Here is a 121896-nt window from a genome sequence, read left to right on the forward strand (position 1 = left end):
CGCAGCGTCGACGGAAAGCTTCTTTTTGTTTCCCAATAAGAACAAAACGATTTTTAAAGTGCGATTTACCTACCCATTCGACAGCATGGTCCAAAATTAGTCTAGCGCGGTATTCGTTTCATCGATATTTATTAACAGGATAAGTAAAACACGACTACTCACCAGTTACGACTGACCAGCGCTGCAGAATTGCAGCAGTGGGCCACGGGCAGGGCGGTGCGTCGCTGCTGGGATACTGGTAATTCATCTGGTTTTGATGTTCCTGATAGTAAATATCGATAAAACGAATATGCTAATAGACTAATTTGGCACCACTTGACGCATAGGCACATAAAACTCCAATTAAAAACAGGGAAACAAACCGACGCATCCCTTGGCGCTGTGGGTCGCATGAAAAACAGGACGAGCAGTAGTTTTTTTTGGTTGACTCCAGCTACACATTACAAAAACGGAACATTAAATATTTTCCGAAACACATGAGAAATTGGACCTAATGACTATTAGGAGAGACATCTGGATAATCCTAATATGAAAATCTATCTATAAAAAGTTAGTAAAGTTTGTGTTTAGTTTTTGTTTTAATACTTCACTTTCAGTTGAACGAATGTTACATCCGTAGCAATGGAATCACCCTGAAATAATGGCTCTGAGCCTTGGCGTTGCTGGTGCGCCAACGCATTTGCAAGTAGGACGCCTTCGCGCTCTTATCTTTGCTTGTGGCTCGTCCTGCGTTTTGACTGCCTTATGCTTGCCGGAAGGCAACGCCCTTGCCGCAGTGGCTACACCTGTTCCCGTGAGATCACCGAAGTTAAGCGCTGTTGGGCGTGGTCGGCACTTGGATGAGTGACCATCCAGGCCGCCATGCGCTGTTGCCATTTTTCGGGGTGCACTCAGCCTCGTGATGCCAATTGAGGAGCTACTCGACCGAATAGTAGCGGCTTCGGTCAAGAATACCATCATAACGACCGGGAGAGCGGTGTGCTGACCCCACGCCCCTCCTATCCGCATCCTCCACCGAGGATGACACGGCCGTCGGATGGTCCCGCTAGACCTCTCGTGGAATGAAGATGGAGTGCTTTTTTATCCTTGCCGGAGGAGTTAATTGGAGGCTCTCGCCAAGGACGGAAACAGTTGGTGTTCGATGTTGCCTGAGCCAGAGTGCGCTTGTAGTGGAGCGGGAACTGACCACGTGTATGGGGCAGCTTGGTGGAGAGCCTTTCCTGTCGCCTGTGAGGAGGCTTGTTGCAAGACAACAACCATCTGCACGAACAGTTCCAGCAGCATGGACTATCAGCTAAGAGACCATGGCTGCACCACAGACAGGAGTGCCGGCGATTGTGTACTCAACTACAAACCTGGGTGCACGAATGGCAAACCGTCATTTTTTCTGATGAATCCAGGTTCTGTTTACAGCATCATGATGGTCGCATCCGTGTTTGGCGACATCGCGGTGAACGCACATTGGAAGCGTGTATTCGTCATCGCCACACTGGCGTATCACCCAGCGTGATGGTATGGGGTGGCATTGGTTACACGTCTCGGTCACCTCTTGTTCGCACTGACGTTACATTTCAGATGTGTCACGACACGTGGCTCTATCCTTCATTCGATCCCTGCGAAACCCTGCATTTCAGCAGGATAATGCACGACCGCACGTTGCAGGTCCTGTACGGACCTTTCTGGATACAGAAAATGTTCGACCGCCAACCTGGCCAGCACATTCTCCAGATCTCTCACCAACTGAAAACGTCTGGTCAATGGTGGTCGAGCAACTGGCTCGTCACAATACGCCAGTCATTACTGTTGATTAACTGTGGTATCGTGTTGAAGCTGCATGGGCACCTGTACCTCTACACGCCATCCTTGAATCAATGTCCAGGCGCATCAAGGCCGTTGTTACGGCCAGAGGTGGATGTTCTGGGTATGCACCCAAATGTAATCAGATGTCAAAAATGGTTCAAATGGCTCTGAGCACTATGGGGCTCAACTGCTGTGGTCATCAGTCCCCTAGAACTTAGAACTACTTAAACGTAACTAACCTAAGGACATCACACACATCCACGCCCGAGGCACGATTCGAACCTGCGACCGTAGCAGTCCCACGGTCCCGGACTGCGCGCCTAGAACCGCGAGACCACCGCGGTCGGCAATCAGATGTCAGTTCTAGTATATTTGTCCAATGAATACCCGTTTATCATCTACATTTCTTCTTGGTGTAGCAATTTTAATGGCCAGTAGTGTAGTTCCAGACACTGCTGTCTACGGTCGTCCGCTGCCTTATTGCTGCCTGCTGTACCCGACGCAAACCATATCGGACGTCCAGCGAAAAGTTAAGTGAGATTGTACTTAGGGAATGTGTGTGAAGGTGTTGAGGGCTGCTACCTCGCTTCTGGTAACTGTAAGCGCATGGGTGTTAACATGCAAGTAAAAGTGTGCCTATGTAGAGTTAATGGTGTTTAAGATAGGTGTTAAACATTAATATATTGCATGAGCGCGCCTCTTCCATCCCGTGGGAAAATGTTGTTTGATGTAATACGTAGTCAGCTGCAAAGCCGTAATCTTTTTATCAAATATATCGCGTTCGAGTGTTTGGCAACCCTAGCGCAGTGAGCCCCAGTACAGCTTATAATTAAATTTTCAGAATTGTGCTTGTTACGGGTTTCACTGAACAGTGGGGCACAAGAGTTCATGTAATTTAATTGTGACTAAGACTGGAGTGCCCGCTAGCCTTGCTAGTAATTGTAAGTTTTTTTTATCTTAGTATCAGGCAATTGTCCTTAATGTTGTTCATAAGATTTGGGCTGTTGGTTGTTCCTTTCCCGTGTAGTTAATTCGTAGCGGGGCAAAGGCAGTGTGCCGTTTTATTAGTGAATAATTTAACCTATTATTTAATATCTGTTGGCGGTTCTTTACATTGTCCCTGCGGACCTGTCCTGTGCCCTGGCTGGTGTTTTGGGGTAAGCGCTACCTTTCCACCGATGGGTACCGGGGCTGTGAAATCCTGGGTAGCGGAAGGTGACTCCGGGTCGAAGCTCGAGAACTGGGTTCGCTGCCTTCCGCCTTGGCTTCTCCAAGCTAAGTTTCCCTTCTGCCTTCGAGCGTCACTCCTCGCTAATTAATTCTGGTCCTAATTATGTTTACTGGGGTATTTATTATATTTATTAAACTTTGTCTGAAGAGCAACATACAATTGTGAAAGGTTGTTGCTGTGCTACTCTTAGTAAGACTTTTCGTCGACTAATTGTGTTACCGGGTCTTGTTGCCGAAGTTTAGAACCTTAGTAAGCCTTAGTGATATTGATTGACTCTTGAGTGTGAAACAAGTGCCTTGGTATTAACTTTGTAAGTAGGCTGTTAAGGTTTTTATGTTGGTAACGTCACCTAGCGCTCTGTATGAAAATCACTGGCTGTGCTGTGTGCAGTCTGTGGCTGGTAGGCATTGTTGGAATATTCGCCATTGTAGTGTTGGGCAGTTGGCTGTTAACAGCGCGTAGCGTTGCGCAGTTGGAGGTGAGCCGCCAGCAGAGGTGGATGTGGGGAGACAGATGGCAGAATTTTGAGAGCGGACGACCTGGACGTGTGCCCATCAGAAAGAGTAAATTTGTAATATTGGATACCGTGAACTGATATATATATATATATATATATATATATATATATATATATATATATATATATGATGACTTTTAAACATCATTAAGGTAAATACATTGTTTGTTCTCTATCAAAATCTTTCATTTGCTGACTATGCCTATCAGTAGTTAGTGCCTTCAGTAGTTAGAATCTTTTATTTAGCTGGCAGTATTGGCGCTCGCTGTATTGCAGTAGTTCGACTAACGAAGATTTTTTTGAGGTAAGTGATTCGTGAAAGGTATAGGTTAATGTTAGTCAGGTCCATTCTTTAGTAGGGATTATTGAAAGTCAGATTGCGTTGCGCTAAAAATATTGTGTGTCAGTTTAGTGTTGATCAGAATAGGTAAAGAGCGAAATGTCTGAGTATGTTCAGTTCTGCTCAGCTGTTTGAAAATCAAATAATGTAAGAGGTTTATCAGCACAGTCATTCATAAATTTTTCTAAGGGGACGTTTCAACTTCTTCCTGCTATTTATTGGGTCCATCTCTGGCAGGTTATTATTTAGGTAAATGTTTTTGAGAACATCAGTTCTCAGTGTTCGAATACTAGTCAGAAATATTGTGTGTCTTAATTTAAGCCATCAGGCATATATTTGTCAGTGGTTTTAAAATTTTCGTATATATGAGATAGACTTTGTTTCATAAAACGATATTGGTAGCAGATTCACTAAATTCTTGTGTCTTACCATTCTTGTTACCTCATGTAATCAGGATTAAGATATAGTTGTTTTAAAGGAATTTGTTGATATGATTGTCAAATAAAACGAGTGAGAAGGAAAGGGGTCCAATCCCTCCCATCTGTTTCCCTATTCCGTAGTAGAAGAACGTTTGAGGCACATACCCATGAAGTTTCAAAAAATGGTTCAAATGGCTCTGAGCACTATGGGACTTAACTTCTGAGGTCGTCAGTCCCTTAGAACTTAGAACTACTTAAACCTAACTAACCTAAGGACATCACACACATCCATGCTCGAAGCAGGATTCGAACCTGCGACCGTAGCGGTCGCGCGGTTCCAGACTGAAGCGCCTAGAACCTCTCGGCCACTCCGGCCGGGTTCAGGAAGTTTCATTTCACATCATCGATGTTCCAAGGTTTCAAGTGATCATGCAGAACTGTGGTATTCATCTGCGCCACCTCATCGGCAATGGTGGGAGACACATCGAACATGTCATGGGCTAAATCCGAATATCTGTGGTGACGTTCACACGTTGAATGAGTGTGTGCACGCCGCAGTTTGTAACTAATTTACTTTTTTTTCATATAGTTTAACATTTGTCACCCTGTATGTGCGGTGAAGTAGTCACCGTTTGGACGAAAGTAGCGTTCGCAGTGCCCCCCGGCCGGGAATAAAGGGATTCCTTTGCTACCGCTAATTTAACAGGCGTGTGTGTCGCTGGTAACCAACAAAACATTCCTGAACGGTGCCATATGTCTGCCGAATCTAAGATTCCCACACTGGCCTGGGATTCTATGTGCGCCTCGTTTCCTAAGGCCAAGACCGTCTTGGGACGAACACAACCCAGTCCTCAGTTCTGTCGATGGACGAATAACTCACTTACGGTCGTATTTCATGAGGATTATTCGTAATCTTGAAAACATGCCACCGAAAACGTCGAGAAGGCCTCTGCAGTGGCCGCCACCAACTCGCCATTTACGTCCCTATATCGAACTCGCTCTGATCGGAATGCATTGCGTATACTGAGTGATTCAGCTGACCTTAGCAGTGTTGCTTTATACAGTGTGCAATGTTGTATACAGCCTTCAAAAAGCACGCGCAAGATTTTCATATTCTCTCGGTCGCTTAGCATGAACCGTTAGTCCTACAGAAAAAATGAGCAGTACCGATTTATCGGAAATTTGATGTAGTTAAATTTTATACTGGGATGCGTTTTTGCTAGAGGCCGTAGTTCTCGAGTAATTCGAGAAAAATTACATCATTGTGTTCGTCAGGCATTCTGTCTAAGGAAGTATTGTGCTTGTAAAGGATCCAACTACTAACGTTATTAGTTTAAGCGTGACGTTTACAAAACTCGGATGTTTCGTTACCCTCACTGGCACATTTAAATTATATCAACAAAATGGCTGATTATGATGGTGACGTAAGAGCGTAATCCATAGCGACCGAAAAAGGTCGAATATCGGGAATAGTTATTTGAAGCCTTAGATTTTAGTACAGTGGTAGGGAGTGCCATTGATAAAAATTAAAAATATTGATTCGTGAGGGGTGAGTGTGGAGGCGGAGATGCGTTTGAAGTTCACTTTTGTTCGTTTTCCTTGTATAATTCGAAAAATACAGCCTCCAGCGAAAACATATCCCTGTATAAAATTTAACCACATTAAGTTTCCTACAAAAATGTCCTGCTCATTTTTTCTGTAAGACTAGTAGCTTGTACATAGGGAGGGAGAGAATATGAAAATGTCACGTGCGGTTTCTAAAGGCCAAATATAACAAATTCGGGTTACTTAACACGTAGTCCGTAGGGGTAGTTGAATCACCCTACATGTACAGGGTGAAAAATATTTAAACTGACAAACTCTAGGAGGTTGTAGGGGACATCAAAACAAACATTTTCCCCTAATGTCATTTTTTCCTATGAGGAGTATTTAAACCGGTAGAGGAAGATTTCTCTGGCGGCAAATTAATTAAACCAACAAATACTTTTCCATTTTTTATGACCAAGGGACAACACAATAACACAACCCATTTCCAATTACAGAAGATTTTCAAAAATGCCTCCATTGACACGTAGGCCTAAACAAAGGTTACACCGTCGGATTGTGTTCTGTCTACAAGGGCAAAAACCCCAGGAGTATCCTGAATTGGTCCTGCTGCTGCTACTATCCGGGCAACCAGATCCTCTTCTGATGCAACAGGAGTTGCGTAAACAAGGCTGCGCATCTCTCCCCACACAAAAATGTCCAGAGGGGACATATCTGGGGATCGAGAAGGCCATGGTACAGGACCACCTTGGCCAATCCACGTTTCTGGGAACCGTCGGTCCAGGAATCGACGCACACGACAACTCAAATGTGCCGGCGCCCCGTCATGTTGGAACCACATGCGTTGTCTTGTAGGGAGCGGGACGTCTTCCAGCAATTCTGGCAATGCTCTGGCTAGAAAATTGTAATAGTGCCTGCCATTTAATGGCCTAGGTAGCAGATACGGCCCAGTTAAACAGTCCCCAACAACACCGACCCACACATTAACAGAGAACCGCACTTGATGAGCGCCAGTAACTGTGGCATGTGGGTTATCCTCACTCCAAACATGCGAATTGTGCATGTTGAAGACTCAATCACACCCGAGCGTTGCTTCATCGGTAAACAACACAGAGGATGGAAATGTAAGATGCATTTCACACTGTTCCAAGTACCACTGCGAAAGCTGTGCTCTGGGTCGATAATCAACTGGTTCCAGGTTGTGGACACACTGTGAGTGAAATGCACGTAACAATTGCTCTCGAAGGACTGTTCTTACATTCTGATTTGTCCCCATGTTACGTGCAATTGCACGAGTGCTGATTGAAGGATCCCGCTCCACATACTGCAACACAGCTTCCTCAAATTGCAGCGTTCTTATCGTGCGACGACGTCCCTGTCCAGGTAATCTGCTAAATGACCCGGTCTCACGCAGACGTTGGTAGACAGTAGCAAAGGTCGTATGATGCGGGATACGGCGATTAGGATATTGTTGTTGATTAACCTGCTGTGCAGCTCGTCCGTTGTGGTGCGCTACGTAGTACGCACCAATCATATCAGTGAACTCCAGGTGTATCGCTCCATTAGTAAATAGAGACAATGCACTACTACACTGGTGGACAGCAGTTGCCAACAACTGAAGATCGTAATACGACCTCTAACAACTGAAGAGCGTAATACGGCCTCCACCAGTTTAAATACTGCTCATAGGAAAAAATGAGATTAGGTAAAAATATTTGTTTTGATGTCCCCTACAACCTCCCAGAGTTTGTCGGTTTAAATACTTTTCACCTTGTATATCAGAAAAACTATTAATTTTGAACACTGTTATGCTATTCGTAAGTGTTGCAGCTTACCTGGCAGGGTGTCGGAATCTGAGACCGCTTGCCCTCTATGTAGCACGGAGCGTCACACACTACCGCACTTTGCTGGGTGACGACAGCTTTTGAGCTGCAAATATAACCCCGTGTGTGTCGGTTTGAGTCAGACTCTGCAACCTAGCGTTTCGTTGGCTTTTCTTATAACCAGGACGCCCATAAATATTATGCTAGAAGCAGGAAGTTTGGACTGTTGTCGACCGCAGTGCATTTTTAATGCCAGAAGCAGGAAGCCTGGACAGATGTAAACCGCAGTGGTTTTTCATCAGAGTGTTGTCGGATTAAGTGAAGTTGCGACGTGAAGTCGCGTAGAAGGACTGCAACAGTACTGTAAATGGAGGTCACTTCTTATACCTCTGCAGGATGCGGCCCTCGAAACACACAGACCACTTATTGTTCAATGACTATTGTATCTGGCGAGCTTCAGGAGTACCTCATCTTCAGAATGTCTGCCAAACGAAATTCAAAGCCATGAGAGCACAAGCATATCGTAAAAAATTATAAAGAACTATGATATTAATAGCGTTTTTATAAGTAAACGAGAAAATTGACACCCAAATGGTATTTGAAAATTATAAAGAAAATATGGCCAAAGACTTATACGTTAAACTAACTGCAATAATTCATATTGTATACACAAAAATACGATATTAAATCGCATAATTCACTTGATGGGCGGAAGGAGATGGAAGGAGAACAGGAGGAGACGGTTGAGAAAGCCACCTATTGGGATGGTAATAAACCAGTAATGTAAAGGCCAATAAATTTTATAAATACCATTAAACTTTTAGGAAGTGTGCCTTTACTTTATTGTTTTGTATGTAACACACAATGCTGCCGTACGCGCAGTTATCATCGTCGTGGTTTTCAACGATTAGTCCTTTTCGCCCGCGCAGTCTCAGAATTGTTCACGCCATCTTTTCGAGGGACGTCCAACGTTCCTCTCGCCGGGAAGGATTATATTGTACTGCCACTTTGGTTATTTTATCATTAGATGGACATGGCCTTTCCAGTTCTGTTGGTATTTTTCAATTATATTTGTAATAGATTCAACATTTATTGCTTGTCCAATATCGGTACTCCACTTACGGTCCACAATGAATGTCCTGCTACAAAGCGGAGGAACTTCATCTCTGATTCTGAATTACCAAGAATTAGGATCAGACATTCGCTACTATACAGCAAAGGTAAAGCTATGACAATGAAGGGTTTCATTAATGTTTCTTTCCGTACGTTAAGTTTTATTGTAAGTTGTGTAGTTCCACAGAAATATCTGAATCTGTCCAATTTTATCTTACATCATCTGACTTGGAAAATTTAGAATTGCACCATAAACATTTAAACTCTTTTACTTGTTCAATTATTTCTCCATATGTAACAATTTCGGCTCTTACGCGTTCCAATCCTTGTAATATCATCAGTTAAGTATTATCAGTCGATGTTTTCTTTCCGTATTTAGCGGCAATATGACTCAAATTGAGTGCTGAAATTTTTATCTTTTCTTCGGATTCTCAACAAATAGCACCGCCATAAAATTAAATTTAAGGTTACATTTGATAAAATCGACCAATTACGAATGATACCCTTGATGTAATCATTAAAAATGATGGGGGAGAGTGGGCAGCCACGTCTGACTCCTTGATTGATACCAGCAGATTCTGCCTCATTCCTCATAGTAGATATACTTACGTTATTATTTTTGTATAATGAGTGAATTACCATAATCATATATGCTGGAACTTCCAGTTCCTTAAGTGATACCCAAAGCATTTTCCTCTTTGCCTTGCCAAACGCCTTTTCACATTCGATAAAAACACAGTAAACTGGCAGTCTGAACTGCCCTGTGCCACAGTGAAAAGGCTATCAGAAGATGACCTGCCTTTCCTAAAACCATGTTGAACCTCTAATATACGTGCTTCCACTACTGGAATTAATTTCTTGTTTATAATTCTAGCACACAGTCTGTAACAGATATTTAGGAGATTTATCAATCTATAACATGCGCATTGTGATTTATCGCCAAAGATTCATTTTATTCGTCTGGCACATTTCCGCTCAACCACCAAACATTCATAAAATTTAAGAGTATACGCTTTAGCTGATTAGATGCATATTTAATCGTCTTTATATTTCTATTACCAGTGCCGGGCGACTTCTTGTTTTTTGTTTCTATGATCATGTCTTGTAACTCTTCCATTGTTATCAGATCTACAGAGTCGCTGGCAGCGGAGTCTATTTATGATTCTTCTTCATTATGACATTTGGAGTATTTTATCCACTCCTTTCCGGATATTACATTTAATTGTAAAGTATCTCGTTCTTGTTTATTCAAGTGCTTCATAACTTTGTATGCTTTGTTTCGTCTTCCATAAACATCACGTTCTGTTTCGCTGACATACCGGTCCCAACTTTCCTGTTTAATATTTCATATTTCTTTCTTTACTAAAGCAGATTTAGTTTTATACTCCTATATGTGATTCACGTTATTAGGTGGTGGGAAGGTTTTTAGATACGCTTCCTTTTTGTCAATTAAATTACTAATATACTCATTTGAAGTCGTTAATCCTCTTTTAGAGCATTTCTTTTCCCTCTTTGCTAATGCTTCAACGTCTGTGTGCGTTATAATTTATTTATTAGTATTCCATTCTCTATTTATGTTGTTGCTTACTGGATTCATTTAACATTTCTCATTTGGTCTTATTTAGTATAATCGTCTGATACGATGTTCTTGGAGTAGGTGCACGTTACAAGTTCTTATACTCGACTGGGGGTTTATGCGTGGTTTCTTCCATCCTTTTTTTGTTTTTGTTACTAAAATGTGATCTCAAGATATATTCAAGCTTCTGTAAACTGTTGTGTCTTTTATTATGACGCATACTACGCTGAAACGCCGAAGATACTGGTAAAGGCATGCGTTCTCCAATACAGAGATATGTAAACAGGCACAATACGGAAACGCCTATATAAGAGAACAAGTGTCTGGCGCATATGTTAGATCGGTTACTTCAGCTAAAATTTCAGATTATCAAGATTTAAGTGAGCTGGAACGTGGTATTATAGTCGGCGCACGAGCGAAGGGACTCAGCATCTCCGGGGTAGCGATGAAATGGGGATTTTCCCGTACGACCATTTCACGAGTGTACCGTGCATATTAGGAATCCGGTAAAACATCAAATCTAAGACATAGTTGTGGCCGGAAAAAGATACTGCAAGAACGGGACCAACGATGACTGAAGAGAATCGTTCAGCGTGACAGAAGCGCAACCTTTCTGCAAATTGCCGCAGATTTCAATGCTGGGCTATCAACAAGTGTCAGTGTGCGAACCATTCGCTTCATCGATATGGGCTTCCGGAGCCGAAGACCCACTCGTGTACCTGTGATAACTGCAAGATACAAAGCTTTACGCCTCGCCTGGGTCTGTCAACATCGACATTGGACTGTTGATGACTGGAAACATGTTGCCTGGTCGGGCGAATCTCGTTTCAAATTGTATCGAGCGGATAGACGTGTACGGGTATGGAGACAACCCCATGAATCCATGGACCCTGCATGTCAGCAGAGAACTGTTCAAGCTGGTGGAGGCTCTGTAGTGGTGTGGGGCGAGTCCAGTTGGAGTGATATGGGACCCCTGATACGTCTAAATACGACTCTGACAGGTGGCACGTACGTAAGCATCCTGTCTGATCACCTGCATCCATTCATGTCCATTGCGCATTCCGACGGACGTGGTCAATTCCAACGCGACATTGCGATACACCACACGTCCATAATTGCTAGAGAGTAGCTCCAGGAACACTCTTCTGAGTTTAAATACTTCCACTGGCCACCGAACTCCCCAGACATGAACAATATTGAGCATACCTGGGATACCTTGCAATGTGCTTTACAGAAGAGATGTCCAGCCCCTCGTACTCTTTCGGACTTATGGACAGCTCTGCAGAATCCATGGTATTAATTCCCTCCAGCACTACTTCAGATATTAGTCGAGATCATGCCACGTCGTGTTGCAGCACTTCTTTGGGTCTTCAGTGTATATTACTAGTATACTGGTATATTATTGAAGTTGGTTATGCGTCGTTCAGTCGATCCTTGTGGATCCCTTCATTATTGCTGTACTTCGGACGCATCCAAATTTATTGCCCGTCAGAAAAGTGAATCACCCGAAAGAAGAGTAGGAAACGAAATTAAAGTTAATGAGTTGAGAGAGTACGTGATCTCAGTGATTACAAAATCGAATCAGTTTTACAACACACCGTGAGACCACTTTTCAATATGACGTAGAATTCCTCTGGCCAAAATGCATGCAATAATTCGTTTCGGAAGGGTGTCATTAAGCAGTTGTTTCCTCTCCCGAGGGAAGCTGGTTCAAAATGGCTCTGAGCACTATCGGACTAACTAACCTAAGAACATCACACACATCCATGCCCGAGGCAGGATTCGTACCTGCGACAGTAGCGGTCGTGCAGTTCCAGACTGAAGTGCCTGGAACCGCTCTGCCACACTGGCCGGCCCCGAGGGAAGCTGCCCCACAGCTATTGTGACTGATCCCGGATGTCGCGGATACTCTCACTGGGACAGAGTTGGCTTCTGAGCTGGTACCACACATGTCGTTTCGAGTAGAGATATGGCGAGAATGAAATTTTCACTCTGCAGCGGAATGTGCGCTGGTATGAAACTTCCTGGAAGATTATGTGCCGGACCGAGACTCGAACTCGGGACCTTTGCCTTTCGCGGGCAATTCCTCTACCATCTGAGCTACCCAAGCACTACTCATGCCCCGTCTTCACAGCTTTACTTCTGCCAGTACCTCGTCTCCCACATTCCAAACTTAACAGAACCTCTCCTGCGAACCTTCCCGAACTAGCACTCCTGAAAAATATGGATTGGCCACAGCCTGGGGGATGTTTCCAGAATGAGATTTTTACCCTGCAGCGGAGTGTGCGCTGATATGAAAAGAGGCGTGAGTCGTGCTTGGGTAGCTCTGATGGCAGAGCACTTGCCCACGAAATGCAAAGGTCCCGAGTTCGAATCTCGGTCTGGCACACAGTTTCAATCTGCCAGGAAGTTTCATACCAGCCCACACTCCGCTGTAGAGGGAAAATTTCATTCTAGAAACATCCCCCAGGATGTGGCTAAGCCATGTCTCCGCAATATCCTTTCTTTCAGGAGTGCTAGTTCTGCAAGGTTCGCGGGAGAGCTTCTGTAAAGTTTGGAAGGTAGGAGACGAGGTACTGGAAGAAGTAAAGCTGTGAGGACGGGGCGTGGGTCGTGCTTGGGTCGCTCAGATGGTAGATCACATGCCAGCGAAAGGCAAAGGTCCCGAGTTCGACTCTCGGTCCGGCACACAATATTAATCTGCCAGGAAGTTTCACAGATATGGTGAGCTTGACGGCCACGTGAATACCTCAAGATCATGCAGGCAGTTCATAGAGACACGTGTCATGTATGGAGGAACATTGTCCTACTGTAAAATGGCACCACAGTTCCTTTGCATGAGAGGTATGAGGACGCGGTAGGGCCGTGACGTACCATTGTGGCATCTGAGTTCCCTCAGTGTCACTACTAGCCATGAATAACTCTGGTGCTCCTCTGCAAAACATTGGAAGAATTGCAACTCTCTGCAGGATTCCATCATACTCGCTGACGAAGGTCATCCGTGGTTAATGGAGAACCGAAACTCATTGGTGAACACAATGCAATACCATTCATCAGTAGTGTATGATCATCGGTCATAATACCACTCAGATGTAGCCGTTTGTGATGTGACGCTGACAGCAGCCTACCAATGGGACGGCCGTTCACTAGTTCGGTTACAGCTCGTCTCTGACCTGTGGTGCGCGATCACATAGAATGCTGCAAACAGTCAATTAATTGTCCTTGAATGGTAGGCATAGATATGGAGAGGTTACGATGTGCTTGCTTCACAATAGGGCGTGTTACTATTGTGGTGGACCAATGTGGTAGACTGGAAACTCGCCGGCCGCTGTGACCGAGCGGTTTTAGGCTCTTCAGTCGGGAACCGCGCTGCTGATAAGGTCGCAGGTTCGAATCCTGCCTCGGGTATGGATGTGTGTGATGTCCTTAGGTTAGTTAGGTTTAAGTAGTTCCAAGTCTTGGGGACTGATGACCTCAGATGTTAAGTCCCATAGTGCTTAGAGCCATTTGAACTGGAAACTTAACAGCGAGTATGCTTGCCTTCACGTTCCCATTAAATCTGACATCGGGGCACTGTCACATCGGAATACCTCATGGTATTGTGGGTTACACTCCTTTTGCAACTCCACTCGCACCCATTTGATAGGCAGGTGGTTCTTACCCTCACCACTATGCTTTACAAACAGTGAGGGGTACTGATGCACAAATATGTGTGAAATATGGTAATTATATGTTCAATATATGTGATATTTGCGTACATGGGCAGTGAAAGGTAAAAGCTTATACCCCTGTATCGATTATAAGAATGCTTGATGCACACACTAGTTACTATATGGGAAGAAATACTGTCGGGGTAAGAAGCAGCAACCTCCTACTTGGGTAGATGTAATAACATGAGATAAGGGGGTAGGAGGATATGAACAGAGAAAGAGGAGGAAGAAGGAGGTGAATACAGATAGGGGAAGAGGAGGTGGCCATAGAGGGGGAGGGGAAAGGGACAGAGAGAAATGGACAGAAAAGGGGGAGAAGAGGACATGCAGAGAGAAAGGAAAGCGGAGGAGATGGATAGAGTGAGGAAGAAGAGACGGATTGAGATATGAGGAGGGGAGATGGACAGAGAGAGGAGGAGAGGGGGCAATAGAGAGGAGTGAAAGATAGAGATGGACAGTGAGAGACGGGAGGGGGAGATGGACAAAGAGATGAAAGGAGGACTGTGAGAGGGTAGGAGGAGATGGAAAAAGGATGAAGGAGCAGATGGACCTAGAAAGGAAAGAGGAGGTGTTGGACAGATGAAAGGGGAAATGTACTGAGAGAATGGAGGAGGTGGTGGACAGAGAGAGAAGGACAAGTAGATGGATAGAGAGGTGGTAGGAGGAGATGGACAGTAGGAAGGGAAAGGAGGAGATGAATGGATAGACGATCGGGGTAAACCTAAGCCCGGGCAACGGCGTATAATCTGCTAGTTCTTTATAATTTTCAAATATCATTTTGATACCAATTTGCAAATGGATTTGTGTGAAATATATTGCCACCAGTATTGCCGTACAACCACGCCATCTGCTGCCATGCTTCGATAGTTACGTTTTGTGACAGGGACTCATTGTTAGGTGAGCGCTGATGGTGGGGAGGTAGGTCTGTGAAGCTACACTGTGTATGAAGACATTTTGTTAGGTATGTGTATTTTATTTTAAAAGTTTTTGCACCACCTGCACTATCTAAACCTTTAATGCTAATCGTAAAATATAATTGTGCTCTCATGACTTTGTATTTCCTTTGGTAGACATTCTGTACATGAGCTACACCTCAAACGCGTCAGATACAATATTTTGAACAACTGAACTGTTCACTTCAGGTGACACATTCAGCAGTGATAAAAGAAATGCTCTTCTGTCGGGAAAACCGGGAAGTGCATTTACTACAGATCCGTCGTGAAAACCTGAAAAGTCAAAACCTGCTCACATGCCTTAGACTGTGTAGAGGACGAATCACAAGTGTCGGAGTTTACACGCTTAAAGAAATGCTAAATCATTCACTGTTAATCCTTGTTTGAAAGATTTTCTATTAGTAACTCAAGACGCGACACAAGGTCGCGCAGGTGTCTGTGACGATGACGTAAAGTTGAGGAAATGTACGACAGTGCTGAATATATAGTATGGTCATAATAATTAACTATACAAGTTTCTCCATAAACTTACAAAGTTTGAGTACCATCAATACGATTGCGACATACACTGATTTGCCAAAACATTGTGAACATCAACTTAATAGCTTATTTTCATTCTTTGGAACGAAATAAATGACTGATTCTGCGTATCAGGAATCCGACAGATTGTTGGTAGGTTTCTGGAGGTATGTGGCATTAGATGTCTACGCCCAGGTTATGTATTTTGCGGAAATAACGGGCCTCTGTTTTGTGTACTCGGCGCCCGACAGCGACCCAGATGGGTTCCTTAGGATTTACATCAGACAAATTTGGTAGCCGAAACATCAACGTCAGTTCACTATAATGCTCCTCACACGGTCAATTATTCTGCTGAGAGATGACATCGTCGTCGGGGAAGATATCAAGCATGAAGGGAAGCAGGTGGTCCGCAGCTGTCGGCGTGTTTGTGATTACTACCACAGGTCCCATAAAAGCCCAGGAGAATGTCTCCTACGGCGCAATAGTGTTTGCACCATCCTGCGTCCGCGGCGCGCTGCACGTTTCGAGCCGCCGTTCACCTCGTTGACAGCTTTTGTGGAGACGACCATCGACCTGGTGTAGCAAAAATGTGAGTCACCCGAAGAGCCGACACGTTTCCATTGATCGACGGTCGAATACCGATGGTCCCGTACCCTCTGGAATCTTAATTGACGATGTCGTTGGGTCAACAAGAGAAGACGTAGCGGTGGTCTACTGCGAAGCTCGATGATCAACAATGTACGATGAACGGTGTGCACCAGCATTGTCATCTTTCGGCAGAGATGCGACAGATCACCATCTCTCCTACTTTACAGAGCAGACAAGTCTCCGAACCCCATGTTCTGTGAAGAGTCATTGCGTCCAATCATTTAGCGCCTAGCAGTTGTTTAACTGACCTTTTACCTCCTTGCGTAGAAGCTCACGACAGTAGCACGTGAACATTCGACCAGCTTCGCCGTTTCCGAGATACTCGTTCACAGGCTCTGTGTGATAACCATCTGCCCCATGTCAAAGTCGCTAATCTCAACGTATTTCCACATTTGCTGTCCATATCTTCGCTAGGGTGATCCACCGTCCATGTTTGCTCTTCTTACATACTTTCGTTATCGCGTCACATGCCCGCTACACCAAGAGGCGGCACTCAATGCCGCGGTGGCCTGTGGTCCAGCTTGTCAGTGTACATACTGACCCTTGTACGGACCCAATTATACTGCTGCGCAACGACGAAAATCGTAACTTCACTCTCTATAGCATCCCTGTACCAATACGTAATAATAATTTTTTTTCAAGTGAAGTGAGACGTAGAAAAATTATGACAAAAACTAGTGTGATTGGAAATGAATATACAGGGTGGTCCATTGATCGTGACCGGGGCAAATATCTCACGAAATAGGCGTCCAACGAGAAATCTACAAAGAACGAAACTTGTCTAGCTTGAAGGGGGAAACCAGATGGCGCTATGGTCGGCCCGCTAGATGGCGCTGCCATAGTTCAAACACATAGTTCAAACAGATATCAACTGCCTTTTTTAAAACAGGAACCCCCATTTTTATTACATATTCGTGTAGTACGTAAAGAAATAGGAATGTTTTAGTTGGACCACTTTTTTCGCTCTGTGAAGGCGCTGTAACAGTCACAAACGTGTAAGTACGTGGTATCACGTAACATTCCGCCAGTGCGGACGGTATTTTCTTCGTGATACGTTAACCGTGTTAAAATCGACCGTTTACCAATGCGGAAAAGGTTGATATAGTGTTGATGTATGGCTATTGTGATCAAAATGCCCAACGGGCGTGTGCTATGTATGCTGCTCGGTATCGTGGGCGACGTCATCCAATTGTCCGGACCGTTCGCCGGATAGTTACGTTATTACGTTAACAAAACAGGAATTGTCCAGCCACATGTGAAACGTGAACCACGACCTGCAACAAATGATGATGCCCAAGTAGGTGTTTTAGCTGCTGTCGCGGCTAATCTGCGCGTCAGTAGCAAACAAATTGCGCGAGAATCGGGAATCGCAAAAAGGTCGGTGTTGAGAATGCTACATCAACATCGATTGCACCAGCATCATATTTCTATGCACCAGGAATTGTATGGCGACGACTCTGAACGTCGTGTACAGTTCTGCCACTGGGCACAGGAGAAATTACGGGACGATGACAGATTTTTTGCACGCGTTCTATTTAGCGACGAAGCGTCATTCACCAACAGCGGTAACGTAAACCGATATAATATGCACTATTGGGCAACAGAAAATCTTCGATGGCTGCGACAAGTGGAACATCAGCGACGTTGGCGGCTTAATGTATGGTGTGGCATTATGGGAGGAAGGACAATTGGACCCCATTTTATCGATGGCAATCTAAATGGTGCAATGTATGCTGATTTCCTACCGATGTTACTACAAGATGTTTCACTGCATAACAGATTGGCGATGCACTTCCAACATGATGGATGTCCGGCACATAGCTCGCGTGCGGTTGAAGCGGTATTGTATAGCATATTTCATGACAGGTGGATTGCTCGTCGAAGCATCATACCATGACCCGCACGTTCACCGGATCTGATGTCGCCGGATTTCTTTCTGTGGGGAAAGTTGAAGGATATTTGCTATCGTGATCCACCGAGAACGCCTGACAACATGCATCAGCGCATTGTCAATGCATGTGCGAACATTACGGAAGGCGAACTACTCGCTGTTGAGAGGAATGTCGTTACACGTATTGCCAAATGTATCGAGGTTGACGGACTTCATTTTGAGCATTTATTGCATTAATGTGGTATTTACAGGTAATCACGCTGTAACAGCATGGGTTCTCAGAAATGATAAGTTCACAAAGATACATGTATCACATTGGAACAATAGAAACAAAATGTTCAAACGTACCTACGTTCTGTATTTTAATTTAAAAAACGTACCTGTTTCCAACTGTTCGTCTGTGAGCCACATGTTTGTGACTATTACAGCGCCATCTATCATTAACAGAAAAAATTGGTACAACTAAAACATTCATATTTCTTTACGTACTACACGAATATGTAATAAATAATGGGGGTTCCTATTTAAAAAAACGCAGTTGATATCCGTTTGACCTATGGGAGCGCCATCTAGCGGGCCAACGATAGGGCCATCTGGTTTCCCCCTTCAAGCTAGACGAGTTTCGTTCTTTGTAGTTTTTTCGTTTGACGCTTATTTCGTGAGATATTTGGCCCGGTCACGATCAATGGACTACACTGTAGACAGTGTTTTAAGCGAAAAATCTGAAAAATACTAATTTGAAAAACGAAAACAATAATGATGTATTTGAAAAATACATGATGTCACTATACTGATAAGCGTTCATCTGCCGTCTTCAAAGGTATATTTAAAGACTTTCTTTCTCTCGCTCTCTTTCTTGCATCCGCAGCTCGTGGTCTAGCGTTGCTGCCTGTGGACCACGCGGTCTCGGGCTTGATTCGAGGCTGGATCGGGGTTTTTTTCCGCCCGGGGACTGGAGTCTTGTGGAATTTGTGCAGGCTCCGATAAGCACGCTGTTGGGCGCCCCTAAGTCAAAGTCGCTCACCGTCATCTTTCTGTCGCCCTCTCTCTCTGTCGTCGTCTTCCGAAGAGTTATTACGTATACTACTTTTCAAAGTGTATAATACAATGTAATTTACTGAGCTGATGTCAAATAGATAACACGGTAACGTGTGAGTTGAGTTTTGTTTGTACAAGGGTTAAACTCCTGTCATATAATCCCAGTTTTGAGAATTATACCATTGTCTGCATCGGAGAAAAACCAGCATCGCTGTAGCGCTGCAGTCCGCCGCCATTACTGCTGCTACTTTTTGCCGATGATACAAGTATAGCTATCACACCCAACAGACAAGAATTAAACGGTGAAATTGTAAACGATGTTTTTCAGAAAATCATTAAGTGGTTCTCTGCAAATGGGCTCTCATTAAACTCTGACAAAACACAATATATACAGTTCCACACAGTAAATGGAATGACAGCATTGATAAATATAGACTTCGATCAGAAATCGGTAGCTAAGGTAGAATATTCAAAATTTCTAGGTGTATGCATTGATGAGGGGTTGAATTGGAAAAAACACACTGAGGATCTGCTGAAACGTTTGAGTTCAGCTACTTATGCTATTAGGGTCATTGCAAATTTTGGCGATATACATCTGAGTAAATTAGCTTACCATGCCTATTTTCATTTTCTGCTTTCCTATGGCATCATATTCTGGGGTAGCTCATCATTGAATAAAAGAGTGTTCATTGCACAAAAGCGTGTAATCAGAATAATTCCTGGAGCTCATCCAAGATCATCCTGCAGACACTTATTTAAAGAGTTAGAAATCTACACTGTAGCCTCATAATACATATATTCACTTATGAAATTTGTTATTAACAATCCGAACGAATTCTAAAGTAATAGCAGTGTACATGGCTACAACACTAGGAGAAAGAATGATCTTCACTACTCAAGGTTAAATCTAACTTTGGCTCAGAAGGGGGTAAATTATGCTGCCACGAAAGTCTTTGCTCACTTACCTAATAGCATCAAAAATCTGACAGATATCCATATAGCATTTAAAAGTAAATTAAAAGAATTTCTTAATGGCAACTCCTTCTACTCATTAGATGAATTTTTGGATATAATAGGTGGGTAATTTCCCCAACCCCCACAAAAAAATTAAAAATATTAAATGTAATGCAATATCTTGTATAGAAACCTTTAATTAACCTGACACGTTCAACATCATTACGAAGTGTCATATTCATGATCTATGGAACAAGCTCTAATCGAATTTAATCATTATGCGGCACATTCAAAATTTACATTATTGTTTTATAGGCGCGTTACTACCAGTGCAGATCATGTAATAATTTTTCTTCAAGCAAAGCTGGAGACCAGAATCAGGCAGCAGAAATTGCGAGTCATTTTATGGTATTGTGTGGAATTAGGTCCTGGCCTGTACTACGTCTAAGGGAGAGCGACTTTAATTACAAAAAGTGAAGATTATATTTGACATAGCACGTTGGAAAGCAAAGTGACAGCTAAAAGTATATTTATTTTGACGAAGTGCATTTGGTTGTATTTTAATGTGTTTATAAGATGTCGATCGTATTTTTCGCATAGCGTTGCTATACTGTTTTTACTGATTTATCAGTTGTAGCAGTATTACGTAACATATAGGGAATTTCACTGAAAAAGTAATAGTAATCTTTAATTAACATAATAATAACAAACTGAATATTAACACAGTTTCAAAGAATAAATAAAACATATTTTAATCAAAGTACGCGCAAATTAAATCTGGCACGCTAGATATCGCTGCTGCACGTCAGTTCCCATGACGTCAACAACAGTAATCTCTTTAATTAAGTGTACAAAATGTTTGCTACGGAATTTAGAGCAAATTGATATCAAAGTGCACATGATTGTGCTTACATATTATATAATAAATTGTAACAAGGAAGCAGACTTTATTAAAAATAAATCTATGTTACAAAGATTACACAGTATCATTGTACTATTTACTCGACCATTAAAACAAAAAGTCTGTAGACAGCTAATAAAGAAGTTGCAGAGCTGTTCTATTTAATTACCTCTTGCCTTATATAATGGTACTGTTAATTTCTGTCACATAGTTAATATTATACTTTTAACCTGATTGATAAATATTTGTGGTCCCCGACCTGATTTATAGTAAAATAAATACTTCTTGGAAGATGGGAATACCTTACTGTGATTACGCCTCAACTTGTGACATACGCGAATAAGCGTAAGAATGGAAACGGTCGTTTGTGACGAAGCTTAATTGGCTAATTATTACGACTGTACCTTCTGTATACGCAGTGTTACGATAACTGTAGTGTACATACAGCATCTAATCAGGTGTGACAATGTTGACGTATTTTTATTCAGAATAATGTCTGATGCAGTATTTGTGTAATTTGGAAATATTTCTGTGTCAAGTTACGTCTGTATGCTCATTTTTCGGTCTGAAGATTGTCATCGTTGACTGAAACTAAATGTTGATGGTATTGACAGCAGCATTGGACTGTTTGCCGATGATGCTGTAGTCTACAGGAAAGTAGTATCACAGGAAAGTTGTGAACAATTCGATGAGGATTTGCAGAAAATAAATGCATGGTATAATGACTGGCAGTTATCTCTCAATATTAGTAAGTGTAACCTACTGCGTATAACAAAGCGAAAACCCCGTTAATGTACGAGTACAAAATAAATGCCCAGTCTTTGGAAGCGGTATCTGGGTGTGACTAATCGAAATGATCTCAAATGGGACGTTCAGATTACACAAGTAACGGGTAAAGCGAACTCTAGATTGCGGTTTATTAGTAGAAACCTGAAGCGATGCAGTCCTTCAACAAAGGAAATTGCTTACAATACTTTAGTTCGTCCAGTCTTAGAGTATTGTTCGCCTGTATGGGACCCTTACCAGTCCGGTCTGATTCAAGAGATTGAGAAGCTCCAAAGAAGAGCGGCAAGATTCGTGACTGGTACTTTTAGCCATCGCGAGAGCGTCAGAAATCTCATAGAAGATTTCAAGTGGGACATACTTGCAGGAAAAGGAAGGGACTGCTCACTAAATTCCAAAATCCGATCTTCGCCGAGGATGTAGAGCGTATATTATTACCACGAACTTTCAAATCGCGCAATGATCAAAGATAAGGGAGATTAGAGCTTGAACTGAGGCGTTCAGACACTCGTCTTTCCCTCGCCGGATTGCGAATGGAACAGATGGGACGGGGGGAAGGAGCGGGGAGGAGGGGGGGGGGGGAGAATATGACATTGGTCACACATAGCTTGGCGGCTAGCGGAGTATATAAGCAGATTTAGATGTAATAAACCGATTGATACACATTTATGGCCCGTGAACAGATTAATGATAAAATAAATATTTTTGGTGTCATGGGAGTACCACACTGCGATTATGTGGCAATTTGCGATATACGCAAATACTTTCTAGCCGTAACTACCCTACCTGTCCTGAAAATAGTCTGCAGGCTAAGGAAAGCTCAAAATAACGAAAGTCTGACACATTGCAGAAGTCTATGTATTGAATCGCTATCAGTCACGTCAGGAACAATGACTTGCAGAGAAGGCTGGAATAGTCCTTCGAGGAACACACCTTGATAGCGCAGGGTACTCCTCGTAGATACGAGCGTAGCGTCAGCGGATTCCTTCTTCTTCTCCTACCGACTGCTCCATTTGTAGGAGGCCAGCCTTTAAAACCGACTCGACCGAGCGAACAGGAAGGAAGCTGCGGCCTCGCTCCGAATGCGTCAGTTGGTAACCGAAATACTAGGAGGCCCGCATTCGTCGCTGGCAGCAGAGGATTACATAAGTAAAAACACAATGCCTAGTAGAAATATCGAATTTAATTCAAGAGCATGAAAATATAAAAATTAAGAGCAGTTTACTATCTTTGGCACGAAAAAAGCATATTCTTTGACAATTTTTTTCTCGGGATGTGTTATAGATATCAATGTCAAATTTGGTAAAAATGTTTATTGATATTTCCTCTGCAAACTAATTTTTTCGACAGGAAATGTCAAAGATCAAAGGCGTAAGTGGCTACGGAGCAAAACAAAATTTCGATGTAGACCTCCATGTGCGGTATGTCACAGGTCAGCCGGTTCGTCTGAAATCAAAATTGAGTTGACGTTATCGAAGTACATAAGATTCTTTAGGAGTTTTACTTCGCTTAAGTTATTTGGACCATAGGAAGCAAAATGGCAGCCATTTGAAACAAAATAGGGTTGTTTCAGTTAATTTTTCGACTTCGTCGACCAAGTATAAATATTTATAGTTGGTGGATCGGAATAAAAGTGGTACAACTCCTAGACAATTTAGTTACCTTCGTCGGAAACAAAGACTCATGCCATTCGGTTCAATAGATTTGAAGTTAAGTTACCGAGCGAAAAAAAAAGTCATTTCGAGAAAAATGCGTTTGAAGTTTTGACTACATATAAATGCAATATTATGCAACGTACGTTAGATCTGCTACTCCGAGTCCATAAACTAGTCCTTCCTCTTCCTCATAGAGGGGTTTCTGCTCGATCTGGGCCATCCTGCGCTGCTCCAGAGCTGCTCGTACGGCCGGTGACAAGCGGTTTTCGGCCGCTTGAATCCGGTGGTCGTCCGATTGCTTGGCGAACTGCGTCGAATAGAGTCCCAGGGTGACGTCCATCGTTCTCATGGTCTTCAAAAGTGCTCTCCGTTGAAGCTGCTCTGCCAGGAAAGTCGCAATCTCCACAGTCTACGCACCAGAATGCAAATGCGTGGGGGCTAACTTCCAAACACACTCGTTCAAACTTTCATTTGAATTTTGTGTGTTTCCTCCCAAGCACCGGTACAATAACTCGTCCTCTGAAAGGGCCTCGTAGATTGGATGAATCACTTTTTGAACTTCTTTGGAGAGCGGCTGGTCGTGTTGATATTCGTCAAGATGTCCGGTAGCCTCTGCAATGCGCCACTTGCCCCCACTAGTTTCCCCAGCCGCACAATTTTGGTGTCGTGGGTGGTCATCCGTGGAACACTTGTGGAAACGCTTTGCCCAGATTGCCTTCTTCATCTGTTCCACCGAATTGGAATACCGTCGGATTGCCAAGCCGTAGTACGTCGTAAGCTCCTTGATCACTTTATCAGTTTTTGTCATGGGCAAGCACATACAATAATTTTTCGAGGCTGCGAAGTCGAAATTCCCAAAAAAAAAAAAAAGAAAAAAACACTGGTGCCTGAAAAAGGAAGATTTCAGGCAGGTGAATTTTTTTGTTCAACAGCGAATAACGAACATTTCCTTTCCGTATTCGGAAAAACAGTATCAGGGGTAGATTCTAAACACTTTTATGGATCCAAAAACGCAATTAAAAAAATCGATTTTTTGAACCAAAAGGTAGTAAATGAAGCTAGCGACATGGAGTGTAGACGAGTAAGAAGTGAGACTGAAAAACGGAGCAGAATAAGAAGGAATGGCCAGAGGACAAATGCAAGGCTGCAAAAGGAAACATAACTAGAGGAAAGATGGATGCTGCCTACAGGCAAATTAAACTCTGGCATAAAGGAGGACGAGATTATTGGTTAACGTCCCGTCATTAGAGACGGAGCACAAGCTCGGATTAGGGAAGGATGGGGAAGGAAATCTGCCGTGCCCTTTCAAAGGAACCATCCCAGCCTTTGCCTGAAACGATTTAGGGAAGTTACGGAAAACCTAAATCAGGATGGCCGGAGACGGGTTTGAACCGTCGTCCTCCCGAATGCGAGTGCAGTGTCCTAACCACTGCGCCACGTCGCTCGGTCTCTGGCATAAAGAGAATTGTGTGAAAATCAGGAGAGCAAGCCAATAATAGGCAAAGAAGAGAGTGTCTGCATAAGAGGAACCAACTACAGGACAGTAATGTAGAAACAGAAGAGCAGGTACGTGAAGATGAGATGGGATATACACGGTCCACTCATGTGAATGTGATCACCGCCTATGTCCAACATCAAACGGCATGTGGCAGCAGCAGCAGTGGCAGCCGTTGTCGTAATGCGACAACGGAGCGATGGATCCGACGTCCAAAATTGTACGATCATTGGTTTTCGGGTCAAATGTGGCAGCATTTCCGAAATGGATAAGTCTGTAAAGTGTTCCCGTGCTGCCGTGGTTAAAGTATACCGTGCATCGCAAAATGCCGCTATCCACAACCACCACCCAGTCAACTATAGTGCACCACAAGCTATAGATGACAGAATTGTTGGATGTGAGGTCCGCCAGTTATGCAAAACACCGTTTTTCTCACTACCCAGACATGTTTCGGCACCACTGTGTCATCATCAGTGGGTTTTCGTTTTTATTTATTCTGCAATGTGAACATTTTTGTTAAATTATTATAAAATTATGTGCATTTTTAGTTCATTACATTCTAGAAGATAGGTTAACCCGCAGAAATAAAAAAAAATTTTCTAATCAACGTCGTTTGGTTGCAGATGACAGGCTACCTGTAGTGATTAACACGCAAGTGACCCAAAAAATTCATGCACACCAAATGTAAAGGTATTTGCAAAAAGAAACAATCTGTTGTTTGAACTAAACATTTTAAATAATTTTATAGTCATTTAACAAAAATGTTCAGATTGCAGAATAAATAAAAACGAAAACCCAGTGATGATGGGACGTTGTTGTGGTCTTCAGTCCTGAGACTGGTATGATGCAGCTCTCCATGCTACTCTATCCTGTGCAAGCTTCTTCATCTCCCAGCACTTACTGCAACCTACATCCTTCTGAATCTGCTTAGTGTATTCATCTCTTGGTCTCCCTATACGATTTTTACCCTCCACGCTGCCCTCCAATGCTAAATTGGTGATCCCTTGACGCCTCAGAACGTGCCCTACCAACCGGTCCCTTCTTCTTGTCAAGTTGTGCCACAAACTCCTCTCGTCCCCTATTCTATTCAATGCCTCCTCATTAGTTACGTGATCTACACATCTAATATTCAGCATTCTTCTGTAGCATCACATTTCGAAAGCTTCCATTCTCTACCTGTCCAAACTATTTATCGTCCATGTATCACTTCCATACATGGCTACACTCCATACAAATACATTCAGAAACGGCTTCCTGACACTTAAATCTATACTCGATGTTAACAAATTTCTCTTCTTCAGAAACGCTTTCCTTGCCATTGCCAGTCTACATTTTATATCCTGTCTACTTCGACCATCATCGGTTATTATACTCCCTAAATAGCAAAACTCCTTTACTACTTTAAGTGTCTCATTTCCTAATCTAATTCCCTCAGCATCACCCGACATCATTTGACTACATTCCATTATCCTCGTTTTGCTTTTGTTGATGTTCATCTTATATACTCCTTTCAAGGCACTGTCCATTCCGTTCAACTGCTCTTCCAAGTCCCTTGCTGTCTCTGACAGAATTACAATGTCATCGGCGAACTTAAAGTTTTTATTTCTTCTCCATGGATTTTAATACCTACTCCGAATTTTTCTTTTGTTTCCTTTACTGCTTGGTCAATATACAGGTTGAATAACATCGGGGAGAGGCTACAACCCTGTCTCACTCCCTTCCCAGCCACTGCTTCCCTTTCATGCCCCTCGACTCTTATAACTGCCATCTGGTTTCTGTACAAATTGTAAATAGCCTTTCGCTCCCTGTATTTTACCCCTGCCACCTTTAGAATTTGAAAGAGAGTATTCCAGTCAACATTGTCAAAAGCTTGCTCTAAGTGTACAAATGCTAGAAACGTAGGTTTGCCTTTCCTTAATCTTTCTTCTAAGATAAGCCGTAAGGTCAGAATTGTATCACGTGTTCGAACATTCCTACGGAATCCAAACTGATCTTCCCCGAGGTCGACTTCTACTAGTTTTTCCATTCGTCTGTAAAAAATTCGCGTTAGTATTTTGCAGCTGTGACTTATTAATCTGATAGTTCGGTAATTTTCACATCTGTCAACACCTGCTTTCTTTGGGATTGGGATTATTATATTCCTCTTGAAGTCTGAAAGTATTTCGCCTGTCTCATACATCTTGCTCACCAGATGGTAGAGTTTTGTCATGGCTGGCTCTCCCAAGGCCGTCAGTAGTTCCAATGGAATGTTGTCTACTCCCGGGGCCTTGTTGGACAGTGGTGCCGAAACATGATTGAGTACTGAGAAAAACGGTGTTTTGCATAGCTGACGGATCTCACATCCAACAATTTTAACTTCAAAGACGGCCAATACGAGGAGCTGCAAGTCAAAATGATGGATATAGATGACAGGTGCCAACGACGACTGTGGATGTGTGCACGGGCGAACAGACATGCAGCTATTGAGCAACTGACCGCACAGATAAACCATGGGGCTACCAGCAGTGTCTACCCAACGACCATTCAGAGAACGTTGCTGCGTACGGGCCTCTGCACCAGGCGCCTGGTTCACGCACCCACAGTGACTGCTGTTCATTGGCAACAAAGCCTGGAATTCGCACGCCAGTACTACAACTGGACGTCCACTGAATTGCAAAAGGTTTTTTTTCAAACGAATCACATTTTACGTTCCGTCGAACAGGAAGCGAACACCTTGCCACATTCGTCGGAAGGGACAAGTCCAGAGTTAAAATTAAAATTTAAAACAATGTTGATCGCAATCCTGATAAAATATTTTTTTATTGGAGCGAGTGACCGGTCTTGACTCTTTCTTTGTGTATGAGGAATGTTTCCTGAAAGTTTGGCCGTACCTTTTTGTAACACCCTGTATATTGCCAAAGTGGTACAGACGTTATTATACCCGTATAAAAAATACATAAAAATAATAAATAGAAGTATTTCTAGTTACACCCTCCGTTCTGAGTATGACATCATAAATAGCGAATCAGAAAACACGTTCATTATTAGATAACTTAATAGACCGGCCGGATGGCCGAGCGGTTCTAGGCGCTACAGTCTGGAGCTGCGTGACCGCTACGGTCGCAGGTTCGAATCCTGCCTCGGGCATGACTGTGTGTGATGTCCTTAGGTTAGTTAGGTTTAAGTAGTTCTATGTTCTAGGGGACTGATGACCTCAGAAGCTAAGTCCCACAGTGCTCAGAGCCATTTGAACTACTTTGGCAATATATACTTACAGAGTCCGAAGACGACTCTTTCATAGAGTAGAAACCGGTCACTCACTCCAATAAAAAAATACACTACTGGCCATTAAAATTGTCACACCACGAAGATGACGTGCTACAGACGCGAAATTTAACCGACAGGAAGAAGATGCTGTGATATGCAAATGATTAGCTTCTCAGAGCATTCACACAAGTTTGGCGCCGGTGACGGTACCTACAACGTGCTGACATGAAGAAACCGATTTCTCAAACAGCAGTTGACAGGCGTTGCCTGGTGAACCGTTGTTGTGATGCCTCGTGTAAGGAGGAGAAATGCGTACCATCACGTTTCCGACTTTAATAAAGATCGGGTTGTAGCCTATCGCGATTGCGGTTTATCGTATCGCGACATTGCTGCTCGCGTTGTTCGAGATCCAATGACTGTTAGCAGAATATGGAATCGGTGGGTTCAGGAGGGTAATACGGAACGCCGTGCTGGATCCCACCGGCCTCGTATCACTAGCAGTCGAGATGACAGGCATCTTATCCTCATGGCTGTAACGGGTCGTGCAGCCACGTCTCGATCCCTGAGTCAACAGATGGGGACGTTTGCAAAACAACAACCATCTGCACGAACAGTTCGACGACGTTTGCAGCAGCATGGACTATCAGCTCGGAGACCATGGCTGCGGTTGGTTACCTTTGACCTGCATCACAGACAGGAGCGCCTGCGACGATGTACTCAACGACGAACCTGGGTGCACGAATGGCAAAACGACATTCTTTCGGATGAATACAGGTTATGTTTACAGCATCATGATGGTCTCATCCGTGTTTGGCGATATCGCGGTGAACGCTCATTGGAAGCGTGTATTCGTCATCGCCATACTGACGTATCACCCGGCGTGATGGTATGGAGTGCCATCGGTTACACGTCTCGGTCACCTCTTGTTCGCATTGACGGCACTTTGAACAGTGGACGTTACATTTCAGATGTGTTACGACCCGTGGCTCTACCCTTCATTCGATCCCTGTGAAACCCTACATTTCAGCAGGATAATGCACGACCGCATGTTGCAGGTCCTGTACGAGCCTTTCTGTATACGACAGTCACTACTCTTGATGAACTCTTGTATCGCGTTGAAGCTGCATGGGTAGCTGCACCTGTACACGCCATCCAGTCTCTGACTCAATGCCCAGGCGTATCAAGGCCGTTATTGCGGCCAAATTGGATGAAAATGTAATCACATGTCAGACGTAGTATAATATATTTGTCCAATGAATACCCGTTTATGATCTGCATTTCTTCTTGGTGTAGCAATTTTAATGGCCAGTAGTGTATTTAAACAAGATTGCGATGAAAACTGTTTTAAATTCTACTTTTAAGATCGCTGACTATGTTTTAAAAATTTCATCAAGTCCGGAGGCCGGAGAATTATTGTCTCGGGAATGTTTTCGTGCCACTCTCTGGGTGCTATCGGTGTTTTGGGAAGCACAATGGATCAGCACAAGTTTGCATCCAGTATGCATCTTTCCTTGGGGACCACGTGCGCTCCTAAATGCTCGCAGCGCACGTGCGCGTCTTGAAGTGCACCAGAATGAGTTTACCGTACTCCCCTGGGCAGCAAACTCCGCTGATTTAAACCCAATCGACTATCTATGGGACTGCCTCGATCGGTCTGTTCGCGGCATGAATCATCAGCGCAGCTGGTGACGGCACTGTAGTCTGGATGGATGCACATCGCTGTCGTAGGTTCCAGAACCTCACTGACTTCCGCCCTGCACGCCTGTGGAAGGTGGTTACTCCGGCTTGTGACAGGCGGTCACTTTAATGTCACTGGACAATGTATGATACCGGGAGAAGATTCTGGCGGAGTGCTGAAGGACCTAAGTGAAAACGAGACCCCTGTAGTGGAAGAGATTGTCTTAGAATTATAGAGATCCTTGGTTGGGCTGGCCATGGCAAAATTACCTCACCTGCTGCGCAAGATTTGAGACAGACAGCTGCTGACAGTTGTGAGTGCTACCCAATCATCACTCTGGTAAGTCATCGTTGGAAAATATAGACAAGAATTATTTAGAGAAGAAGGACTGATAGAGGCCGACCTTGGGAAAAATCAGTTTGGATTCCACAGATCTGTATGAACACTTGACTCTACGACTTATCTTCGAAGATAGGTTGATGAAAGGCAATCCTAGTTTTGCACCATTTGTACATCTATAGAAAGATTTTGATAATGTAGACGACTTAAATATGTGAAACTTGTAAGATTTCGTGGGTAAGATAGAAGCAGCCTAAGGTTATTTACAAATGGCGCAGGGAAAGGGTGGTTTCATTGACGCCGTTTATGCCACCCTCTGAGGCCTTCTCGTGCCGATTCTGAGAGACTCTGAAACGTTTTCTTCCGTCACTCACAAGGAAACCGCGTTATTTCATCGATGGGCGTAACGACTCTTTCTTTCACTACAGAGGCGCCAAAAGAAGTGGTGAAATGTGTGTAACAGGAGCTGTGGCGTCCTTTCCATCGCGCGACGCGTCCACAGTGGCGTTGTGAAGAATTGCGGAGGCACTTGGTGCCAATGTGACGTCAATAACCTACCCTAAATGTCACATGTAATTCTCAACTCTGATATTTTTATCATGTGGCGACACCTTGCTGTTTGAGGTGCCACCGAGGCCGAAGATGACGTCACAGGGCGCCACGCTTTCGCATTATTACAGGTTTAGGCACTTTTGTGCAAATATCAAACTTATGTGTCGCAATGGGAGGCAAATACGGGACATCGAAAAATTGATTCTTTAACTCTGTTACAAAGTGTTGTCAGGGAACGGGCGAGTTGTCGTGCCCTGAAAATATTCTAAGTTCGGAGGAAGCAGTAGCCGCACGGGCTGCCTGGCTGGCCGATCACATGGTGCCGGACGCTGGCCGAAGGAAGAGGCGTCCAGCCCGAGCACGTGGCTGGGAATTCCATGGTGACGTTGTGTCGATGAAAGAGACTTGTATGCCGAGAGTGCAAAAGATGGCAGACTTTGTGGAACTATCGTGACAGACATTTCACAGCTTGTATAGAAATTAATAGTAGCCAGATGAACCATGGTACCTCAAAAAGAAAGATGTACATTACTACTATTTGCACGACGATACTGATGGTGTAATCAGATTTTTAGTATCTTTATTAGTTTAAAGTTTAGTATCTGACAGTAAATTATACAAGTAACACCCAGCAACGAATTTCCAAAATATAAACGCTTCATCCGATTTTCTCGATCGCCATGTGTTTAGAAAGCTACGAGTATTAGTGTAAACCTAAATTGGTATGAATTACAGGCATGTAACTTGAATAATACATGAGTTATTGGAGGTCAAATTGGCCGATTACTATCGATCGCGTCAGGCCATAAGTACGCCACAGTTACACGAAAAACCGGTAGCAGCATGCTTATAAATACACTCCTGGAAATTGAAATAAGAACACCGTGAATTCATTGTCCCAGCAAGGGGAAACTTTATTGACACATACCTGGGGTCAGATACATCACATGATCACACTGACAGAACCACAGGCACATAGACACAGGCAACAGAGCATGCACAATGTCGGCGCTAGTACAGTGTATATCCACCTTTCGCAGCAATGCACTCTGCTATTCTCCCATGGAGACGATCGTAGAGATGCTGGATGTAGTCCTGTGGAACGGCTTGCCATGCCATTTCCACCTGGCGCCTCAGTTGGACCAGCGTTCGTGCTGGACGTGCAGACCGCGTGAGACGACGCTTCATCCAGTCCCAAACATGCTCAATGGGGGACAGATCCGGAGATCTTGCTGGCCAGGGTAGTTGACTTACACCTTCTAGAGCACGTTGGGTGGCACGGCATACATGCGGACGTGCATTGTCCTGTTGGAACAGCAAGTTCCCTTGCCGGTCTAGGAATGGTAGAACGATGGGTTCGATGACGGTTTGGATGTACCGTGCCATATTCAGTGTCCCCTCGACGATCACCAGTGGTGTACGGCCAGTGTAGCAGATCGCTCCCCACACCATGATGCCTGGTGTTGGCCCTGTGTGCCTCGGTCGTATGCAGTCCTGATTGTGGCGCTCACCTGCACGGCGCCAAACACGCATACGACCATCATTGGCACCAAGGCAGAAGCGACTCTCATCGCTGAAGACGACACGTCTCCATTCGTCCCTCCATTCACGCCTGTCGCGACACCACTGGAGGCGGGCTGCACTATGTTGGGGCGTGAGCGGAAGACGGCCTAACGGTGTGCGGGACCGTAGCCCAGATTCATGGAGACGGTTGCGAATGGTTCTCGCCGATACCCCAGGAGCAACCGTGTCCCTAATTTGCTGGGAAGTGGCGGTGCGGTCCCCTACGGCACTGCGTAGGATCCTACGGTCTTGGCGTGCATCCGTGCGTAGCTGCGGTCCGGTCCCAGGTCGACGGGCACGTGCACCTTCCGCCGACCACTGGCGACAACATCGATGTACTGTGGAGACCTCACGCCCCACGTGTTGAGCGATTCGGCGGTACGTCCACCCGGCCTCCCGCATGCCCACTATACGCCCTCGCTCAAAGTCCGTCAACTGCACATGCGGTTCACGTCCACGCTGTCGCGGCATGCTACCAGTGTTAAAGACTGCGATGGAGCTCCGTATGCCACGGCAAACTGGCTGACACTGACGGCGGCGGTGCACAAATGCTGCGCAGCTAGCGCCATTCGACGGCCAACACCGCGGTTCCTGGTGTGTCCGCTGTGCCGTGCGTGTGATCATTGCTTGTACAGCCCTCTCGCAGTGTCCGGAGCAAGTATGGTGGGTCTGACACACCGGTGTCAATGTGTTCTTTTTTCCATTTCCAGGAGTGTATATTTACTCATCTATGTCCTTGTTTATATCCGATATATACTATTCATGAAGAAATTCGTTAAATATTTTCTGTGTTATAGAAAGCACAGAGATTAGGCTACTGGCCTACCTTTTCTTCTATTCCTTTGATTTATCTTTATTTAATCTGTTTATGTATCTAATAACGTCTGTTAGAACGTGTTTATGGTCCAGCCGTAGGAATATTTATTTACTTTCAAGTTATTTAAATGTAAATCCAGCACTTCGAATGTGTTTCATTATGTTTGTGTGGGTGTGTTGGCACGAAGACATGGCGTGAGCGCTCTAGCCAATCACAACGCTCGTGAATGGGGAGACTGGATGGAAGCGAGTTCGGGTGGAGAGTTCTGGGGAGGACGGCACAGGACACGTGAAGTGCTGGACGCGGCGGCGCGGCGGACTCAAGGTCACGAGAGAGACTTAGAATGTGGAGAGGTTTGCGCGTGATCGCGAGAGACAGAAATACTTTGGAGTGCCGATTTGTGCACTTGTGACATTTCCGTGGCTAATGCAGTGAAGACGTAGTGTCCGTTTAGGAGTGAATATCTCTCGAGCTGTGTAGCTATGTTGTTGTTCATAACTAATTACGTGCAGTAGGAATCGATTGTATCCCTGTTATTCAGCTTATATTTTATTTAATTGCTGGAGCATCCACACCAATAAGTGTTTTGTAAAAATATACCGCTTACTCAAAAGGACTTCTACTATCGTACTCATCATTTAAAGTCGGTAAGACAGTACCTGCAGATTTTATTTAATTGCAATCTTTCATTTATAAATTGACATGTTACATTCATAATACGCAATTGCCGAGTGATAGAATCTTCGACCATTCGATTCATGTGCGTATTCTTGCCGTATACTGTAGACTCAGCAATATTTGGCCTGTAATGCGGCAACTACGTATCCCAGCCCCTAGACAACGAAACCCGTCAATATTACAACTCTGAATTGGAGGGTACGTAATTAAGGGTCACCAACATCATTTCATTTACCATTAATACACTACTAGCCATTAAAATTGCTACATCAAGAAGAAATGCAGATAATAAACGGGTATTGGACAAATATACTAGAACTGACATGTGATTACATTTTCACGCAGTTTGGGTGCATAGATCTTGAGAAATCAGTACCCAGAACAACCACCTGTGGCCGTAATAACGGCCTTGATACACCTGGGAATTGAGTCAAACAGGGCTTGGATGGCATGTAATGGGACAGCTGCCCATACAGCTTCAACACGGTACCACAGTTCATCGAGAGCAGTTGATGACGTATTGTGACGAGCCAGTTGCTCGGTCACCAATCACCAGACGTTTTCAATTGGTGAGAGATCTGGAGAATGTGCTGGCCAGGGCAGCAGTCGAACATTTTCTGTATCCAGAGAGGCCCGTACAGGACCTGCAATATGCGGTCATGCATTGCCTGCTGAAATGTAGGGCTTCGCAGGGATCGAATGAAGGGTAGAGCCACGGGTCGCAACACATCTGAAATGTAACGTCCACTGTTCAAGGTGCCGTCAATGCGAACAAGAGGTGACCGAGACGTGTAACCGATGACACCCCATACCATCACGCCGGGTGATACGCCAGTATGGCGATGACGAATACAGGCTTCCAATGTGCGTTCACCGCGTTGTCGCCAAACACGGATGCGACCATCATGATACTGTGAACAGACCCTGGGTTCATCCGACAAAATGACGTTTTGCCATTTGTGCACCCAGGTTCGCCGTTGAGTACATCATCGCAGGCCCTCATGTCTGTGATGCAAGGTCAAGGGTAACCGCAGCCATGGTCTCCGAGCTGACAGTCCATGCTGCTGCCAACGTCGTCGAACTGTCGTGCGGATGGTTGTTGTCTTGCAAACGTCCCCATCTGTTGACTCAGGGATCGAGACGTGGCTGCACGATCCGTAACAGTCATTCGGACAAGATGCCTGTCGTCTCCCGCACGGTGTTCCGTATTACCCTCCAGAACCCACCGATTCCATATTCTGCAAACAGTCATTGGATCTCGACCAACGCGAGCAGCAATGTCGCGATACGATAAACCGCAATCGCGATAGGCTACAATCCGACCTTTATCAAAGTCGGAAACGTGATGGTATGCATTTTTCCCCCTTACATGAGGCATCACAACAACTTTTCAACAGGCAACGCCGGTCAACTGCTGTTTGTGTACGAGAAATCGGTTGGAAACGTTCCTCATGTCAGCACGTTGTAGGTTAAATTCTGCGTCTGTAGCACGTCATCTTCGTGGTGTAGCAATTTTAATGGCCAATAGTGTATTTAGAAAACCCGTAATGTCTTTGACCCTCGCTTGTATAAGAAAATTACTGTCAAGGCTGTTTAGGTTTTTATATTGGTAACGCCACTTAGCGATCTATATGAAAATCACTGGCTGTGCTGTGTGCAGTGTGAGGCTGGTCGGCATTGTTGCAATATTGGTCATTGTAGTGTTCGGCAGTTGGCTGTTAACAGCGCGTAGCGTTGCGCAGTTGGAGGTGAGCCGCCAGCAGTGGTGGATGTGGGGAAGTGAGATGACGGGTTTTTGAGAGCGGATGATCTGGACGTGTGTCCATCAGAAACGGTACGTTTGTAAGAATGGATATCATGAACTGCTATATATATTATGACTTTTGAACACTATTAAGGTAAATACATTGTTTGTTGTTTATCAAAATCTTTCATTTGCTAACTGTGCCTATCAGTAGTTAGTGCCTTCAGTAGTTTAAATCTTTTATTTAGCTGGCATTATTGGCGCTCGCTGTATTGCAGTAGTTCGAGTAACGAAGATTTTTGTGAGGTAAGTGGTTTGTGAAAGGTATAGGTTATTGTCAGTCAGGGCCATTCTTTTGTAGGGATTATTGAAAGTCAGATTGCGTTGCGCTAAAAAAATATTGTGTGTCAGTTTAGTGTTGATCAGAATAGGTAAAGAGCGAAACGTCTGAGTACGTTCAGTTTTGCTCAACTGTTTGAAAATCAAATAATGTAAGAGATTTATCAGCACAGTAATTCACAAATTTTTTTAAGGGGACGTTTCAATTTCCTATATACAATACTTAAGCTCTAGTATTCCCGTCTTTGTCAGTTTCAAATTTAATATTATAATTACCCTTTCTTAACCCAAAAACGTGCAGGCTCAAATTACCTCGCCGCTTCTCCACCAGTGGCAGACTTTTTCCTTCTTACTGGGGCCTCTCCTCCCCCCTTGCCCCGGTTGACGGGGTAACATCTACTGAGTCCTCCATCCTTTGCCCTCTACGCCGCATTGCACTGCATTACTAAACTTATCAAAAACTTTCTTCCAGCTACGTAGCGTAACCATTACATATTGGTGGAATGCACGAGCTGAACAAGTATTACAATACTACAAGGTCTTGCTGGATAGTAATACCTCCGAAATTTTTATTCTGGTCTCAATATGCGTCGACTTGCCCCTTCGCTGGCCCAAATTGCAGTCGTCTGCCGCTAGAGGGCTCCGAGCTGTAACGTGCAAACGGCATTTGCGGCTGAACTACTATGTCAGCGCTTGAGAAACAGCTTGCTGTAATTGAATTTCTAACTGCGGGAAAACTGAAAGCACGAATTTGACGAGTTCGTCCGCACAAGTATAACCCACTCCTGCAGCATGAAAAAGCCATACCACACACGAGCGCTGAGACAACTGCACAACCAGACGTCTTCATTTCGCTGTCATCGGTCATCCTCCATAGAGACCCGACTTTGCCCCCTTCCGATTTTCATCTGTTTCCAAAACTTGAAAACCGTCGAGGACTTTATTTTCATAATGAGGAAGCAGTACAGTCAGATGTAAGGTTGTGACTATGTCAACAAAATCAAATATTCTACAGTGACTTTATTAATAAACTGGTCTTTCGTTGGCAGCAATGTCTTGGTCACCAGGGCCACTATCTTGAGAAATAAATATGTACCTCAGCCGTGCGTGGCTCGTGTTGCAGCCACCATGTATTTTACACCATGTTTTTAACGTACTTCCATCTCACTACGTTAATTTAACTACTGTCTGAGTTGCCGCTTTGCCTGACCGTGTCCGGCGCTAGCAGCATGTATCGATATATCAAAAAATGTTCAAATCTGTGTGAAATCTTATGGGACTTAGCTGCTAAGGTCATCAGTCCCTTCACGACTTAACCTAAATTATCCTAAGGACAAACACACACACCCATGCCCGAGACTGGACTCGAACCTCCGCCGGGACCAGCCGCACAGTCCATGACTGCAGCGCCTTACACCGCTCGGCTAAACCCGCGCGGCTATCGATATATCCCCTCTTGTAGTATCTTTGAATGACTGCTATTACTTTCTGATTGTTGCCTGTTATTGGAGAGTTCGTCGTCAGTTCGCGTCGGGAGTTCGTGGCGAGTTCGGGCCGCCAGTCAGTTGGAACGCATCTGGAGCGCCGCCCGAACCTGCCAGTTGGAGTGGCGATGTGACACTAGGGCAGTCGGGCTGGAGTACCAGTGAGGGCTCGCCCGACCATTGCCGCCATGAATTACTTGAGCCGGTCCAAGGTCTTGGTAGAGCGTCGGTCCGTCTCCCTACCGGAAGACGCGTTTTGGCTCGCCGATCGTTCATGAGTCGGCTGTGTGTATGTGCATCGACTCCCGATTTGTTTTCGTGTGTGTTTAGTTACTGTTGGGTATCGTTCAGGTCTTCGTGCAAGGGCCGGCCGGAGTGGCCGAGCGGTTCTAGGCGCTAATGGAATCGCGCGACTGCTACGGTCGCAGGTTCGAATCCTGCCTTGGGCAAAGATGTGTGTGATGTCCTTAGGTTGGTTAGGTTTAAGTAGTTCTAAATTCTAGGGGACTGATGACCACAGCAGTTAAGTCCCATAGTGCTCAGAGCCATTTGAACCATTTTCTTTGTGCAAGTGTTTGTCAGGTTGTCTGTGTAGTTGTCCTTATTTCTACTGACGACTATTTTAGATGTTGTCGGCGTTCTGCTGCTGGTCGGTCGGTTGCTGCGGAGTTTTCCTGTGAGTAGCAACGAGTGTTTGAAGTGGTCGAAATAGCCGCCGTCAGGTGGAATTGATCAAATTACTTTACTATTGTTCAGGTGCATCAGCGAAATTTTTTCTGCCTTGTGGCCGTTAGTGTTCTGGTTACCTGCCCTGCCTGCTAGTGTAACTTCAGGCAGCGTCCTTTCCTCACCTGTTGCTGCTGTCCAACATGGTGTGTAGTTTTGGCAGCTTAGTGCACACAAGTATTTGATTGTGGATAGTGAGGCTCCTAACTTTTTGGTCTGATTTCTCATGTACTCTTTCGTGGCAACCAAGCGGTTTGTCGGTCGGTCCGTGAGGGTTCCGACGGATCAAGTATAGTTGGGCTCACCACCTGTCTCACCTGAGTGAACGAGGGCAGACCGACCTCCCTGGAGGCCTTCTGAGTGCCACCGGTGTTTAATTATATCTTGAGATCTATTTTAAATTTTAGGCTTATGGTCATTTGTTTTTTCATAAAATTTTGCGAAATTAACTTTTACATTTATCTTTCAAGCTTAAACACTGCGGCCTTCTGCCTTTAAAGATTATGGTAATATATTTTGAAATTTTGAAGTTTGATTGTGGACCTCAGCTATTGGTATTGCACCTTGCATATGTTGTTTCTTTAAATTATTTTATTTCTATCTTAATTGGATTCTTATCTTGTTAATTTTTAAGATTTCTTGTTGTTAAACATGCTGGCCTTCTGCCTTCAAAGGTCTATGGTAATATATTGTGGAAATTAATTATGACCCTCAGCCATCTCTATTGCACTTTGCGTATGTTGTTTTTCTGAATAATTTTATTGGTATCTTAATTGGATTTTATCTTGTTAAGATTTCTTGTTGGAGGCTTTCAGCCGTGAAAGATTTGTTAAATTACAATAAATGACAATTAGAAGCAGAAACTGACTTCAACCCTACAATCCTATTACGTGTTCTGCCCAGCGGGTTTAGCGGGTTCTCAGTACCTACAGAGGATAAAGATGTATAACGTTAATAAAGTTTTTTCACATTAGTAATTCGGAGCCATTACCTTTCAGCACGTGCTCGTAGTATTAGACGGCAAGTAAAGGGATGCCCACATACCTTTCTCATTTTCAGTACTAAGGACTGTCAAGTTCTGTCCGCAGTTTTTCTGTATGTAAAAGCAGAAACTTTGAAGATTTCCCTGAAGTCTCTACGTTGTGCATAGCAGGGTCGTTCCAAAATGCCTGGAATTCTAACCTACAGTTTATTTATGTAGTGCCACAAAGTTAGCTGCATGTATTTTAATGAGCAATACAGACAATTTGTTTGTGAAAATATTTAATTCAGGGCTCTGAGCTTGCAAAATGTGCAAAATTTTTACTCGAATTATTGTAGAGGTCTGGAGTTATGACGATAAACAACCAATCTTCATGTAGTGTTTTTGTGTGTTTTGTACTCTATAAATGATAAATAATAAATGAGTAATAAATAATTTTACTTTCAATTCTCTTTTGCACCATCTTCTTTGGTGATGTTTTATCTCCACCATTGTCTTTGGTTGTGATATGTATCCAAACATAAGAGAAGTTCTTGTTGTGTATTACGAAAAAAATATGTAATTTAAGTGCCACACCATAGTTCCTAATAGGGTGTCTGTGGAGTCTGTCTTTTGGGTACGCTCCATGTGTGTGTGTGTTTCTGCATCACGTAGTTTTATTAGATGTTGGGGTTATTTAATATTTGATTATAAGAAATACAATCTATAGATGCTTAAAGTGCAGTCTTCATAAAAATCATTATTGTACATAACCTCTAGTACGGATAAGTTATTTGTAATACAACTAATAATTGCTAGTCAGTATCACTGAATATATTTTTATTGTGTATAACTGTCCATCCTAAAATGGTGCTCGAGAACGATTTAGACGTAAAATTTTTAATATTACACCAAGAGTATGTATAATTAATTACATTCTACCAGTGACTAAGGTTGCCTATTAGTGCGCTTAATTTATTGGCATAGTACTTTAGGTAATATGAATTTTTTTCAGTAACCGTGTCCAATCTCTGCGGTAATTTGATCATTTGCTAATAGTTTAGTGTCCATAGCACTTACTAACAAATCAATCCCCATTAAGAACCGTAACGTTAAGCTCAATCTCGCTTCTCAAATGACTGCTAAATTTTGAGAACACAATACCTCAATGTAATGAAAGTCCTTTTCATGGAGTATGATTAGATATTCGTTTGATTACTACTTTCCACCTCCCATAACTAATGTGAATAGCTATTTTTGCTCTAGAAATGTCTTTTAAACTATCAGTGAAATGCTTTCGCTGATCATCTATACTGATGTCGTTTTGTCAGATTCAGTTGCACATTTTAGATAAACCGTAGTGTCAGATACCATAACTGTTTTCTTGCTGACTTTAGACGACAATGTCCCCAATGGAATTTACAAATAGAGATGCAATTCTTGCTCTTGATAGCAAACAAAGTAATTCCATCAAGTCCTTTGGATATGGCGAAACGTGTATCCCACAATTAGATTACTGCTTACGTTCGTAATTAAGGCTAAATGCAATCAAACCATTAATAAACGCATGAGTGGGAATCTCTTAAGAGCTGTACATTTATTGTACAAATACTATTATGAATTTTTACTGAGATTCACTTCGCTTGCAACATTTAGCAGTTAAATTAATCATTTCTTTGCTGTTTAACAAGAAATTATAGTTTCATACAGCACGTTTTGTGTACATAGATAACTTTTTCTTTATCGATGAAAAGAATTAGTTTCCAGCATTGGCTGTTTTTATATGTATTTTATTTCTATTTTATATACTATGGCGTTTTGGTTGTGTAGACATTTTCAAACAGCTGCATGCATATCAGAAAACCATATTAGAATACATGGCACAAAGCAATAATTGTAAATAATCACCACCACAAAAATAGAATAAAAAGTGCACTTATAATGTTTAACCCATTAAACACATATAGTTTGGATTACTGTCATATAATTGGTAAGTCAGAGCGTGGATCACATGATAAAGTAAAATGCAATTAAACACCATGTAGATACAGCTAAAATTGCTAAGTGGACAGTAGTTGAAAAGTCATATAAGACAATGCTTTAGCACATAATCGGGCTTGAATGCTGTTGGAAACCATTTTAGGACATGACATTTTCAGTTATGAGTAAAAACATGGAAATGTACTTAGTCTGAATATATCAAAGTGGCTAAACAAATGTACACAAATATCCCTCGTTTGGCATTAACAAGTAAGTGCTCAACTGACTGAAGTGTCCAAGCATGACTCATGACAGGGAAATTCTGGTACAAGCAAAGCTGTGACGGCGGGTACTTGGATAGCTCTGCCAGGTGAACACTTGCACGCGAGAATCAGAAGTTCCAAGTTTGACTCGTAGTACAGCACACAGTTACTGAAACTGCCAGGAAGTTTCACATCAGAATACCCTCCCTTGCAGAGTGAGTATGCATAACAGAAATAAGGCTGCTTATAAATGGGGGCCGGCCGTTGTGGCCGAGCGGTTCTAGGCGCTTCAGTACGGAACCGAGCGACCGCTACGGTCGCAGTTTTGAATCCTGCCTCGGGAATGGATGTGTGTGATGTCCTTAGGTTGGTTACGTTTAAGTAGTTTTAGGTTCTAGGGGACTGATGACCTCAGATGTTAAGTCCCATAGTTCTCAGAGCCATTTGAGCCATATAAATGGGGAATGAGAAAGTACAAAAGTCATAGAACAAACACCATTAAAACAATCCGATCAAAATCAGGGGTGGAAATATACAAGGGGTATGTTGGAAAAATAACCCCATGTAGGAATAAAGAAGTATATGTAGAAAGTAGTAGATATTATCTTGGTTTAGTCTTGCTTTAGTTACGTGCTTAACAGACAACGTTCACGAAACTTTTATGCTGTGAACTGTGCAATTGAAGCAACTTTCATAAATCGTCCACTCTGAAGGATCAGAAAATGTAACCCTTCAATCCACCTGTGTCTTATATCTTTCATTTAGTCTGATGGCATATGATTTGGGTCCAGTCATTTTTATGTCACTCTTCTCCATATCCCTAACTGAAAGTCGTGATCATCTATCTGCATTTTTTTAAGCAAGTTATTTATCTCATACATTTGAAGACCATGCATACAACTATTATTACTTGATTGTTTGCAAAATATTCTGTAATGTTTCCTTATAGATGCTCTCTGCCTTGGTCTCAGCAGTCATGCCCCTGATTAGCTTCTTTTGGGCAGCTTGAAATTTCTTGTCATCTGCGTCACTGTTGAAGAAGTGAGATATAAAAAACTTATTCGATGGCATCATTGTATGGCAGTTTCACGTATGTAGATAACTGGCAATGTAACTGCTTATTTACCGCTTTTCAAGAACTCAGTACTTACACACAATTAATTGTATTACAGAAATCAAATTAATTTCCATCTAAATGTTTTAGGCAGTTTATCAGACATTGTATTTCTGTACTTGATTATCAAAGACAATTTATTGTACCTGTGTACATAACTCTTATATGAGCAAAGTAAGAGTTATTAGAGGGCTTTCCTTCTACTATATGTATATCAGTCTCAGTGATATACATTTTTTGAAGGGAACTGACTTGAAAAAATAAAAAAATTCTAAATATTTAGTGAGTCATTTGACAGATTACCCAATTGCTTAAACACGTATAGGTGAGAACGCAATTCATAATTCTAAATCCTCTATTTTGCAAAGCTTATATGTTTTGCTTTAGAGAAGAGCTGCTTCCAAGTATCATACTGTGGCACCAATGAATGAACACACGTATTTGCGTTATTTTGCTTTTATGAGTTTCAAAACTGGGAAATCTTTTGACACCAAAATAACTTTGACTTATTTGTTTTATCTGTACATTGTATGACTTTACCGTTGGTGTACTCCATTTTTCAAAGATTTTATGGTTCATCATTGAAAGTCAGAGTGAGCTTAGATAATTTAGAACTAAAAACGATTGTTGATCAACCCAGTAATTTCTTCTCATGCAAATGAAGTGTGAATTAACTGAGTCAGTTAACGCTATTTAGTAATAAATAATATAATAAATAATAAGCTTAGATAATTTAGAACCAAAAACAACAGACGATTGTTGATCAACCCAGTAATTTCTTCCGATGCAAATGAAGTGTGAATTAACTGAGTCACTTAACGCTATTTAATAAAACCGCCAAAGCAAAGAGTACGCTTTAAGACCAGACAGAGCAGATATTTCAGTACAACTATTGCTTGTACGACACAATGATGCAATTGACACTAGCAACTCTTCAGATAGGCCATTTAAAGCCCTAACTAGTGATATTTCATAATTTACAGTTTTGAGTTATTGATGGATTATATACAGAAATTTCTTAATTCAGCAATACTACAAAAAAACTAATTATTCAGGCGCCATCCCGCCAAATTAAGAATAAATGTGCTCACGTTTTCGATCATTATAATTATTGGCAAGTTCCTTCTGTTATACGCTGTCCAACAGAACACTGCTGAACTGTCTGCAATATTTTCATGAAATGGATCTAGTTCAAAAGGAAATTGGCAGAGCTTGAATAGAAACTTGGCATTTATTAATTTCAATAAAAATACATTCACACATTAATCTTCAGTCAGAAACATTAGACAGCTGGAACATATCACATTTTGTCCTACAAAGCACATGTTCGTTAGTCATTTACAAAAATAGAATTGCAGTGGCAGAAATTAACGTTTGTCTGAGTTCATTGGACAGCACATAGTGAATTACCCTTTCCCAGAAGCAACAGTTGAGGATGATATACACGAATTTCTATGAAAAAGTGCAAAATTAATACCTGAACACTTCTGTGCTATCTGGAATCAGTTACGGAATTCTCTGTTTGTGAAAATGGAAAGGGCAAGTTGCATCAGAGATATATGGCTTCTGAAATATAGACACTATGCATTATAAACGTTATGCCTCGATGGTAGATGCGCTGGCAAAAACAGAAGTGAAAACTGATACCTTTGGTTCCTTCCACATTGACAGATGTATGCACAAGTAAGAATCAGAGCCAGCAGTAATTCCATCAGTGGCACATTTCACATAAGTAATGGAGAATAAAGCTGTCAACACTAGTCACCTTCCTTCACATCTCTGCAGTCTCGCTGTCCTCTAACAGCCTGACAGAACCTGAGTTGGTACGTAGAGTCTGGTAGTAGCTGTAGACAACTACGAGGAAGTACCCACCCAACACTGGAACATGAAAGTGAGAAATACACAGAGGATAGAGGCAAATGTTAAGCAAAGCAAATACATTGAGGTATTACTGAGAAATAAATCACAGGGGCTAGATGAGAGAAAGTAAAAGGTTTTGTTTAGACTGAAGTAAATTGTCTTTTTCTACAGAATGGCAAATGATTCATTTACTATTGACTGTGTTTCGGAGACCCCATCACAAAAGAGTACCTTCAGGGAAACGTTAATAAAAGGCCAACAAATTGTGGCAATTTAACCTGTATGCTGTATTAACAGAAACTTTTGTTACAATACTTAACGCTACTCAAGTTTTTTACCAACTAAATTTAACCTAGTAAATCATAAGCAAAGCTGCTGCTTTTAGAAAAGCTACTGGTTCCTCATGTATAGTAAACAATTGCTGCTTATCTTCCACTGACAGCTCATTAAGTGTCACACACATATTCCAGTTTTTCAGTTACAGTGTGTAGTATGTATGGAGGTTTATTTTACAGCACTAATTGGTTAATTCAGGGATTTAGAGATCCAGATTCAAAATTTCAGTTCATATTGCTAGACAATATGATTAATAAATTACACTTTATTTAGAAATTTATGGAGATTCCAAATTTTGTGCTGTACCTATTGGTATCTTTTTAAAAACATAAGTGCGCCCTTTTGTCTTGTTAAGGAATGGTGTGGCACCTGAAATGTTGGAGTCAGTCTGTGAGCTATTGTTGAGTAGTACTTTAGAAAGTGCAATGTTCTTAAGAATGACACCTGCTAGAATCCCAATCTTATACAAAGTTTTAGTCTGTCACGAGTATTCACTGGCGTGTATACTCCAATAAGGAGTGAAATTGTGTCCAATGTTCTTAACTGAACTGGGCCATGCAGTTTTGATAGACAGTCTTCACACCAGTTGTTCATGGGGAAGAATGCTCACCTGAATGTGCTGGATAGTTTTGAAACCAAATGTAACATTCTGAGTGTGGGACTGCTATTCTGTTATCCTGCACAACGGATTAATCTGAGATGTACCCTTTACCCTGTGGCTCCTGCAAGATGCAATTTCCACCCCCACACTACTACAGAAGTCAGACAGACTCTCCTAACGTTCTAAAGAGAAATGCCTGAAAAACTTTCAGCAATAAATATCTTCTGGAGTTGTCCGTTGTAAAAAAATGACACAAAATTCACAAAATTTCTTGCATAACTAGTGGGATACTTGGGTACTGGAGTAGTGCTAGTTAGTGTAAGAAAAACATGAAACTAACGAAAATTATTATTTATTTTGCAAAAATTCTGAGAAAGAACAATGGCACTTTTAGTTATGAATCGAACAAGTTATATCCTGGTTCTTTTCGGAATGTGAACTTACCTCTCAAGGATAGGATTCACTAATGAAATTTCTATACAAAGTTTAAGATTGTTATTAACTTGGGAGAATGGCTGAGACCCTTGCCTACTCAACTTGAATAATTATCCGTTAGAATGTTGCTAGGTACGGTCAAGGCTGTCGCGTGTGAAATGCAGTGAAGTGTACTGTTGTGGAGGAAATATGGGGCTCCCAATGGCTGTAGCACACAATACCGTAAGCTGCGATGACTGCTGTCTGCGCTGCTCGCTGCTGACAAATAAGAAGACTCTCGTTCTATCTGGATTGACCTTCGCCAATCAAACTCTCCCTACGCCTTGATGAAGTCAACGACTCCTATTCGCCCCTAGTCTAACTATTGGCGTAGTACACCAGTCAGGTAACCAGCACCTCGATGCCACTAAAAAATTCGCTAGCAGGCGTTTAACAATAACTCCGTCCGTTCACACCGCACAATAAGTGTGTCGGCCAACACAGTGAACAACGCTTAATCGCAAGGACTCAATATAGAGTCGCACTCTGATTCGCTCTCTACAGAGGTGCTCTCCCAGTGAAGTACTGAGGAGAGACTTGTTCCTCGCTCTTTGAGTACATGTACGAGCGCGCACGCTCTCGTTACGTGTTCTCGCTCCAAGTGCGACAATGGAACGGCCCCTCTCCACGCCAGACGTGAAGGGGTATATCTTTCGGTCTCTTCGATTACTCCTTCAGCTCAAGGCGTCAGAAATATCGTCTGCCAATCATCATTGCTCTTCTAAAACGGGAGAATGACGTTTCGTTTAAGGCGACCAATCCGGAAATCTGTAGTATCGGCGTTTGTCGTTTGCTGTCTCCCTGTGAAAATCTCTGAAACTGCGTGCTATGTTATAAAGAATGCGTAAACTGGGCGCTCCCACACAATGTAGCAGAATTTGCTTTTAAGCCGAACACGGGGTCGTTCCCCCTTTTCACTCAGGCCAACGCTGTCTGGTCTAAGGGCGGTCACAGGCCGACATATATAGGCTGAGTCGTCCTCTGAAGGGACTGGCCCCCTGGCGTGCGGTTTGCATCTCCCAAACTAAAAGCAAGCCCCTGCGACCATAGTGTCTTGAATGTGTGTGTGTATGCCAGCCTCGAGTATTTCAACCACGGTGCGCTTACTTGTTATTTGCATATCGTTTACATGAATTCATACAACATTGACTTTATCTTATCGAGTTTGGGTTCAAATGAAGCATCTTGATGCGCGGAATATGATTGTGAGGGCGGAATATGTAAGCAACGAAGGTCAGGAGACCACGACGACTTGCAACATACTATTGCAAAAGAGTGGAATGCGAAGTGACAACAAGAGCCTTTGTTTCACATGCTGAAAATGTTGATAGTTTTCACCTATAGATGGCGACAGATCAACAGATCAACGTATATAAAACTAAGGAAGTAGGAGAATAATGGGTAGCATTGTTGTATTGTCTCATTTATATTCGGCGTGTTTCTGCACACACTGATGTGGACAGCTCCACGTGCTATCAAAATCTTAGCAGTGAAGTTAATACTTATAAATTATTGTCATCTCTGTGACTGTCTCTCAAGAAAGATTTAATCTTCAATGTAGAGATTCAGTTCAGGATTCGTTGATTTTTGTTGATGCTGATCCATACAGTGAAGAGGTAATGCTGGTTACACTCAGTTAACATGCCATTGCCTCTATTATTTTTAGTTATGTAAGTAAAGACAAATTTGAACTACTGTTGGTGGAAATATATCTTTATAAAAACTGATTCTCCTGAATGGACGTGTTTATGTGCTAATAAGGAACAGCGTCAGTTTTATCATCATCATCATCCATTAGTAAGCAGTAATGGGTATTTCTCCTTCTGCAGCTTCAAAATCTCTTTAATCCATCAACAGTAAGGGCTTCCTGCACCACTTCTTGCTGGACGTTGTTATTACAGCACTTTATGCCAAAACCTTTCTACCTACTAGCATCTTAATAGCACGTGCACTACGTCCACTGGCGTTTGAAAGAGCCAGTTTCGATACCATATTGTGAAATCTGGTTTGTACTTCTTCTTTCGTTTGTTTAAAACATTTTCTTTGTAATGTATCATTTTATTAATTACGCTTGATTAAATTTTTCTCTACGTCTGTGAGAGATGGTTGTTTAATCAGGGACACCAAATAAAAAAGCGGTCTTAAATAAACATGATTCCTGTATTGGTGTTGCAGGTAAATAGACTACACCTCAATTCATGTACTTTGGTGATTGTCACGCACTTCCATTTATGCCACATTCTTTTCCTATCTTGCATCAATCATGAAATGAATTTGCATTATTGAATATGGTCATTGAACAAGACGGCAATATTTCGCGTAACAGATAACGCCTTTAAGCTAGCTTATAGGGGAAGGCGACGAAACGGATGTTGCATTAAGGCTTATTTTGTCGCACATTCCTTAATTACATTCTTATATTCTTTTCAGGGCATACATACGTTCCGTATACGTTCATATTTTTTGGATAGATAATGGAAGTGGACGGGGCTCGGAATATGTGGTATAAGAATAATCTAAGGAGATGGGAAGATTCTTTGTTCACTAATAATGACAATTTATCTTAGTCAAGCACGGAATTGTCACCGATATGAGCTTTAAACCACATTAACAGTTCAGAGTATTCACGACACAAACAGGGACACAAAATTCAACGTTCTATTTCATTCAGTGACTGTTCATTTAGTAGAGGGTCGCTTAACCCACATCAGACAGGGATGCTGGGGAAACACTGATTTTATTGTAAGCGGAACCTGCCCCTTCTTCGAGATATTATTTCGTTCATACAGATAAAAACAACAGGATGACACGTCCCAGATTAATTTCTACACTTTATACAGTTATCTTTTTACAGTACGTTATTTGAAATCTTAGCTTCTGACTTCAGGGTGAATTGCACCTTTTGTGGCAACTCTTCACTACCATCGCTACGTCTCTCGACCGCCAGATTGTGGGCCAGTATTTCACTGCTACAGTTATAGGTGGCTAACTGTACCAGATAAGAAACTTTGCAATAGAATCTGCATATTACTCTTTCACAGATGAGGTAACTCTGTTTGATTGTGTACAGAGGTGACAAACTGTTCCCATAAGCGAGCAAAATTTATGAAAACTTAATAGAGTGTGTGTGTGTGTGTGTGTGTGTGTGTGTGTGTGTGAGAGAGAGAGAGAGAGAGAGAGAGAAACATGAGCAGATATTACTAAGACTAAGAAAATAACTATTACCAGAGGATAATCCAAATGCAATGTTTCTGTGAGGCACATGTAAGGCACAGTTCCACAAAAATCATTTCAGATTTTTAGAATTAGGAAAATAAATGTGATTCAATAAAAAAATTGAATTAGTTTTTCATAAATTGTGAAAATAGCTCATTAAGATGTTTCAAGTACCGTAGGCGACAGTGAAACAGCAAATGAGTAAGTGCAGTGACTTTTGCACCAGACCGTATAATAGTAGTATACTTACACACATAGATGACGGTAAAGGCATAATTAATAGAGCCGATGAAAGCCGTGTGGACATGTGGGAAATAAATAATGCATGAGATAATGCCTACTACAGCCGTTCCTACATCCACGACGGTTTCCACAGCCATCCATGGAAGAAGCATGCCAGCCTTCTTCTGGAATGTAAAAGACGAAGTTGACGTTACTGGATACAGATCTGTGTCTTTAATTTAAGATATGTTGGGAGAACTCTGTTTTTGTCATCCTGAAAACGAACTCCCATGACATTTACTAAAAAAAAGAATATTTTCAATAGAACGGGTACCACGTGCTTCTAACCAAAATGTGACAGTAACAATAATAATACAGAAGCAATATTGTCTCAGCATTTCATTACCAACACCAGGAAAGGAACAAAGAGTTTCTAAAAGGATTTTTTTCAGTTTCCGTTGAATACAGTGTACTTATGTAATAAGACACTTTACCTGAATGGCTCCAGTGAGGAGAAGTATGCTACAGACAATACGGATAATGGACAGCACGAAGCCTATAACGATTTCTGTCAAAATAACTGAAACAGAAACATGAAAAAGTGTTAGTTGTCTTTCTCATAACTAAGGCAATAATACAGAAGGCAAGAAAAAAATCACCATGCAGATAAATCACTGTATTGTCCCTGCATTCTATAAACACAGTCATGGATCTACATTTATAATGTATACTAACCAGTGGGATTGCTACTTCAATTGAAGGTACTAAATAAGTTCGTTAACACATATGAGCTCATAACTCGATCTGAGTTACGCCCTTGATAATAAATTATATTCTGGAGAACCGAAGAAACAGGTACACCTGCCTAATTTCGTGTAGGGCTCCAGCGAGCACGCAGAAATGCCGCAACACGATGTGGCATGGGCTCGACTAATGTCTGAAGTAGTGCTGGAGGAAATTGACACCATGAATCCTGCATGGCCGTCCATATATCCATAAGAGTACGAGGGGGTGGAGATCTCTTCTGAACAGCACGTTGCAAGGCGTCCCAGTTTGGTGGTCAGCGGAAGTGTTCAATCCAAGGAAAGTGTTCCTGAAGCCCCTCTGTAGCAATTCTGGACCTGATGGATGTCGCATTGTCCTGCTGGAATCGCCCAAGTCCATCGGAATGCACAATGGCCATGAATGGATGAGATGATGAGACAGGATGCTTACGTACGTGTCACCTGTCAGAGGCGTATCTAGACGTATTAGGGATACCATATCATTCCTACTGGACAAGCCCCCCACCATTACAGAGCCTCCACCAGCTTGAACAGTCACTTGCTGCCATGCAGTGTCCATGGATTCTTGAGGTTGTCTCCATAGCCGTACACGTCCACCCGCTAGATACAATTTGAAACGAGACTCGTCTGATCAAACAACATGTTTCCAGCCATCAACAGTCCAATGTCGGTGTTTACGTGCCCAGGCGAGGCGTCAAGCTTTGTATTGTGCAGTCATCAAGGGTACACGAGTGGACCTTCGGCTCGGAATGCCCATATCGATGATGTTTCGTTGAGTGGTTCGCACGCTGACACCTGTTGTTGGCCCGGCACTGAAATCTGCAGCAGTTTGCGGAAGGGTTGCACTTCTGTCACGTTGAACGATTCTCTTCAGTCGACGTTGGTCCCGTTCTTGCTGGATCTTTTTCCGGCCGCAGCGATGTTGCAGATTTGATATTTTACCGGATTCCTAATATTCACGGTACACTCGTGAAATGGTCGTACGCGAAAATCCGCGCTTCATCGCTACCCCGGAGATGCTGTGTCTCATAGCTCGTACGCCGACTTTTTAACACCTCTTTCAAGCCCACTTCAATCTTGATAACCTGCCACTGCAGCAGGCCGACCGCAGTGCCGTATTCTGTCTGTTTACATACTAGGGTTGTCGAGAAAGTAAGTTCCGATCGGTCGCGAAATGGAAACCATAGTGAAAATCAGAAACGTTTTATTTGCAAGAGTTAGGTATACCTTCCACCTGCTTTTTTACATATCCGCCGCTCCAATTTTGAGAGTTGTCGTAGTGTTGTATCAACTTTCCAATATCCTCGTCATAAAAAGCAGCCGCCTGTGCTTTCGGCCAGTTATCTGCACTGGACTGCAGCTCGTTGTCTGTGGAAAAATTTTGTCTTCATAGCCAGATGTTCATGTGAGTAGAGATGAGACTCAGGGGGAGCCTGTTACGGACTATACTGTGGGTGATCAAACACTTTTCATCGGAAACGCTGCAAGAGCATTCCCTATGCCTCTTTACGTGCTCACTGTTCAGTCAAAACTGAAAACGCGACACGATCGGGTTCCATTTCGCGACCGATCGTCACTTACTTTCTGGACAACCGTCGTATATCTATATTTGAATACGCATGCCTATACCAGTTTCTTCGGCGCTTCTCCGCGCCGGGTAGCCGCTCGGTCTGAGGCGTCTTGACACGGTCCGCGCGGCTTTCCCCGCCGGAGGTTCGAGTCCTCCTTCGGGCGTGGGTGTGTGTGATGTCCATTGCATAGATTAGTTTAAGTGAGATCAAGTAGTGTGTACACTTAGGGGCCGATGACCTATGCAGTTTGGTCCCATAAGATCTTACTATAAACGTACAAATTTTTACTTTGGCGCTTCAGTGTAGTTCCACAGTGAGAGAACTTGTTTATAATTAACCTTTACAATAGAGGTTAATTTGTCTGACAGAAGAAAGGAAATGAATGGGTAGGAAGGAAACTTATTAACCGATTATTTAGGTAAGTTTGATGATGAAAAAATCGACCACGCTACATGGACATTCATGATGTTACTTAATCCATCACTGATCGTATCTGTCTAGAGAGATGTGCGTGTTATAGGGCCCTTCCGGAATAGAATCCAGATAGAATCCACCTGGTGTATTAACAATAAGGTTCGGTGTACTGACTGGCATGGATGTGGTTTTTAGGTGGTGGGTAGTGGGCTGGTACCGATATCCAACCTTCGTTACGCGATTCTGGAGTGTTAGGAAGCGTCACATTTCTTCAAACAATCGAAGTTTCGACACCTCTGCTGCGATCATCTTCAGGATCTTCTGGTGTCCACTGCAGATGAGTGCTGGATCTACAGTGGACACCAGAAGATTCTGAAGATTATCCCAGCACAGGTGTCGAAACGTCGATTGTGCGAAGAAATATGACGCAGCCTAACAACACAGAGGATTTTTAGTTCAATGACAACGGCCGCGGAAGCGTGCAGATTTCGTAAATTGCCGACACGTTCACATCAATAACACTAGCTGCAGACAGTTGGGATACGCATATTCCGCCGCGGAGGTAACACAGGATGGTGACACGCAGGGCATCCATCCACCCGTTGAACTAACCACGCCATATCCGTTAACAGCCATGCCGAACCTGCACCGATGCTGGACAAGAGCACAAGATAAAGAAGAGCAATCTAATCAAATAACGTTTACAGTCCAAGTACGCTCAACTCTACTCTGTCCAGTCTAAGTCTCTTCATCTCTGCGTAACTGCTGTAAACTACTTCCATTTGAACCTCCATTTACGAGGAGCGTCAATAAGTAATGCAACCTTTTTCTGTCGGGCAGATTCGGTTGAAAAAAAAAAATCGGAATTTGCTGTTGGAGTGAGTCCCTATAGTTTCATTTAGAGCTCCGATAAATGGCGGCGCTATACAGAACTTTGAAAATGGCTTCTCAGTTGCGGAATGTTTATGGAGACTTGGCAGTGAACATAATCACGGCGAATCGTTGGGCAACGAGAGGACTTTCTTGTTGTAGGTGATTGACGGATCACCGTCAAACACATCGCTGCACATCTGGACGTCTCTGTTGGCAGTGCTGACACACTCTTCCACCAGTAGGGGTACTCAAAGGTGTGGGTTCCTCGGCGCCTAACGGAAGACAGAAAGAGCAACGGAGAACCATCTGTGCGGGACTACTTATGCGTTACGAGGCTGATCGTAAACAATTTTTTGTCGAACATAGTCACAGGCGACGAAAGATGGGTTCGTCACTTCTAACCGGGAGCGAAACGACAACTCATGGAGTAGCGCTACTCCTCCTTTCCTCCGGAGAAAAAGTTACTAGGTCTACAACTTTGCTTCCGCCGTTTCTTCTCGAAGTTCGGAGCTTTATTGTGAAAAACTTACAAACAAATTATGATTCATAGTATTTCCCATCGCTGGCCACTACATTCTCCCATCTTTCGGATAGCATACGAATCCCGTGGCGGAAGAACTGGGCGTCTTTTGTGGGGGTCCATGGATCGATTCAATTTTGCACTTGTTCATATAATCGGAGTGCTGGTCAGCCAGACTGTATGTCACGATCGAAAAAGGTGGCAGTCAGACAGATCAACGTATGGAGAGTACGGCGGAAGGGATAGGACACCTCATTTCAACCTTTACATGTATATTTCGACGGGTTTTGCGCCATGTGGTCGAGAACCGACCTGCTGCAAAATTACCTTTACGTGTCTATCGCTGTATTGTGGCCGTTTGTGATTCAGTGCTGGACTCTTCCACTAATACACTACTGGCCATTAAAATTACTACAGCACGAAGATGACGTGCTACAGACGCGAAATTTAACCGACAGGGAGAAGATGCTGTCATATGCTAATGATTAGCTTTTCAGAGCATTCACACAAGGTTGGCGCCGGTGGCGACACCTACAACGTGCTGACATGAGGAAAGTTTCCAACCGATTTTTCATACAAAAACAGCAGTTGACCGGTGTTGCCTGGTGAAACGCTGTTGCGATGCCTCGTGTAAGGAAGACAAATGCGTACCATCACGTTTCCGACTTTGATAAAAGTCGGATTGTAGCCTATCGCGATTGCGGTTTACCGTATCGCGACATTGCTGTTCGCGTTGGGCGAAATCCAATGACTGTTAGCAGAATATGAAATCTGTGTGTTCAGGAGGGTAATACGGAACGCCGTGCTGGATCCCAACGGCCTCGTATCACTAGCAGTCGAGATGACAGGCATCTTATCCGCATGGCTGTAACGGATCGTGCAGCCACTTCTCGATCACTGAGTCAACAGATGGGGACGTTTGCAAGACAACAACCATCTGCACAAACAGTTCGACGACGTTTGCAGCAGCATGGACTATCAGCTCGGAGACCATGGCTGCGGTTACCCTTGACGCTGCATCACAGACAGGAGCGCCTGCGATGGTGTACTCAACGATGAACCTGGGTGTACGAATGGCAAAACGCCATTTTTTCGGATGAACCCAGGGTCTGTTCACAGTATCATGATGGTCGCATCCGTGTTTGGTGACATCGCGGTGAACGCACATCGGAAGCGTGTATTCGTCATCGCCGTAATGGCATATCACCCGGCGTGATGGTATGGGGTGCCATTGGTTACACGTCTCGGTCACCTCTTGTTCGCATTGACGGCACTTTGAACAGTGGACGTTATATTTCAGATGTGTTACGACCCGTCCCTCTATCCTTCATTCGATCCCTGCGAAACCTACATTTCAGCAGGATAATGCACGACCGCATGCTGCCGGTCCTGTAGGGGCCTTTCCGGATACAGAAAATGTTCGACTGCTGCCCTGGCCAGCACATTCTCCAGATCTCTCACCAATTGAAAACGTCTGGTGAATTGTGGCCGAGCAACTGGATCGTCACAATACACCAGTCACTACTCTTTATGAACTGTGGTATCGTGTTGAAGCTGCATGGGCAGCTATTCATGCACAAGCTATCCAAGCTCTGTTTGACTCAATGCCCAGGCGTATCAAGGCCGTTATTACGGCCAGAGGTGGTTGTTCTGGCCACTGATTTCTCAGGATCTATGCACCCAAATTGCGTGAAAATGTAATCACAAGTCATTTCTAGTATAATATATTTGTACAGTGAATACCCCTTTATCGCCTGCATTTTTTATTTGTGTAGCTGTTATAGTGGCCAGTAGTGTAGTTCCCTCACCATTGGTCTTAACCAGCATTTTAAGAGCCACAGACGCAGATTTCTTCATGTTAAAGCAGAAAATTAAAACTGAAGTTAACGTACTTAATAGAGAATAACCTTATGATGCAATCAGAAATCGACTAAAATATTTATGGCATTATGTTTACAGATGCCGAAGCTTATTGTATTACACCTATGACCAACCACCTGAACTCCACTTGCCGCTACTGCCGTCTATTGCAAAACGGAGGAAGCAAAGTTGTAGATCTAATAAAAGCCACACTTTCAGCCGGTAAAGTCATGACTTATTTTGTTTGAGGTCCTCCATCATATTGGAGCGGTCAACTCTGAAATGTATTATGCAGCCCTCAGGAAACTGAAAAAAAATAAATAAATAAACAACAAACTTCTCCTATTCCCTGAAAACGCAAGGCCTCACTCAAGTCTGCGCTCTCTAGAGAAGCCCGCAAAACTCCATTGAGATATTCTTCCTGATCCACCTTACATCCTGGCTCTTGCACCTCACTTCCATGTATTTGGCCCGGTGAAGAATTCACTATACTGGAAGAAATATTCGGATGGCGAGTTTATTGACGCAGCAGGACGCTGCATCCACTGTCGACCAGTGGAGAGATACCATGTGGCCATACAGGCCCCTCCCGTTCTTACCCCACCACTGCCCTCCATTTTCAAATTGCCTCCCTTTAGACGCCTGAGGATGTGTTCCATCAACCTCCCCCTTCTGCTAATCAAATTGAGTCACAGACCTCTCTTGTTTCCCTTGATTAGTCTCTCTTTTTGTCCGAAATTAATTCCTGACAACAGCTGTGTTAGCTGTAGATGTAGTGACAGCTGTAGATTTACTGCCCAGTAGTATGTACAGATACATACCACTTCATGTATATTGTGCATTCCGACCGACTTGGGCCATTCCAGCAGGACAATGCGACACCCCACACGTCCAGAATTACTACAGAGAGGCTCCAGGAACTCTCTTCTGAATTTAGACACTTTCGCTGGCCAGCAAACTCCCCAGAACAGATATGTATGAACAGATACGTCCGACTCGGACACGAACCCGGATTTCATACTTATCACGAGAGGTCACCTAAACCCCTTCGGCTATCCGTGCAAGCTTCTCGGACCGATCCAAACATACATATGTATATCGTACAGCTGTGGATTGTTAACAGTGTCTGTTGCTTCAGACATGCGTGTAGCTATTACAAGCCAAGACGGTCGTGCGGTGATAATAACATTAGCCTCGATTCTGTGTTGTCTCATTCCACCTGTTGCTGGAAGCCAAATAATGTTGCGTGCATTACATGATGAATTTAGTGGACTACTATATAAGGATGTACGCAGTGTGACACACTAAAAATGGAAAAATCAAAGCCGGCGGGGTGGCCGAGCGGTTCTAGGCGATACAGTCTAGACCGCGCTACCGCTACGGTCGCAGGTTCGATTCCTGCCTCGGGCATGGATGTGTGTGATGTCCTTAGGTTAGTTAGGTTTAAGTAGTTCTAACTTCTAGGGGACTGATGACCTCAGAAGTTAAGTCCCATAGTGCTCAGAGCCATTTATTGGAAAAATCAGTTTTGTGGTATGAACTGCACAATTTTATATTGATTCTCTACGGGCTTTGATTGATGCAATCATCTTCAAGGGGAAAAAATATTAATTATCTACTCATTTCCGTCATACATTAAAGCGCCAAAGAGACTGGTATAGGCATGCGTATTCAAATACAGAGATATGTAAACAGGCAGAACACGGCACTGCGGTCGGCAACTTTTACATAAACAACAAGTCTCTGGCGCAGTTGTTGGCTCGGTTAATGCTGCTATGCATGTTATCAAGATTCAAGTGAGTTTGAACGTGGTGTTCTGGTCGGCACACGAGGCAATGGGATACAGCACCTCCGAGGAAGCGATGAGGTAGGGATTTTCCCGCACGACCATTTCACTAGTGTACCGTGAATATCAGGAATCTGGTAAAAAATCAAATCTCAGACATCGCTATGGCTGGAAAAAGATCCTGTAAGAACGCCTGAAGAGAATCGTTCAACGCAACACAAGTGCTACCCTTCCGCAAATTGCTGGAGATTTCAATGCTGGGCGTCAACGAGTATCAGCGTCCGAATCATTCAACGAAACATCTTCGATATGGGCTTTCGGAGCTAAAGGCCCACTCGTGTACTGTTGATCACTGCACGACAAAAAGCTTTACGCCTCGCCTGGACCCGTCAACACAGACACTGGACTGTTGATGACTGCAGACATGTTGCCTGGTGGGAAGAGTCTCGTTTCAAATTGTATCGAGCGGATACACATGTGCTGGTATGAAGACAACCTCACGAATCCATGAACCCTGCTGTCAGCAGGGAACTGTTCAAGCCGGTGGAGGCTCTGTAATTGTGTGCAGCGTGTGCAGTTGGAATGATATGGGACTTCTGATACGTCTAGGTACCACTGTGACAGGTGACACGTACGTCAGTATCCTGTCTGATCAGCTGCATCCATTCATGTACATTGTGCATTCCGACCGACTTGGGACATTCCAGCAGCACAATGCGACACCCACACTTCCAGAATTACTACAGAGAGGCTCCAGGAACTCTCTTCTGAATTTAGACACTTCCGCTGGCCAGCAAACTCCCCAGACATGAATATTATTGAGCATATCTGGGATGTTTCACAACGTGCTGTTCAGAAGAGAGTTCCACCCCTTTGTACTCTTACGGATTTATGGACAGCCCTGCAGGATTAATAGTGTCAGTTCCCTCCAGCACTACTTCAGACATTAGTCGAGTCCATGTCGGGTCGTGCTGCGGCACTTTTGGGTGCTCCCGGGCGCCCTACACGATATTAGGATGGTGTACCAGTTTCTTTGGCTCTTCAGTGTATATGAACCGTACAAATGTAGAACATATATACGCTTAGTTATCATATTAGTCTTTCTTAACACAGTCCATATAACGCATCATCAGTTACTGTGCTGCTGAAACTACTTTCTGCATATTTCCTCATCGAATTCTCACAGCATTACCTGACTGCTCTATTGGTACATAGAGGTTTCGGTCGGTGCAGAGATAGTCGATGTTGTTCAAAAATGACTCTGAGCACTATGGGACTTAACATCTGAGGTCATAAGTCCCCTAGAAGTTAGAACTACTTAAACCTAACTAACCTAGGGACATCACACACATCCATACCCGAGGCAGGATTCGAACCTGCGACCGTAGCGGTAGCGCGGTTCCAGACTGAAGCGCCTAGAACCGCTCCGCCACTGTGTTCGGCGATGTTGTTAAGGCGACTGTTCGCGATAAGCGGGAAATCTCGGTTCTACTCCAGATGCGGCACAAATTTTCATAAGTTCCTTTTGGTTAATTGACTTATACTTGATACAGCTGATGTCAAGAAATTCGCAGTACGTCAGTATTGCTTCATTAGTTTTTACCATCTTATCTTCAGCATTCTTCTGCAGCACCACATTTCCTCTTCTCATCCGTGTTGCTTACTACCCAAATTCCATTTCCATTCCAGACAAATATTTCCAAAAATGTCTGCCTAACAGCTAAATTTCTATTCGATGTTAAAATATTTAAATTTTTTCAGAAAATATTTTCGAAATATCACTTCCGCGTTTTACATCATCAGTTGTCGTGCTGCCCAAACTATTTTCTGAATGACATCCCCTCGTCTAATTCTCACAGCATCGCATGATTTAATTCTCCTACATTCCATTTCCTTGTTCGTCTTTCATTGATGTCCACATCGTAGTGTGTTTCAGTACACTGTCCATTGTATTCAACTGATCTTCCAACCTCTCTGATGCCTTTGATAGAATTACAATGTCGTTAGAAACCAAAAATTTTTTATTTCTTGTCCCTGAACTTTAACGTATTTTTCAAATTTATCAATGGTTTCCTTCATCGCTTGCGCTATGTGCAGATTGAATAAAATACGGGCTATGTCAAAACCTTGTCTCACTTGGTTCTCAACTATTGCCTTCGTTTCCAAGTTCTTCAACTATTTTAACGGCAGTCTCGCTTGTGCACAAGTTGTAGATCACCTTTCGCTCCGTGTATTTTATCACGGCTAACTTCAGAATTCTAACTGTCTCGATATTCAATTCCATTAAAACATGGAACGGAACTGCGTCTGTAGTCATGCATTTTGCCCACAAATGTATTAAGAACTGTTTTTAGCTCGTACGATCTGGAAAATTTTATCATGCATTTCATCTGACTTGGGATTAGATCTTATGCCTTAATGACGGAAAGTAAAGAGTGAAATGTTTTAAACTTAAATTACGATCAGGGAATAGAGGAAGCTGTTAGCGTTTTAAAGGGAGAGAGAATGTACACAGGCATTAAGTTAGGCAAATAGCAAACTCTGCAATCCTCACCTTGAAACTTGGGTAGCCCTTATCCAGTGTGCTCATGAATGCACCGTCATTTCCCTTTAGTGCAAAATCATTTTTGAGTGTATCAACCATATTACTAAATTGCTTGTCGATATCTGTTTGTATAGGCCTATTAGTGTTGTCTATGGTGATAAGAGAAATGTCAGATAATGATGCCAATCACTACAGTTTTAAATTGGCTAACGTGATCAGTCATCTTACGCTAGCAGCCCGCTCCTGACAAATCTGACAGTCCATCGACTCACTTTGGCCATACGTCTACGTTTAGGAGGTAAGAAATGTGTTATTCTGTACAACATTGTCAGTCAGCTTAGTAGCGTGATACAGCAACCACATTCGTTCACTGTAATTACCGATTTTACCACCACGAACAGCAGACACTTAACTACTGAATAATGTAATATACTGCAAGACAAGGCTTTTGGAGGAATGTGGGAGTTGGGGGTATGTTTTTTATATCGATGGTGGCCAAGACGCACTCTCAGGTAGGACTGCACAAATTTTGGAGTGCGCAGTCTTCCTTTGTGTATGCATTGTTCGTTTTTACTGTGCTGACAACTCTTAGCCTAAGTATAATTTCAATTTTTAATATCACAGGTACAATCATCGGAACGCGCACCAGAAAAATTGATAGAAAGTTAATTTCTACCGAAGAAATACTAAATGACATACATTTTAGAATTGCATATGATGTAAGCAAGAGGCAAGGAGCAAAATAGCCTTAAAACGTAAGAATTGAAATTGTAGATGTAATTTATAAGAAAATAATTTTTCACCCCTGATGAGAGTATCGATGTATTATTTTATAAGAGTTTTAGTACCTTGCTGTTTTTTTTTCACGGTCGTTTCTACTTTTCTGTGCAGGTTTCTAACGGGATGGTGAAAAATACCTCGCAAGTTAATGCAGAGATTACGTTGTAGGTGTCATAATTCGACTAGGAAACAAATCGTGCAAACTGCCTGTCAATTTGCTGATGTAAAGGGTTTAAGAACGGAAAGGAAATGGCTGGAAAAGATTCGGGTCAAAGGTTCTTTGAAAAGATACAGGCTGTCCGTCAGAGAGCCAGGAAACTGTAGTAGGAGGAGGGCAATCGCCTTCAAATACACACATCAAACAAAGTTTTGCATCACCCCGGTTCCCAGAACTCCTGAAGACAGACGTTGACTGTGGATATTGTATCATAGACAAAGTCCCTTCCACTGTCCAGAAATGTCACTAACACCCCCCCCCTCCTCCCCCAAAGAAGTAAGCAACCATGTATGAGTAGCGCCTATTAGACGGAGGGGGTCCGACAGCCGATCATTTCCAATCATTCCACCAGTTAGGAGGTACACGGCTCGTGTTGTCTGTAGTTCAACCATGCCTAGACGGTCAATAACGCGATTCGATCGCGTCCGAATTGTTACTTTGTGCCAGGAAGGGCTCTCAACAAGGGAAGTGTCCAGGTGTCTCGGAGTGAACCAAAGCGATGTTGTTCGGACATGGAGAAGATACAGACAGACAGGAACTGTCGATGACATGCCTCGCTCAGAGCGCCCAACGGCAGTGGATGACCGCTACCTATGGATTATGGCTCGGAGGAACCCTGACAACAACGCCACCATGTTGAATAATGCTTTTTGTGCAGCCATAGGACGTCGTGTTACGACTGAAACTGTGCGCAATAGGCTGCTTGATGGGTAACTTCACTCCCAAAGTCCAAGGCGAGGTCTATCTTTGCAACCACGACACCATGCAGCGCGGTAGAGATGGGACCAACAACATGGCTAATGGACCGCTCAGGATTGGCATCACGTTCTCTTCACAGATGAGTGTCGCATATGCCCTCAACCAGACAATCGTCGGAGACGTGTTTGGAGGCAACCCGGTCAGACTGAACGCCTTAGACACACTGTCCAGCGAATGCAGCAAGGTGGAGTTTCCTGCTGTATTTGGGTGGCATTATGTGGGGCCGACGTACCCCGCTGGTGGTCATGGAAGGCGCCGTAACGGCTGTACGATACGTGAATGCCACCCTCCGACCGACAGTGCAACCATATCGGCAGCATATGGCAAGGCAATCGTCTTAATGGACGACAATTCGTGCCAACATCGTGCATATCTTGTGAATGACTTCCTTCAGGATAACGACATCGTTCGACTAGGATGGGCAGCATGTTCTCCAGACATGAACCCTGTCGAACATGCCTGGTATAGATTGAAAAGGGCTGTTAATGGACGACGTGACCCACCAACCACTCTGAGGGATCTACGGTACGCCGAATCGCCATTGACGAGTGGGACAATCTGAACCAACAGTGCCTTGATGATGAACTTGTGGATAGTATGCCAAGGCGAATACAGGCATGCATCAATGCAAGAGGACGTGCTACTGGGTATTAGAGGTATCGGTGTGTAGAGAAATCTCGATCACCACCTCTGAAGATCTCGCTGTATGGTGGTACAACATGCAATGCGTGGTTTTCATGTGCAATAAAAAGGACGGAAATGATGTTTATTTTGATCTCTATTCCAATTTTCTGTACAGGTTCTGGAACTCTCGGAACCGAGGTGATGCAAAACCCTTTTTGATGTGTGTAAAATACATGTTGAAAGAATTTTTATGACTGAAAATATGAAAGAAATTTCCTCCTTATACGATCTTCAATAGCGATGAATTGGGGCTATCAACAGTGCCTCAGAAAACAACTAAAGTAATTTCGCCAGAGAGTAACAAAGAGGTCCGTTCAGCAGAAGAAGGTCAAAATGTAGTATTATTGTTTATTTGTGTGTTTCAGGTATTTATACACCGCCAGCTATAGTATTTTCCAGGAAGAGGATGAAACTGGAACCTGTTGTTACTTCTAGATAATCACACTACTTATATAAGTCTTTTTGGCTGTGAAATATTGCAGGGAAAATTTTTCGTCTCTCTGTCACTCTATTCCAGTCATGAACAAGAGTAATTTTGTGTCCTCTAAAGACTGAATATAACTCTGCAGCATAACTCTATAGAAGATGATGACTTGCTTGGTGTCCCTGTACACTTTGAAAAAAAAAAAACCATACTTGACGATTCTTATTCCAACAGCGATATTGAAAACTTACCACTTTCAAGGAAACATGGTAAAAACGTGAAAACGCTTTCAGCTGACGGATTTAATGAGTCCATCTCTCATCCAGTTTCATCGCGTAGATTAATTGGCGCTGGAACTGTTTCTAAGATGAAGATTAAACATAGAGAAAAAATCTCAATTCGAAAGCAACTGTTGAACATTCGAAGCTATCAGAATCCAAAACAACACAACCCGTTTGTTCAGGTGTTCCTACTAAGGCTAATGACAACAAAAAAGAAAATATCTCTCAGTTTCATTACATTCATCCCTGGGCGTGGAGCAGGGTTGAAAAAATCCAAATCGTTCTGCAACAGTCTGAAACAGTATGAAGCTGGCCAATTAAAAGCATTCTAGGAGAGAAAAAAAGAAAAAAAAACAACAAAGAGACAAGAACTTCGACAAAAGGATGAAGAAAGGAAAGAAAGTTATGATAAGAAAATTAAGGTTCAAATGGCTCTGAACACTATGGGCCTTAACTGCTGAGGTTTTCAGTCCCCTATAACTTAGAACTACTTAAACCTAACCAACCTAAGGACATCACACACATCCATGCCCGAGGCAGGACTCGAACCTGCGACCGTAGCGGTCGCGCGGTTCCGGACTGTAGCGCCTAGAACCGCTCGGCCACTCCGGCCGGCGAAAATTAAGGGAAAATGGTTGAAAAGAAAGCTTGAAATTGAAGAAGAGCTCATAATCTATCAAAGGGCAACTCATCATATATGACGTGAAACAAAGGAAAGAAGAAGAAAAACTTTTTGCGCCAGTCGTGGATAGAGCTTGGAAGACTGTTGGGATAGCATCAGCAACGGTGGCACCAAACGCGTTCTCACTACGCAGGCTCAGGGTCTTCCTAATAACGATCACTGCTAAAGCTTACAGGGTACTCAATCGTAACGCTGAAGTCGTAATCAGCGCCCTCCATAGCCTCACCTGATAAGCCAGTTGAAACTGCACAAATGTAAACTTTTAAAAAGTGTTGGAACGAAAAATTTGTACTTCGATTTAATTTTTCATGAATATGATGAAGTATACAGATAAAGTACACTTTGACTAGTTTTTCATTAGTTTTGGAATGAAACTGGCTTTTTACAGCAAAGAAATATGTTGAGTGTAGACTCTTACCTGGCTTCAGCCTGTTCATATCAGTATCAATGGTGAGCGAAATGTACGCTAATGTTGCTATCTCCACAAGGCACAAAACCTGTAATGGAAAAATACATTTGTACTCAATTGGTTCCAGATTATGCTTGAAATATTGTAATGATATATTTTATTCAAAGACAGATTGTTGCTTCTTAGCGTTCACAGTGTTACTGTTTAGTATCTTACTGGTGTCACGCAGAAAACGTTGACCTTTCCTGAAAGTATAAATGAACATGCACTCACCTCATAGATTCGGCAGAACAAAGGAGGGGAAAGACGTACACTTGGGAAAAAAAAAATTGGTTGGTTTTTCAGCGTTCTTGCAGTATTTGACAAACCATGGACTCTTTGTATAGCTTGCTAAGAAACAATATTGGGCCAAACGATAAACATATATGTTGGTCTCAAGAGAGCTGTATGCCAACACTCCAATTTCAGAAATAATCGTGAACTATAAGAATCCAGCTGGATGTTCTGAAGATAGCGCTCAGTGACCTATAGTATATCTTAATGGGTGGAGATAAAAATAACTCTTAGCCCATTAACTTAAGTTCCTGTGCCGTCCAATATTTACTGATAGATAACCTTCTATGACATTTACTTTAATGATTTAAGCCCATAGAATAGAAACAATTACATCAATATGGCGATGAAAATAAAAATCAATTGAGGAATACGTCCAGCATATCCAGAAATAATAACCATAATAAGACATCCAGCATTCTGAGTCTTCATACGAAGTCTGCCAACGACGAGACTGTCCACATCGTGAAGATGGTCAACAAATACTATAATTTATAAACAGACCATGAACGTTTGCAAACAAGCAATGAACTTAGTGAGAATTAGTCAGCATTCCCTGGATTGCCATTTCCTTCCATTGCAGTGATATCATAATTCGTATTTCTACGATGTACTTGGTCACATTAAATTTCTACCTGTCACTAATTATATAATGGGAAAGTTACAACAGGTAGAGTGAGAGGAAATACCTTAGAGTTTAAGTGCGCTTTGTGCATATACTTTGCGCATCTTCGACAACCATTCAAGGAATTGGATTTAGTTTACGTTGCTACGCCAGTGCCTCAGCGCTGCCGCAGTTGTAAGCAACTATGGCAGCACTGGCGTCAACCTCGTGCAAATTGTTTCTGATAATTGGCAACAATGCTTCCATCGGTCAAGGATTTACTTTCTCAATATGGAATGTAGGCAGCCTCAAAAAGTGTTTACTCCGAACCCCAAAAAAAGGCGTTTGCCTCACAAAATCGAATACCGCGACATCCATCAAGTGAATATACGCTTCTCGCACAATTGTAAGTTGTTTGTATCAGACAGATTTAGGCCAGTTGACATAACCTTTCTGTATGGATTGGCACGTCAACCTATGGAGAACTGCGGAAATGAATAGACAGGAACACTTGCCACAGTATACAGGGTGAGTCACTAACTATCGAAATCTAGAATAACTCAGAAAGTATGAGAGTAGCTGAAAAGTTTGTGGGACAAATGTTGCATGGGACAACGGGGGCAATAATACGACATTGATTTTTGTTGGTAAGTGGGGTCGCGTCAGAGATATTAAGGTCAGACTTGTTTTTTTCTTTTTGTTTTAAATGGAATGCTATAGTTTGGTACTTATTTTCTGTTAGCGGCTGTCGAAACGAATCCAATGATGTGTAACAGTAAGGTCTTTGAAGAACAACGAATCAGCGAAGATCAAAAAGGTGGCATGAACGTCCATTTACAGAAGGTGTTCGAAGTGATAGCCGTTGGTATCAATACAGTGCTGCAATCTTCTCGTGTATTGAGTGGTGTTCCTTATCACTTCGGCACTTATCGAAGCACATTCTCTAACAATTCTCTCTCATGTATCGTGCAAATAGTAAATATTTGCCGAATACGGCGTATCCATCTAACATGCCATTGACATGTAAACACCATTCAAAGGTTTCGCCATACAACACTAATAAGAACGGTAAGACTACTATCGTCCAATCAAGCGAATGTGGATGGTGTATTCGTTCGAAGAACAAGTCGATGTGCTTCTCATTTACGGAGAATGCCAACGAAATTCACTGAGAGCTAGAGACTTATACCCTCAAAGATATCCCTACACGTCGTACGTTTAAATATGTGTATGATAAATTGAGAACAACTGGATCTTGAACGCATCGGAAACATATCCGGCAAAGGAAAGTTACTAACGAGGAAACGGAAATTGGTACTCTTGCCACTGTGATTCGAGATCCTTGTGTTAATTAGTGTCAAATCGCAAGGGATTCTGGCATGAGTCAGAGTAGTGTTGTTCGTGTTCTGCATCGCCATAAATATCATCCTTACCATGTCAGTCGCCACCAAGAATTAACTGATACAGATTGTATCCGTCGCACTGAATTCTGCCGATGGGCTCAACTTCAGTGAGAATTCAGATTCAGAGGGATGAGAAATTTATTAATTTGATTTAATTTACTGACGAGGCTACATCCACGAACCATGGAAATGTTAATTTGCATAACATGCATTATTGGGCAACTGAAAATAATTGTTGGCTCTGGCAAGTTGCACATCAAAAACTGTGGCCGGTGACTGTAAGGTGTGGTATTCTGGAGGGCAGAATTATAGGCCCCTATTTCATCGAAGGAAATCTTAATGGTAGGAAGTACACAACATTCCTGCAACAAAAATTAAGCCTGTTATTGAAAGAAACGCCATTAGGAACACGGAACAGAATGTGGTATCAACATGATGGGTCGCTCGGCACATTTTTCGCTGATGGCTACAAATGAGTTTCAGAGACAACTCCTAAATCGTTGGATTGGACGAGGAGGAGATTTGTCGTGGGGATTCGTAAAAGCCATTATTTATAAAGACGTTCCAAGTACAGATGAAGATATGCGAGAGAGAATTGTCAGAGCATGTGGTTCGACAAGTGTCGAAGTGATCAGGAATACCACTCAATCCATGATAAGAAGATTGCAGCACTGCATTGATACCAATGTCCATAGCTTCGAACACCTTCTGTAAATGGACGTTCATGCTACCTTTGTGACCTTCGTCGACTTTCAAAGAACTTACTGTTACATATCATTCGATTTGTTTCGATAGCCGCTATCAGAAAATAAGTACCAAACAATAGCATCCCAATTAAAAAAAAAAAAAAAAAAAAAACCAACGTCATATTATGGCTCCCGTTGTCCAATGCAACTTTTGTCCCACAAACGTTTCAGCTCCTATCATACTTTCGGTGTTATTCTTGGTGGCGGTAGTTAGCGACTCACCCTGTATAACTTAAGGATAAACTAAGCAAAGGCAAAGGTCATGAGTTGAAAGAAGAAGGTGGTAAAATGTAGTGGAAGAAGCACTACAGATTTCCCCTGTCTGATATGGACGGTTACACAGGACTGGCTAGACATAAGACGATAATGAACTGAGGAATTAGTGCCTTGAAGTACTCGGATACAGCTGGAACACAGGTTTATGAAGTAGTGAAATGTGGACTGTTGTAAGAAAAAGAAGGAACTGCAAGCGTATGAAACAGAGTTGTATCGAGGGGCGTTAAGGTTTGGTGGACAGATAAAGTTAAAAATAAATGAGAACATAGAAAAATAAGAATTAGGAGATGAAGTTTATGGGAGGACCTAAACAGGGGAAGGGAGAGGTTGTTGTGCCTCCTGCAAACGGCATCTAGGATCAGCTAACCTTACACTGGAAGAAATAGTAGGAGGATACAATGGTAGGTGACTAGTAGAGAGTTGAACGTGCATATTATATTATAGAGCATGAGGGCAGAAGATTGTCAGAAGACAGGAAGAAATGGAACAGCATCTAACCAGTGGAAAGGACGATGGCTAAAAAATAAATATAAAAAAACGTTGAAAGGTGAAATTATAGAATTATAGGACACACCAATAGTGGAGAAAAGCACCTTGGTGAAGTTGCAATGCTTTAATTACCATCATAGTTTTTCCCTTGTGTACTCACCAGACAGAAGACAGAAGTGATGATGGTGCCAGTCATGAGGTAGGACCCACAGGAACACTTGCATGGAACTACCAACACTGCAACACTCTTGGGTTTTCTGACTGGTGAGTTGCTCTGTAACTAAGGGATGAAGGTCACATTATATACAACGGCTTGAAGCACATTTAGAAACTACTGGTAATACAGTTAAGAGAGGTGAGTGACAAAACTGATTACACCGCATTCAATCAGTACCCTCAGCTGGTCAGCTGATTGTGTAACTTCCTTATTATTGGCCTATCCACTCGTATTTCACTAGATTAGATTTACTGCATGTGTGAATGGAAGAACTCTGCCACCGACGTATAGGTACAAAACTAGAAGCAAAAATATGTTGCCTCACAGAAAGAACGGCAATACTCAAATTGTTAATCTACTCACGGAAATAGAACGCCTGACAAGCCTTTTGTCCAACCAACATGTTCCACATCATAACGTTTGCTGTGAGTATATTCTAAGGTTCTTGAAACTTGGATTAGTGACAAAGTTTCACAATGAAGTGGTTTCAATGCTGCTGGACAATGTGTGAGATTCACAGTGGATTAACTATGGCAAACGTGTCAACCAATTGACAAAGGGCCTAGAATGCTAATACAGAAACTCACTTCATTCTTAAAGTGAGGCGAGTTGAAGATTTACAGTCAATAAGAATCTGTCACTCTCTCCTTCCTGGTGTTATCCCTCTGAATAGGCTTCACTATTTTCTCTGGTAATTTTTTTTTTACCATTGAGTCGGTATGTCGGTATGGTGTTTCGATCTCGTCGTTCTGGATCTACACAAGCATGCTTGGGGATCATGTACACTCCTACATGCAGTTTGTTTCTCCTCGGCACTATGGCATCTACCAGCAGAACAATGCAACGTCTTACACAACTCGCAGTGCACATGCATGGTTTGAACAGCATCAGGACGAGTTTACCGTACTCCTCTGGCTTTCAAACTCCCCGAACCCAATCGAGAACCTGTGGGACCACCTCGATCGTGCTGCCGGCCGTTGTGGCCGAGCGGTTCTAGGCGCTTCAGTCTGGAACCGCGCCACCGCTACGGTCGCAGGTTCAAATCCTGCCTGGGGCATGGATGTGTGTGATGTCCTTAGGTTAGTTAGGTTTAAGTAGTTCTAAGTTCTAGGGGACTGATGACCTCAGATGTTAAATCACATAGTGCTCAGAGCCGTTTGAACCATTTTCGATCGTGCTGTTGGCGTCAGGGATCCTCAACGGAGATACCTGGCGAAGCTGATTACAGTACTGGAGTCGGCATGGCTCCACATCCCTGTCGGTACCTCCCAGAACCTCACTGACACTCTTCCAGCACATCTCACAGTGGGTCGTGCTGCAAAAGTTGGCTACTCGGGATTTTTACCAGCAGTCACATTAATGTTGCTGAGCAGTGTACATACATAGTCTACGACTAGTACTCTGGTCAACACCGCGAACTTAGTACTGTGAGTCTTCGACCAAAGTGGAAGGATTATTTGCCCTCGTAAAATGTTTATATGCGATCTCGCGTGACTCCAGCCGTGCGGACTAGGTGCCTTGTCACGGTTCGCGCGGCTCCCCCTCTCGGAGTTTCGAGTCCTCCCTCGGGCATTGGTGTGTGCCTCGTCTTTACCGTAAGTTAGTTAGATTAAGTAGTATGTAAGCCTAGGGACCGATGACCTCAGCAGTTTGGTCCCATAGGAACTTACCACAAATTTCCAAAAAAATTTTCGCGTGGCTCCATACGGTGCGGTCTCATGAGGAGATTATTGTGAACTTACAAGTGCTGCCCGATAAGTGGAGATTGGACTGTCTGAACTTTAAGTCAAGTGCTGGTTGAAGCTCTTGGTGGCCACAGCGGATCACGCTGCTGACAGAAGTCGAGGACACAAGTCAAATGTGCTTTTATTCTAGAATGAAATTTTAACCTTGCAGCGGAGTATGCGCTGATATGAAACTTTCTAGCACATTAAAACTGTGTTCCGGAGCGAGACTCTAACTCGGGATCTTGCCTTTCGCAAGCCGAAATTCTGTTGGTAAACTTATTATAACCTCATGATCTTAGATTTACGACCTGAAACACATTATTAAGCTGTATGTAAGAGACAACTGCGGTTGAATGCAGTCAATTACACTACTGCCCATTAAAATTGCTACACCAAGGAGAAATGCAGATGATAAACGGGTATTCATTGGACAAATATATTGTATTAGAACTGGCATGTGATTTCATTTTCACGCAATTTGGATGCATAGATCCTGAGAAATCAGTACCCAGAACAACCACCTCTGGCCGTAATAACGGCCTTGATACGACTGGGCATTGAGTCAAACAGAGCTTGGATGGCATGTACAGGTACAGCTGCCCATGCAGCTTCAACACGACTCGGCCAACATTGACCAGATGTTTTCAATTGGTGCGAGATCTGGAGAATGTGCTGGCCAGGGCAGCAGTCGAACATTTTCTGTATCCAGAAAGGCCCGTACAGGAGCTGCAACATGCGGTCGTGCATTATCCTGCTGAAATGTAGGGTTTCCCAGGGCTCGAATGAATGGTACAGCCACGGGTCATAACACATCTGAAATGTAACGTCCACTGTTCAAAGTGCCGTCAATGCGAACAAGAGGTGACCGAGACTTGTAACCAATGGCACACCATACCACCACGCCAGGTGATTCGCCAGTATGGCGATGACGAATACACGCTTCCAATGTGCGATGACGCCAAACACGGATGCGACCATGATGGTGCTGTAAACAGAACCTGGATTCATCCGAAAAAATGACGTTTTGCCATTCGTGCACCTAGGTTCGTCGTTGAGTACACCGTCGCAGGCGCTCCTGTCTGTGGTGCAGCGTCAAGGGTAACCGCAGCCATGGTCTCCGAGCTGATAGTCCATGCTGCTGCAAATGTCATTGAAGTCTTCATGCAGATGGTTGTTGTTTTGCATACGTCCCCATCTGTTGACTCAGTGATCGAAAAGTGGCTGCACGATCCGTTACAGCAATGCGGATAAGATGCCTGTCATCTCGACTGCTAGTGATACGAGGCCGTTGGGATCCATCACGGCGTTCCGTATTACCCTTCTGAACCCACCAATTCCATATTCTGCTAACAGCCGTTGGATCTCGACCAACGGGAGCAGCAATGTCGTGATACGATAAACCGCAATCACGATAGGCTACAATCCAATCTTTATCAAAGTCGGAAACGTGATGGTACTCATTTCTCCTCCTTACACGAGGCAACACAACAATTCGCCGTGCGGTTCTAGGCACTTCAGTCTGGAATCGCGTGACCACTACGGTCGCAGGTTCGAATCCTGCCTCGGGCATGGATGTGTGTGATGTCCTTAGGTTAGGTTTAATTAGTTCTAAGTTCTAGGCGACTGATGACCTCAGAAGTTAAGTCGCATAGTGCTAAGAGCCATTTGAACCATTTGAACAACAATTCACCAGGGCAACGCCGGTGAACTGCTGTTTGTGTATGAGAAATTGGTTATAAACTTTCCTCATGTCAGCACGTTGTAGGTGTCGCCACCGGCGCCAACCTTGTGTGAATGCTCTGAAAAGCTAATCATTTGCATATCACAGCATCTTCTTCCTGTCGGTTAAATGTCGCGTCTGTAGCACGTCATATTCGTGGTGTAGCAATTTTAATGGCCAGTAGTCTATTTACTGGGGTTAACGAAGGCGATGTTGGCCTGATGTACTCGACGATACCCCTTAGCTACACTGCCTATCAGCCTGAGGATGCTTAAATAAGGTGAAACGCGTAGTAGATAAAGAAAAAAAAAACTAAAATTGCAACCAAGACTATTTTCAACTAATACTACTAAACACTGGTTTGCTGATTCTTGCCACGGAGGGATTGGAAGAATTTCTTTCTTTTTTTTCTAAATATTCTCGTTACGAATTGGTCAAAGTAGCCCTCCCTTCTTGCTGTCGGTTAAATTTCGCGTCTGTAGCACGTCATCTTCGTGGTGTAGCAATTTTAATGGCCAGTAGTGTATTACTGCTCTTTCCTTATTTTTATAAAGAAAATAAGGTGGCATCCTTTTATTTCGAGACTTGAAGTGGCGTTGAGACTTTTCCACCTACCATTTCATCATTTACAGTCGATTACATGTATGTTAGAATCTGCGACCGGCGATAAAGGAAACCAATGGGGTCGCCGAGACAGCTTTACACTACGTGAAGTAAGCAAACTGGCTGCTATTGAACTAGGGAAATCGCAAGAATTAGAAAATGTATTCGCATATTGTGAATACAGTACCACCACAGCTATACAACTTACTGGAGCCAGATGACAATTTTTACCCGACCGGGGAACAGAACCCAGAATTCTAGCTTTACACCAGAGGTTGTCTTAACGGCTTCGGCTACCAAAAGATGCTTCACAGGCAATCGCAAACTTCCGTATGTCCTAGCGTCTGCTTCCCACATTGCTCGCACAGCGATGTGATTCCCTCACAGGGAGAAACTTATTATTTATACAATATTGCAATGCCTATGTTGTTAAGAGGAACGAAGGAATGGTGCTTCGAAGATTGTCCGGAGGAACAGGCACTGCTGCCACTACAACAGCCGCTTATGAAATACATGAAATGCATTCGTAGTTGCTAAAACGGACAACCTTCAGGTGTGGAAGGGAATAACAACAAATGTTTGTGCTCGACCGGGTCTCGAACCCGGATTTCCCGCTTTACGCTAGCCGTAGCCTTAACAACTTCGGCTATCCGTGCACGAGTTATGGCCAGACCTACAACCTGTACTCGCACACAGATTACCAGGTGTACCAGTATGTAATGAGTGTTAAGATACAAATGTGTCGATAGGGAACATTTGTTGTGAACGAGCCTTAATTTTTTTTGGTTGGTTGGTATGACATCTGTCAAAGATATTTAGTATACATCAAGTCATGGAACAAACAACATCATATGTTTTCATCGTGTTAACAATGTCGAATTTTGTACCAGAAAGTGATGATTTGCGGAAAGCATTAATTTTTTGTTTTCATTTGAAAAAGAGTGCTGCAGAGTCGCATCGAATGCTTGTCGAGGCATATGGTGATCATGCTCTATCAGAAGCAACATGCAAAAGATGGTTTCAATGGTTCAGAAATAATGATCTTGATGTAAGAAATGAAGAACGTGGCAGACCACCAAAAAAGTTCGAAGACGCCGAATTGCAAGCAATATTGGATGAAGATGATACTTTGAGTCAGACGCAAATGGCAGCAATACTAAATGTTGCACAACAAACAATTTCTGACCGTTTGAAAGCTATCGGAAAGATCAAAAAGTATGGAAAACGGGTGCCACATGAACTGAATGAAAGACAGATGGAAAACCGAAAAACCATTTGTCAAATTTTGCTTCAAAGACATGAAAGAAAATCAATTTTGCATCGAATTGTTACTGGCGACGAAAAATGGATTTATTTTAAAAATCCTAAACGGGAAAAATCATGGGTTAATACGGGACAACCATCAACATCGACTGCAAAACCAGATCGATTCGGCAAGAAGACAATGCTCTGTGTTTGGTGGGATCAGAAAAGTGTGGTGTATCATGAGCTTCTATAACCCGGTGAAACTGTGAATACTAATCGCTACAGACAACAAATGATCAATTTGATGCATTGATCGAAAAAAGACCAGAATGGGCCAGAAGACATGGCAAAGTAATTTTTTTACACGACAATGCACCTGCACACAAAGCAAAACTGGTTCAGGATACAATCAAAACACTTGGCTGGGAGCTGCTATCCCACCCGCCGTATTAGTCAGACTTGACCCCTTCCGACTACCATTTTTTTTCATCAATGGGACACGCATTGGCTGAGGAACACTTCAATTCCTACGAAGAAGTCGAAAATTGGGTGTCTGATTGGTTTGCTTCAAAAGACGAACATTTCCTTTGACATGGTGTCCACAAATTGCCAGAAATGTGGTCAAAATGTATAGAAAGCAAAGGTCAGTACTTTGAATAAAATGTTTTTACTTTTCAATTCAAAATTAGTGTTTCATATTCACAAAAAACGCTCATTTCATACCGGTGCACCTGGTATGTGATTCCCGTAGAGGGGAGGACATTTTAATTGAAAGTCGCTGCCTGATATGCATGCATGTCCGAAGGAACAATTGCACAGTTCCTCTTAACAGCAAAGGCCCTGCAGTATCATGTTTATCCGCCGATATCGGGCAGTGATTTCCAATTAAAATGTGCTCCCCTGTACTCGAATTACGTAATGTGTGCACGAGTACATGTTGTGACGCAGGACCGATGACATATGGAAGTCTTAGACGAGAATCGTGCACAGATAGCCAAAGAGGTTGCCGGCACGGTAGCTCAGCGTGTTCGGTCAGAGGGTTAGTCGCCCTCTGTAATGAAACACTGACTTAATGGAACGACGATGAACTTGAACGTCATGGGACGTCGGCCCCGAACAAACAGAACGAACAATCACGAAGAAAATGATATAAAAAAAGAGGTTAAGATGACCGCTCGCGTAAAGCGAGAAATCCAGGTTCGAGTCACAATCGGGAATAAATTTGCACTGTCGTCATTCCCTTACACAGCTGATGGTTGTTCGTACTTGGAACCGTGAATATATTTCTTTTACTTATTGTTTAGTTTCCTCGGCAGGTTGACTTGGCTTTGGCATGAAATACATTAGTGCAGCGTCTGCAGCTATCGATGTAATGTTCCTTCGGACGTACACACATGCACTGCATAAACTTTACAGACAAATAACGATACTGCTTTAATGTAAGTTATATGAAGCTTTTTTTATGTTTTAGCAGAAAACAGTCTTGGTTGTAATTTTAGTTTTTTTATTTATCAACTACGCGTTTCACCTTATTTACGCATCTTCAGGCTAATCTTAATATGGTATTTCTTAGGACGATCCTTTAGACAGTGTAGCTAAGGCGCATCGTCGAGTACATCAGGCCAACATCGCCTTCGTTAACCTCAGTAAATACTTTCTAGATGGACATGAGTGAGTCCTGCATAAGTAGTTACTACTTAAGCCCCATCTTATTCTATTATTTGCTCCTGTGAACTTGAACGCGTTATGCAAGTCTTGGAGTCACTCTTGTCCGTCTAGAAAGTATTTACTGAGGTTAACGAAGACGATATTGGCCTGATGTATTCGACGATGCCCCTTAGCTACATTGTCTATAGGATCGTCGTAAGAAATACCATATTAAGATCAGCCTGAAGATGCCTGAATAAGGTGAAACGCGTACTTGATAAATAAAAAAAAACTATAATTGCAACCAAGACTGTTTTCAACTAATACTACCAAACACTGGTTTGCTGATTCATGCCACAGAGGGATTGGAAGAATTTCTTATTTTTATCTAAATATTCTCGTTAAGAATTGGTCAAAGTACCTCTCCACTTACAAAAATTCGTGAGCAGTAACTTGCACTGTCAGCATGTTCCGCGCAGTAAACTGTCATGGCAGGAACATTCCTTATAGGTCATCTTAATTAGTTAATTAGTCAAGGGGGAAAATGACAGGGGACGCTATTCTAAGATACTGATTACTTCAGTATCTAGATCTCAAACACTTGAGACACTGGAAAACAGACGTTCGAAGGTCATCAGCTGGAATCTTATTCCCTAAACAGAAATGCAGTCTGGTCTTTTTTGGGACATACTGAATAGGCGTTTTCCAAATATTCCCTTCTACTGTAGGAGATTTAGTGTAATGTTTCACTTCTTATCACTTCACCGGATAACTGCCCAAATTTCTTCTTCAGACAAAGTAACGTCCACATCTAGGATGATACCATGCCTTGTCGTTATGAATGAGGAAGTAATAGCCTCCATGTTACTGTTCTGAAAAACTTGACTCCGAACGGAAGTGTCTGCAGTTTCCCCAGAGCAAGTTGCTGCTTTTCCGCGATTGCATTCTGACGGTATTATGTTTGTGATAAATTTATTTTCCCCATCGCAGTCACGATATTGTAGTCTACCCAAAGACATAGGATGTAGATGACCGACATGCTAATCCTTAGTTTTAATAATGATTTGAAACGAGCCAACATCAGATTTGTCGTAGGTAATTATCTACTGTACACTTTGAGCTCGGCCACTTACCGATTCTGCCTGTGCTGTTGCTGCGTCCGTGTGGTGCCCGGCTGTATCATCAGAACCACGTCTGCACTGCCATCCAGCATCCGCGAGCGGCAGTGTATCTGACCTTCTACTTTGCCGTTCGTTGTCGCTGTCGTTCGCCTCCCAAGAGTTCTTTTCGAGGCTAATCATCTCGACGCCTTCATCTTGTGCTGGATTATCGGCGTCTCTGTCCACAGCATTTAAGGCATCCACTATCATAGCAAGTTCTTCTGACATTGCTTCTTGACTGTTGTCAGAGTTTAGCTCACTACCATTCGGTTTCTCGCCGTCGCTACCGTCCATGTCGGTAGTTAACTCTGCAGAGAGGAACTTGGATTCTATTGTCGCCACCTACTCACGAAGCAAACTAGAAGACTCAGCTGTGGACGCTAGCTGGAAGACTGCTCTTCTAAGGCGTACAGAGAATTCCAAGAGACTCCTTGTAGAAGCCAGCATTCGTTCTTCCTCTCACACTGACTGCTCCATTAGTGCGAGGCCGGGGAATATAAACGACTCCACTTAAGGAGCAGGAAGGAAACTGCGGCTTTGCTCCGGACACGTCAGTTGCTGACCGAATTGTCACGAAGCCCACGCTCGGGAATGAGAGGATTCGAGATGAAACAGAGAAAAAAAGAGTGTAAAACTACAAAAAATAAAGATGAGGCTTAACAGGAATCCCGGGGCACCTCGGGAGCTATTGAATTTATCTGACGAAAAGAGAAGTCATAAAAATTCAGTAAATAATACTGGTGAAAGGAAATACAGTGGGTCGGCGAAGGTGCCCGCATGTCGTCGGCTATGATCAGTGCAACAGTGCCCTCTATAATCATGTGATCATCGAGAAACATAAAATAGGTCATGTACTTGTACACGATGCACTGATGAGCTAAAACGTTATGATCACCTGCTTAGTAGTTTGTTTGTCCGTCATTCCACGTATCAGGAATCTGACAGTTCGTTAGTAGGTTTGTGGAGGCATTTCGCATTAGATGTCTATTCACTGTTCATGTAATTCGCGTAAATAACGGGGATGGAGGGCCGGCCGTGGTGGCCGAGCGGTTCTAGGCGCTTCAGTACGGAACCACGCGGCTGCTACGGTCGCAGGTTCGAATCCTGCCTCGGGCATGGATGTGTGTGACGTCCATAGGTTAGTTAGGTTTAAGTAGTTCTAAGTTCTAGGGGACTGATGACCTCAGATGTTAAGTCCCATAGTGCTCAGAGCCATTTGAACCATTTTGAACCGGCGATGGCGCCCGATAGCGATGGGTGCCATGGCCGAATTTGGTCGCCGAGACACCAATGTGTGTTCACCAAAATGCTCATCCAACCACTGTAGCACGGTCCTGGCTTCGAGACACGGACAGGTATACTGCTGAAAGGTGACATCGCACCCGGGGGGAGACATCAAGCATAAATGGATGCAGGTGGTTCGCAGCTGTCTTCAGTTACTACCAGAAGTCCCATGCAAGCTCAGGAGATTGTCTCCCATAGCATAACATTGCTACACACCAGCCGGCGTCCGTGGGGCGCTGCACATTTCGAGCTACATTCACCTCGATGATGGCGTTTGTGGACACGACCATCGACCTAGTGTAGTAAAAATGTAATTCACCCGAAGAGCCGACACGTTTCCGTTGATCGACAGCCCAATTCCGATGATCCCGTAACCACTGCAATCTTAATTGACGAAGTCACTGGGTCAACATTTGAACACACAGGAGTGGTCGGCTGCGGAGCTCCATATTCAACAATGTACAATGAACGATGTTCTCCAGCATTTGTGTTCTTTCGGCGAAGTCCCCACAGATCACCATCTATCCTACTTTACGGAGCACACAGGCCTCCGAAACCCACTTTCTGTGAAGATTCGTGGACGTCCAACCATTTAGCGCATAGTGGTAATTTTACTGTTCTTCTACCTTTCTCCGTAGATGCTCCAGATAGTAGCAAGTGGACATGCTACCAGGTTCGCTGTTTTAGAGACAGACCTTCACAGGCTCTGCGTAGTAATAATCTACCCTTTGTCAATTATTTCAATGGATTTCCGCATTTGTAACCCAGTGTGATCCTCCCTCCGTGTCTGCTGTGTTTACATAATTTTTTACCGCGTCCCATCATCAGACAGCATCCAGGGTCGTCGTGGGAAGTGGTCATAATGTATTGGCTTATCAGTGTAGTTTACAGGCTTAACACAAGGCACTTAAAAGCTACTTCTTAAACATACTAGAACAAGTGAAATTCTTTGTTCATGGTAAAAGTGAACAACAGCTCCTGTGTAACGAACAGAACGTTTTCATATTAGATTGGTATTTTGATATCTAACAAGACTTACTAGTACCACAGAACCTCAAGTGGAGCAGTGCAAGGCTGTACCTTAATTACCTAAATGTACATGCACTTTTAGGCAATGTTCAGGTCATAAACAGCCATGAGACACTCCAAGCTGATGAACAGGTCAGTGTCATAAGAGAATCCAAGGTTACTTAACGTCACAAGACTACCCAATGGACAAATATCTGCTTAGTCGGAGGCCTCTGTGTTCGATCCTAACTTTGTTTAATTTCATACAATTTAAGGAAAAGCCTGGCATTCAAATACCTACATTCACCTAGGTGCAACTCTCACTTTCATATTCAGCCCATTTCCAAACACCTTCGTAGGCATTTTCTTAAACTTTGTCACAATACCTACGTACACTCGCACATCCCCGAAGACTCAGCAGCCTCATGGCACAGCTGCAGGTTGGATGTTGAGTTATTACTCTTTACTTTAATTAAACAGAGACGTTTTAAGCTACAGAACTCATTTACTTTGCTATCCACCACTGCAAATTATTTAAGGGGGTATTTTGTATTCGGAAGTGATAAAGTTTTTCTAAAAATCTTTCATCTTGTTCACGAAATGTCGTCCACATATGACGTCCTTGGCTATCATCCAGTACACGAGACAAATTTTTCCCCGTTTCTTTAGTGTTTCTATGGAATTCGTTAGGAGCACATGCCAAATATTCTCATGGAGTAATACTTGTGACATGATAGGCAAAATCCCATACTATGTATTCGTGAACTCTCTAAAAGTTTTCTGAAAACTGCACTTTCTTATTATAGTACACTCTCGATTATCCACAGGCGGATTATCTGCTTTTTGGCGGATCATTCGTGGCCTATTTGTCCCACTTTTTTTGTTGCTGAAAATTTGTCTTTATCCCAGGAGTGGCTGCGGGCGAATGATGATACGCCGTTACAACAAGAGTATAATAAAAAATCTGCTGCTCGAACACTGCAAGCACTATACCGAAATTTTTGCGGTGTTCAGTCATTGACGTCTGTTGTTGTTGAAAAACGTCCGAAAAACGAAAACGTGTTTCTTTACCGGTATCTTTACCGGTTCATCTGAAACTAGAAATAATACACAATCTCGGAAGTGCAATATTGGTATCTGAAACCAGTCATTGATTTCAATAGTGGTGAAACCATGATCTGTGAAATATTGTGCTTCGGTTCACGGTTCGCAATGAAATGAAGCCGGTATTCAATTCACGGATTAAGTAGCAACGCCGTCCGCCCCCGTAGCTGAGTGGCCAGCGCGACGGAATTTCAATCTTAAGGGCCCGGGTTCGATTCCCAGCTGGGTCGGAGATTTTCTCCGCTCTGGGAGTAGGTGTTGTGTTGTCCTAATCATCATAATTTCATCCCCATCGACGCTCAAGTTGTCGAAGTGGAGTCAAATCGGAGGACTTGCACCTGGCGAACGGTCTACCCGACGGGAGGGCCTAGTCACGCGATATACAGGGTGTTACAAAAAGGTACGGCCAAACTTTCAGGAAACATTCCTCACACACAAATAAAGAAAATATGTTATGTGGACATGTGTCCGGAAACGCTTACTTTCCATGTTAGAGCTCATTTTATTACTTCTCTTCAAATCACATTAATCATGGAATGGAAACACACAGCAACAGAACGTACCAGCATGACTTCAAACACTTTGTTACAGGAAATGTTCAAAATGTCCTCCGTTAGCGAGGATACGTGCATCCACCCTCCGTCGCATGGAATCCCTGATGCGCTGATGCAGCCCTGGAGAATGGCGTATTGTATCACAGCCGTCCACAATACGAGCACGAAGAGTCTCTACATTTGGTACCGGGGTTGCGTAGACAAGAGCTTTCAAATGCCCCCGTAAATGAAAGTCAAGAGGGTTGAGGTCAGGAGATGGAATTGGTCCGCCTCTACCAATCCGTCGGTCACCGAATTTGTTGTTGAGAAGCGTACGAACACTTCGACTGAAATGTGCAGGAGCTCCATCATGCATGAACCACATGTTGTGTCGTACTTGTAAAGGCACATGTTCTAGCAGCACAGGTAGAGTATCTCGTATCAAATCATGATAACGTGCTCCATTGAGCGTAGGTGGAAGAACATGGGGCCCAATCAAGACATCACCAACAATGCCTGCCCAAACGTTCACAGAAAATCTGTGTTGATGACGTGATTGCACAACTGTGTGCGGATTCTCGTCAGCCCACACATGTTGATTGTGAAAATTTACAATTTGATCACGTTGGAATGAAGCCTCATCCGTAAAGAGAACATTTGCACTGAAATGAGGATTGACACATTGTTGGATGAACCATTCGCAGGTTTACCCGTGGAGGCCAATCAGCTGCTGATAGTGCCTGCACACGCTGTATATGGTACGGAAACAACTGGTTCTCCCGTAGCACTCTCCATACAGTAACTTGGTCAACGTTAACTTGTACAGCAGCAACTTCTTTGACACTGACTTTAGTGTTATCGTCAACTGCACGAAGAAATGCCTCGTCCATTGCAGGTGTTCTCGTCGTTCTAGGTCTTCCCTAGTCGCGAGTCATAGACTGGAATGTTCCGTGCTCCCTAAGACGCCGACCAATTGCTTCGAACGTCTTCGTGTCGGGACACCTTCGTTCTGGAAATCTGTCTCGATACAAACGTACCGCGCCACGGCTATTGCCCCGTGCTAACCCATACATAAAATGGGCATCTGCCAACTCTGCATTTGTAAACATTGCACTGACTGCAAAACCACGTTCGTGATGAACACTAACCTGTTGATGCTACGTACTGATGCGCTTGATGCTAGTACTGTAGAGCAATGAGTCGCATGTCAACACAAGCACCGAAGTCAACATTACCTTCCTTCAATCGGGCCAACTGGCGGTGAATCGAGGAAGTACAGTACATACTGACGAAACTAAAATGAGCTGTAATATGGAAATTAAGCGTTTCCGGACACATGTCCACATAACATATTTTCTTTATTTGTGTGTGAGGAATGTTTCGTGAAGGTTTGGCCGTACCTTTGTGTAACACCCTGTATATCATCCAGGTTTTGAACTTCATCTTGTTCAGACATTATTCCAGGCCAAGTAGCTCTTTCACATCAATAACCGCAACCCTCTAGTTGTTCCACCATACAAACACGATTATTGATGATGACCACGCTGTCTGGTCTCCTTCCCCAAACCAACCAACAACAAGCAACAACCAACGATTATTGATGTGAAACAGCCACTTGGCCTGGAATAATGTCTGAACAAGATGAAGTACAAAATCTGGATGAAGAGGACTGTCTGGTCCTACAAACTTTGAGGACTGCAATTGAAAAATTTACGAATGCATATCAAAATGTATTCTTACTGTTAAAAAGGGTGAAAAAATGAATGACAATTAAAAAAACGGCTGTTATCATTACTCAAGACATGCCGACCACATCAGTCCGTCCTATAGTAAGAACGACCGCTGTTAAACCGCCTCTGCATACCTCAGCACTCTCTAATACCGCCGGATCCAAAGCTATTCATAGTGCGCCCCAGAGATTTCTGCTATTTCATAAGTGTGAGACAGAGCATTCTGTGCTTGCATTTTCAGGGTGCTGACATGTTCTCCCTCAGCCCCTCTAGTGTGTGTACCTTGGTTAGTACATAAAACGGATGAGTACTCACAGGAAGTATCTTTCTCACCATGAAACAACACAGTGAAATTGGGTCTCGGAACAGCAGTGAACATCAGCATCCACGTATTAGTAAGTATTTAATTTTCTTTTCTTTTTCCACACTTGCTTTACAGTCATGCCAAACACGGAATTGTAATCCATATTATAGATGACATTGTTAACCAGACATCTAAACTGAAGTGTCAAAGAAAATGGTACAAGCATGCGTATTCAGAGATATTTAAACAGGCAGAATACGGCACTGCGGTCGGCAACGCCTGTGTAAGATAACTAGTGTCTGGCGCAGTTGTTAGATCGGTTACTGCTGCTACAATGGCGGGTTATCAACACTGAAGTGAGTTTGAACTTCGTGTTATAGTCGGCCCACGAGCGATGGGACACAGCATCTCTGAGACAGTGATAATGTGGGCATTTCCCTGGATACATATATGGGCCTGGCTGGCTGCCCTCTTCTACCTGGATTTCATCGGCACCAGACAGTAACCGCCGCGACGCACCGTGGATCCATGGAGTTGCTCGCTGATAAAGGGGAGTAACATTGTGCAATCCCCTTGGTGATGTGTGTCACTGTCTACCCGACCGCCTTTTTTGGTTTGTACCCGGCCCTCAGAGTTTTACTCGGTCGGCTCTTTTGTATCGGAAATATAGCCTGTAGTATTGTACTAAGACACTGGAGGTCCCTAAAAAATTTGCCCTGTTACTATAATGCCTGTCTTTATTATTTTCTGGTTTGTACCCGACCCGCAGAGGTTTACTCGGTCAGCTCTTTGGTCGTAAATATAGACCGTAGTATTGTACTAGACACTGGTTGTCGTTTGAGAATTTGCTCCGATATTATATTTCCCTTCCTTTCTAGTTCATACCCGATCATTAATGTTTTAATGGATCAGCTCCTGGTTGGAAATACAGCCGGAACAACTGTACCAAGGCACAGGTTGCCGTTAGACAAACAGGGGTCTTGTGGTTAGATTTAGATGTTAACCGGTTCAATTCCTTGATTGCAATTGTATTTGACATAATCTGAACTACCTTTTGCATTAAGCTGTGCGTTCCTGTCGTTGGAAGACCTGGTCATTATCGGTATATTTTTAACTGGATCTTGTGGTTCCGCCGAGTGAGTTCTCTTGTGATAAATGCTCATACCTAATGTTTTAAAACGTTCCTCCAGAGCAGCCTTCATAACTGAGAAGCAATTTAACTTTTGGCGTATTAACATCCAACTGTCACCAGGACTTAAGTCAGAATAAGACTGTCAAAAGGGACGGGTTGGCATCAAGTCGCACCCTGTTGCTGATTGAAGTGCGAAAGTTGCTCGCTTTCAAGCAAGCCTTATCAGTCTCATAATTGTTGACTGTCTTGTTTAACCTTTAAGCATAGGTGCGCATCTTAACCCCGAACCTTTCGACATACAGTTTCCAAATAAAAAAAAAATACAGCATTTGTTTGAGTAATTAAAACACTCTCGCCATCAGTATTACTTATACGTTTTCATGTGTTGCAGAAGGGCATTCAATAAGAGAAACTGTGTCAAGCGGGGTAGTAAACACCGCTGCTTCATCCGATAATGGGCGGGCTCCAGGTCCAGGCCATTGTAATTATTGACATGTTGTTCTTGTTTTGATTTCTCTTTTAAAAGCTTATTCATTTCACAAATTTGTTGATTTGTAAAGAAAAAAAATTATTATTATACATTATTAAATAAATAGGTTGTGTGAAAAGAAAGTTACATTGGTGCGTCCTCCCTTCCACGTTTTCCTTAATACCAGTAAAAACCACGTCTCAGCGATAAAACATCAAATCGTCGACATCGCTGCGACCGGAAAAAGATCCTGCAAGACTATGTAATGGTGTGGCGCGTGTGCAGTTGGAGTGATATGGGACCCATGATACGTCTACTCTGACAGGTGACACGTACGTAAACATCCTGTCTGATCACTTCATCCATTCACGTTTATTGTGCATTCCGATGGACTTGAGCAATTCCAGCAGAACAATGCAACACCCCAAACGTCCAGAATTCCTACAGAGAGGCTCCAGAAACACTCTTCTTAGTTTAAACACATCCGCTGGCCGGAAAACTCCCCTGACATAAACATTATTGAGCATATCTGGTATGCCATGCAACGTGCTGTCCAGAAGAGATCTCCACCACCTCGTATTCTTACTGATTTATGGACAGTCTTGCATGACTCATGGTATTAATTTCCGCCATCACTAGTTGTATCAATCGAGTCCGTGCCACGTCATGTTGTGGCATTTCCGTGTGCTCTTGGGGGGTCCCTACACGATATTAGGCAGGTGTACCAGTTTCTTTGGGTCTTCTGTGTATATGCCACTGTAGCAAATGTACTCCGCGTTTCTCGATCCTAAGCATATATATAAGCTGTTTTATTTCATACAGTATGATTACAATGCTTTTCTTTTGTCTTCCGTAGAAGAAATTGGTTAACTCGGATGGTATGATAACTGGAGTCAAGAAATATGTCGAAGTCCTACAGAAGGAATCGTCTACCGCCTCAGAGTAATGCTGAGATTGTTGATTTCAGTATTCATTAAGCTCCGGTACATTATTGTATATATGTGCAATAATACTGTTTTATATATAATCTAACATATATTTTTTGTAGATGATACCACTGAGAAATGTGTGGCCGAACGGTTCTAGGCGTTTCAGTCCGGAACCACGCTGCTGCTACGGTCGCAGGTTCGAATCCTGCCTCGCGCATGGATGTGTGTCATGTTCTTAGGTAAGTTAGTTTTAAGTAGTTCTAAGTCTAGCGGGCTGATGACCCCAGATGTTCAGTCCCATAGGGCTCAGAGCCATTTGGACCATTTTGAACATATTTTGGAAAATTAGATTCCAAGTGGAGAACTCCCAAACGTTTGAACTGTCTAAGTATGTGAGTAAGTAGTGTGATGTGGCGGCCTGTTCCAGGCCGTACCTCACGTATTATCCTGCTCTGGACACTTGATTAGCACAGCAGACTTTCATTTCTTTATTTTGCTTCCTGTACATACTCGCAATTGTACAGATACAGATGAGTTGTTAGAACATAGTTGCTAGTACTCTAGATGGGTGATCATCTGGATTTTAGTATTAAGCTTATTTCTGGTGGATTTTGTATTGTCTGTTAACATCCTTGCTCGGCATGTGGAATCTACTCTAACTGTGGAGCACCAATCTTCCCACCCTCAGCAGAGTGACATGTTAATTAAGCTCTTTCCCTCGTATTAACGTTTCCGAGAGCACACCTCTGTGGCGAGCGGTGGTTGAGAGATTGCCCGATGACCGTGTCGGTCAGTGAGTGCGGGCCCTAAGCCGCTCGGGCAAGCTTTGCCGACAGTAACATCCATTATCTTATGGGTGGTTAGGCTGAGACCTGGACCCCGTTAAAATACATTGACGAGCGGTCTATGTTTGCTCTCATTACTCTGTCTTGCTAACCCAGAAATATTGCCACATCTGCACCTCGGAAACCTCACCAGTACTCCTTCTGTAGGAACAAAGCTGGTACACTTCCTAAGATTTACAGAATTTCCCCTCATGGAGAGGTGGTCATGGGAATCTTCGCACGTTCCCTGTCGACTAGAGGATCTGTGATTTTTATTGACTGACGCATATTAAATTATAAGGCGGGAGTCAGGGAACCAAGAAGTGCAGTTGACTATAGAATGAAATTAGTAAAGCTAGGATTGTAAAAATTAGTCATTTATTAATTTCAGTAAAAATACAATGAAACATTCATCTTTAAGCCGGCAACAGCAAATAATCGAAACAACTTACATTTTATCTACAAACTATATGTAACATGAAGACGATCATCATTCACTTACACAAATGGAAATACACATAATGTAAAGAAATACGTATATTTTGTCCGAGCAAATTGTGTAGCAGATACTGTGCTTTGTTAGATGCAGCAATTGAGGGTGACATATACAAAATTCTCTTGAGAATAGTGTGAAACGAATTCTTGTACACATGAATGGTCTCTGAAATTGTTTATGACATTCTCTGTTTGTGAAAAGTGAAACAGCAAGTGGAATCATTAGTATATCGCTCCTAAAATGGAGACACTGTTCCTGATAGATGTTGTACATGGTTTGTATATGCACTGCCAAACCAAAAGTGACAGCTGATTACTTTGATTCCTTCGACATTCATAGCTATATGCGCTAGAAGAAATCTGAATTTGCAGGTAATGGTGACGCAAACACTCAACTGCATCGACCTCCCTTCACATTTCTGCACCCTCGCTCTCCTCAATCAGCCTGACAGGACGTGGGTTATCACGGAGATCCCGGTAGTAGCTGTACACGACCACGATGGAGTACACGCTGAGGACTGGAAAAGAAAAGTGAGAGATACACACAGGATGTGCGCAGATGTCAAGCTAATCAAATACAATGAGGTATCACTTAGAAATAAATTGTATGGGGTAGATATGAAGAACAGAACAGCAAATGTTTCATTCATTCATACAATGAGTGTGTTTCACAATCCCATCAAGAAGCAGTACCTTCAGGAGTAGATAAACAAGGGGCAAACAAACGGAAGAAATTTAATCTGTATGGTGTTGTAAAACGAAAATTGTGCTTTATTACTTAATTTTATTTATTACATGTGTATATTATATACAGGGTGGTTCATTTATAGTGACCGGGCCAAATATCTCACGAAATAAGCGTCAAACGAAAAAACTACAAACAACGAAACTTGTCTACCTTGAAAGCGCAAACTAGATGGCGATAAGGTTGGCCCGCTAGATGGTGCTGCCATACGTCAAACGGATATCAACTGCGAATTTTTTAAAATAGGAATCCCCATTTTTATTACGTATTCGTGTAGTACGTAAAGAAATATGAATGTTTTAGTTGTACGACTTTTTTCGCTTTGTGATAGATGGCGCTGTAATAGTCACAAACGTGTAAGTGCGTGGTATCACGTAACATTCCGCCAGTGCGGACGGTATTTTCTTCGTGATACATTATGCATGTTAAAATGGACCGTTTACCAATTGCGGAAAAGGTCGATATCGTGTTGATGTATGCCTATTGTGATCAAAATGCCCAACGGGCGTGTGCTATGTATGCTGCTCGGTATCCTGGACGACATCATCCAAGTGTCCTGACCGTTCGCCGGATAGTTACGTTATTTAAGGAAACAGGAAGTGTTCAGCCACATGATGCCCAAGTAGGTGTTTTAGCTGCTGTCGCGGCTAATCAGCACATCAGCAACAGACAAACTGCGCGAGTATCGGGCATCACAAAAACGTCGGTGTTGAGAATGCTACATCAACATCGATTGCACCCGTGCCGTATTTCTATGCACCAGGAATTGCATGGCGACGATTTTGAACGTCGTGCGCAGTTCTGCCACTGGGTACAAGAGAAATTACGGGACGATGACAGATCTTTTGCACGCGTTCTATTTAGCGACGAAGCGTCATTCACCAACAGCGGTAACGTAAACCGGCCTAATACGCACTATTGGGCAACGAAACATCCACGATGGCTGCGGCAAGTGGAACATCAGCAACCTTGGCGGGTTAATGTATGGTGCGGCATTATGGGAGGAAGGATAATTGGCCCCCATTTTATCGATGGCAATCTAAATGGTGCATTGTATGCTGATTTCCTACGTAATGTTCTACCAATGTTACTACAAGATGTTTCACTGCATGACAGAATGGCGATGTTCTACCAACATGATGGATATCCGGCACATAGCTCGCATGCTGTTGAAGCGGTATTGAATAGCATATTTCATGAAAGATGGATTGATCGTCGAAGCACCTTACCATGGCCCGCACCTTCACCGGATCTGACGTCCCGTGATTTCTTTCTGTGGGGAAAGTTGAAGGATATTTGCTATCGTGATCCACCGACAACGCCTGACAACATGCGTCAGCGCATTGTCAATGCATGTGTGAACATTACGGAAGGCGAACCACTCGCTGTTGAGAGGAATGTCGTTACACGTACTGCCAAATGCAATGACGTTGACGGACATCATTTTAAGCATTTATTGCATTAATGTGGTATTTACAGGTAATCACGCTGTAACAGCATGCGTTCTCAGAAATGATAAGTTCACAAAGGTACATGTATGACATTGGAACAACCGAAATAAAATGTTCAAACGTTCTGTATTTTAATTTAAAAAACTTACCTGTTATCAACTGTTCGTCTAAAATTGTGAGCCACATGTTTGTGACTATTACAGTGCCATCTATCACAAAAAGCCAAAAAAGTGGTCCAAGTAAAACATTCATATTTCCTTACGTACTACACGAATATATAATAAAAAATGGGGGTTCCTATTTTAAAAAAAAACGCAATTGATATCTGTTTGACCTATGGCAGCGCCACCTAGCGGGCCAATCATAGCGCCATTTGGTTTCCACCTTCAAGCTAGGCAAGTTTCGTTCTTTGTAGTTTTATCGTTTGACGCTTATTTCGTGAGATATTTGGCTCGGTCACGATCAATGGACCACCCTGTATATTTAATCAATTAAAATAAACTGAAAGATGGTGCTTTTGAATAGGATACTGCTTTCCAAGTTGTACTTAATAAGTACCATTTAGCTGCTATTGACAGGTGGGCCAGCGTTATAATACACATAGTCCAGTTACTATGCGCAGTATGTATGGAAGTTTCCCTACGGAACTCTTTGTTAAACTCTGTTTTTGCAGGTGTTTGCAAATCGAGAATTAAAAATTCTTTTCAATTGTAGAAGCTATTTTTAAATTGTTTCGAAATTTTGTACTACATCTACGGCCAGATTAATTTCTATGCCTGTTCACTTTCTAACTTGCGGGAAATCACTAACCAAATATACAGAGTCTTGTACCTCCTCTGTTATTTCATTTTTATTGAAATTTTTGGTATTAAAAGATCTTTCTCATTTAGAGCCAATGGATTTCTCTCAGTTTCTGGGATATTCATACCGCATTTTTTGAACACTTTTGAAAGTATATATATGGATCTTCGTAAATCACCTTCGCTTATAGCCATTACACTGAGGTGGAAAAAGGTATGAGATACCTCCTAATATCGTATCGGACTTTCTTTTGCGCTGCCTGGAACAGCATCGTGCCGTGGCATGGACAACTGTTGTATGTCCCCTGCGGAAACATTGATCCATGCTGCCTCCATAGCAGACCACAAATGCGAAGGTGTTGCCTGTCCTGGATTTTGTGCATGAACTGAACTACCCATCATGTCCCATAAATGTTCGATGGGAGCTGGGTGGCCAAACCATTCATTCGAATTGCCCTAAATGTACCTCAAAACCAATCGCGAACGATTGTGACCAGGTGGCATGGCGCATTGTCATGGGAACATGAAGTGGTTGCAAATGGTTTCCAAGTAGCCGAACATAAACATTTCCAATCAATAATCGGTTCAGTGTGGCCAGAGGACCCAGTCCATTCCAAGCAAACAGAGCCAACACAATTACAGAGCCACCACCAGCTTGCACAGTGCCTTGTTGATAGCTTGGGTCCTAGGCTTCGCCACACTCGAACTCTACCATCAGCTATTACCAACTGAAATCGGGCTCAGCTAACCAGGCCACGGTTTTCCAGTCGTCTAGGGTCCAATCGATATGGTCACGAGCCCCGAAGAGGAACTGCAGGCGACATAATGCTAGCCGGCCGCTGTGGCCAAGAGGGTCTAGAAGTTTCAGTCCGGAACCCCACTGCTGCTACGATCGCAGGTTAGAATTCTGCCTCGGACATGGATGTGTGTGATGTCCTTAGTTTAGTTAGGTTTAAGTATTTCTAAGTCTAGGGGAGTGATGACCTCAGATGTTAAGTCCCATAGTGCTTAGAACCATTTGAACTTAATACTGTTGGCAACTACCATAGCCCACTAATGCCAGATTTCTCAGTACGGTGCTAATGGATATGTTTAGTCAGGTGACTGAAATGAGCAGTGACTGGTGCAGAGCCGACCTTTTATCAATAAACAAATTGAAAACTGAAGAAATTTACTTCACCCTGAAACCAGTTGAACAGAATACAAAAAATGTCAAGTTACTAGGTTTACATATAGAGCAAAAACTTACAAGGAACAGACACACAAATTATCTATGTGGCAAACTTGCTCGAACTCTCTTTCTATTACACAAGCTGAGACACGTTATCAGTAAAAATCTGCTAATCTCCACATACTTTGTTTTTTTCCGTTCACAACTGCAATATGGGGTACTTCTTTGGGGTAACTCAGTGCATTTTAGGACTAGCACCAAGACAAAGTTGCAAAAATCATTTTAAAGAAATAAAGATAATGACAGTACCTAGTATATACATTTATAATTGTTTGATATATGCTAAAGAGAATGTAAAGAACTTTAAGATCTAAAGTGCATGTTCATAATACTCGAAATAATAGTAACATAGACCTACCATACACAAGGCTGACATTAACACAAAAGAGCCATAAACACCTTAGCTTGAAATGTTATAACAAACTCCCAAAAGCTGTGAGCGAACTACCGATGAATAACTTTAAGCAGACAATAGAAGTGTGGCTCAAATGTACGCCATATTACTCACTTGATGAGTTTCTAATCAGTGACACAAAAGAGATATGCTGCATGAAACAAAAAACTGCCATATGAATTATACCTATATGTTTGTGACAGTAATGTACCAGCAAAGACTTTTTATATGGATACATAAGATGTACCATAAATATATCTTGATACTATTGTATATTTAACTGTTATGATGTATTATTATTATTATTGTTATTACTATTGTGAATGAATAATTGTTGTATTATCAATATTACTTTAGCATGCGTATCTGCTTGCCATGCACAGGTACAATTACGTAGAATAATAATTATTGTAATTTTAAAAAAATGCATTGAACACACTGACGATGCCAATTGTACGGAAAACATACTGAAAGGCAAATAAAGATTCTATTCTATTCTATTCTATATCAAATCTGAAACTTTTCAAAGGATCTACGTATCACTGTGTCAAAAATGAAGTAATGGTGTTTGATTGTACACAGAGCTAACACACTGTGCCAGAGAACTTGCGATAAAGGAAAGGGCAGAAGTGTGCGAAATTTATGAAAAATTAATAGAGACAGAGAGTCATGAAGAAATACTAATGTGAGGAATAGGATTAAAAAAAGACCACTACCAGAGGATAAACCGAATGCAAGCTTTCTGTGAAGTACCTGTTTAATAATACTGAATGACAGATCAATGTGCAACAAAAGACTCTTGAAGCTATTGTAACTAGCAAATGGTTTCATGAGCATTATGATAACAGCCTATCGGCGTGTTTCTAGTACCATGTGTGACAACGAAAACTATATAACTGTAGTGAGAGTAGAGCGGCTTTTGCATCGGAATGCATAATGATTGTGTACTTACGAAAGTAGAGGACGACCCAAACAACTGTAATAATGCCGGCGATAGTTGATTCGATAACAGCAAAAGCTTTAACACATGAGACAATGCCCATTACAGTCATTGCTATGAGTAGCAGGGTTTCTACAACCACCCATGGAAGAAGTATGCCAGCCTTTTCCTGAAATGCAACAGAGAAAGCTGGCATTACTGGTACACATTTGCTTCTTTACTTTCACACGATATGTTGGGAGCATTATATATTCGTCCTACTGAAAACAAACACCAGTAATGTTCACTGGTATATAAGAAGCATTTCAACAAAACTAACAAATTGTAATTCTTACCAAAATTAGGTAACGGTAGAGTGAGCAGTAAAAACAATAATATAGAGAAATATGGCCTTTGTTTTTCATTTTCTGGCGCTAGGAACTTGCTTATCCTATGTAAGAAATAGTAGTAAATAGTAATAGTGATGCTGTAACTGTTGGTTGGTAATATTTACTGACAAAATGCAACCTAACGCTAGATTGCGTACTTACGGCTATCCTGTGGGCCGTTTTTTAGTACGACTTAAAAAGAGAGAGAGAGATTATTAATTGATCACCGATGCTTCGGTACTCGATTTTCAGGAGACGTACGGATTGATTATGCGAAAGGGTTTTCTTAATTGATCTTTTGAACGGATTGCCTTCACGCAATCAGAATCTTCGATGAAAATACCTAAGGGACCATTTGAATATAAAAATGGAAATGAAAGCAAATTAGTGGAATTTCGTAAGAGAAGGATTAACAGATCGGAAGTTGAACACATTAGTTGTACTCCCAAATACAATCGAGACACCGCGATAAAGAGCTAACCTGTAACAAAGCTCATATAAAATTTGAACACCTTTTTTGGTTAGTGAGAGAAAAGAATAAGAAGAAAATTACTGCATAGTAAAATATTAATATATTTTGAGAAAGTGGCTTTAAAGGTCTACACATTGACAAATACACAATAAATGCATGATTTACATCTGATATTTCTTTTGGACATGGCGCAGTCCAATAATCTCTGCTTTGTCAGTCCGTTCCTTCTTAAAATTAAATGTCCTTGCGTGTGCGTAAGTACATTGTACCCTCACCCGAGTTACCGAAATATTTATTCGTCGTTTCACATAGTTTTACACAAAATAAAAATACAACTTGTAGCAATGCTATGTAGTACGTCTTAACATGTCAGCGACCAGAAGTACAAGGGATAAAGAAGTCTCTAGAATATTTCTTAACAAAAGATAGATTGTTCTTTCTTCTGTTTCGCAGCTTCTTGCTATCAAGTGCTGCGGCAATGATTTTAAATATCTGCGCCCAGCGGGTCATAGTGTTTATTTAGAGTATTTAAATCTGGACGCGCGTCTTGATATAGGTGCACATTTAAAAAAAAAAAAATATTTCGTCTCTTTACTCTATCGCTGTGGTGCTTAGCATCTTTACGAACTACAGCTCGTTGGCTGTCCTTTTCTTTTATGACAAATATCTCATATGCAAAGTATCTGAAATCCAATAATATTACAGTTTCAAAGTGTAGTATAACCTTGCATGTATTTGAGTGAACTCTTCGTTGCAGGATATGATCCCTGCGTAAGACAAACGCGGGATATGTGTAGGGCTATATAAACAGTACTCGCGTTCGAACGGGCTACGAGATTTCCCGACCCGCCTCGTGTTCGATACGGCATTGAGCTTGCCCGAACAATTATGTGTTGACCCGCGTGACGCGAGAGAGAGGGAAACGCAAGGAACTTCGAACAAGACACAACAATAAGTTGTGGCTCCGCTTAAAATTGACAGTTTGATGGAACACTGGAGGAAACAGCGTTAAAACTCCTATCGTGTTTGAACAAATTTGCAATGAGTTCCGATGTAGTACTGATACGTAGGGAAATATAAATATTTAAGTTAAGATAACAGAAAAAGAATAATTTGTTGTCCTTAAAAAAAAAAAAGGAAACTTGACTGAACCATTTTTTTGTTTATGAGAAACGGTAATGATTTACGAACTATGTTGCAAGTGAGCAATTCAGTCCCTGTTCATATGGTAGAATAACAAATAAAAACGTTACCAGATTTTAATCAGTTTGGTAACAAGACGGCAACATTCAGATGAAATATACAAGACCAGTTATTAAGAATTAAATGGTGAGCAACGAAACAGATCGTAATAAAGTGAGGAAATTTTATCGCGAGAATGACTTAACAGCGGCAATACCCACCTTGGAACTAGTACCATCAGACGTCGCTAGATCGCGTGACTAACTAAAAACTTGAGAGTTGGAGATAATCATGATTTAGATCTCTTATTTCCTTATTAGTTGCCTTTGTTGCACATGTCCTGCAACCTAGAAGACATTCCAGACCGTGTTCTACAATTATTTTTAATATTAAAATCAATAGGGCATCGGAAACGCTAACACGTGCCTTTGTGATGTAGAAACAAAAGTCACTAGATGGCAGGCCGATCAAAAATTCGAACAGAACCCGAGAGTTACCGAAGTGTGACGTAAACTGTGCGAGCAGTTCGAGTCGTGTTCGAATACAGTCGGCGTAAATTATTTAGCGGACTTTATCAAACGCAGCGTGAAGAGTTTTTAGTAACTGCGGGAGCGCGCTAGACGCTCTGTGGCTGCAGTGGTTCTCCTTGGAGAGCGAATATCGTAAGAAGGCAATGCAACGACAGTATTTCCACTACCGTTTGGAAACTCAGCTGGTGGGGACGCATGTAGGGATACGAATACATATGGGGATTTGTATCAATTTCCTTAAATACTTACACTATTGTTAGCCATCTTCACAATTTGTAATAATTTAGAGTCATTCCTACGATACAAATGACGTCCCATAAATGTTAATTCGATTTCTTGGGAATGTGATACTTTCAAGAGATTACAATTTCTGAATTCAGAGGTATGTTACATTGTTATTTATCCAAAAGTGTCTGATCTGAGTTTCTACGTATTGAGTACTGCCATAGGATTTTCGGACATTGATTTCTGTATGTTTTCCAACGAAACTGCTAACACCGTCATTTCATCGGGAGAATTATTAACCCGCTGTGATTTCTGTGAAAATGTACCAATCTGGCAAGGACATCCATGAGTCAATTGAGTATTATAATTGCACTCGTACAGGCTTCGAGGATTCTATGTGTGAAAGTAAACCAAAATTAGGTTTTCGGGGTACCGAATTTTGGAGGAGGAGGAGATTAACGTGTAACGTCCCGTCGACAACAAGGGCATTAGAGACGGATCACAAGCTCGTGAGAGGGAAGGATGGACAAGGAAAACGGCCGAGAGTATTCGAAGGAACCATCCTGGTATTTGCCTTAAACTATTCAGGGAAATCACGGAAAACCTAAATCAGAATGACCGGACCCTGGTTTGAACCGTCGTCCCCCTGAGCGCAAGTCTGGTATGCTAACCACTGCGCTATCCCGCTCTGTAACCGAATGTTAATTAGCAGTATTGTGAAAAAGGAAGCTGCTATTCACCGTATAGCGGAAACGTTGAGTCGCAGATAGGCACAACAAAAATACTCTCACAAATATAGCTTTCGGCCAGTAAGGCCTTCGTCAAAACTAGATGACAAACTCACACATACTCACCTCACACACTCATGGCTGTAGTCTCCGGGAACTACAGTCATGAGTATGCGAGTTGCGTTTGCGTAAGTGCGTATGTGTGTGTTTGTCGTCTAATTTTGACGAAGGCCTTACTGACCGAAAGCTTATTTGTGAGAGTCTTTTTGTTGTGCCTATCTGCGACTCAGCGCTTCCGCTATACCGTGAGTAGCAACTGCCCTTTTCACGATATTGTTACATTCCATCTTGGATTTTCCATCGAATGTTATTTAGAAGAGTTACAGCCGCTCAACTACATCTTCGGATACAGCGCAGCGACGCCTAGCAATTCCTTGGAATTTTGGAGCTCTTCAAAAAATATTCTGAACTCACAATAACACTGAACAATTAGCTGGGCATAAGCCAAATAAAACGGTGTAGAACCACTCATACACAACTGATAATACAAAAAATTAAATAAAAAGATAACTTTCTGAATTTTAAATAAGACCTTCAATTGTCTGACAGAATTATAATATTTATTAGTTTTTCAACCATTTAATACTTCAAAACAGCAAGAATGGAACAGAAAGTGTTAAAAAGAAGTGTTGTTCAGTTTCTGATAAGCATAGTGTATTTCTGTAGTAAGACAATTTACCTGAATTGCTCCGTAGATGAGAAGTAGGCCACAGATAAACTGGATAACAGAGAAGAAGACGCCTAAAATCAACTCCGCCTTAGTAACTGAAGCAGAAATGGAAATAAATATCAGTTGTATTTCTCATAACTAAAATGTTAACACAAAAGGAAATGAGTAAACCACAATGAAAATAAATATATTCAGCGTACACGCATTCTACTAAAACAGTGAAGATTCTCGGTGTATAGTGTATACTAACCAGCCGGGTTGGTAATTCAATTGAATACATTACGTAAGCTGGCTTAAACACCTGGGCTCATTACGGTTTCTGCATGTAACTTACTCGTGCTTGCCGCGTTAGTTCCATGATTATAAATTATTTCTCCATTGTGACAGTTATTATTTATAATTAACCTGTAGAATTGTTCTTATGTCTGGCAGGAGAAAGGAAATGGGTGGATAGGCAGGAAGCGTGGAGAGGAAAGCTAACAAGGATTATTTTGCAAAGTTTCCGAACATAGCGCAAGCAATGGTGGAAATTATGGATAAATTTGAGAAAGCAAGTAAAGGTCACGGAAAAAAAAATTTAGCTTTGCTGTTGAAATCATAATTCTGTCAAAGGCTTCGAAGACTTGGAGGATTAATTGAGTGGAATAGCTAGTGTCTGGAAACAGATTACAATATAGACATCAACAGAAATAAAACAGGGTAAGGGAATGTAGTAATCGAATAAAATGAGGTGAGCCTCATAGGTTAGATTGGGAAATGAAATGCAGAACGTTTTTCTGACAGCACAAATACTGGTGATGGCAGAAACGAAGAGGACGTAAAATGGAGAAGCGACAATCAGAAAATGTGTTCTCGAAAAATGGATTTGTAAGGAGCTTTGAAAAAATTTCTAGTCGAAGGCCGCGCAGTCCAGAATCAGTATGGCAATCACGCAAAATCGCGGTGAGCTCTGAGGCAATCAATCGTTCCACCAATGCACCAAGTTGAAGATACCTGTTTGGTAAAACTCAATGTCCTTCTGCGGCAAGAAGTTTTTGACTGTCTGCTGCACATCCCCGTCGGACAGGAATCTCCGACTCTTCATGGCTTTTCATAAGCGGCCGAGAGCGTGATAATCACATGTGGTGAGATCAAGGCTACAGGGCGGGTGTTCGAGCATCCCCTGCTTGTCTGTCATGGATAAGGCTCGCCAATCAGGGCGACAGGCGTCTTGTGTAGAACAGCGACCAGCACGCAACATGGCACACCATTCCGCAATGGCGGTTTCAGACTGACCTACTGCTCCATACACATTCTTCATTCTTCGTTGAATAGCTACTGGTGTTCGTCCTTTGACAGCCAAGAAAAGATTAATGGTACGTTGGTCCTTTTTGGACGCATTTGGTAATAATGCCACCATAGTTCACGTTTCCGCATTTACTGCAGGCACTTCCGAAAGATACGAATGCCACACTGGTCCCTTGCCTGCATGTCGGTGCTTATATATCCGCATCGGAGTCGTAAAGGAAACTTCAGTTGTCCCTTATATACGAAGATCGTTCAATAAGTAACGCAACACATTTTTACCCTGAAAGCACGTCGGTTTTATTCACGATTCCAATTCGCCAAATTATTCCCCATTTCTTTGGCTACAATACCCTATTTTTCAACATAGTCTTCAATGTCATGCCCTTACGTCTCGTCTTAGTGGGAGGGGGGAGGGGATATGCCCGCATGGTACCACTCTACTGGTCGACGTCGGCGACAACGTCTTGCTGCATCAATAAACTCCCCATAATCCACTAACTGCTTCCCGCGGAATGCATCCTCGATTCGGCCAAAAACATGGAGATCGGAAGGTGCGCCGGCCGCTGTGGCCGAGAGATTCTAGGTGCTTCAGTCCGGACCCACGCGGCTGCTACGGTCGCAGGTTCGAATCCTGCCTCGGGCATGGATTTGTGTGATGTCCTTAGGTTCGTTAGGTTTAAGTAGTTCTAAGTCAAGGGGACTGATTACCTCAGATGTTGTCCCATAGTGCTTAGAGCCATTTGAATCAATTTTTTTCGGGAGTTGCGAGATCCGGGCTCTGGAGTGGATGAGGAAGAACAGTCGAATGAAGTTTTGGGCGCGCAGACTTGCGTGGGGCTGTGCGTTATCTTGGGGGGAGGATCTACATTTTTGTGGAGACGGACGCCCTGTTGTGGTTTCTACGATTTCCTGAGGATAGCACACAGTACATTTCAGAGATGATGTTGTACCGCGAGGGAAGGCATCAAACAGAATAACCCATTCAGAGGGCAGAAGACCGAAGCCATTACTTTACCAGCTGAGAGTACGGCTTTGAACATTTTCTTTGGAGGAAAGGTGGTGTGGCACCATTCCATGGACTGCAGTTTCGTTTCCAGTTCGGAGTGATGAACCCATGTTTTATCGCCTGTGACGATATTCGAGAAAAAATTGTCACGATCGGCGTGATAAAGCGAGAGCACTTACACACAGATGGTCCTCCGTTGCTCATTATGATCTTCTTTGAATACTCCAACTGGTGGACGAGTGTCTCGGCACTACCAACAGAAACGTCCTGTTGTGCAGCGAGGTTTTTGATTGTGACCCGTCTGTCATCACGAGTGAGAGTGTCCGCACGTTGCGACATTCCAGGAGTCACAGCTGTGTACAGCTGGGCGGAAAGCGGGAGATCTGACAGATTTGCACGACCTCATTGCGACGATGACAGCCCCTCTCCCAACGACTCACCGTGCTTTTGTTCATTGTCATGTCTCCGCTGACATTCTGCAAGCGCTGAATAACTACGAAGCTCTGGTTTTCTGCCGAATGACGCCTAATGACAGCTCTCTGATTGGAAAGCACTTCCGTTACAGACCCCTCTCCGAATACTGTGTATAGCACTGCCACCTATCGAAATTTCGTGAAACTGCAGGGTCTGAGGCAGGAATATTCCACGATGTCCCACAACAAATTCTGCATGTTTTCAACCGAAACTGGCTGAGAAAAAAAAAGTGTTGCCTTACTTATTCAACGCTCCTCGTAGTAACATCGAATAAAAAAATGTGTTAGGAAGACTCTCTTGGAAGTATTTGTCTGGACTCTATGAAACTGAGATGTGATGATGCAAGTTAGATGAGCAGAAGTAAAGAACTATTGAGTGTAATCAGAGTGAAAGCGAGGTTTGTGGCGCCACCTGACTAGCAGAATACACAGGTCGATAAGACACATCCTGAGACGTCAGGAGGTAGTTAATGAGGAAATGGAGGCCAGTGGTGGGGTAAAAACAGAAGAGGGAGACCAAGGGTTGACTATAGAAAGTAAGTTCAAATTCATGTAGTTGGAGTAGCTATAGGGGAACAGGCATGCACGAGATAGAATAGCGTGGAGAACTGCATCACACCAATCTTTGGGCTACAGAACATGTTTTATCTTAGATAAAGCAATATAATTAATTGTCGTGTAGTTCATTTCTTATGTTTCTTTACTAAATTAGGGGACAGACTGCACTCCCTTCTCAGCATATTCCTTCGTTCATGTCTTTCAACTCTAATTGATGTCTGGCTTCTGTGCGAGTTGTTGTCCCTGTATTTCATCACAGATAACTTCAGAAGTCCAAAGAATGGCTTCACATTATGTAGACAAATTAATTACACCAATGTGCTTACATATACGGATGAAATGTAGCACACTGAATGTCATAATGGTTTTTTATTGTTACTCCGGGAAAAATTTAATCTCATTCATTTAATTGGACTGTATGGAATACAGCATTCCATTAAAATGTGGAATGGAACAGCGTCAGCCCATGCCTTTCCGGTAGAAATATATTATAAATCGTTTTTGGCAGTTTTGATGTGGAAAATCTTATCGTGCAGTTCATCAGACCTGGGATTAGGGGCGATGCACTAATGAAAAAAGTAATGTGAGAAGTGTTTGAAACTGAAATTGTGTTCACGGAATATACACTGCTACTTGTGTTCATGCATGAAGCAAGAATGTCCACAGACATTAAATTGCGCAAAATGGAAATCCTGGGTTGCTCACCTCGAGTCTGGGATAGTGCTTTATCCATCGTGCTGCTCAATCTGCCGTCCTCGCCTTTTAGTGCCAAATGATTGTTGAGAGTATCACCTGTATCTATGAGTGGCTTCTCGAAGTCTTCGTGTACGTGCCTATTAAATTTGTCGATGGCTGCACTTAGATCATCATCGATGTAGTGATAGGTGTTCAGACTGTTCGCTGACGTTCCTATGTCCACAAGGCTCCAAACCTGCAACGAAACACGCGATAGATTTGCGATCAATTGGTTGCAGGTTATGGTTGATAGACTGTAATGATACACTACTGTTTGGAAGAAGTGGAACGCCAAGATCGAGAGTTGTGGTCACAATGAAATTTATTCTACGTTTTAAGGACGGGGCAGTACAGAAATGATTATGGACCGCAGACCAGTACATGCACTGTGACTGTGGAAATTCAGTACGGAGAGCTGTAATCACAGCCACTAGACGTCGTGGCGTGGAATCAAAGGATACCTGAGTGAGTTGCTGGGAAATACTCTGCCACGTGGTGTATAAGTATGTCGAAAGGCATCAACTGCGGCTGCAGGAAGACCTGAACGAACAGCTACTGACGACCACATCCCAGACATGCTCGATGGGCGGTATGTCAGGCGAATGGGCAGGCCAGGGAAGCTGTGGTCATCCATCGAAGAAGGTTTGCACGTTGATCGGCACATGTGGCCTGGTGTTGTCCTGCTGAAGTATGACCTTTGGAACGATCTGCAGGAAGGGCATCACCTCGGCCTGTACAACTTCCTCATGTGGCGGTATCTGTTCAGATTGCCCCCAATGGCTCCCCAAACCACCACACTTGGCGTTTGCCCACTATGGCGCTCAACAATACAGTCTGTCCAATTGGGTTCACCCTGGCGGCGCCAAATGCTTAAGCGGCCATCACTGTAGGATGAGCTGGAGCGGGGACTCGTCTGGAAACATTAACTTGTTTCCACTCAGCAGGCCAGTGTAGGCGTTCGCGTGGCCAGTGCAGTCTGCGGCGTTGATGGGTTCTGGTCAGTGGATGGCGATGCAGCGGTATCCGTGCCACTAAGTCCAGCCTGCAGCAGATAGTTTTGAACCGTCTACGCAGACATGTCCACACCCTTTGTAGAGCTCCATCGTCGCGCCAACACTGTGGACGAAGCTGTTCTGACTGTTACAACCAACCAAGCTGTCGTCACTTTGTGTGCTTCAGTAACCTGTCGGCATTGTGTATGGCCCGCTTCTCTCCAGTGGTTCCACATACGCCTCACTGTTCTACATCTACATATACAGTGTGGTCCATTGATCGTGACCGGGACAAATATCTCACGAAATAAGCGTCAAACGAAAAAACTACCAAAAACGAAACTTGTCTAGCTTGAAGGAGGAAACCAGAGGGCGCTATGGTTGGCCGGCTAGATGGCGCTACCATAGGTCAAACGGATATCAACTGCGTTTTTTTAAATAGGAACCCCCACTTTTTATTACATATTCGTATAGTACGTAAATAAGTATGAATGTTTTAGTTGGACCACTTTTTTCGCTTTGTGATTGATGGCGCTGTAATAGTCACAATTTTAGACGAACAGTTGGTAACCGTTATTGCAGGTCGTGGTTGACGTTTCACGTGTGGCTGAACACTTCCTGTTTCCTGAAATAACATAACTATCCGGCGAACGGTCCGGACACTTGGATGATGTAGTCCAGGATACCGAGCAGCATACATACACACGCCCGTTAGGCATTTTGAGCACAATGGCCATGCGTGAACACGATATCGACCTTTTCTGCAATTGATAAACGGTCCATTTTAACACGAGTAATGTATCACGTAGAAAATACCGTCCGCACTGGCGGAATGTTACTTGATACCACGTACTTACACGTTTGTGACTATTATAGTGCCATCTATCACAAAACGAAAAAAGTGGTCCAACTAAAACATTCATATTTCTTTACGTATTACACGAATATGTAATAAAAAATGGTGGTTCCTATTTAAAAATAAACGCAGTTGATATCCGTTTGACCTATGGCAGCGACATCTAGCGGGCCAACCACAGCACCATCTGGTTTCCCCCTTCAAGCTAGACGAGTTGCGTTCTTTGTAGTTTTTTCGTTTGATGCTTATTTTGTGAGATATTTGGCCCCGTCAAGATCAATGGACCACCCTGTATACTCCGCTAGCCACGAAGCGGTGTGTGGAACCAGCGTGCCTTGTAGGAGCCGCATTGTCACAGAACGACAAACCCGCCTCCCGCAGACCAATCAGTCTGCCTCATCCGAATGCACTCACATGTCGATAATCCACCCTGTGATGTCGGCGAAGCATAGTGGCACATGGTTACACGTTTCCACTTTGTATCACGGCTCCACACTGCCTAACACTGACCTGTCCGGTCGACACAAAAGAGGGCGCTGTTGAACCTCCGTGCATGCCACCGCTGTATCATTTAAATCACTTGCTGCGGTTCCGCTGTTGTACACGTCCTCTCATCGTGGCGTGTTGCAGACCATTTCTTCTGAGTGTTTCACTTTTTACAAACAGTAGAGTATATTTCACTCAAACTAACAGCCTGGCTTGTTGTTCAGTATCTTGAAGGTCTGATGCAGAAAAGTTAGGATGCTTTCTGATACTATAAATGGGTGCACACTCACCTTGTAGATTCAGCACTTTGCCTTTGGGCGTGTTCAGTAAAACAAATGAAGGACAAGACAAACTCGTGGCCAACAGACTAGTTTCCAGCTGTATGAAAAACCATCATACTCAGCAAATAATGAGAACTGAATGATGATGACGACGATGATAATGATGATGATGATGACGATGAGGATAACGTGGTGGTATGGGTGCCCAACAGCAAGGTCCTTAGCTGCCCATATTACATTTCAATAAGACGAGTCTGGATAAAGGGGCAAAATTAATCAAATGGAGACTGGAAATAAAAAAGGAAAGAACCACCCAGAGACTTAAGTGCAAACACACACACACACACACACACACACACACACACATACACACACACAAGCAACTGGTTCATCCCTGGAATAAAAGGGATGAGCCGGCCACTCTGAAACACACTTTAAGCTAGAGTCCAGACACGTCACAAAATTTTAGAAGCTGCCGACATGTCCACATCCATTAAGATCAATAAGGAATACATCCAGCCTATCCAGAAATGATAACCATAATATGACATTCAGCATGTTAAGACCTGATTCATAAACTAGCAGCTGATGAGATTGTTGACATCATAACGTAGATATCAATATGGTCGTCACAGACTGAAGTAGGTAACCAGTTGATGGACATTTGCCACCAAGCAATAGGATTAAAAAATGGCTCTAAGCACTATGGGACTTAACTGCTGAGGTCATCAGTCCCCTAGAACTTAGAATTATTTAAACCTAAGTAACCTAAGGACATCACACACATCCATGCCCGAGGCAGGATTCGAACCTGCGACCGTAGCGGTCACGCGGTTCCAGACTGTAGCGCCTAGAATCGCTCGGCCACTCCGGCCGGTTGCAATAGGATTAGACAGAATTTAAATCAGCATTCCTTGGACTGCCTTTACCTTTCATTGCAGCGAAGTCCGAATTCACACCGCCGCGCGGGATTAGCCGAGCGGTCTTAGGCGCTGCAGTCATGGACTGTGCGGCTGGTCCCGGCGGAGCTTCGAGTCCTCCCTCGGGCATGGGTGTGTGTGTTTGTCCTTTGGATAATTTAGGTTAAGTAGTGTGTAAGCTTAGGGACTGGTGACCTTAGCAGTTAAGTCCCATAAGATTTCACAGACAATTGAACATTTTTTTTTAATTCATACATTTGTCTAGGCAAATTCTGAAAAAAAAATAGGAGTAAGCTATAGGGAGGGACGGGTGATATACAATATGTGCAAGAGCCAAGATTTAATAATAAGAGTGGACGACCAAGAACGAAGTGCTCGCATTAGAAAGGGTGTAAGATAGGGATGTAGTCTGTCACCCCTACTGTTCAGTCTGTACATCGAAGAAGCAATGATGGAAATAAAAGAAATGTTCAAGAGTAGAATTAAAATTCAAGGCGAAAGGATATCAATGATACGATTCGCTGATGAAATTGCTATTTGAAAGTGAAGAATAATTACATGATCTGCTGAATGCAAAGGACAGTCTAATGAGTACAGAATATGGATTGAGACTAAATCGAAGAAAGACGAAAGTAATGAGAAGTAGCAGAAACGAGAACAGCGAGGAACCTGAACTGATGATCACGAAGTACACAAACTTAAGGAACTCTGCTACATAGGAAGTAAAATAACCTAACACGGACGGAGCAAGGGCCGGCCGTTGTGGCCGAGCGGTTCTAGGCGCTTCAGTCTGGAACCGCGCTGCTGCTACGGTCGCAGGTTCGAACCCTGCCTCGGGCATGGATGTGTGTGATGTCCTTAGGTTCGTTAGGTTTAAGAAGTTCTAAGTCTACGGGACTGATGACTCAGATGTCAAGTGTCATAGTGCTCAGAGCCATTTGAACCATTTTTGAACGGAGTAAGGAGGACACCAAAAGCAGACTAGAAATGTTAAAAAGAGCATTCCTGGACAAAAGAAGTCTACTAGCATCAAATATAGGCCTCAATCAGAGGAAGAAATTTCTGAGAATGTACGTCTGGAGTACAGCATTGTGTGGTAGTGAAACATGGACTGTGGGACAACCGTAACAGAAGAGAATCGAACTATTTGAGATGCGGTGCTACAGACGAATGTTGGAAATTAGGTGGACTGATTAGGTAAAGTATGAGGAGGTTCTGCGCAGAATCGGAGAGGAAAGGAATATGGGAAAAATACTGATAACGAGAAGGGACAGGATGATAGGACACCTGTTAAGACATGAGGGAATGACTTCCATGGTACCAGAGGGAGCTGCAGAGGGCAAAAACTGTAGAGCAAGGCAGAGATTGGAATACATCCAGCAAATAAATCAGGACGTAGGTTGCAAGTGCTACTCTGAGATGGTGGCATAGGAAAGGAATTCGTCGCGGGCCGCATCAAACCAGTCAGAAGACTGATGACCCTGAAAGGTATGTGTTGAGATTCGATCAGGATAGAGCCAGTGAAAAATGTCGATAGTTCCCAACCGCAAGGTTGGACGAGTAGTACATCTTCGAGTAGTAAGACCTTTGACAGCTAACAGAGCTAGGTGCACGCGGTAAAAGTTCGAGTAGTGGTGAGAAGATGCGCAGAGACAACAGACGTGTTTCGAGTCGGAGCTAGATGCCTGCGGGAGGCAGCCGGGTCGTGACAGCATCAAAGTAAGAATTGGCGCTACGCACATAATAAACTATATATTGAGCGAAACTCGGCACATACCTGGGGAAACTAGAAAGAATAATTAATAAAATAGGTTTTCTTTCGTTAAATAATGTCTAAAAGCTAGACAGAAATCCCATTGTTGATGCAATAAGCGTTTTGTGAAACTTTCTCGTAAATCCATGCTATAGAAGTTTTTTTTTTTAGTTTTTCACATGTGCCTTAAAAGTTTGAACAATAAATATTTTTTAGATAAAATTAGAGTTTCATCTCACACCTTATTCGTTCTCTGCATCCTGTGCTTGCATTGAACCAAAGGGTACATTAAAGTAAAGTTCCCATGAGTAAAGCTAATAATTTCATTTATCAGAGTAAAATAATCTATATGCCATTGCACAGTTGGCAAATTATTCAGATCAGGACAGAATTTTTATTAAGTAACAAACAGGGCCAAAATGAGTAAAGTTATCCAGAATGACAGTTTTATGCCATTGCACTACGGCTGAGTTGAATATATGTTTTATTATCGGCTAAACGGGAAGGAGTGCACGAGCCAAGTCCACAGACGCAGTCAGATGCAGGTTGGTGACTTTCATTTATTTTTACCACTAAACTTTCATGCAGTCAGATGTATATTTTGAGTATTAATTTTCCAACAATATTTTCATGCAGTCAGATAAAGTTCAGTTCAGTTAAATAAGCAATCAGATGCAAGTTTTATTAAAAACTAAAGCAGTCACATGCAGTTCAGTCTAGTTTAAATAGAGAATTTTTATTAACAACAAGAAAGGTAAAAAAACTTCCTGGCAGATTAAAACTGTGTGCCCGACCGAGACTCGAACTCGGGACCTTTGCCTTTCGCGGGCAAGTGCTCTACCATCTGAGCTACCGAAGCACGACTCACGCCCGATCCCCACAGCTGTACTTCTGCCAGTATCTCGTCTCCTGCCTTCCAAACTTTACAGAAGCTCTCCTGCGAACCTTGCAGAACTAGCACTCCTGAAAGAAAGGATAATGCGGAGACATGGCTTAGCCACAGCCTGGGGGATGTTTCCAGAATGAGATTTTAAATCCGCAGCGGAGTGTGCGCTGATATGAAACTTCCTGGCAGATTAAAACTGTGTGCCCGACCGAGGCTCGAACTCGGGACCTTTGCCTTCCGCGGGCAAGTGCTCTACCATCTTTCTTTCAGGAGTGCTAGTTCTGCAAGGTTCGCAGGAGAGCTTCTGTAAAGTTTGGAAGGTAGGAGACGAGATACTGGCAGAAGTAAAGCTGTGAGGACCGGCCGTGAGTCGTGCTTCGGTAGCTCAGATGGTAGAGCACTTGCCCGCGAAAGGCAAAGGTCCCGAGTTCGAGTCTCGATCTGGCACACAGTTTTAATCTGCCAGGAAGTTTCATATCAGCGCACACTCCGCTGCAGAGTGAAAATCTCATTCTACAAGAAAGGTAACATATATCATTGGTTAATACTGCAAGATCAGAGGTTAATGTACGCGAGATAAAGCATTGCTAATGTAAATGACACCAATGAGGTCAGAAGCGGCGGTGGTTTGAGGTCTACAGAATGGACACTTTAGGGCGTCTAGCTCAGAGCTGTCCTTGAAGTAACCGATTAGTAACGGTTCGTTGTGCCACTGTGGTGCCAACTGCTGCTCAGATTGCTGCTGCAGATGCAGTACGGTGCGCGAGAGCCATACGTCAAACACGACGGTTTTCCCTCTCGGTAGCGTCACGTGCCCGTCTGGAGCCCGGGCTTCTTGCGACCGTATGTTCCCGTGACCACCGCTGGCAGAAATCATGTGCAGTGGCTACATTCCTGCCATGACTTTATGCAGTATCGTAGAAGGAACATCCAACTTCTCGCAGACCTATTAAACGTCCTCATTTAAACTCAGTGAAGTATTGACAATGGTGTCTCTGTCGTCCTAAGGGCATTCTAGATAACATCAACTCACCACGTCCAGTCTCAAAGGTAACTAACGATCACGACAGCTACAAGTTGTATTTAAAGCAAACCTTATTTGCATCCTCATAGTGGCTCTATTAGCGCCAGTCTTGTGCGACTCGCTTGATATTTGAATAGACATCATCATTCAGATTCTAACAACCCTACCACAACAAAGATCAAAAATTAATTATGATTGTAGTGTTGCTCACGCTGCTAAATATTGCATTTTCGGGCAACAACAAAGTTATATTATGTGGCAGGTGTCATTAGAGTACAGTTAATAGAGTCATTTCTTGAAATAATGGATAAACTAGCCACTCATCTTTTCGTGTTTCCCACGCTGGTCTCGTTGTGAAATCGTGGCTCAATCGTCGAAAATCTAGGTGGTGATGATTCCAAGCTCGGATGCAAAGAGGCCTAGGTGTTATTCTGAGATATTCAAAAGTTTTATAGATGTGTTTCATAAACCATTCTTGAAGATTAAACTTTTGCAAGTTAAGACAATGGTGATGTAAAAAAGTAATCAGCACTCCGAATTTTACACTTCTTTTTTATTACTTATGTTGCAACATCGCATCACAATATAAAACATACTTGAAAATATCTTCCTCACTGTTAAAGTTCACATTTCATAAACTGACTACAATTTGCGTCTTTTCAACATGACGACCAAGACTTGACTCTCTAATAACCGCTTACGCGCCCAAAAATCAGCGTTACAAGTACGTCAAAGATCATAGTGACAAAAGAAAGAATACACGTAAGAATAATATCATTGCAACATAAACATATGATGTATCAAAGTACCTCTACATTAATGAAATCAACTCTGAATGTTGTCACAGAAATATGTTAACTATTTTACAGAAACACAGTAGAATATTGCTGGAATCGAGAGGTTGAGGTGAGGTGCCGCAATGGTTACGTAATTCAAGTACCATTACAAGATGTAGGAACACGCTGCCGGCCGAGCTAGCCGAGCGGTTCTAGGCGCTACAGTCTGGAACCGCGCGACCGCTATGGTTGCAGGTTCGAATCCTGCCTCGGGCATGGATGTGTGTGATGTCCTTAGGTTAGTTAGGTTTAAGTAGTTCTAAGTTCTAGGGGACTGATGACCTTAGAAGTTAAGTCCCATAGTTCTCAGAGCCATTTGAACCATTTTTTTAGGAACACACGCACTAAATTTCGTTTTGTCGCACGACTCCTTCTTGGTGCTCACATTTTTTCCGTCAGTGTACATGATAGTTAAAGTGGATTTGGCGCAGTTACTTGCGTGTCTACTACGATCAATCACGAAACTGATTTAAGTTTACTTGTCTATGATAGTGCCTCCTTGCTGCAGCATTTTTAGATAGCTATGGCAGCACTGGTGTCAGCCTTCTGCAGGTTGCGCGTGAAATCTGGCAACAACGCTTCCAGTTATCAGGGATCTTCTATCGCAATATGGAGTGGAGGTAGGATCCAGACATCTATAAAGAATAAAAATTAAACAGCGCTTGCCTCACAAAACAGAATGCATTACAGTTTTAAGTTGTCTGTCTCTGGCAGACACAGTTCGCAGGCAACATAAACTTTCTGTCTGGATGTAAGAAGAACTTGACACAACAGGGGAGAATAGAACATAAGGGTAAACTAAGCAAAGAAGAAGGTGATGGGCAGAAAGTTGAAGACTGAGTTTATTAACAGCAAATAGGGCCTGGCAGGATGGTGGAAGAAGCACACAATTCTCTTTTCCAATCTGGCATGGAAGATTAGACAGGATGGTCGAAGCAAGAAAGATAGCCCTCTAGATACCAGATATTGATATGGAACTGACAAATTAGTTCCCTGACGTACACATCTGGAATGTGGGACTGTGCAGAAGTAAAACATGGACTATTCTAAATATGAAGAAGAAAAAGAAGTAGAGGAAGAAGAAGAAGAAAGAGCAGGAGGAGGAAGGAGAAGAAACTGCAAGTGGTTGAAATGAAGTACTTTGGGTGGTGGTGATGGTTAGTGTTTAACGTCCCGTTGACAACGAGGTCATTAGAGACGGAGCTCATGCTCGGGTTAGGGAAGGATTGGGAAGGAAATCGGCCGTGCCCTTTCAAAGGAACTATCCCGGCATTTGCCTGAAGCGATTTAGGGAAATCACGGAAAACCTAAATCAGGATGGCTGGAGACGGGATTGAACCGTCGTCCTTCCGAATGCGATTCCAGTGTGCTGACCACTGCGCCACCTCACTCGGTGAAGTACTTTGGGTTTATGTTAAAAATCCGATGGGCAGATAGGGTTCAACATAAACAAGAACGTTCTGAAAAAAATATGTGGGGAAATAAGTCTATGGAAAGTCCTAAGCAGGAAAATGTACAGAGTAGCGTGAAACTTGTTATGGGATCCCTGGTGCTGGGAGTAGTAGTAGAGAAAAACATAGGTGTTCAGATAAAGGCTAGACTATGCAAAACAGATTACATGGTATGCTGGGTGTAGTAGTTAATACAAGACTGAAAAGGATGGAACAGCGTGAAACAAGTAGAAAGACTGATGGCTTGAAAAAAGAGTATAAGGGGAAACTGCAAGGATAGATCACTAGAAACTACAGCTGAAGTTGTTTATGCAATGAGGATGCAGTACTCTAATTCTGCCGTATCATGTATATTTTTTCTCGTGTACTCACCACAAAGAAGATGGCAATGATGATGGCTCCAGCCCTGAGGGAGCATCCGCAGCAACACTGCTTTAGAACTACCATGTCTGCAACACCGGTTTTCTGACTTGGAAGTTGCTGTGGATTCCTCTGTAACAACAGTATGATGGTCACATTTCATACAGGCGCTTGAACACATTCTGAAGTTAATAGCCAAATTGTTTAGTGTGACGTGATTGGCGACACTAATTACACTGCATATCCTCACCGGAGGAGAATTGCCTGAATTGTACCATTTGAGATTTTACTTATTATATCCTAAACAATAAGTTACAAAATTATTCAAACAATACCATCCCCACCTATAAGATGTCGTTCTTGGTATCTGATTTAAATAACTGCAAATCTGAGAAAAATGAACATATTCCATTCAGTTTTTTAAAAAATGTGCAAGCGGTATAAATTAGGAACCAGGTTTCCTTAATTCGTATCAGTGGATACATAAACTGAACCACTCACAACGGACGACATACAATATAACCACTTAGGTAAGTCTAGATGAGTGCGAACAATTTCAAATAAAATATTACAGTTTTTCTTTATTTTATATTAAAGCGTAAAGGTGTAATGCCAGAAATGTATAAGAATCCATCTTGAATTAGATGCGTGAGGACTTCCAATGACGTCCTAGCGTATTGTGGTTGATGATGTAAAGTTAGGATCATTGGTTGACAAAAAACGCATGCCTAGACAATCGTAATTCTGAAATAGCGGTCATAGTATTTTAGAGTTAATGCATTCCGTTCAGAATTGCACGGAATGCTCTGCGAACGTGTGTAACAGCACGGAGTTGTAGATCTACATCTAACAAAATAAGCTCGTTGAATTGCTACCGAAATCCATTTCCCTCAGAGTCTGTGATATTTCTTGGATAGACACATTTTGCCTGCCATTCCTTCTTCTGCATTCAAAGTATAACGCAGTCCGTTTCTTTCTGCACCGTAGGAGTCTAGGTATCTTGCGTCTGACATGCATTATGACAGCCAATACAATTCTTTTGGGTGTTTGACCGCACTGCCAATGTGTAAAATTTTTCAACGTTTTGGACACTGTAGCAAATGGCCGAAACGTCAGAAAATTTTACACACAATGCGGTCACCTAACGAGACGAATTTTATTGGTTATACATTATCTTTTCATATGTACGAGGGTGAGTCAAATGGAAACCTTAAATTGGTAATAGCAAATCGAAATTTCGCGCTGTAAGTTGGTAAGCGTGCTACAAACAGTGTGCAGAATGGCCTGTAGGTGGCAGCATAGTGCAGATGCACGCATACCGTCGCAGTATCAGTATAAAGATGGCCGCCCCACTTGCGACTGGCATCAGGGAAAAACAGCGTTCTGTTACTCGGTTTTTGCGTAGTACAGGCGTGAAACATATTGAAATTCATCAATGAATGAAGGTTCAGTACGGTGATGCATGTTTGTCACAGCAGCAAGTCTACGAGTGGAGTAGGAAGTTCGTAAATGGTGTGACTTCAGTGGAAGATGCTCCTTGTCCAGGTCAGGCACAACGAGTTGTGACTCCACAGAACATTGCGGCAGTTGAAGCCGTAGTGAAGGAAAACCGCTGAGTGACACTGAATGACACTGCAGCATGTTAACAGATTAGTCATGGGTCAGCACACCACATTGTGCATGATGTGCTCCAGTTTCAGAAAGTGTCTGCAAGATGGGTGCCACGGCAGCTGACTCCTGAAAAGAGAGAACGACGTGTTGATGCTTGTGAAGAACTTCTTCGGCGCTTTGAACGAGAAGGTGGTTTCCTTGCAAGAATCGTTACTGGGGACGAAACCTGGGTTCACTTCATTCTTAGTGTCTTCCTCATCCACCATACTCACCAGACCTTGCCCGAAATGATTTCCATATGTTGGACCACCCAAAGATGCAATGGGAGGAAAGAAGTTCCGTTCTGATGAAGAGGTACGTCACGCAGTGGATGAGTGGTTGCGCATACTACCAAAAGAATTTTTTCTAAAGGAATTTATGCACTTTGTAAGCGCTGGAGGACTTGCATTGAGCGTGGGGGGAATTATGTTGAAAAGTGATACCGCTTTGTGCCAGTTCTGCACAATAAAAAATATTTTAAAAAATATTTAAGGTTTGCATTTGACTCACCCTCGTAAGAATAGACTCTAACCGTCATTAATTTAGTTAGAAATTGCTTATCTGCAGCTAAAAAAGTTACATATCCATTTCAATTTATTATTGTTATTATCAGCACTCCTCTTAAAATTGTTGGGTTGTATGCACGTTTCGTATGTGTGTATATCCATTTAATGCCCGCCTCTGTAGCTGAAAGGTCAGTACGGATGATTCCCATATATTTACCCGGGTCAGTTTCCCAGTTTTGGGAGGAATTTTTCCTTGGTCGGAGGACTGCTATGGGAGCCCCCGACCGATTACTAGCGCTTCCATGGTCAAGAAATCCGACGACTATCGGAAGAGCTGACCATGTGCCTTTCCACACCGCATACAATGACACCATAGGCAGAAGAAGACACGGCGGTCGGTCGGTCGCGATTGACACGTCTAAGATCAGAACACGGAACGTTACCTTTATTTTAAATTAATGTATGAAGACAGTAACTTGTTCTCGAAAGAACAGTTACTGTTGATGACCGTGCAGCTTTTCCCTGGAATAAATGATGACTAACTGACAACCTCAGCTGCCGACAGGCGTTGTTGATATACCTCGATGTGGACCGCTGAAAATGTGTGCCCCGACTGGGACTCGAACCCGGGATCTCCTGCTTACATGGCAGACGCTCTATCCATCTGAGCCACCGAGGACAAAGATGAATAGCTCGACTGCAGGGACTTATCTCTTGCACGCTTCCCGTGAGACTCACATTCCCAACGGTCCACGATTCTACATATGTATTGTACCTTATAGACATTTGCCCACCCACTCATTACTTGCGCACGCTTTGGCGATTCCCGTAAGAGTTTAGGCAACCTGTGCGCATTCGCACAGACGAAGGTCAATGGCTGCGTAGCCTTTAACTATATATACACTCCTGGAAATAGAAAAAAGAACACATTGACACCGGTGTGTCAGACCCACCATACTTGCTCCGGAGAGGGCTGTATAAGCAATGATCACACGCACGGCACATCGGACACACCAGGAACCGCGGTGTTGGCTGTCGAATGGCGCTAGCTGCGCAGCATTTGTGCACCGCCGCCGTCAGTGTCAGCCAGTTTGCCGTGGCATACGGATCTCCATCGCAGTCTTTAACACTGGTAGCATGCCGCGACAGCGTGGATGTGAACCGTATGTGCAGTTGACGGACTTTGAGCGAGGGCGTATAGTGGGCATGCGGGAGGCCGGGTGGACGTACCGCCGAATTGCTCAACACGTGGGGCTTGAGGTCTCCACAGTACATCGATGTTCTCGCCAGTGGTCGGCGGAAGGTGCACGTGCCCGTCGACCTGGGACCGGACCGCAGCGACGCACGGATGCACGCCAAGACCGTAGGATCCTACGCAGTGCCGTAGGGGACCGCACCGCCACTTCCCAGCAAATTAGGGACACTGTTGCTCCTGGGGTATCGGCGAGGACCATTCGCAACCGTCTCCATGAAGCTGGGCTACGGTCCCGCATACCGTTAGGCCGTCTTCCGCTCACGCCCCAACATCGTGCAGCCCGCCTCCAGTGGTGTCGCGACAGGCGTGAATGGAGGGACGAATGGAGACGTGTCGTCTTCAGCGATGAGAGTCGCTTCTGCCTTGGTGCCAATGATGGTCGTATGCGTGTTTGGCGCCGTGCAGGTGAGCGCCACAATCAGGACTGCATACGACCGAGGCACACAGGGCCAACACCCGGCATCATGGTGTGGGGAGCGATCACCTACACTGGCCGTACACCACTGGTGGTCGTCGAGGGGACACTGAATAGTGCACGGTACATCCAAACCGTCATCGAACCCATCGTTCTACCATTCCTAGACCGGCAAGGGAACTTGCTGTTCCAACAGGACAATGAACGTCCGCATGTATCCCGTGCCACCCAACGTGCTCTAGAAGGTGTAAGTCAACTACCCTGGCCAGCAAGATCTCCGGATCTGTCCCCCATTGAGCATGTTTGGGACTGGATGAAGCGTCGTCTCACGCGGTCTGCACGTCCAGCACGAACGCTGGTCCAACTGAGGCGCCAGGTGGAAATGGCATGGCAATCTGTTCCACAGGACTACATCCAGCATCTCTACGATCGTCCCCATGGGAGAATAGCAGCCTGCATTGCTGCGAAAGGTGGATATACACTGTACTAGTGCCGATATTGTGCATGCTCTGTTGCCTGTGTCTATGTGCCTGTGGTTCTGTCAGTGTGATCATGTGATGTATCTGACCCCAGGAATGTGTCAATAAAGTTTCTCCTTCCTGGGACAATGAATTCACGGTGTTCTTATTTCAATTTCCATGAGTGTATGAAGACAGTTAGTCATCATTTATTAAATTAATGTGATTCATGATCCGCATTTAGATATCCTTATAAAGCTAAATACTGTGCATCTATGCTCCTTGTTACCATACTATAATGCAAAATAATTATTTAATTCACCGTATCAGCGCTGGCGAGCTAGGCAAGCACTTAGATGGCTGACCGACCGGACCTGCCTAGAGGTTTTGGCAAGCGGAGTGCACTCAGCCCTTGTGAGGCAAACTGAGGAGCTACATAATTGAGAAATAGCGGCTTCGGTTTCGTAAACTGCCATACGTCCGGGAGACCGGCGTGCTGACCACATGACCCTCCATATCCGCATCCAGCGACGCCTCTGGGCTGAGTATGACACGGCGGCCGGTCGGTACCGTTGTGCCTTCCAAGGCCTGTTCACGCGCAGTTAAGTTCTGTACACTAACGAAATTTTATAGTCGTCGTCATCTCTTTAATATTTCGAACAAACTAATCGCAGCTAATACAAAATGGCAGCTGTCTGAAAAGTAAGTTTGTTTCCTCTATTAGGTTGGTGCATAAGTTCGTAACACTTTTGTTTTGCATGTTGGTATTTGTATTGCTATGGATTTATCTGTCGACCGTTATTTTTTATTTCTCGTTCAGTGTTTTTTGAGTTTACATATTGTCATTTTGTCATTTGGAGGTAGTGAGTGGAGCTGTGGAAGCTAGAATGAGAGTGCCGAGTGGAGAAATCGGAACATTTCCGACATATTCTACTGTTTGAGTTCAATAGAGGAGTGACTGCAGCGAAGACAGCCAGAAACATTTGCGTCATGTATGAGGATAATGCCATTGGACAGAGCACCGCAAGAAAATGGTTTCCTTGTTTTAAGCAGGACCGTTTAGACATTAGTGCCTCTTCACGTTCGGAAAGACCTTCCGGGTTCGATAAACGCCTTAACCCACTATAATACAAGTCAGTCTACTCGACAACTGGTAGATGTGATAAACTGTAATCATTCCAAAAATGGTTCAGATGGCTCTGAGCACTATGGGACTTCTGAGGTCCTCAGTCCCCTAGAACTTAGAACTACTTAAACTTAACTAACCTAAGGACATCACACACACCCATTCCCGAGGCAGGATTCAAACCTGCGACTGTAGCGGTAGCGCGGTTCCAGACTGAAGCGTCTAGAACCGCTCGGCCATACCGGCCGGCGTGATCGTTCCACCATCGCACGACATTTGCATGGAATGGGGAAGATTCAAAACTCGGATGTATGCTCTAAGCCAAAATAAAAAAAAAAATTATCAGGTGGTCACATAAGCATCTCGGATGGCTCGTCATCAATTCACTCGTGAAAAACACCAACCGTTCCTATCCCGTATCGTTAGTGTTGGCGATAAACGACGTCTTCGTGCTAACATAAGGAAAATAAACGGATTGTTGAGCCCAAACAATGCAGCGACTCCCCATTCAAGGACCTGTGCGCATCCACAATGTATTGTATCTGGTGGAACAGCGGCGGGGTGTGATTGCTTTCCCGTGATGTAACCGTCACTGCCGACATTCGTTGTGCGCCCGCTATTTCCCGTGGGCCCTGGTCGTTTCATAATGACATCACGTAGAAAGAAAGTAAAATGGGTGTGACTTGAACAGAGCTGGAAGGGATGCCAAACACTCGAACAGTATTCAAGAAGGGGTCGCACTACCGTTCTGTACGCCGTCTGCTTTTTGGATGAGTTACATTTCCCCAACTAAAACAAAGCATTTTCCTCCAGTGCCACCAGCCGGACGTGATCATTCCATTTCTCATCGCTTTGCGACTTACGCCAAGGTATGTAACTGACGTGGTTGTGCCAAACAGCACACTTCTAATGTTGTACCCGAACATTACGGGTTTGCTTTTCCTGTTCATACGCATTAACTTACAATTTTCTACTGTCAAAGCAAGCTGCCATTCATAACACCAACTAGGTATTTTGTCTAAAGTCATCTTGTATCCTCCTACAGTCACCCAACGACGACACCGTCCCGTACTCCATAGCATCATCAGCAAACAGTCGCGGACTGCAACTCAGCCTGTCATTTTTACATACAGAGAACAAAAGCAGTACTGTCACACTTCCCTGGGGCACTCCTGACGATACACTCGTCACTGATGAACACTCACCGTCGAGGACAACGTACTGGGTTCTATTTCTTAAGAAGTCTTGGAGCCACTCGCATAACTGGGAAACTAACATGGTTAGCAGACTGCAATGGGGCACTGTGTCGATCGCTCACCGGAAATCTAGGAATCTACCTGTTGCCCTCCATCAATTATTTGTACGATATCATGTGAGAGAGTGGCTAATTGAGTTTCGCAGCCGGCCGGAGTGGCCGTGCGGCTCTAGGCGCTACAGTCTGGAGCCGGGCGACCGCTACGGTCGCAGGTTCAAATGCTGCCTCGGGCATGGATGTGTGTGATGTCCTTAGGTTAGTTAGGTTTAATTAGTTCTAAGTTCTAGGCGACTGATGACCTCAGAAGTTAAGTCGCATAGTGCTCAGAGCCATTTGAACTTTTTTTTTTTTTTTAGTTTCGCACGAGCGATGCTTTCTACATCCGTGATGATTTGTAGACCGAAGCTCTTCTCTCTCTAGAAGATTTATTATATCCGAAATCAAAATGTGTTCAAGAATTCTGGAGGAAACCGGTGCAAAGGATTACGCTTGTCAGTTCCTATACCCTTCTTACTCCTACATACAGGAGTGGCCCGTGGTTTTTTTTCCAGACGCTTGGGGCTTTTCGCTGAGGACGAGATTCGCGATAAATGCAAGCTAGTACGATAGTTCAGATATACATGCCGATGTGGCAAGGTGAAGATGAAGAGGTAGTGAAAGTATAGAGGATATTGAACGGGAAATGCAGTAAATAAAGAGAGATGAAAATGTAGTAGTCATGGGGAATTGGAAGGCTATTGTAGGAGAAGATAGAAGAAAATGTCGCGGCAAAAAACGGACTTGGGACTGAGAGACGAGAAAGACTGAGTTCTGTAATACGTTTCGGCTACTTATGGCGAATACTCGGTTCATGAGTCACACGAGGAAGAGGTATACTTGAAAGAGAGGGGGCGATACGAGAAGCTTTCAGTTAGATTACATCATGATCAGACAGAGATTCTGAATCAGATTCTGGATTGTAAGGCGTATCCAGGAGCAGACGTAGACTCAGATCACAATGTAGTAGTGATGAAGAATAGGCTGAAGTGTAAGATATTAGACAGGAGGAAACAATACGAAAAGAAATGTGACACGAAGGTACTGAGGAATGAGGAGATACGTTTGAAGTTCTGTGAGAGTATAGATGCTGCAATACGGGATAGCTCACAAAGCAGTACAGTTGAAGAGGAATGGACATCTCTAAAAAGGGCAATGGCGAATGTTGGGAAGAAGAACATTGATACAAAGAAGGTAACAGAGAAGAAACCATCGGTTTCAGAACAAATGCTTCAGTCGATCGATGAAAAAATGAAGTGCAAAAATGTTCAGGGAAATTCAGGAATACAGAAATACAAGTCCCTGAGGAATGAAATAAACAGGAAGTGCAGGGAAACTAAGACGAAATGACAACACGGAAAATGTGAAGAAATCGGAAAAGAAATGATTATCGGAAGGACTGACTCAGCATACAGGAAAGTGAAATTAAAAGCAAGGGTGACATCATTAAGAGTGCATCGGGAATTTCACTGTTAAATACAGAGGAGACAGCGGGTTGGTGGAAAGAGCAGTGAAGATTTCTAAGAGGGGAAGATTTCTCTGATATGATAGAAGAAGAAACAGTAGTCGATTTAGGACATGGCGAATCCAGTTTTAGAATCATAATGTAGAAAGTATTAGTAGACTTACGATCAAATAAGGCAGAAAAGATAGCCGGCCGCGGTCGTCGAGCGGTTCTAGGCGCTTCAGTCCGGAACCGCGCTACTGCTACGGTTGGAGGTTCGAATCCTGCCTCGGGCATGGATGTGTATTATGTCCTTAGGTTAGTTAGGTTTAAGTAGTTCTAAGTTTTAGGGGACTGATGACCTCTGATGTTAAGTCCCATAGTGCTCAGAGCCATTTAAAAATTTTTGGTTAGCACACTGGACGCGCATTCGGGAGGACGACGGTTCAATGCCGCGTCCGGACATCCTGATTTAGGTTTTCCGTGATTTCCCTAAATCGCTCCAAGCAAATGCCGGGATGGTTCCTTTTAAAGGGCACAGCCGACTTTCTTACCCGTCCTTCCCTAATCCGATGAGACCGATGAACTCGCAGTTTGGTCTCTTCCCCAAACAACCCAACCCAACCCATTTGAACATTTTAAGACAGAGAAGATAGATAACATTCCATCAGAATTTCTAAAATCATTGGGGAAGTGGCAACAAAACGGCTATTCACGTTGGTGTGTAGTATGTCTAAGTCTGGCGACATAAAATCTCACTTTCTGAAAAATATCGTCCACACAGTTCCAAGACTACAGGAGCTGACATGTGCGAGAATTATCGCATAATCAGCTTAACAGCTGATGCATCCAACTTGAATAGTATACAAAGAATGGAAAAGAAAATTGAGGACGTGTTAGATGATCAGTTGGGCTTTAGGAAAGGTAAAGGCAGCAGAGAGGCAATTCTGACGTTGCGGTTGATAGTGGAAGCAAGACCAAAGAAAATCAACACACGGTCATAGGATTTGTTCACCTACAAAAAGGGCTCGACAGTGTCAAATGCCGAAAGATGTTCGAAATTCTGATGAAAATATGGGTAAGGTATAACGAGAGACGTTTAGCGTACAACATGTACAAATGCTAAGAGTGAACAAAAAGAGTGGAAGACCAAGAACAAAGGGCTCAGATTAAAAAGGGTGTCAGATAGGGATGTAACCTTTCGCTCCTGCTGTTCAATATATACATAGAAAACGCAATGACGGAAATAAAAGAAGGGCTCAGCAGTGAATTAAAATTCGAGGTGGAAAGATATTAATGACACGATTCGCTGATGACATTGCTATCCGCAGTGAAATGAAGAAGAATTGCATGATCTGCTGAATGGACTGAACAATCTAGTGAGTGCAGAATATGGATTGAGAGTCAATCGAAGAAAAACGAAAGTAATCAGAGATAGCAGAAATAAGAACAGCGAGAAACTTATTATCAGGATTGGTCACGTAGTAGATGAAGTTACGGAATTCTGCTACCTAGGCACCAAAATAACCAGTGACGGGTGGAGCAAGGAAGACATCAAAAGCAGACTAGCACTGGCAAAAAGGGAATTTCTGGCCAAGTGAAGTCTACTAGTATCGAACATAGGCTTTAATTTGAGGAAGAAAATTATGAGAATGTACGTTTGGAGCACAGAATTGTATGGTAGTGAAACACGGACTGTGGGAAAAACGGGAACAGAAAAGAATAGAAGCATTTGAGATGTGGTGCTACAGACGAATGTTGAAAACTGTGTGGGCTGATAAGGTAAGGAATGAGTAGGTCCTGCGCAGAATCGGAGAGGAAAGGAATATGTGGGAAACACTTAGAGCGAGAAGGGACAGGATGATAGGACATCTGTCAATATATCAGAGAATGACTATCATGATACTGAAAGGAGCTGTAGAGGGCAAAAACTGTAGAGGGAGACAGAGATTGGAAAACATGGAGCAAATAATTGAGGACATAGGTTGCAAGTGCTACTCTGAGCTGAAGGGTTGGCACAGGAGAGCAATTCGTGGTGGGAGTCAGAAGACTGATGACTCAAAACAGGGGATGGGGCAAATTCTCCAGAATACTCTCTATAAAGCCGAAGAGAGATTTCATCTAGTTAGCGATCTAGACCTAGCGACTGTTTCCAAATATTTCAGCTGCTACTCTACACCTGGGTTATCTACTTCCTTGCCATCCATGGAGGACTATATGCGACAGTCAGACGACTGTATGTCTGCACGATTGTGTTGCGTGAATAATTTCTTAAACGCGAAATTTATAGCTTTAGCTTTCCTTTCGCCATCTTCTGTTGCGTCACCTATCTGTTCATCGAGTGACGGGATACAAACCTACGACCAGCTTAGTTAAATTAAGTGTAACTAGAATTATCTCGGATTTCAACGAGATCTTTCGGTAAGGTATGACGTTGGGAGTTGTTGTATACCTCGCGCACTGATCTTCTTACGGACTCACGAATTTCTACTAACTTTTGTCTGTTAACAATTGCGTGCTCTTTAAACGAGAGCGCAATAATCTCTATTTTATCAGTATTTTCCGAGTGTGATTACTACTTTTCCTGCATTCTGTCATTCAGGTACAGTTACCGTTGAACTAGATACAACTGACCACGAATTGACTCTTGCTCCGTACTCAACATTTCCTTTTTGTGCTTGTGGACGGTCTATTATTTAATTTAAATCTGTAGTTTTCATAAAGCAATTGTAAGAAATTATGATTTTTTTAAAACAAATGCTTTTCGGCTTACAAAATAGCCCAGAAGGCCGAAATGTTGCACAGCACTTATGTGCGGTTGCATCTCGCCTCAGATTCCTTACAGACTGCCATAGACATGCAGTTATTGGTCTACCGGCCAAGTACGAAATAATTCCTACACGTTAAATATGAAGAGTTATCAGCTGTAGAATGGAATGACGACAATGAAAATTTGTGCCGGGCGGGGACACGAACCCGGATTTCCCGCTATATCGCTAGCGGTCGCCTTACCATTTGGTTATCTGATCCACTTCCAGATGTCGTCAACCATGCATCTACAACCTGTACTCGTACATCTATTATGTATATTCCCGGACAGGTGAGACATTAAAAAAAAATGGCTCTAAGCACTATGGGACTTAACATCTGAGGTCATCAGTCCCCTAGACTACTTAAACCTAACTAACCTAAGGACATCACACACATCCATGACCTAAGGACATCACACACATCCATGCCCGAGGCAGGATTCGAGCCTACGACCGTAGCAGCAGTGCGGTTCGGGACTGAAGCGCCTAGAACCGCTCGGCCACAACGGCCGGCAAGACATTCTACTTGAAAGTCGCTTGCCGAGTGTCGGCGGATAAATACAATACTGCAGCACCTGTCTTATTATGAATGCAAGTCCAAAGGAACTTTGCATCTTAATTCAGAATAACACACGCACAGCAATATCTTATAATTCCTAAACATGTCTTAGAAACCATTATCGAGCAACACATCTGCACACGTCCACTAGCCGCTGTGGAAACGTCACTGCGTATCGTGATAACACTCTACGCGGCGAAGAAAACTAATTAGTCGAGTACATCGCAGAAGACTCTCCACTGAATCACCGACAGCCACATTAGAAACTGTGACTCGCGGAGACGAGTCGAACAGTTCTACGAGGAACGCACCTTGACAGCACAGACGGACTCCTTGTAGATTCCAGCGTAGCGTCAAGGGTTTCTCTCTTCTTTCCCAACTGACTGCTCCATTTGTGCGACTCGAGCGATTAAAAACGGCTCAAGGAAGGAAACTGCGGCTTCGCTTCGATTGCGTCACTTCGTAAACGAAATTTTAGGAAGCCCGCACTCGGTGGTGGGAGGACTTGAGATAAGATAGAGAAGGAAGCAGTGGATTAAGTAAATAAAAATTGAGGCTCTAGTAGAAGTCCCGGGATAGCTCAGGAGGCACCGAATAACGAAGGAGAAAACAGAAAAAAATCAGTAAGTGAAGCATCAAAATTCGAGCGTATACCAGAGAGACAAGCTTCTGATGCTTCGTGTAAGATTGACGATCAGACAGCGCGATCAGAACCGGGTTCAGACCTTATCGAAGGACCCCATTCCGCATCCACCAGGTTGGATTAAAGAAAGACATCGAAATAATTCAGATTGAATGAAGGAAGGAAGGCCGTGCCCTTACAAAGGAACCATTCCCGCAACATAAAGTTGCGATTCGGTAAGCAATTCGGGGGTGTCTTGCCGGGTTTGTTACCGGTACGTTCGATCCCCGAGCGAGTATTACGGAAATGATCCGTGAATTCAAGTGGTTCAAATGGCTCTGAGCACTATGGGACTTAACATCGATTGTCATCAGTCCCCTAGAA

General features: G+C 43.1%; 2 protein-coding genes across 4 annotated transcripts; both read right to left on the reverse strand.

Moving 5' to 3' along the window:
• Positions 1 to 43655: 43655 nt before the first annotated feature.
• Positions 43656 to 76327, reverse strand: LOC124717279. 3 transcript variants are annotated; one of them, XR_007005730.1, is made up of 7 exons: positions 75838 to 76327; positions 67706 to 67825; positions 63704 to 63782; positions 49599 to 49684; positions 49133 to 49289; positions 44043 to 44273; positions 43656 to 43961 (listed from the first exon to the last, which is right to left on the reverse strand). XR_007005730.1 is itself a non-coding variant. In XM_047244095.1 (6 exons), the coding sequence occupies exons 1-6, from the start codon at positions 76156 to 76158 to the stop codon at positions 44167 to 44169; spliced, it is 867 nt and encodes a 288-aa protein (XP_047100051.1). In that variant the 5' UTR covers positions 76159 to 76327; the 3' UTR covers positions 43656 to 44166. The 3 variants fall into 3 exon arrangements, 2 of the variants coding, with proteins under 2 accessions (XP_047100051.1, XP_047100050.1); XM_047244095.1 differs by having other exon boundaries at positions 43656 to 44273; positions 49133 to 49286; XM_047244094.1 differs by having other exon boundaries at positions 43656 to 44273.
• A 9284-nt stretch (positions 76328 to 85611) lies between these two features.
• LOC124717281 lies at positions 85612 to 121289 on the reverse strand. Its single transcript, XM_047244096.1, has 6 exons — positions 121202 to 121289; positions 109389 to 109508; positions 99502 to 99727; positions 95482 to 95567; positions 91250 to 91406; positions 85612 to 86194 (listed from the first exon to the last, which is right to left on the reverse strand). Exons 2-6 carry the CDS (start codon positions 109461 to 109463, stop codon positions 86088 to 86090), a joined length of 651 nt encoding a protein of 216 aa, XP_047100052.1. The 5' UTR covers positions 109464 to 109508; positions 121202 to 121289; the 3' UTR covers positions 85612 to 86087.
• Positions 121290 to 121896: the final 607 nt, after the last annotated feature.

Source organism: Schistocerca piceifrons, chromosome 9 (genome assembly GCF_021461385.2).
Source record: "Schistocerca piceifrons isolate TAMUIC-IGC-003096 chromosome 9, iqSchPice1.1, whole genome shotgun sequence".
In the NCBI taxonomy this organism is placed as follows: Eukaryota; Metazoa; Arthropoda; class Insecta; order Orthoptera; family Acrididae; genus Schistocerca; species Schistocerca piceifrons.

Excerpts from the sequence above, each read along its gene's own strand:
- LOC124717279 (XM_047244094.1), bottom strand. The coding sequence starts at position 76,158 with ATGGACGGTAGCGACGGCGAGAAACCGAATGGTAGTGAGCTAAACTCT. Across the intron at positions 49,685-63,703 it reads TATGAACAGGCTGAAGCCAG|TTATTTTGACAGAAATCGTT; the intron begins GTAAGAGTCTAC and ends TTTCTGTTTCAG. Across the intron at positions 49,290-49,598 it reads TCCTCACTGGAGCCATTCAG|AAGAAGGCTGGCATGCTTCT; the intron begins GTAAAGTGTCTT and ends TTTACATTCCAG.
- LOC124717281 (XM_047244096.1), bottom strand. The coding sequence starts at position 109,463 with ATGGTAGTTCTAAAGCAGTGTTGCTGCGGATGCTCCCTCAGGGCTGGA. Across the intron at positions 99,728-109,388 it reads TCATTGCCATCTTCTTTGTG|GTTTGGAGCCTTGTGGACAT; the intron begins GTGAGTACACGA and ends GTTTCGTTGCAG. Across the intron at positions 91,407-95,481 it reads TCATCTACGGAGCAATTCAG|GAAAAGGCTGGCATACTTCT; the intron begins GTAAATTGTCTT and ends GTTGCATTTCAG.